The following is a 144179-nucleotide window of genomic DNA, read 5'->3' as shown; positions in this document are numbered from 1 at the left end:
ACACACTTACCACGCGACACACATACACACATCACACATACACACACTTACCACACGTACACACATATACACAAAAGCACATGACACACATACACACAAACCCCACACTACACACACACACACACACACACACTCTCTCAACACACAAACACCACATGCACACACACACCACATACACACACACCACATACACACACACACTGACACACACTCCCTGCATGACAGAGAAAACAATAAGAGCTGTCTCCACTGGGACCAGGTGGTCATGTGGGATCAATACTGATCACTCTCTGCACCCTTCTAACCCCTGGTCTAACCTCATCACCCTTCTAACCCCTGGTCTAACCTCAGCACCCTTCTAACCCCTGGTCTGACCTCAGCACCCTTCTAACCCCTGGTCTAACCTCATCACCCTTCTAACCCCTGGTCTAACCTCATCACCCTTCTAACCCCTGGTCTGACCTCAGCACCCTTCTAACCCCTGGTCTAACCTCAGCACCCTTCTAACCCCTGGTCTGACCTCATCACCCTTCTAACCCCTGGTCTAACCTCATCACCCTTCTAACCCCTGGTCTAACCTCATCACCCTTCTAACCCCTGGTCTGACCTCATCACCCTTCTAACCCCTGGTCTAACCTCATCACCCTTCTAACCCCTGGTCTGACCTCAGCACCCTTCTAACCCCTGGTCTAACCTCATCACCCTTCTAACCCCTGGTCTAACCTCAGCACCCTTCTAACCCCTGGTCTAACCTCAGCACCCTTCTAACCCCTGGTCTAACCTCAGCACCCTTCTAACCCCTGGTCTAACCTCAGCACCCTTCTAACCCCTGGTCTGACCTCAGCACCCTTCTAACCCCTGGTCTAACCTCAGCACCCTTCTAACCCCTGGTCTAACCTCAGCACCCTTCTAACCCCTGGTCAAACCTCAGCACCCTTCTAGCCCCTGGTCTAACCTCAGCACCCTTCTAACCCCTGGTCTGACCTCAGCACCCTTCTAACCCCTGGTCTAACCTCAGCACCCTTCTAACCCCTGGTCTAACCTCAGCACCCTTCTAACCCCTGGTCTAACCTCAGCACCCTTCTAACCCCTGGTCTAACCTCAGCACCCTTCTAACCCCTGGTCTAACCTCAGCACCCTTCTAACCCCTGGTCTGACCTCAGCACCCTTCTAACCCCTGGTCTAACCTCAGCACCCTTCTAACCCCTGGTCTAACCTCAGCACCCTTCTAACCCCTGGTCTAACATCTGCACCCTTCTAACCCCTGGTCAAACCTCAGCACCCTTCTAGCCCCTGGTCTAACCTCAGCACCCTTCTAACCCCTGGTCTGACCTCATCACCCTTCTAACCCCTGGTCTAACCTCATCACCCTTCTAACCCCTGGTCTGACCTCAGCACCCTTCTAACCCCTGGTCTAACCTCAGCACCCTTCTAACCCCTGGTCTGACCTCATCACACTTCTAACCCCTGGTCTGACCTCATCACCCTTCTAACCCCTGGTCTGACCTCAGCACCCTTCTAACCCCTGGTCTAACTTCTGCACCCTTCTAACCCCTGGTCTAACCTCAGCACCCTTCTAACCCCTGGTCTGACCTCAGCACCCTTCTAACCCCTGGTCTAACTTCTGCACCCTTCTAACCCCTGGTCTGACCTCAGCACCCTTCTAACCCCTGGTCTAACCTCTGCACCCTTCTAACCCCTGGTCTGACCTCAGCACCCTTCTAACCCCTGGTCTAACCTCTGCACCCTTCTAACCCCTGGTCTGACCTCAGCACCCTTCTAACCCCTGGTCTAACCTCTGCACCCTTCTAACCTCTGCACCCTTCTAACCCCTGGTCTAACCTCAGCACCCTTCTAACCCCTGGTCTAACTTCTGCACCCTTCTAACCCCTGGTCTGACCTCAGCACCCTTCTAACCCCTGGTCTGACCTCAGCACCCTTCTAACCCCTGGTCTAACCTCAGCACCCTTCTAACCCCTGGTCTAACCTCAGCACCCTTCTAACCCCTGGTCTAACCTCAGCACCCTTCTAACCCCTGGTCTGACCTCAGCACCCTTCTAACCCCTGGTCTAACCTCTGCACCCTTCTAACCCCTGGTCTAACCTCAGCACCCTTCTAACCCCTGGTGTAACCTATGCACCCTTCTAACCCCTGGTCTAACCTCTGCACCCTTCTAACCCCTGGTCTAACCTCAGCACCCTTCTAACCCCTGGTCTAACCTCAGCACCCTTCTGACCCCTGGTCTAACCTCAGCACCCTTCTAACCCCTGGTCTAACCTATGCACCCTTCTAACCCCTGGTCTGACCTCAGCACCCTTCTAACCCCTGGTCTAACCTCAGCTGTATAGAGCAGAGCATGAAAACTGTCCCTAAGTCAGTTTCTAATATTATAAAATATTAAGGTCCAGCATGTGTGTGTGTGTGTGTGTGTGTGTGTGTGTGTGTACAGATGTAGGATCTTCATTTGAATACCCTGTTGCAGGAGAAGTTTCCTCCATTTAAAATGTCTAGTATATTCAAGGTTTAATAAGGCTTCTGAAGTTTGTAATTTCCACTTTGAAATGTCAGACTTGATTTTCCCTTGCGGAAATATACTGCTCAAAAAAATAAAGGGAACACTTAAACAACACATCCTAGATCTGAATGAAAGAAATAATCTTATTAAATACTTTTTTCTTTACAGAGTTGAATGTGCTGACAACAAAATCACACAAAAATAATCAATGGAAATCCAATTTATCAACCCATGGAGGTCTGGATTTGGAGTCACACTCAAAATGAAAGTGGAAAACCACACTACAGGCTGATCCAACTTTGATGTAATGTCCTTAAAACAAGTCAAAATAAGGCTCAGTAGTGTGTGTGGCCTCCACGTGCCTGTATGACCTCCCTACAACGCCTGGGCATGCTCCTGATGAGGTGGCGGATGGTCTCCTGAGGGATCTCCTCCCAGACCTGGACTAAAGCATCCGCCAACTCCTGGACAGTCTGTGGTGCAACGTGGCGTTGGTGGATGGAGCGAGCCATGATGTCCCAGATGTGCTCAATTGGATTCAGGTCTGGGGAACGGGCGGGCCAGTCCATAGCATCAATGCCTTCCTCTTGCAGGAACTGCTGACACACTCCAGCCACATAAGGTCTAGCATTGTCTTGCATTAGGAGGAATCTAGGGCCAACCGCACCAGCATATGGTCTCACAAGGGGTCTGAAGATCTCATCTCGGTACCTAATGGCAGTCAGGCTACCTCTGGCGAGCACATGGAGGGCTGTGCGGCCCCCCAAAGAAATGCCACCCCACACCATGACTGACCCACCGCCAAACCGGTCATGCTGGATGTTGCAGGCAGCAGAACATTCTCCACGGCGTCTCCAGACTCTGTCACGTCTGTCACGTGCTCAGTGTGAACCTGCTTTCATCTGTGAAGAGCACAGGGCGCCAGTGGCGAATTTGCCATCTTGGTGTTCTCTGGCAAATGCCAAACGTCCTGCACGGTGTTGGGCTGTAAGCACAACCCCCACCTGTGGACGTCGGGCCCTCATACCACCCTCATGGAGTCTGTTTCTGACCGTTTGAGCAGACACATGCACATTTGTGGCCTGCTGGAGGTCATTTTGCAGGGCTCTGGCAGTGCTCCTCCTGCTCCTCCTTGCACAAAGGCGGAGGTAGCGGTCCTGCTGCTGGGTTGTTGCCCTCCTACGACCTCCTCCACATCTCCTGATGTACTGGCCTGTCTCCTGGGAGTGCCTCCATGCTCTGGACACTACGCTGACAGACACAGCAAACCTTCTTGCCACAGCTCGCTTTGATGTGCCATTCTGGATGAGCTGCACTACCTGAGCCACATTTTGGGTTGTAGACTCCGTCTCATGCTACCACTAGAGTGGAAGCACCGCCAGCATTCAAAAGTGACCAAAACATCAGCCAGGAAGCATAGGAACTGAGAAGCGGTCTGTGCGCCCCACCTGCAGAACCACTCCTTTATTGGGGGTGTCTTGCTTATTGCCTATAATTTCCACCTGTTGTCTATTCGATTTGCACAACAGCATGTGAAATTTATTGTCAATCAGTGTTACTTCCTAAGTGGACAGTTTGATTTCACAGAAGTGTGATTGACTTGGAGTTACATTGTGTCGTTTAAGTGTTCCCTTTATTTTTTTGAGCAGTGTATATCAACCCCTACAGAAATTTCCATTAATTATAATCCACATAATAATTCACATTTCCTGTTGCTGCAGGATTATTTTCCTGCTGTAGCAAACTGTGTGTGTGTGTGTGTGTGTGTGTGTGTGTGTGTGTGTGTGTGTGTGTGTGTGTGTGTGTGTGTGTGTGTGTGTGTGTGTGTGTGTGTGTGTGTGTGTGTGTGTGTGTGTGTGTTTGAACATGTTTAACTATACTTGTTGGGACCAGAAGTTCCCAGAAGAATAGTAAACAAACAAACATTTGACCAACTAGGGACAGTTTATTCGTCCCCACAAGGTCAAATGCTATTTCTATGGGGTTTAGAGTTAAGGTTAGAGTTAGTGTTAGGGTTAGAATTATGTTTAGGGTTAGGAGCTAGGGTTCGTTTTAGGGTTATGGTTAGGAGCTAGGGTTAGGTTTTGCAGTTAAGGTTAGTGTTAGGTTTAGGGGTTAGGGAAAATAGAATTTTGAATGGGACTGAATTGTGTGTCCCCACAAGGTTAGTTATACAAGACTGTGTGTGTGTTTGTGTTTCCCCCCTGGAAACATCCTCCTCCCTTGGTGATTTATCTCTCTCTTCTCTCCTCCTACGTCCTCCTTTCTTTCTTTCTTTCTTTCTTTCTTTCTTTCTTTCTTTCTTTCTTTCTTTCTTTCTTTCTTTCTTTCTTTCTTTCTCTCCTTTAATCTCCACTGCCTCTTCTCTCTCTCTTAACAGCCTGTGTTTTATAACATTGTTCAGTGTGCAGGACCATCTCAATAGTCTAAAATGGCTTCCTCTCCTTGTCACCTCACCTTAAAGGCCCTGTGCAGTCGAAAGCGTGATTTCCCTGTGTTTTATATATATTTCCACACTATGAGGTTGGAAAAATACTGTGAAATTGTGAAAATTATGATAATGTCCTTTTAGTGAAAGAGCTGTTTAAAAATGTCTATTTTGGTGGGATGAAGTTTTGGCCTGCCTGGTGGTATCACCAGGCGGTGAATTAATTAATAGACCAATAAGAAAGAGGGTTCCTAACCTCTCTGCCAATAACAGCTAGTTTTCCCCTCCCCACTCAGACCACTCCCAGACATTCATAGCAACATCTTTGCTTGAGAAAATCGCTCTTTGCTAAGAAGCTATTTTTGTTTATTTTTGACTATTTTAATTGAAAACAATCACAGTAAGGTACTTAATTGTTACCCAGAAATGATTTGATGTTGAGATAAAAAAATTAAAAAAATGTCTGCATTGGGCCTTTAAATCCTAAATGATCTGAAATCACAGGATAAGTAAAAGCAACATGGTGGACACCTGTCCAATTCTTTCACATCAAAGCAGATGAAAGAGAGGAGAGAAGACAAGTAGAGGAAGCAACTTTAGACTATTGAGACACAGCCTGAATGTGCTAATTGGACAGAGTTGAAAGACACAGGGGAAAAGTGCAGTGAACCATAATGAGAACCATAAAAAGAGCAAAGGAAAATGGAAATATGTTGCCAACCACAAACACGATCAATCACACCTAGCCATCACATCAAACCACCGCCCCACCCTCCTCCTCCTCTTATCTTCTCTGTTCCATCGTTTCCATGGTAACTGGGAACAAAGGCCCACACAGGTGAGCGAGTGTCTCTTGTGGTGGTGACTGACAAGCACACCTGATTGGAATTTCAATGTTTTCCCAACCTGTCTGTCTCTCAGCCTGTCTGTCTCTGAGGCTCTGGAAGCTAGGGATGGTTAATTACAGTACAAATCAGTCATTTAGATGACTGACTGCCCATCCATCCACAGCGCCAAACACCACGCCCACTAGCGTTTCGTCTCCACATTGAGTCTGGATTTGCTTTCCTCCCTGACATCTTGCAGAATGCAAACACATTCTAAACGTTCTGATTGGTTCCAGAAACCAATGGGTTGGGCTAGAGCGAGCCATCACGAACCATGAAACACATCATTGGCTTTGATAATCTGATTGGTTAGAGACGATCCAATCGCTGATGAATTTGTTTTGTACAATGCCCCTCATTTTGAAGTGAGCACAAACAACTTCTAGGATTCAGGCTGAATGTATGTAGAGATCGACAGAGCAGCGAAATTCAATTCAGGGTAAGTCGTCGGGCAAGTCATTTAGCAGGTTGAATGTTGGTAAATCGTCGCCAATGGAAGTTAAATAAACGTCATGGAAACAGTTGATTTAAACTGTTATAAAAATCTTGGATGGACGTTTGGCTGGCATCTAATGGAATATTAAGAGTTAGCAATTTGTCCAATGTGGTATGTTTGATACTGATTCTGTGTGTGTGTGTGTGTGTGTGTGTGTGTGTGTGTGTGTGTGTGTGTGTGTGTGTGTGTGTGTGTGTGTGTGTGTGTGTGTTATGTGTCTCCTATAGGAGCTGTTTACAGCAGAGTGTAAGTTTAAGGAGTCGGTGTTTGAGAACTACTATGTGATCTACTCGTCGATGCTGTACAGACAGAATGAGTCTGGGAGGGCCTGGTTCTTGGGCCTGAACAAGGAAGGACAGCCCATGAAGGGCAACCGAGTGAAAAAGACCAAACCAGCCGCTCACTTCCTGCCCAAACCTATAGAAGGTAAGGGGGTTGTCACACACACATGGATGCACACACACACACTCACACGCTCTAACACTGATCTCTCCTCTTCTCTGTAGTTGCGATGTACAAGGAGCCGTCGTTGCACGACGTCAGGGAGACGTTGCCTAAAGTTGCCGGAGTCCCGCCCAGCAAAAGCACAACCAGCGAACCAGTGGCCATGAACGGGGGCAAACCAATCAACAAACCCGACCCGAAGGAGACTGCGACATAACCCTGCCCCCTCCTCTCCCCCCGCACGACAGAGACTTGAGACTCTGCCCACTGCACTCAAACTCTCACCTTGATTGGTCAATTATGGGCTAAGTCCCACCTCCTCTCTCTTTCTCTCGCTCATTCTCTCTCTCTCTTTCTCTTCTTGGCTGATTCGGTGCAGTGGTGTTCGAGATGAGGAAATGGACCACTCCACTTGGGGGATGGGGGAGGGGAGGGGAGGTGGAAGGGAGAAGAGGAGGGGAGAAGGAGGAGGAAGGCGTTGATGAGGAGAAGGAGGAAGGGGAGGAGGAGGAGGGGGATTGGCTGATTTTATCAGCTAGATAAACTACAAACTTGGACAGCGGAATGCCCTACCTACGCGATACGGAATGCCTTTTTCAAATCCTTACGATTATTTTTCTGTGACAATCTGTGAGAATGATGACGAAGCGTTTTTTTTCCCTCTTCCTTTTTGCCAGGTAGCCTTGCCTGCTGATAGCTACCCATAAGCCCCCTCTCTCACTCTGACGCACTATAGCAACAGAGTCCATCCATATTGACCACAGTCTGTTTGTTTGTCTGTTTACCAATTTGTTTGTTTGTTTATAATTCTATACCCAAAATGCACCAGCGACCGTCTGGATAGATTGTTGTACAGACACAAAACAGGATTGTCATCTTCTATTTTTCAAATGATTGTCTCTCTCTCTCTCATTCTTTCTTAGCATCTCCCTCTCGCTCTCTCTCTCTCTCATTCTTTCTTAGCTTCTCTCTATCTCTACATCTTTATTCTATTTCTTACTATCACTATTTTCTCTCGGTGTGTTTGTAGGTTCATTTAGGCAGCGAATGATGCAGGAGGTCAATCATTTGATTTTCTAAGACATGTATAGAAGGAGAGGACTGGGGCTGGGGATGAGATGTTAATGCGTTGGTAGTATTGAGGCGGTAGCAGATGCAATGCATGGTAGGTACTGTGCATGGTAGCAGAGTAGCTAGCATGTCCACAGAAGCTATGAGTTTCTACCCAGAGCCATGGTCAATTCAGGACATGGTCAATTCAGTGCCAAAAGTTGCACAAGGGTGACCGACATGTAGCATTTTCACAGGCAACGTATAGGTAACTGCACAAAATAATGGAAACACGTGAGTAAATGAGGGATGCCAAGTATATTGAAAGAATGTGCTTCCACACAGGTGTGGTTCCTGAGTTAATTAAGCAATTAACATCCCATCTTAGGGTAATTAATAAAAATGCTGGGCAGGCCATTATTTTGGCTACCATGGCTATGCCCCCATAGGATGACAAGGGTCCCCCATCCACAGGGCACAAGTGGTAACTGAATGTTTTGATGAGCATGAAAATGGTGTAAACCACAGGCAATGCCTGCACGGTCACCAGATCTCAACCCAATTGAACACTTATGGGAGATTCTGGAGCGGTGCCTGAGACAGCGTTTTCCACCACCATCAACATAAAGCAGGTTAGTGTTTTTTGTCATGAATCTTGTTCTGGAGGCAGTTCTGCAGAGTGGTCACTAGCTAGCTGGCACAGCCACAAATCATAAAATCTGATTATAAACCTAACTTTAACCACACTGTTAACCCTAATGCCTAACCTTAAATTAAGACCAAAAAGCCAATATTCACTTTGCAGCTGGCCTATCTAAGGGGAAATCGCTCAGTTCTGCCTCTAGGACAAGACTTATGACAATAAACGTCAACCTGCCAACAAAACACCGAATGATGGAATTTCTTGCAGAAGAATAGTGTTGCATCCCTCCAATAGAGTTCCAGACACTTCTAGAATCTATGCCAAGGTGCATTGAAGCTGTTCTGGCTTGTGGCACAACGCCCTATTAAGACACTATGTTGGTGTTTCCTTTATTTTGACAGTTCCCTGTACATGCACACATAGTGAAGTTGACAAAGTCAAAGAAAGTGCAAAAATGTTGAAAGAACAGTAGAGTCACTGCAGAGTCACTACAGAGTCACTACAGAGTCACTACAGAGTCACTACAGGGAACAGTCCTAAACGGACCAGTAAAAGAAGTGATCTTGGAGGTGTAGCTGTTAGCTGTTAGCATTGGTAAGAGGTACGCTGCGGTAGTCCTATATCCGTTGGCTTTCACACTGTGACTACAAACCTCCCATCCCATCTTGGAGTTGTAGCTTTCTCATGTAGAAGCCATTGATACTTTGACTTTACCCGTCGTTTGACTTCACCCAAACTCTTTTCCGTGTCAGTCGTCTAAATGAAATAAGGGAATGATGTTGGTTTGTTACGTTTTTGTGATGAAATGTTTACTGTGAGGATCAAGATCTGTCACTTCCTGTATAAGTAGCAGAGGTAGTTCGCTGAGTCTGTAACCGTGCCTGGGACCTGAAGACTCACGTTAGCTCCAAGAGCTTATAACAACAGTCAGCCACTGTAAAGCCTATGAGAAAAAAACGGGCCATGGATGCCGAATTTGCCCTTGGCAGGCTGCTCATGGGCCACCGTAAGCTTGCTAGCTGGGTGAGATCATAGAGAAAACACTCGAAAAGGTACGGTGTAAAAAAAAAAAAAGATTCCACTGGGCTGTTTGTGGGAAAGTGTTGAAGCAACATATGCTGTACTACTTGTCCAGTGTTTTGTCTGTACCAAGCTGAACAAAAGCTGCTGTTCTTGACAAAGAAATGTAGACCTACAATTTGATGGTGTTGTGTCTTTGAGTTAATGGTGTTCCTGTTCCTGTTGAAACCAGAGTCCTTTTATATGGAGAGTTTGGCCAACTGTAGAGCTGGGCACCACACTGCTGCCTCTCGAGGATTCAATGTTGCCCAGTGACACGAACATGGCTGCCATCGAGCTATGTGATGTCATAGTTCAAACTGCATTGGCCAAACTCTCTAAGGTCACTGATTGAATCCTGCCATCGGTGAGCTCTATGTGCTGCTGGATTCTGAATCTCTAACTGACTACTTCAAGAAAGACTAGATCAGTTTTTGTCAAATTGAATTGACTTTGACTGTGCAAATGTACAATCCTCTCTCTCTTTCTCTCTCTCCCTTTCTTTCTCTCTCTCTTTCTTTCCCAACATTCTCATTCTTCCCCTTACCCCTGCCCACCCCTCTCTCTATTTCCATCTCTCTATCTCTCCATCTGTCTCTCTCTCTCTGTCTATACGTCTCTCACCTGTTGCATGGTAAACAAGAAAGGCAGTGGAGATAAGCATGTAGTACTGTAGCCTATGTGTATCAAGTCAAAACAAAAAGAAGAAAAAAAAACAGATAATGTCGGTAAATGTACCGCTAACTTTACATACATATATATGCAAAAGAGTTTGTCTGCACTGTACAGTTTGTGTCTCCATTGTATACACAGATACAACATATTGAATAAAATATTTATATGAAGGAGACATGGTGATGTTATTGACATTACTCTGCATTGTCCCAATCTGGTACATTACAAAGAATGTAGAATGTTTGCTCATATCAAAAAGTGGCATAGGAGCCGGACAAAGGACGAATAGCTGAAGAAATAAGGTAATGTCTCCTCTCTATGAGTTGGTCCCTTAAAGGGATACTTTGGCAATCAAACCCTTTATCTACTTCCCCAGAGTCAGATGAACTCACTGATACCATTTTTATGTATCTGTGTGCAGTTTGAAGGAAGTTGCTAACTAGCATTAACGCAATTGCTAACTAGCGTTAGCGCAATGACTGGAAGTCTATATACTTCCAGTCATTGCGCTAACGCTAGTTACCATTAGCTCGCAAAACTACCTCTAACTTCCTTCATACTGGATGCAGAGACATAGAAATGGTACCCATGAGTTCATCTGACTGTGGGGAAGTAGATAAAGGGCAACTTTCCCAAAATCCCAAAGTGTCCCTTTAAGTCCATCTCATCATCAGCTTCCAACTGGCTCATTTAACTGCTCTCCTCTCCACTGCAACTCAAACAGCCCAGCGTTGACTCAAGGGTCTCTTCAGACTCAAGGCTTTTCGGTCATCTAAGAGGCATAACAGAAAAACACAGACGACATGCTGAAGACAAAGACACTGTGCCCTAGGCTGTGTCTGGCTCTTTTCAATGGAGAAAACGCTCCCGTTTAGCATCATTACTTCCGCAGTGTTCCCTTGATCGCACGCTCCAGCTCCCCTGTTCAGGCCCACGTTCCCGAGCCATTTATCCACGTTGGGTCTTTTGTTTGGGTGTCGGAGTCTCTCCGTGTGCCTCTATTGGCTGATTGGCTCCAGTGGAGAGCTGCCAGGCGTAACATTAACCAGCAGCCCGGTCTAAGGCCTCTAATTCTCTATGGAGAACTGAAAAGTTCTGACTGAACACGTGAAGGAAAATCCCCCATGTTTTAAACGGCACAAAGTCATCTCACATGTAGACACACACACATACACTACCGTTCAAAAGTTTGGGGTCACTTAGAAATGTCCTTGTTTTTGAAAGAACAGCACATTTTTTTTTGTCCATTAAAATAACATCAAATTGATCAGAAATACAGTGTAGACATTGTTAATGTTGTAAATGACTATTGTAGCTGGAAACGGCTGATTTTTAATGGAATATCTACTACATAGGCGTACGAGTTTCAAAAGAAATGTATTTGTTTCTGGCCATTTTGAGCCTGTAATCGAACCCACAAATGCTGATGCTCCAGATACTCAACTAGTCTACAGAAGGCCAGTTGCCTTGCTTCTTTAATCAGAACAACAGTTTTCAGCTGTGCTAACATAATTGCAAAAAGGTTTTCTATTAGAAACTTGGATTAGCTAACACAACGTGCCATTGGAACACAGGAATGATGGTTGCTGATAATGGGCCTTTGTACGCCTATGTAGATATTCCATTAAAAATCCAGCTACAATAGTCATTTACAACATTAAAAATGTCTACAATGTATTTCTGATCAATTTTATATTATTGTAATGGACAAAAAATGTGCTTTTCTTTCAAAAACAAGGACATTTCTAAGTGACCCCAAACTTTTGAACGGTAGTGTACATACACATGCAGATAGACAGACGGAGGCAGACAGGTAGGCCGGCAGACTCCCAGACATGCACACAGACACACAACACACACAAAAACACGCACGCACAAACACACAACTGACTTAAATGCAGAAAATACCTGTCCAATACTCATCAGTCCATGTTACACAGTGGTTGGCTGGCTACGGCTCACTGGGTAGGCTGATTGGAAATGACAAAGATGTGTCTGTGATTGGGATTGGTTGATTGGAGATTTGCTAATAGAAAGCTATGTTTCCTTCCTCAGTCGATTGATAGTATCTGTCCTCAATCTGTCCTTCCGTCAATGTGCAAACAGAGTCCAGTAAGAGTACCAAAACATGAATTCCAAAATGTTTGTATGAAGTCAAGCTTCAGGTGTGGCCAGAACAGCAAAAACATAATTCAGTTTGGCATGCCAACAGCTTTACCCAAGATGCACCAGTTCAGAAAACTGACACAAGAAGATACAGTAGATTAAGGCACACCATTGGCACAGAGATACAGTATACACACACACACACACACACACACACACACACACACACACACACACACACACACACACACACACACACACACACACACACACACACACACACAATTAGACACACACACACACAATTAGACATACACATAGACACACACATAGACACACACACAGACATCCCCTCTCCTTTTCTAAATGATAGATGAGACTGCCAACTAATTAGGCTGTGGTAATTAAGTTTTGCATAATGTAAATTAGTCTGAGCATTGAGGGGGAAGTCATGTTGAATCAGAGCGCATGCCAAAGCACTGACTTATGGGTATTATACAAAGTGACACAACCATGAGCCATTCTGGCCATATCTGGAGCCAACAGAAAAGAAACACATTTGTCATTATGTTTACACCCCACATGTACAGACATGTGGAATCATGTTGTTGTTTGTATTGTGAGTATAGCTTCCCTTCACACAATTACCTGTTCAGTGTTTATTTTGAGGTAAATGTTATAATGTGTGTGTTTGGGAGTGAGGGTAAAGTCCTTTTTCACATAAAAGGTTAGAAAAGAGGCTAAATAAAATATGTCGATAAAGCTACAGAGAGAAAAGGCAAGGTTACATTTCAGAATTCATTTGTGGAGACAAAAAAAACTATTGTACAGTAGGAATGAAATAGCGCTGGACAATCTGACACTCGTGTTTATTTCCTCCTAACTCCAGCACCCTGATTATGGTTCTAAAATGTCACCCGGTGTCGGAGGTCAAGGCAGCTGAGAAGTCACAATGTGCCCTCATGTCATCCGGAGACCTCACAACGAGGAGGGTGAACTTTTCAAATGTCGCCAGAGACTTTATGAGATTAGACAGATGGAGAGGACGCTATTTAAGAAACACACAATATGAGATTAGATAGCTACTGGAACACCGCTGCCTCAATTCCCATGGCAATCATTGAATGTGTTATCATATACCAATCTCACCTGTTGTATATTGTCACCATTCCATATTACACAAGTTTTTAGGAGATACCTTCATAGTGGTCAATAACGAACAATGATAATCCCCACGGAAACAGAGAAAGGAGACAGAGAAGACACAGAGAGAATGAGATAGAGAGATAGAGAGAGAGACCTAGAGACAGAGAGAATGAGATAGAGAGAGAGACCGAGAGACAGAGAGAGAAACAAAACAAAACAAAGGCAAAGTCTTCTCATGCTTTGTTGATTTCAAAAAAGATTTTGACTCAGTTTGGCATGAGGGCCTGCTTTACAAACTGATGGAAAGGGGTGTTGGGGGAAAAACATATAACATTATAAAATCCATGTACACAAACAACAAGTGTGCGGTTAAAATTGGCAAAGAACACATATTTCTTTCCACAGGTTCGGGGGGTGAGACAGGGATGCAGCTTAAGCCTCACCCTCTTCAACATATATATCAACAAATTGGTGAGGGTACTAGAACAGTCTGCAGCACCCGGTCTCACCCTACTAGAATCTGAAGTCAAATGTCTACTGTTTGCTGATGATCTTGTGATTCTGTCACCAACCAAGGAGGTTCTACAGCAGCACCTAGATCTTCTGCACAGATTCTGCCAGACCTGGGCCCTGACAGTAAATCTCAGTAAAACAAAAATAATGGTGTTCCAAAAAAGGTCCAGTTCCCATGACCACGAATACAAATTCCATGAAGACAACATTGCCATAGAGCACACAAAAAACTATACATACCTCGGCCTAAACATCAGCACCACAGGTAACTTCCACAAAGTTGCGAACGATCTGAGACAAGGTAAGAAGGGCCTTCTATGCCATCAAAAGGAACATAAAATTCGACATACCAATTAGGATCTGGCTAAAAATACTTGAATCAGTTATAGAACCCATTGCCCTTTATGGTTGTGAGGTCTGGGGTCCGCTCACCCACTAAGAATTCACAAAATGGGACAAACACCAAATTGAGACTCTGCATGCAGAATTCGGTAAAAAAAATATCCCCCGTGTACAATGTAAAACACCAAATAATGCATGCAGAGCAGAATTAGGCCGATACCCGCTAATGATCAAAATCCAGAAAAGAGCTGTTAAATTCTACAACCATCTATATAAGGAAGCGATTCCCAACCTTGCATAACAAAGCCATCACCTACAGAGAACTGAACCTGCAGAAGAGCCTCATAAGCAAGCTGGTCCAGCAACACAATTAGACCCAACCAAATCATGAGAAAACAAAAAGATAATTACTTGACACATTGGAAAGAATTTACAAAAAAAACAGAGCAAACTAGAATGCTATTTGGCCCTAAACACTGTGACTGACCCAAAATTAAGGAAATCTTTGACTATGTACAGACTCAGTGAGCATATTCTGGAATTCTGGAGCTGCTACCTTGACAACCACACGTCGATGCTGCCATTGCTAAAAGAATCACACAGACACAGACACACAAACACACACATTTACGCAGACACACGCACTTATACACACACACACACAAGAAAATCTGTTGGCATGCCTTCATTGTTTTGCAATGATTGAATGCATATATATTTGAAGCCTTATCTGAAATGAATAATATCCCACACCAATTATGTACGAGCAGTTATACTGTTTTCATTATTTTTATCTAAAGGTGAAAGAACTAGTTAATTTCCTGCTCTTTAATTAAGTTCCCTTCTTTTTTTCACACAAACAACCAGAGCAATGACCTATCAGCCCAATAAGCATATAGTCTGAAAGGAATTAAACACACACACACACACACACACACACACACACACACACACACACACACACACACACACACACACAGCAGCAGTCTGTCGAGTCGAGGTGGCATTGATCTGTCACTTGAGAGCCTGTTCCTCTCAGCTTCATTATCATCAAAGCCAAAACACGCCAGGCCTGCGACACACACACACACACACACACACAACCTGTGTCACAGACAGGGCTTTCATGCTAATATTCCCTACTCATGCCCATGTGGTGATCATACTGGTACAGGACCTGGTTTGAAGTCCTATTAATGTAGCTATGGTAACGAACAGCAGCACACACACAGTTTCACACCTATCAAATCACACACTGAGTGGTCTGCTTCTCAGAGAAGCCGTAACCACTGGCCCAGGGACAGTTTTAATGGTTAGTTTATAACAGACATGGTTATCTGACAGCTCTTCTGAAGCTCTTCTCTCTTACAGTAGAGTGTTTGATAGAAAAGCATGTGTGGGCTTCATTCAATGGAGAGGCCATCTAAAGAAAAGCATGTGTGGGTAAGATTACATTTTCACATGGATTAAATAGACTAATGGATTAAATAGGTGCTCTTATCCATCCACCCCCCATTCCCTCGTACTCCTTAACCTCCTCCCCTTCTCTCCATTCCCTCTTACTCCTTAACCTCCTCCCCTTCTCTCCATTCCCTATTACTCCTTAACCTCGTCCCCTTCTCTCCATTCCCTCTTACTCCTTAACCTCGTCCCCTTCTCTCCATTCCCTCTTACTCCTTAACCTCGTCCCCTTCTCTCCATTCCCTCTTACTCCTTAACCTCCTCCCCTTCTCTCCATTCCCTCTTACTCCTTAACCTCGTCCCCTTCTCTCCATTCCCTCTTACTCCTTAACCTCGTCCCCTTCTCTCCATTCCCTCTTACTCCTTAACCTCGTCCCCTTCTCTCCATTCCCTCTTACTCCTTAACCTCGTCCCCTTCTCTCCATTCCCTCATACTCCTTAACCTCGTCCCCTTCTCTCCATTCCCTCTTACTCCTTAACCTCGTCCCCTTCTCTCCATTCCCTCTTACTCCTTAACCTCCTCCCCTTCTCTCCATTCCCTCTTACTCCTTAACCTCGTCCCCTTCTCTCCATTCCCTCTTACTCCTTAACCTCGTCCCCTTCTCTCCATTCCCTCATACTCCTTAACCTCGTCCCCTTCTCTCCATTCCCTCTTACTCCTTAACCTCGTCCCCTTCTCTCCATTCCCTCTTACTCCTTAACCTCGTCCCCTTCTCTCCATTCCCTCTTACTCCTTAACCTCGTCCCCTTCTCTCCATTCCCTCTTACTCCTTAACCTCCTCCCCTTCTCTCCATTCCCTCTTACTCCTTAACCTCGTCCCCTTCTCTCCATTCCCTCTTACTCCTTAACCTCCTCCCCTTCTCTCCATTCCCTCTTACTCCTTAACCTCCTCCCCTTCTCTCCATTCCCTCTTACTCCTTAACCTCCTCCCCTTCTCTCCATTCCCTCTTACTCCTTAACCTCCTCCCCTTCTCTCCATTCCCTCTTACTCCTTAACCTCGTCCCCTTCTCTCCATTCCCTCTTACTCCTTAACCTCGTCCCCTTCTCTCCATTCCCTCTTACTCCTTAACCTCGTCCCCTTCTCTCCATTCCCTCTTACTCCTTAACCTCGTCCCCTTCTCTCCATTCCCTCATACTCCTTAACCTCCTCCCCTTCTCTCCATTCCCTCTTACTCCTTAACCTCGTCCCCTTCTCTCCATTCCCTCTTACTCCTTAACCTCGTCCCCTTCTCTCCATTCCCTCTTACTCCTTAACCTCGTCCCCTTCTCTCCATTCCCTCTTACTCCTTAACCTCGTCCCCTTCTCTCCATTCCCTCTTACTCCTTAACCTCGTCCCCTTCTCTCCATTCCCTCTTACTCCTTAACCTCGTCCCCTTCTCTCCATTCCCTCTTACTCCTTAACCTCGTCCCCTTCTCTCCATTCCCTCTTACTCCTTAACCTCGTCCCCTTCTCTCCATTCCCTCTTACTCCTTAACCTCCTCCCCTTCTCTCCATTCCCTCTTACTCCTTAACCTCGTCCCCTTCTCTCCATTCCCTCTCAGTCCTCAACCTCCTCCCCTCCTTTCTTACATCGTGAAAGCTATTCCCTGTGTATAGATGTAGGATCTTAATTTGAGCCAGTGTGCTACAGCAGGAAAGTAATTCTGCAGAAACAGGAAATGTGAATTATAATGATTTTTATGGATGCATTTGTAAGGGTTGATTCATTTTAAAGTGGAAATTACACACTTCAGAAATCTTTAAACTTTTAATTTTACATTTCCTTTATTGCAAGAAAGTTCTCCTGCAACAGGGTGATCAAATTAAGACATTATATCTGTAGTGCACTACATAGGGGAATATTTTGCCACTTGGAATGTGACCTCCATCAGTACAGGAGATAAGAGGTCAGAGCAGTCATATTCATCTAACTGACAGGAGAAGAGAACACTGTCAACACTCCTCTTTTCTCCCTCCTCTCATCTTCCCCTTCTTCTCTCCACCTCTCCTCCTACCCTCCTCCTCCACCACTTCTTCACACCACCTTTCCTGTTCTCCGTCCTCCTCTCCTCCTCCACTGGAGTAGTGGAAGGTGAAAGGTGGGGGCAGTGTGACTGACAGGTGAAGTACGAGCAGTCAATCAACAGAGACAGAGAGAAAGACAGGAGACGAGCAGAGAAGAAGATAAATGGAAGGGGAAAAAGGATCATTTTCATAAGTTGCTGTTGGTGACTTCTGTAGATTATATATATATATATATATATATATATATATATATATATATATATATATATATATATATATATAGTACCCATCAAAAGTTTGGACACACCTACTCATTCAAGGGTGTTTTCTTTATTTTTACTATTTTCTACATTGTAGAATAATAGTGAAGACATCACAACTATGAAATAATACATGGAATCATGTAGTAAGCAAAAAGTGTTAAACAAATCAAAATATATTTAATATTTGAGATTCTTCAAAGTAGCCACCCTTTGCCTTGATGACAGCTTTGCATTCTCTCAACGAGCTTCATGAGGTAGTCACCTGGAAGGCATTTCAATTAACAGCCAATCAGTTGTGTTGTGACCATGTAGGTGTGGTATACAGAAGATAGCCTGATTTGGTAAAAGACCAAGTCCATATTATGGCAAGAACAGCTCAAATAAGCAAAGAGAAATGACAGCCCATCATTACTTTAAGACATGAATGTCAGTCAATCCTGAAAATAACAAGAACTTTGAAAGTTTCTTCAAGTGCAGTCGCAAAAACCATCAAGCGCTATAATGATACTGGCTCTCATGAGGGCCGCCACAGGAAAGGAAGACCCAGAGTTACCTCGGCTGCAGAAGATAAATTCATTAGAGTTAACTGCACCTCAGATTGCATCCCAAATAAATGCTTCACAGAGTTCAAGTAACAGACACATCTCAACATCAACTGTTCAGAGGAGACTGCTTGAATCAGGCCTTCATGGTTGAATTGCTGCAAAGAAACCACTACTAAAGGACACCAATAATAAGAAGAGACTTGCTTGGCCCAAGAAATACTAGCAATGGACATTAGACCGGTGGAGATCTGTCCTTTGGTCTGATGAGTCCAAATTTGAGATTTTTGGTTCCAACCGCTGTGTCTTTGTGAGACAGAGTAGGTGAACAGAGGATCTCCGCATGTGTGGTTCCCAGTGTGAAGCATGGAGGAGGAGGTGTGATGGTGCTTTGCTGGAGACACTGTCTGTGATATATTTAGAATTCAAGGCACACTTAGCCAGCATGGTTACCACTCCATTCTGCAGCGATATGCTATCCCATCTGGTTTGTGCTTAGTGGAAATATCCTTTGTTTTTCAACAGGACAACGACCCAAAATGCCTCCAGGGCTATTTGACCAAGAAGGAGAGTGATGGAGTGCTGCATCAGATAACCTTGCCTCCACAATCACCCAACCTGGTTTGGGATGAGTTGGACCGCAGAGTGAAGGAAAAGCAGCCAACAAGTGCTCAGCATATGTGGGAACTCCCTCAAGAGTGTTGTAAAAGCATTCCAGGTGAAGCTGGTTGAGAGAATGCCAAGAGTGTGCAAAGCTGTCATCAAGGCAAAGGGTGGCTACTTTGAAGAATCTAAAATGTTAAATATATTTTGATTTGTTTAATGCTTTTTTGGTTACTACATGATTCCATATGTGTTATTTCATAGTTTTGATGTCTTCACTATTATTCTACAATGTAGAAAATAGTAAAAAATAAAGAAAACATCCTTGAATGAGTAGGTTTGTCCAAACTTTTGACTGGTACTGTATATGTTTTTTTTTGTGTGTGTTGAGTGTTGTCATACTGTACTGATGTTTAATGTATAACTTTATACTGAATGCTACTGTATTAGCAATGTCTACACTACATACAGTTCCATTTGGTACACAGATCCAGCTTTACTGTATTAGCAAGGGCTACACTACATACAGTGCCTTGCAAAATAATTCATCCCCCTTGGCGTTTTCCCTATTTTGTTGCATTACAACATGTAATTTAAATAGATTTTTATTTGGATTCAATGTAATGGACATACAAAATAGCCCAAATTGGTGAAGTGAAATGAAAAAAATTACTTGTTTAAAAAAAATCTAAAAAATAAAATACTGAAAAGTGGTGCAACCAATTACCTTCAGAAATCACATAATTAGTTAAATAAAGTCCACCTGTGTGCAATCTAAGTGTCACATGATGTGTCACATGGTCTCAGTATATATACACCTGTTCTGAAAGGCTCCAGAGTCTGCAACACCACTAAGCAAGGGGCACCACCAAGCAAGTAGCACCATGAAGACCAAGGAGCTCTCCAAACAGGTCAGGGACAAAGTTGTGGAGAAGTACAGATCAGGGTTGGGTTATAAAAAAAGATATGACATTTTGAACATCCCACGGAGCACCATTAAATCCATTATTAAAAAATTGAAAGAATATGGTACCACAACAAACCTGCCAAGAGAGGGCCAATCACCAAAACCCACGGACCAGGCAAGGAGGGCATTAATCAGAGAGGCAACAAAGAGACCAAAGATAACCCTGAAGGAGCTGCAAAGCTCCACAGCGGAGATTGGAGTATCTGTCTATAGGACCACTTTAAGCTGTACACTCCACAGAGCTGGGCTTTACGGAAGAGTGGCCAGAAAATAAGCTATTGCTTAAAGAAAACAATAAGAAAAAACGTTTGGTGTTCGCCAAAAGGCATGTGGGAGACTCCCCAAACATTTGGAAGATGGTACTCTGGTCAGATTGAGACTAAAATTGAGCTTTTTGACAATCAAGGAAAATGTCTGCCACAAACCCAACACCTCACATCACCCCGAGAACACCATCCCCATGATGCTGTCACCACCATGCTGTGGGGATGTTTTTCATCGTCAGGGACTGGGAAACTGGTCAGAATTGAAGGAATGATGGCTGGTGCTAAATACAGGGATATTCTTGAGGGAAACCTGTTTCAGTCTTCCAGAGATTTGAGACTGGGATGGAGGTTCACCTTCCAGCAGGACAATGACCCTAAGCATACTGTTAAAGCAACACTTGAGTGGTTTAAGGGGAAACATTTAAATGTCTTGGAATGGCCTAGTCAAAGCCCAGACCTCAATCCAGTTGAGAATATGTGGTATGACTTAAAGATTGCTGTACACCAGTGGAACCCATCCAACTTGAAGGAGCTGGAGAAGTTTTGCCTTGAAGAATGGGCAGAAATCCCAGTGGCTAGATGTGCCAAGCTTATAGAGACATACCCCAAGAGACTTGCAGCTGTAATTGCTGCAAAAGGTGGCTCTACAAAGTATTGACTTTGGGGGGTGAATAGTTATGCACGCTCAAGTTTTCAGTTTTTCAGTGTTATTTCTTGTTTGTTTCACAAGAAAAAATATTTTGCATCTTCAAAGTGGTAGGCCTGTTGTGTAAATCAAATGATACAATCCCCCAAAATCCATTTTAATTCCAGGTTGTAAGGCAATAAAATAGGAAAGATGCTAAGGGGGGTGAATACTTTCGGAACTGTAGTTCCATTTGGGACACAGTTCCAGCTCTACTGTATTGGCCAGGGCTGCACTACATATTTCCATTTGGGACACAGATCCAGGTCTTTCTCAAAAAATTGATTATTTATCTCAAAGGACTGCTTTGTTAAATGAAGGTTAAGAAACCAAAGCTCTCTACAGACAAACACACTACTGTATATAAATGTCTACCAGGTCCACTGGGAGTCCGAGGTTGATTTAATAAAGGCTCTAACAGTGGAGCTGGGAGACAGGGCTCTGATTAAGGACTGATGGATCTTTCCTAATGTATCACACACACAAACACACACACACGCACTCACCACACACTCTCTCACACACTCTCTCTCACTCCAGCACACACACACATGTCTGGTCTCTGAGGTGGGTGTCTATAATGACTGTGATGAATGAGACTGTTTGACTGACAGACAGGGGGCAGAAGAGGTGGTGGTGGGGGGGGTCTTGGGACAGCACAAGTTATACATACCTTGGACTGAATACTGATTAACCAATCACAACCCACACATTTCCACCCGTCTGTTGCCAGGGACATTTGTTGGTTGCCATGGCAACCATCAAAACATGGAAAACATCTTGATGGGGAGGAAGTGGGGTTGATGAAGAAAGATAGATAGGCTACCTGACAGTGATTACATTGAATGAGAGAGTACTGGGTGATGATGTGTTGGGAGTGAGTGTTAAGATGGGTTGTGGGAGTGACTGACCGGATGTTTTTGTTGAAGAGGATGTAAAATAACATATTTCTCTCTAAAGAATGAATAACACGTCCGTGTTTTGCACATTAGATATTACACAGAATCGATTATCATTCACTCGCTATAAATGCAGAGGAAATCAGTTTGTTTGAAGACGTGTATGCATGTACGCATTTGTGTGTGGGTGTGTAGCAGTGTGTGTGACAGTGAGTGTGGCAGTGTGTGTGATGGTGTGTGTGCTTGCACTTGTAATACCAGTTTTAATTGGATGTGAAATCAAGATGACCTAATGTCACCATCTCCAGCGTTAGGTAGGCGGCAGACACTACAGCAGCAGCTGTATCCCTGAGGCTGTTACTGTCTGCCAGACAGACACTACTCTGGAATCCCAATCACACCCAGGACCAGCACTATCAACACAGACAGTTTCTGAGGCCTTCTTCACCATTTCTGATGGATTGCTTAATTGACTGATTGATTTATTGATTGGTCGATTGATGGATTACAGTCCTCATTCATTGTCATGATTGTGGTCACCAGGTAAAGGTGGAACTGTCACCTGTCCTGGCTATAGAAGTGTGCCAGGGTGTGTGAGTGTATGTGCGTGAGTGCGTGTGTGTGTGTGTGTGGGTGGGTGAATGTGTGCGTGTCTGACAACATAACATGAGCTGTGAAGGGAACGGCACCTCCATACCTTCAGGCTCTGATCAGGCCCTACACCCAAACAAGGGCACTGCGTTCATCCACCTCTGGCCTGCTGGCCCCCCTACCTCTGTGGAAGCACAGTTCCCGCTCAGCCCAGTCAAAACTGTTCGCTGCTCTGGCACCCCAATGGTGGAACAAGCTCCCTCACGACGCCAGGACAGCGGAGTCAATCACCACCTTCCGGAGACACCTGAAACCCCACCTCTTTAAGGAATACCTAGGATAGGATAAAGTAATCCTTCTAACCCCCCCCCTTAAAAGATTTAGATGCACTATTGTAAAGTGGTTGTTCCACTGGATATCATAAGGTGAATGCACCAATTTGTAAGTCGCTCTGGATAAGAGCGTCTGCTAAATGACTTAAATGTAAATGTAAATGTAAATAACATCAATCCATCACCGTGGCAACGACGTAGGGAGCCTGTTTTGATTCCAGACCAGACGAGTTCTGAAAGTGAGAGTCGTTGCCATGGCAACCGCACGCCACACAGACCCCGTTGGCAAGGAGATGGACGGGCGTGGATACCGATTCCAGCAAGCCATTGGTCAGAGAGGGACGGAGGAAGGGGGGGGTTGAAGGGAAAGAGGAAGGGAGGGAGGGGAGAGGAGGAGGGAGAGGAAGTGAGGGGGACAAGGGGGCGTGGCTCTGAGAGAACAGAAAGATCAATGAAGGACACAAGAAGTATCGCCTTGAGTCAGACAGAGAGAGAGAGAGGGAGAGAGAGAAAGGGTGAGCGGAGGATGAAGGAGGAGGAGGAGAGGAAAATGAAGAGAAGGAGAAGGAGGAGAGTGTAAAGGTAAGGGTGAAATAGAAAGAGAGAAACAGACAGATAGAGGAGAAGGCAGAGAGGGCCCAGGGAGAGGCATACAACACTGTCGTTATCATGAGAGAAAGCCTGTCATTTTGGATTCAGGTAACGGATATGTCTTTACTCCCCTAAGACCCATAGCCAGATAAACTAGCCAGCTGTGTGTGTGTGTCTACACGTGGGTTGTTTCCACTGTAACTGGGTCAAGGGTGCTATGAAGGAGTCACAGCCGGAGGGAATCCCTGGAAATGTGTTTCTGACCAGATAGAGAGGAAGAAAGGGAGGGAGGTGGATGGAAAGATGAGTGATGGAAAAAGAAAGAGGAGAGGGAGAGACAGCTTGACTCACACAGAGAAAACAGGACGAGATACACACCTCTTTTCGAGAGAGAGAGAAAGAAAGAAAGAAAGAGAAAGAAAGAAAGAAAGAAAGAAAGAAAGAAAGAAAGAAAGAAAGAAAGAAAGAGATAAGTTAGAACAGTGAGAGCTGACTAGGGTATTTATGTCTCTAATAGAGTAGTGTTTCACACTGTAGGGTGGGCTATAGGTCTGGCCTGGTTAGCCTCAGATATTGACTGACTTATTGATATGTGATGCCAGCAGGTGACTAGGTGATACATCACTTGGCAGTGACAAATCAAATCAAATTTTATTTGTCACATACACATGGATAGCAGATGTTAATGCGAGTGTAGTGAAATGCTTGTGTTTCTGGTTCCAACAATGCTGTAATATCTAACAAGTGATCTAACAATTCCCCAACAACTACCTAATACACACAAATCTAAAAGGGGTGAATGAGAATATGTACATATAAATATATGGATGAGCGATGGCCGAGCGGCATAGACAAGGTGCAATAGATGGTATAAAATACAGTATATACATATGATATGAGTAATGTAAGATAGGTAAAGTGGCATTATTTAAAGTGACAAGTTATCCATTTGTTAAAGTGGCCAGTGATTGGGTCTCCATGTACGCAGCAGCCTCTCTGAGTTAGTGTACAAATGTTAGTGATGGCTGTTTAGCAGTCTGATGGCCTTGAGATAGAAGCTGTTTTTCAGTCTCTCGGTCCCCGCTTTGATGCGCCTGTACTGACCTCGCCTTCTGGATGATAGCGGGGTGAACAGGCAGTGGCTCGGGTGGTTGTTGTCCTTGATGATCTTTTTGGCCTTCCTGTGACATCAGGTGCTATAGGTGTCATGAAGGGCAGGTAGTTTGCCCCGGGTGATGAGTTGTGCAGACCGCACCACCCTCTGGAGAGCCCTGCGGTTGAGGGCGGAGCAGTTTCCGTACCAGGCTGTGATTACAGCCCAACAGGATGCTCTCAATTGTGGATCTGTAAAAGTTAGTCAGGGTTTTGGGTGACAAACCAAATTTCTTCAGCCTCCTGAACTTGAAGAGGCGCTGTTGCGCCTTCTTCACCACACTGTCTGTGTGGGTGGACCATTTCAGTTTGTTGTTGATGTGTACGCCGAGGAACTTAAAACTTTCCACTTTCTCCAGTGCTGTCCCTTTGATGTGGATAGGAGTGTGCTCCCTCTGCTGATTCCTGAAGTCCACGGTCATCTCCTTTGTTTTGTTGACGTTGAGTGAGAGGTTGTTTTCCTGACACCACACTCGGAGTGCCCTCACCTCCTCCCTGTAGGTTGTCTCGTTGTTGTTGGTAATCAAGCCCACTACTGTTGTGCATCTGCAAACTTGATGATTGAGTTGGAAGCGTGCATGGCCACGCAGTCATGGGTGAACAGGGAGTACAGGAGGGGGCTGAGCACGCACCCTTTTGGGGCCCCAGTGTTGAGGGTCAGTGAGGTAGAGACGTTGTTTCCTACCTTCACCACCTGGGGGCGGCGCGTCAGAAAGTCCAGGACCCAATTGCACAGGGCGGGGTTCAAGCCCAGGGCCTCCAGCTTGATGATGAGCTTGGAGGGTACTATGGTGTTAAATGCTGAGCTGTAATCAATGAACAGCATTCTTACATAGGTATTCCTCTTGTCCAAATGGGATAAGGCAGTGTGCAGTGTGATGGCGATTGCATCGTCTGTGGACCTGTTAGGGCGGTATGCAAACTGAAATGGGTCTATGGTGGCCAGTAAGGTGGAGGTGATATGATCCTTGACTAGTCTCTCAAAGCACTTCATGATAACAGAAGTGAGTGCTACGGGGCGGTAGTCATTAGTTCAGTTATCTTTGCCTTCTTGGGTACAGGAACAATGGTGGCCATCTTGAAGCATGTGGGGACAGCAGACTGGGATAGGGTGTAAACACACCAGCCAGCTGGTCTGCGCATGCTCTGAGGACGTGGCTAGGGATGGCGTCTGGGCCAGCAGCCTTGCGAGGGTTAACAGATTTAAATGTTTTACTCACGTTGGCCAAGGAAACTGAGAGGGGGGGCGCAGTTCTTGTTAGCGGGCCATGACAGTGTTAGCCTCAAAGTGGGCAAAGAAGGTGTTTAGTTTGTCTGGAAGCGTGACGTTGCTGTCGGTGACGTGGCTGGTGTTCTTTTTGTAGTCCGTGATTTCCTGTTGACCCTGCCACATACGTCTCGTGTCTGAACAATTGAATTGCGACTCCACTTTGTCCCTGTTCCGGCATTTCGCTTGTTTGATTGCCTTGCGGAGGGAATAACTACACTGTCTATATTTCCAGACCTCTTTCCATGGTTAAACGCAGTGGTTCGCGCTTTCAGTTTTGCATGAATGCCGCCATCCATCCACGGTTTCTGGTTAGGGTAGGTTTTAATAGTCACAGTGGGTACAACATCTCCAGTACACTTCCTTATAAATTCACTCAAATAGTCAGCATATAGGTCGATGTAATTCTCTGAGGCTGACCGGAACATATCCCAGTCCGGGTGTTCAAAACAATCTTGAAGCGTGGATTCCGATTGGTCAGAACAGCGTTGAATGGTTCTAGTCACTGGTACATCCTGTTTGAGTTTCAGCCTATAAGACGGTAGGAGCAAGATGGCGTCGTGGTCGGATTTGCCGAAGGGAGGGTGGGGGAGGGCTTTGTATGCATCGCGGAAGTTAGAGTAGCAGTGGTCGAGTGTATTATCCCCGCGCGTAGTGCAATCAATATGCTGATAGAATTTCAGTAGCCTTGTTCTCAAATTTGCTTTGTTAAAATCCCCAGCTACAATAAATGCAGCCTCAGGGTATATGGTTTCCAGTTTACATAGAGTCCAGTGAAGTTCCGTTAGGGCCATCTTGGTCTCTGCTTGAGGGGGAATGTACACAGCTGTGACGATAACTGACGAGAATTCTCTTGGAAGGTAATATGGCCAGCATTTGATTGTGAGGAATTCTAGGTCGGGTGAGCAGAAGGACTTGAGTTCCTGTATGTTGTTATGATTACACCATGAGCCATTAATCATGAAGCATACACCCCCGCCCTTCCTCTTTCCAGAGAGGTGTTTATCTCTGTCAGCACGATGCCTGGAGAAGCCCGGTGGCTGAACCGATTCCGACAACATATCCCGAGAGAGCCATGTTTCCGTGAAACAGAGAATGTTACTATCTCTGATGTCTCTCTGGAAGGCAACCCTTGCTCGAATTTCGTCTACCTTGTTGTCAAGAGACTGGACATTGGCGAGTAGTATAGGTGGGAGCGGTTGGCGATGTGCACGTCTACGGCGCCTGACCAGGAGGCCGCTCTATCTGACCCTTCTGCGGCGCCGTTGTCTTGGGTCGGCTTCTGGGATTAGATCCATTGTCCTGGGTGGTGGTCCAAACAGAGGATCCGCTTCGGGAAAGTCATATTCCTGGTTGTAATGTTGGTAAGTTGACGTCGTTCTTATATCCAATAGTTATTCCCTGCTGTATGTAATAAGACTTAAGATTTCCTGGGGTTAACAATGTAAGAAATAATACATAAAAAAAACTAAATACTGCATAGTTTCCTAAGGACTCAAAGGGAGGGAACCATCTCTGTCGGCGCCATCTTGCATAAAGCAGAGTCTACTTCTGTCTATTTCCTCCTCACCTCTCCACCGTGATAGTCCAAATGGCAATTTTACATAAAATGGATGCCGTATCCCACCCACTTACTTATGTATCCACTACCACCAATCCACATTTTATCCACTCGTATGACTTTGATGCACTCAGAATCACAGATGCAGCTCTCATTGACTTCTAGTTATAATTATTGACATTTCATCCTACATGGTCTTTATCAGAATGCCCAGAGGCCTAGGTCAGAATGCCCAGAGGCCCAGCTTCCCACATACAACGTTAATAAATCACATTGAGACTTCATGAAAACCGTTAAATACCTTAAGGCAGTTAACTGCTGGCCAAAGGGCAGTATAGTTCCACTAGTAGACTGACACCTTTATAAGACTGTTCTAACCGTAAGTCAGCGCCAAGCTCTGTAAATCTATGGTCTTTATGACAGGCCATAAACAGATCTGAATCAATGTTAATATTCAGCAGAGAGAGAGCGAAAGACTCATTCCGGCCTTAAGGAAAAATTAACTTTATTATGTTCAATGAAAACCTGTCACGTTTTGAAGACATTGTTGATGAGGAGGTGGAATAACAAATATTTTTCTATTGGCTGATAATGATTTTCCCTTATGTGTACTTTGAACTGTATAGGCGAAGTCCTAGGAATATTCTATTCAACATAGGCCCAGACTATTCTCTTATCATTGAAAACAGAGCTACTGCTGTAGTCCATTGTTTCCCAACTCCAGTCCTCCAGCACCCCAATAGTACACATTTATGTTGTGGCCCCGGACAAGAACACCTGATTCAACTTGCCAGCTAATCATCAAGCCCTCAATGAGTTTGTCAGGGAGTACAAACAAAAGGGTTATTTTGGGGGTACTGGAGGACTAGAGTAGGAAACACTGCTGTAGTCAATCCTAAACCTTCCCCTTAATGTAAAATCCCCCTCATCTTTTCAGCACTTTGAAAGCTTATGGATTAATCTACAGATGAGAGGGCGACTGCGACTCCCTTACAGAAAAACTATACAGAGAGAAATTATGATTTTACCAGTTAGGTTAAAGCCGCTGGAGTAGAGAGGAAGGCTCTCAATAACTCACACCACGTAGGTGATGAAGATGAGCTGGGTCAGTACTGCAATCCATCTGTTGTTGTGTACATCCGGCTATGATTAGGAGAAATATGCAGGAGCAGATTGACACCATCTAATTGGATACAATTTGGGGGTGGACTATACCCTTAACGTATCCCTCACAGACTAAAGAAGTGAAATGATGGTTTCTTTCCACCATATTTTTTTGACCCAATGCTACACTAGTTGCTCACAATATAAATAGTTTTACAATTTATGTCTGTAAATTTAAAGCACTCAAGAAATTGAATTCATCATTATTATTATTATTATTATTATTATCATTATTAATATTATACTATTAGGTCACATTGAGAAAGGAAGGAAGGGAAAGAGAGGGATGGCAGGAAAAAATGAAGGTTGACGAAGAGAGAGAGAGAAAAGAGATGAGGAAGAAGCTGAGGGATGGAAGGAGAGAGGGAAGAAAGGAAGGGGGATAGATAGGAACGATGCATTATTCAACGTTTTCAGCAGGGGAGTTTGGGCCTTGATTGTTGGGAAACAAACCCTTAGGGAACCCATGGATTTCGTATCTAAATGCAGAAAAGTCCTAAAATACTAATAACCACAGAACTCTCCGCAAACGACGGGAGTAAACCTATTCCTCCATACGCTGCATGAATCATTAATTCAGCTGTGAAGTTTATAATTGGTTTGAGAGAAGAGGAAGAGAAAAAAACAGCTTTTGATGCCTTTTGCTTTGAGCAAACTGTTTATATGTTTAAATTAAAAGAGGAATTAATTCAAATCAACAACAATCGGTTTACCTCAGATAATCTCAGAGAAACAGAACCTACACATTTCTAACAATCAAAATGAACAATGTGAATAAATAAGCTAATATTATTGTGAATTAGATTCAATAATTTTGAGTCTTGAGGCTATTCCCATTAAAACCGCATCAGTTCACCCAATCAAGAGCAGAGGCTACAGAATAATCCGCTGGATGCCTGTCATATCTGGTCTATTCTACTTGCCACAGCCCATGTTCATTTGGACATAATGTTCCACACTGTGCCACTAGACATAGTCACTGTTCACACTGTCACAGAGAGAGAGACAGAGAGAGAAAAAGAAAAATAGGAAAGTGCACTGCCAGAATGTCACAAAGAAAAGATGTACAGCTGAGAGTAGACTCAATCACAAAAGTGTTTTCAATCTGAATTTTTTAATGTATTTTTTTTTCACTCTCCAGGGATGGACTTGGTGACCTTCACAATAATCACTAAATGGACCTGTCTGTCCATTTGATTGTATTTTGTGTGTGTGTGTGTGTGTGTGTGTGTGTGTGTGTGTGTGCGTGCACGTGTTTAACTATTCTTGTGGGAACCAGAAGTGCCCACAAGAATAGTAAACATTTTGTTAGTCCCCACGAAGTCAAATGCTCTTTCTAGGGGGTTTAGGGTTAAAGTTAGAGTTTGTGTTAGATTTACGTTAAGGGTTAGGGTTAGGAACTAGGGTTAGTTTTAGGGTTAGGGTAAAGGTTAGGTTTTTGTGTTAAGGTTAGGGTTACTGAAAATAGGATTTTGAATGGGCCTGAGTTGTGTGTCCCCACAAGGTTAGTTATACAAGACTGTGTGTGTGTGTGTGTGTGTGAGTGCTCCTGACTCTGAAGAGAATGTAAGTGACTGGAATGTGTACAACAGGATGTCTAGACAAGATGACAGACAGCACACAGCGTTCATGTTCTGCCTCTATCTCTGAAGGCAAGACAGGTGAACTAGACAGAGCATCAACCAATACTACAGGAGACCAGGAAAGTCACATCGTCAAACTGAACCACCAACACACGTACAGTCACACACACACAGTCACACACACCGGGGTCCCCGTGGAAGGCACAGAGGGAAAATGTCACATCACATAGCATCTACTGATGTTGTACAGCATGGGTCCTGGAGATACTGTATCATCAGGAAATGGAACAAAATTTCACCATACAGGAAATGTCACCTGAACACAAACAGATTGTGGAGCTACAGGTTTTCTATCATACAGGGGAAATGTATGTATGTATGTATGTATATATGTATGTATGTATGTATGTATGTATGTGTGTGTGTGTGTGTGTGTGTGTAACCTAAATCCCAATCAACCATGAAGACAAAACACACACACACACACACACACACACACACACACACACACACACACACTCAGGAGCAATGCCTGGGCATGGCCCCCTTCCCTGACTCGAAATGTAAAGCTCAGACATGGAAGATTAGAGCAGACAAAACAGAATTAGCGACAACAATCTCAGCATGTCACAATACTTCCCAACACACACTCACATATGCAGTCCTTTGTTGAACATTCCAACAGGTTCTTATTGATGTCATTTAACCAAATAATATGACAATGATAAAAGCCAAAGTAATACATTTCTGTTGGGCTCACTGTTAGATTGTGGTCACTTGAAATCCTGAAATACATACAAAACCATTCCAGAGTGAAACCTTTAAATCAAAGATTACTTTTGACAACGTCTGTGTATAATGAAATGCCTTCCTTAAGATCCAATCCTAAAAGTTGACCGCCCTTATTAAACCGCACGGCCAAAACAGAGGAGAATGTCAATTCAAAAACGTAGCGACGCTTTCAAAAGACAAGTTAAGACATTGCATAACTGTTGAGTAATTATTTGGAAAGTGTTTCCTACTGGGAACAATGTGCTTATGTTCCTAACTCTCCAACAGGGAGTGATGGGTTCATGTCCTGCTGGTTTGTAGAAAACGTGGTATGTTTTGCCATTAGTCTGAAAGGCTTTTTGTGAGCGTTTTAATTGTCTCAGATGCATCAGAGTGGAAGGGCAGCCACAACACCCACAGGTTGCTTCATTTTAGACTGAAGGCTAATTCACTTTGCCGAGGAAATCGCTGTAAATTACAAACATAAACAAGAGAGTTATTCCATCTACAGTACCTGCCATATTCCTTATGCATGACAAAGCAGAAATACATTTTATTTTAAAATGATCAAAAGTTAAATAGAAAATGTACTTTCACAATGAAATAATGTTATTAAATTAACTCTTAAAATTAAGTAAAATCTTGTTTGGGATGCTGAGAAATGGCTTCCTCACCAAGGCTTCATGGCCACTGCAGTGATGGAAGTGAATACAGTATGTTTCCGCCATTTTGAACTAAGGGGTTGGAGGAAGTATGGACTCCATCATAAAAGCTCAAAGGCATTCATCCTCAGACAGATTCATATTCTCTCTCTCTCTCTCTCGCTCTCTCTCTCAGCATTTATAGCTTCCAGACCTTAGACAGTTCTCCCTGCATGCGTATGTGATGTGACCCAGCCTCTTCATGGGGTCTTGAGTACCTAGCCATCCACAGAAAAGCCTGTATAGTAACACCACAAGGAAAACCACACAGCAAAAGACCACCGTTTCTTCATCTCCTAGAGCAGGTAGTCAACAGTCATAGGAAGCCAAGAAGCATGCTGTCTGATCAGGGCAGGGTATTCTCCAGGCCTTGAGTGAGGCTGATATCTCTCAGGTTTCCACCCAACCATTTCATGCGGATGAATTACCTGCCGCATAAAAAAAAAAGTTGCGACAGGAAATGTCGGTATAATTTCATAAATGTCGACAGACATTTTGCTCGTTGGACATGATGGGATCTTTTTTTTTTTTGTCGATCAAATTAAATATGGGAGAAATGGCGGTAGAAATGCACAAATATTCATACAATATGTAGCAATATGTAGCAAACTTGTAAACTTGTAAACTTGGAGTCACACGAAGATATGGGCGAACCACCACGACATGGAAAAGCATCAGAAGTTTATAGCAGATGAAATAAGTTATGATGCTCTGTCGCAGCCGGCCGCGACCGGGAGGTCCATGGGGCGGCGCACAATTGGCCCAGCGTCGTCCGGGTTAGGGAGGGTTTGGCCGGCAGGGATATCCTTGTCTTATCGCGCACTAGCGACTCCTGGTGCGGGCCGGGCGCAATGCACGTTGACACGGTCGCCAGGTGGATGGTGTTTCCTCCAACACATTGGTGCGGCTGGCTTCCGGGTTGGATTGGCATTGTGTCAAGAAGCAGTGCGGCTTGTTTGGGTTGTGTTTCGGAGGAAGTACAGCTCTCGACCTTCGCCTCTCCCGAGTCCGTACGGAGTTGCAGCGATGAGACTACTACAAGACTGTAACTACTACCAATTGGATACCACGAAATTGGGGAGAAAAAATGGGTGAAAAATACACAAAAATATATTTAAAAAAATAAAAAAAAGTTGTGATGAACTTCACACGGGGGTTAAGTGCACAGTGATCAGGCACATTTCCAATAGGCTAAACATCGAGGGTAGGCTATTATTTGAATGCTAGTGACATGATGATTGGTGCTTGGCTGCCAATTATCAAATAAAACAAAATGATTTTACTCTTATCCATATTTGTCATTTATCAGCAAAGTCCAGAGAGCATGCGCAAAACAGATTGTGGAAGTTTGCTATTTATCTCAACAGTTTTTGTGACAAAACCATTGGTAGAGTAAAAATGGTGATGGAAATCCAGTTAACTATTCGGAACATGGGAACGTAGCGCAAAAGGTATTTTTATGTGCACTATGTCATCCCGCACAGGCTTTTATCCGCAACAAGTCAGTCTGATGGAAACACATATTGTTTTTATGCAGATTTTTGAATATTCGCATGAAAATCTGTAGCCACTTGGATGGAAATCTAGCTACTATGACTATCGTAACAGGAGGGGATGTACATAGAATTAGGAATTGAATAGGATCTCTATGGGGCTGTGTATTACAGTGGGCTGTGAGCTCATTGTAAATGGACAGTCAGCATTCCTGTATGTCTCCTAGCCACTGCCCTCTAACCATGGCCTCCATCTGAACCTGTGGTAAGCTCCACTCAGAAACAGAACTCTTCAAAACCAGGCCTGGAGAGATACAGGGTGTGCAGGCTTTTGCACAAGCCCAGCATTAGCGTACTAGATTGCTCCAATTAAGGGCTTGAGAAGCCCCAGACTCATTTCAGCTGAAGGTAAGCTCCCTGTACATCCTCCAGAATAAGCACATTACTGTCAGCGGTCTAATTAACATAATTGACACGCGAGGAAATGCAAATGTACAATTAAGTCTGTTTTGCCCTTAATGAGATGGTCATTAACATACAGTGCCTTCAGAAAGTATTCATACCCCTTGACTTATCCACATTTTGTTACACATTGTGTTACAGCCTGAATTCAAAATGGATTAAATAATTTTTTTCTCTCACTCATCTATACACAATACCCCATAATGACAAAGTGAAAACATGTTTTCAGAAATCTTTGCTAATTTATTGAAAATTAAATACAGAAAAATCGAATTTACATAAGTATTCACACCCCTGAGTCAATACATGTTAGAATCACATTTTGGCAGCGATTACAGCTGTGAGACTTTCTGGGTAAGTCTCTAAGAGCTTTGCACACCAGGATTGTACAATATTTGCACATTATTATTTTTTTAATTCTTCAAGCTCTGTCAAGTTGGTTGGTTGTCAAGTTCATTTCTTTGCCACATTTTTTGCAGTTTTACTTTAGTGCCTTATTGCAAACAGGATGCATTTTGGAATATTTGTATTCTGTACAAGCTTACTTCTTTTCACTCTGTCAATTAGGTTAGTATTATGGAGTAACTACAATGTTGTTGATCCATCTTCAGTTTTCTCCTATCACAGACATTAAACTCAGTAACTGTTTTAAAGTCACCATTGTCCTGTGAAATCCCTGAGCTGTTTCCATCCTCTCCGGCAACTGAGTTAGGAAGGACACCTGTATCTTTGAAGTGACTAATTAACAATTTCACCATGCTCAAAGGGATATCAATGTCAGCTTTTTTTTCTTCTTTTTTTTTACCAAGAGGTGCCCTTCTTTGCGAGGCATTGGAAAACCTCCCTGGTTTTTGTGGTTGAATCTGTGTTAGAAATTCACTGTTCAACTGAGCGACCTTACTGACAACTAAGTGTAGGGTATGTGTAGGGTATAGAGATGAGGTAGTCAAAAATCATGTTAAACACTATTATAGCACAGAGTGAGTCCATGCAACTTATTATGTGACTTGTTAAGCCCATTTTTACTCCTGAACTTATTTAGGCTAGCCAAAATAAAGGGGTTGAATACTTATTGACTCAAGACATTTCAGCTTTCCATTTAAAAAATAAATACATGTAAACATGAAAAACATAATTCCACTTTGACATTATGGGGTATTGTGTGTAGGCCAGTTTTATTCAGGCTGTAACACAACAAAATGTGGAAAAAGTAAAGGGGTGTGAATACTTTCTGAAGGCACTGTAGATGATCTAATGAGGCAGAGGGGGGAGAGAGAGAGAGAGTGAAAAAGAGAGAGAGATGAGGGGTTGCAGACGATATTTGAGCTAGGACATGAAGCTATAATGAATTATAACCAAATCATTAACTCTCAAATTTGACACAACGCATAAAATCCAAATGCAAGGAGAGTGGGTATCTATTTGAATCAGTGTTGTTGTGTGTGTTGTGGTTGTTCTGTCTTCGTTGCTGAAGATTTGCACTCTACAGAAAGGGTTGGTATATAGAGGGTTGGTATATAGAGGGTTGGTATATAGAGGGTTTGTATATAGAGGGTTTGTATATAGAGGGTTGGTATATAGAGGGTTGGTATATAGAGGGTTTGTATATAGAGGGTTGGTATATAGAGGGTTGGTATATAGAGGGTTGGTAGATGACTATTGGATGGTTGTTACACTAAAGATACAGAAAAAAGTGCCAGTGTCTGCAGTCTCAAGAGGTGCACTGTTCTTCACAGCTGTGTTATCAAAGGAAAGGAGAGGGAATAATAGAGAGAGAAAGAGCTCTGTCACTCCGCCTTTTCTATTACCTGCCTGACATCCCTCTTTCCTCAACCTGTCAATCACAGTTCACATCCCATTGACCTCTGCTGAGAGCCTACTGTAGCCACACACATAGACCGCACGCACGAACACACATGCCAACACCACACACACACACGCACGCACACGTACACAAACGCACACGCTAGAGCAGAGGCGCCAAACATGTAGCCCTGGGGCTTTTTACCTCCTGCCATCTGATAATGTGTTCCCAATACAAACCTCTTAGTTTGGAAAAAACATTGAGGCTGGAGAATAAAAATTCCCATCAATGCAGTTAATGAATTCAAACGTGATGCTACTTAGTCAATGAGGCAGCTAATATTCTCTGAACATATACGGGGCATTCGAAAAGTATTCAGATCCCTTGACTTTTTCCACATTTTGTTACGTTACAGCCTTATTCTAAAATTAATTTAATTGTTTTTTTCCCCTCATCAATCTACAAACAATACCCCATAATGACAAAGCAAAAATAGGTTGTGAGACATTTTGCAATTTAAAAAAAAAAAGATCACATTTACAGAAGTATTCAGACCCTTTACTCAATACTTTGTTGAAGCACCTTTGGCTGCGATTACAGCCTCAAGTCTCTTGGGTATGAAACTACAAGCTTGGAACACCTGTATTTGGGGAGTTTCTCCCGTTCTTCTCTGCAGATCCTCTCAATCTCTGTCAGGTTGGATGGAGAGTGTTGCTGCACAGCTATTTTCAGGTCTCTCCAGAGATGTTGATCAGGTTTAAGTCCTGTCTCTGGCTGGGCCACTCAAAGACATTCAGAGACTAGTCCCAAAGCCACTCCTGCGTTGTCCTGTTGGAAGGTGAACCTAAGCCCCAGTCTGAGGTCCTGAGTGCTCTGGAGCAGGTTTTCATCAAGGATCTCTCCGTACTTTGCTCTGTTAAGCTTTCCCTCGATCCTGACTAGTCTCCCAGTCTCTGCCGCTGAAAAACATCCCCACAGCATGATGCTGCCACCACCATGCTTCACCGTAGGGATGGTGCCAGGTTTCATCTAGACGTGACGCTAGGCATTCAGGCCAAGGAGTTCAATCTTGGTTTCATCAGACCAGATAATCTTGTTTCTCATGGTCTGAGAGTCTTTAGGTGCCTTTTGGCAAACTCCAAGCGGGGTGTTATTTACCTTTTACTGAGGAGTGGCTTCCGTCTGGACACTCTACCATCAAGGCCTGATTGGTGGAGTGCTGCAGAGATGGTTTTCCTTCTGGAATTTTCTCCCATCTCCACAGAGGAAGTCTAGAGCTCTGTCAGAGTGACCATCAGGTTCTTGGTCACCTCCCTGACCAAGGCCATTCTCCCCCAATTGCTCAGTTTGGCCGGGCGGACAGCTCTAGGAAGAGTCTTGGTGGTTCCAAACGTTTTAAATTGAAGAATGATGGAGGCCACCGTGTTTTGGGGGACCTTCAATGCTGCAGAAATGTTTTGGTACTCTTCCCCAGATCTGTGCCTCTACAAAATCCTGTCTCGGAGCTCTACAGATAATTCCTTCGACATCATGGCTTGGTTTTTGCTGTAGGACCTTAAACAGACAGGTGTGTCTTTTCTAATAATGTCAAATCATTTGAATTTACTACAGGCAGACTCCAATCAAGTTGTAGAACCTCTCAAGGATGATCAATTGAAACAGAATGCACCTGAGCTCAATTTTGAGTCTCATAGCAAAGGGTCTGAATACTTATGTAAATAAGGTATTTTTGTATTTGCAAAAAATAAATAGTAAATAGATAGAAACATAAATAGATAGGTTGAGAGAGAGAAGGGGGAGTAAGAGAGAGAGAGTGAGTGAGTGAGTAAGTGTGTGAGAGAGAGAGAGAGAGAGAGAGTAAGTGTGAGAGAGAGAGAAAGAGAGAGAGTGAGATAGATAGATGATAGAGAGAGAGAGAGTGAGATAGATAGATGATAGAGAGAGAGAGAGAGAGAGAGAGAGAGAGTGAGTAAGTGAGAGAGAGAGTAAGTGAGAGAGAGAGAGAGAGAGTGAGATAGATAGATAGATGATAGAGAGAGAGAGAGAGAGAGTGAGATAGATGATAGAGAGAGAGAGAGAGAGAGAGAGAGAGAGAGAGAGAGATGGGGGTGAGTCTCTTTCTTAATAGGTTTCCTTCAAACACACCTGCTGCCAGAAATGCCATTTAATGTCAGCCGTCCGTATCGGACACACACACTGGCCCCTGTCCCATGAGCCTCCAGGGTAAGTTCAAGGTTGTCTTTCCAGGCTGATGCCATGGTCTGTGACATGGTCTGTGACCAGAGTGGGTGGCTGAAGAGGCTGCCAGTAGAAGATGCACCCAGGCACTGGTCTGGACAACTCAATATTAGGAAGGTGTTCTTAAAGCTGCAATATGTAACTTTTTGTGTTATAGATCTGTCATTGAAAGCAAGTCTAAGAAGCGGTGTATCTGTTCTATGTGCACTATTTCTATGCTTCCCATTCTTAAGTTTTGTGTTTGTGTCTTTTACTTTTGTTTTTATACACCAGCTTCAAATAGCCGAAAATACTATATTCATGGTTATGGGAAAGATATTCCACAGAGGTTTCGGTGTTCCAATGATTATCTACACTATTCTTGCTTGTTTTGTCACACAAACTGAAATTAGGCTAACTTTTCAAATTTTAGCAACTAGGAAATGCCGGAGCGATTTCTGCATAGTGCATCTTTAATATTTTGTATACTTAGTGTACATCATAATAATGTTTAAAGACATGGTATTAGATTGTGTCCATTTTGATTTCAACAGGGGTTTTTGGTTAAAAACAATAATGGCCAAAGGCAAGCCAAACTCTGTCGATAACTCTGTAGAGTCGCCCAGACCTACTGGACTGGTAGCACCACTGCACACAGGGAAATAACTATTCATCTCAATTAGCCCATTGGACATTGCTCAGCTACGACTGGGTGGCTACTGGGCTGAGTACACCATCAGGCCAGAGATGGAAAGGTAACACACACACAAACTTCTTGGCGTGAGCACACTGTTGCATGTGTAATATGATGGACGTGGCTGAATCAAGAGTGCACATGCCTGTTAATATCATGTCATATAATCTGCAATTCTAATCCAATCTAGGATACTCACTGATATTAAAACTATTCATTTCATTGGCAAAGGGACTTGGGTGTGTGAGTGCTGCTTCATTTCTTCATTCATGTTCTACTCCTTTCTATCCATCCTGTCCATTGTCACAGCTGTGTCTGTCTCACCGATGCAGTCCCGCAATCATTGGTGTGCTTGCTCCTTAATTGGCAATTTCACCAAGTGCCACACACCCAGTTGGGGGCCAACTATAACTAAACCCAGCGATTGCTCTCGGAGAATAAACAGGTTTCCCCCCTCACACACCCGTCTGACAGCAGCGTGTCGAATGAATGAACCGGGAGGGCGTGCAGGCAGACAGAGAGAAAACGCTCTCTACATCTCTTCCCATTTACTCTGAATACCCACCGTGGCCTCTCTGCGTAGCTCAGGTGGAATAACTCAGCCGATATTTGCTCTGATGAAAAATGGTTTGCTCCTCTGATTCAAATGTCCGTTGTCATTAAAGCAAATTGCCACTGAAGCGTCAGTCTGTTGTGTTATTCTCTGTGATGTCTCTTCTCATTTCAGAGACACAATACCCATTATGATATTACAGTATATAGTTGGCTCAGTAACCCCAGTGACTGGACCACTGATCTGACATGACAACCTATTCCGAGGTTGTTCCGGTATATCTGAGAATCAATAGATCAACGATGCTGTAAATTAGCCTAACCTAGAAGCATTATACTACAACGCACCTGACTGTGGGTGATTCGGTGGTCAGCATGTCACTGTTTTGTGTTTGTTCCCTAAAGAAACCATTGGAGGAATGAAATGGGATAGTCACATCAAAACCGCTGAGCCTCAGATGAATGTCTTCTTCAGGAAATATGCATCAACTTACACTGCAAGGCATGTATTGCCACATAATTAGACAATGTTGACAATAACCACCACAAACAAATTGGGATGCCTTATGCAGATATGAGAGATGTAAGATAAGAAAAACATTATTGTCCCTCAGGGGACACAGCTGTAAACACCCTATATGGCCATGTTTTGATGTCATACTTGATTCTTATTTAATATGTGCAAATATTCATCTCTAATAAAATCCTCAATGGTGTCATAACCTTTTCTCAGTCTGCTGCATCCAATGATAGTGTCTAATGTGAATTAATGACTGCCAACATTAGCAGTGATGCATTATCAATCAACGCAGACCTTAGAATGCAGACAGGAACAGGTTTCAAAACAAGTCTTCAAACTCACTGAGGCTTATTAGATTAGAAAGAAAGTCAGTCACTTTGTTTATAGAATCATTTTTTAAGCTACATCAGAATTTTGTCAAGTGAAAAAAAAAAAATCAAGACCTGGTCCCATGTCCACAAAGCAATTCAGAGTAGCAGTGCTGATCTAGGATCTGTCCATATATTTTAATTATGATCTAAAAGGCCAAACTGATCCTAGATCAGCACTCCTACCCTGAGACGCTTTGTAGCTATGGGCCCAGAACATTAAACTGGCTATACTTATTGGTAGAGTCGATCATAGATATAGAACAATTAGAATTACTGGCAACTGATATGTCTATAAGGTCTCTCCTAAGTGAAGTATAAGAGACATCTATCAATAGAAAACATCGGATTCAATAACTGGATCCAGGCCAGATGAGCAGATGGCAGAGGGGTTCCCTGGCCTAGATGACCGTACAGGTTTGGTTCTGCAGGACCACACGGATCCATCACATCTGTGATGCGCTCGCCAGCCCTGATGTTCGTCCTCATTACTGCTGGATTCCAGAAATAAGAGGTCTAGTGATCACCATGCCAACAGCTTTATTACATCACTCTTCACATGGAGACAAAAAAAATATATAGTACATTAGGGATGAACAAAAAACATTCCAAGAGAAGCCTTTGGAAACAGATGAGCTGGGATGAAAGGAAACAAGGCCCCAGTTGGCTTCCTCTGTTCTAGTGGGAAGGGGTCTAGACTGGGTTACCAGTGTGTATTAATGCTGCCCCCTATAGGAAACATTATGACATTGCAACAACCCCAACTACACCAGACCACAGGCATCACGCAAACACTCTTTCTGCTGGTATTATTATAAAAAGGAATGACAGAAAATGTTTTTTTTTTGTAAGACGGCAACTTTATTTCACATTATCCAAGATGGGAGACAAAAGGGTAAAAAAGTAACATACATGTCTGCTAAATATGATCTATCAGAAGATAAAAAGGCCCAAAAGAAAGCATGTATGTGGGGGACAGTCAAATCTGAAGGATGGCCCTATTGAAAGTCACGGTAGTCTCTGGAGAGATGGTAAGAGTCAGTGTGATCAGAAAGGCTTTATGTATGTTTAGAGGTGGGTTTGGGTTTTGTGATATTCTTATGTTCAGAAGGGCCTCCCCATGCCCATGCGTGGGTTAAGTGGGGGGGCTCTGTTGGGTGGTGTGATGGCTATGTCCAGGTAGTCTCCTATCTGGAAGCGCTGTGACTGTAGCGTCATGGAGTCATTTTCCCCCTTCCTGCCTGACATAGTGTTGCCGATGTCTTTCACTCTGTAACCATAGAGACCGTGGGTGAGACAACAGTATTCATAATGACATCATCCAATCAAATAACTGAGGCCATGTTTAAATACTTTTAAAAAGGCTAACACTAACACAGCCGATTTACCATATCCACTTACCGCCAAGCTCTTGATTTAAGGTAGAGTCAGCAATGCACAAAGCAAACAGCAATGTCAGGCGACATCCACAACAACTACAGAGCATTCGGAAAGCATTCAGACGCATTGACATTCTCCACATTTTGTTATGTTACAGCCTTATTCTAAAATGTATTAAATTATTTTTTTCCCTCAATCTACACAAAATACCCCATAATGACAAAGCGAAAACAGGTTTTTAAATTTGTGCTAATTTATAAAAAATACCTTATTTACATAAGTACTCAGACGATTTGCTTTGAGCCTTGAAATTGAGCTCAGGTGCATCATGTTCCTATTGATCATCCTTGAGATGTTTCTACAACTTGATTGGAGTCCACCTGTGGTAAAATCAATTGATTGGACATGATTTGGAAAGGCACACACCTGTCTATATAAAAAGGTCCCACAGTTGACAGTGCATGTCAGAGCAAAAACTAAACCAGGTCGAAAGGAATCGTCCGTAGAGCTCCGAGACAGGATTGTGTCGAGGCACAGATCTGGGGAAGGGTACCAAACATTTCTGCAGCATTGAAGATAGCCAAGAACACAGTGGCCTCCATCATTCTTAAATGAAAGAAGTTTGGAACCACCAAGACTCTTCCTACAGCTGGCATCCCGGCCAAACTGAGCAATTGGGGGAGAAGTGCCTTGGTTAGGGAGGTGACCAAGAACCTGACGGTCACTGACAAAGCTCCAGAGTTCCTCTGTGGAGATGGGAGAACCTTCCAGAAAAACAACCATCTCTGCAGCACTCCACCAATCAGGCCTTTATGGTAGAGTGGCCAGACGGAAGCCACCACTCAGTAAAAAGCACATGACAGTCCGCTTGGAGTTTGCCAAAAGGCACCTAAAGGACTATCAGACCATGAGAAACAAGATTCTCTGGTCTGATTAAACCAAGATTAAATTCTTTGGCCTGAATACCAAGCCTCATATCTGGAGGAAAGCTGGCACCATCCCTACGGTAAAGCATGGTGGCATCATGCTGTGGGGCTGTTTTTCAGCAGCAGGGACTGGGAGACTTGTCAGGATTAAGGGAAAGTTGAACGGAGCAAAGTATAGAGAGATCATTGATGAAAACCTGCGCCTCAGGACCTCAGACTGGGGCGAAGGGTCACCTTCCAAAAGGACAACGACCCTAAGCACACAGCCAAGACAATGCAGGAGTGACTTCTGGACAAGTCTCAATGTCGTTGTGTGGCCCAGCCAGATTCCGGACTTGAACCTGAACGAACATCTCTGGAGAGACCTGAAAATGGCTGTGCAGTGATGCTCCCATCCAACCCGACAGAGCTTGAGAGGATCTGCAGAGAAGAATGGGAGAAACTCCCCAAATACAGGTGTGCCAAGCTTGTAGCGTCATACCCAAGAAGACTTGATGCTGTAATCGCTGCCAAAGGTGCTTCAACAAAGTACTGAGTAAAGGGTCTGAATACTTCTGTAAAGTATGTATACATTTTTGTTTTATCATTATGGGATGTGTAGAATGAGGGGGGAAACAATTGAATCCATTTTAGAATAAGTCTAATGCAGCAGCGTGAAGTGCACCTACGCAGATATTTGCCAGTGCAACGTCTTGCATTGCACTCATCTGAAAAACCTGCGGTTCATCCTGCTGCTCGTGGCAACATGTCGCTGAGTCTCTCTTTAATTAAGTCAGGTGTGTTACGGGGTTTCCATTAGCCAGCTAATGCCAGCTTTTAGCCAGAAAAAAAATGAAGCCAATAAATAAAAATGTTGCCAGCAAAAATTAAAATCCAGTTGCAAAATATTGCTTTTTAATCATTGATGGAAATACCAGTGGATGGAAATACATTTGACTGCCATGCTTATCGGTCTATAGGTTCATTTGAATCATTTAGTGGAATTCAAATTGTCCGAGACAGTATTTTTGTTATTCATCGTATATCTTATTTATCCAATACAACCATCACATGCATACACAGCCTATTTTAAGTGTGATTTCTCCTGCAGCTCCTCAATTGGTAACTGCTGGAGTAAAACATGTGATTTTAGCAGCCCATTCAATGCACAACAATTTCTAAATGCAATCGTGTGGTCAAAACAGTTTGGTACACGATTAAAAAAAGAGCTACTATTTTTATTTTTCAACTGGTAATTGAAGCTTGCCTCCCATTCAAGTCCAGGTCAACAGGTTATCAGCACATCACCCACCACTTTACAGTGTGAGCTGGAGACACTATGCATTTGTTTTTTTTTAAATACTTAATTGTTTGAAACCTGAATATTTTATTTAATATTATGAGACATGTCTTACCTTGCTTCAAAGTAGCCTATAGGCAAAATCCGACCATGGAAACATGGAGGCAATTATTTTATATAGACTTCAAAAGGCAGCGCATGAGTATCATGTTTGGGGAAACTTACAATTTATCCCACCATTTCTACCATTCTGCCCGCTAGTTATATTTTCAGATACTCATTCTCGCGGACCAGTTTCATTTCATAATGTTTTTGTTTCTCAAAATCATTGAAGTGGTTAATCTAAAAATCTCAATTAAAATGTTATTGAATTTAAAAGTCTACTAACACGAGATCACCAGCCTCTGCCATATGGACACATTTTCAAATCTTCCCGGTCAATGTCCGGCGCCACATTTTCCTAACAGAAACCCTGGTGTGTTAGTACTGGGCTGGAACAAAACCGTGCACACCCTGTGTCCAAGATTATAGCGTGACTTGAATCTACAACAGCCCAGTTGCCCGTAGACCCAATGAAATGACATTGCCACGAGCAGCACCACAGATATTGAGATGAGCAAGATGCAAGACTTCGCTCTCACACAGTATCTGCAGATGTGAATGGGTTCGCTTCACGCTGTTATAGCATGATAGCCACGGGACCAAAACAGTAGAGAAGTTGAGACTTGCGCTTCAACGCTCTTAGTAGTTGCTGAAATTGACCCACTACGCTGTCTACTTTGTGCCTCTACGTCATATCACTGACTCTACCTTTAAGCTAGGGCCGTAGAGTAGTCTACTAACCTGTAGCCATTTCTTTTGGGCTCAGGATAAACGATGGCGAAACCAAAGTGTGTTCCTTTCTTCCGAGCTTCAGGGTACACCTCCTTCACTAGGCTGGTCAGCTCCTTTAGCGAGGCATCCATCCTTCAGGAGAAAGACATATCACCACAATAATCAAAACTATGTAGCCATGGTTCCCTGTAATACACACAACACTATCATCAGTGCTCGACTTGGGCAGAGTGCCAGTGCCACATTTTTTACTCCTTGAGTTCATGCACTTCTTATAGAATATTAGCTCAAAAGTATTGTGGCACGCCTAAATACAAACAGTACCGGCACCCAAAATGAGTACTGGTGTTGTGCCGAGAATTCCCCCCCTTCGCGTTCTTCATTGCTGCGACTTGTTTACTTGTTTGCTAGTTGAGATTTCTGCTCTTCACTCCATTGTCAGCTTAGCCTACATTTCACTGATCTTAGTAGCAGAAAGCAGTGCCCACCCCTGGGCTCCGTTCCGCCCCCAGCAAGATGCCGCCCTGGGCGACTGCCCATGTCGCCTGTACCTAAATCCGCTACTGATTTTGTATTAGTCTAAATAAATCTTTGCCAAAATTCGTCATCTCTCTCATGTCTTATTCAACTAGTATTTTTGGAAGTGTAAGGATAATAATTCAGCCATAGTTGTTCTGAAATGCTTATTGCTTGCCAACATTTCACTCCCACCTTTGTTTAATATAACACTAATTATTCATTTCGGTTGCCTATCCTGACGTGAAGTTTATTCTATAGAAAGTATTTGACTATTTGAAATGTTTACCTTGTCAGCTCGGGGATTCGATCTAGCTACCTTTCGGTTACTGGCGCAACGTTCTAACCACTAGGCTACCTGCAACCCCTGCACCTAGGGTCACATGACCCTAGGTGTAGCCAACCATTTAGATATTCTTACCATGTGTAGATTTGCAGCTCACTTGAAGGGACTTGTCCTCGTGCGAATTCGTCCCCTCTGTGATGCCTGCCACCGTTGGTCGTAAATACCCGCAGCAGAAGAGGACAAGTCTATAGACACACAAACAGTTAGCTAACTGGTTAGACAGGCACGTGGCTAGTCTCCTAGAAAATGTGGTATCAGGAAAAAAGATGAAATGCCCGTATAGCCGCTTACAGAACTACAAACAATTAGTTTCGTTTGAACTGGGAGTCACTTGCACAGTTCAAGCAATGCAGCTGCGTTTGCTAGCACAGCAGGCTCGTTAATGCTAGCTACGTTAGCGAATTGCTTTCTCACAAACCAAGCGAAGATAAAGTGCTTATAGCTACCTTTTCTCGGTCGATAGGCTTTTCAGGGATTTTTCGAATCTCTTCTTGTGTGATTCTTGACTCAAGAGCCATTTTAGGGAGTAAATAAGTTAATTAATTGACGTTGTTGGTCACAGCAGAAGATTTGCAAACACCGTGCCAAATAGTTGTTTCCGTTTCCGCTTTCCCAGCATGATGACGTAGAAAAGGTGCGCAAAAACTTTATGAAACTTTAACGATTGCCGTATAAAAAACATATAGGAATAGATTGCAGTTAGCTTGATTTTACAAAAAAATAATTTATAAACATCTAATCTCTCGAGTCCGATAACAGATAATTAAAGATAGTTCTCAATTAATTATTGTATTTCTGGTTTCGTCCCAACAGGTGGCGGTAGACAATGATAGCCATTCTTATGTTCATTGCTATTCGGAATCCTTGGAAGGTCCACACTCTAAATCCTAACCCTTTAATTTTGTATTTTTATTGAACCTTTATTTAACTAGGCAAGTCAGTTAAGAACAAATTATTATTTACAATGACGGCCTACCCTGGCCAAACCCTATCGCCGGACAACACTGGGCCAAATGTGCGCCGCCCTATGGAACTCCCAATCACGGCCAGTTGTGATACAGCCTGTAATCAAACCAGAGTCTCTAGTGACGCCTCTAGCACTGAGATGCAGTGCCTGAGACGGCTGCGGCACTCGGGAACCTTAACCCCTACCCTTACCTTTACCCTAACCATAACCGTAATAGCCTTGGTTTCATGCATGTTAACATTAGAAGCCTCCTCCCTAAGTTTGTTTTATTCACTGCTTTAGCACACTCTGCCAACCCAGATGTCCTAGCCGTGTCTGAATCCTGGCTTAGGAAGACCACCAAAAACTCTGAAATCTCCATCCTAACTACAACATTTTCAGACAAGATAGAACGGCCAAAGGGGGCGGTGTTAGCCTGCAAAGTTCTGTCCTACTATCAAGGTCTGTACCCAAACAATTTGAACTTCACTTTTAAAAATCCACCCCTCTAAAAACAAGTCTCTCACCGTTGCCGCCTGCTATAGACCACCCTCTGCCCCCAGCTGTGCTCTGGACACCATATGTGAACTGATTGCCCCCCATCTATCTTCAGAGCTTGTGCTGCTAGGTGACCTAAACTGGGACATGCTTAACACCCCAGCCATCCTACAATCTAAACTCGATGCCCTCAATCTCACACAAATTATCAATGAACCTACCAGGTACCACCCCAAAGCCGTAAACACGGGCACCCTCATAGATATCATCCTAGCCAACTTGCCCTCTAAATACACCACTGTTGTTTTCAACCAAGATCTCAGCGATCACTGCCTCATTGCCTGCATCCGTAATGGGTCAGCGGTCAAACGACCTCCACTCATCACTGTCAAACGCTCCCTGGAACACTTCAGCGAGCAGGCCTTTCTAATCAATCTTGCCCGGGTATCCTGGAAGGATATTGACCTCATCCCGTCAGTAGAGGATGCCTGGTATTTTTTTTAAATGCCTTCCTCACCATCTTAAATAAGCATGCCCCAATCAAGAAATGTAGAACCAGGAACAGATATAGCCCTTGGTTCTCTCCAGACCTGACTGCCCTTAACCAACACAAAAACATCCTGTGGCGTTCTGCATTAGCATCGAACAGCCCCCATGATATGCAGCTTTTCAGGGAAGTTAGAAACCAATATACACAGGCAGTTAGAAAAGCCAAGGCTAGCTTTTTCAAGCAGAAATTTGCTTCCTACAACACAAACTCAAAAAAGTTCTGGGACACTAAAGTCCATGGAGAATAAGAACACCTCCTCACAGCTGCCCACTGCACTGAGGATAGGAAACTCTGTCATCACCGATAAATCCACTATAGTTGAGAATTTCAATAAGCAATTTTCTACGGCTGGCCATACTTTCCACTGGGCTACCCCTACCCCGGTCAATAGCACTGCACCCCCCACAGCTACTCACCCAAGCCTTCCCCATTTCTCCTTCTCCCAAATCCAGTCAGCTGATGTTCTGAAAGAGCTGCAAATCTGGACCCCTACAAATCAGCCGGGCTAGACAATATGGACCCTTTCTTTATAAAATTATCTGCCGAAATTGTTGCAACCCCTATTACTAGCCTGTTCAACCTTTCTTTCGTGTCTGAGATTCCCAAAGATTGGAAAGCAGCTGCAGTCATCCCCCTCTTCAAAGGGGGGGACACTCTTGACCCAAACTGTTCCTAAACGATATCTTAACCGCCATCATTAAGAAACAATACTGTGCAGCCGTATTCATTGACCTGGTCAAGGCTTTTGACTCTGTCAATCACCACATCCTCACCGGCAGACTCAATAGTCTTGGTTTCTCAAATGATTGCCTCGCCTGGTTCACCAACTACTTCTCTGATAGAGTTCAGTGTGTCAAATTGGAGGGCCTGTTGTCCGGACCTATGGCAGTCTCTATGGGGGTGCCACAGTGTTCAATTCTCGGGCCGACTCTCTTCTCTGTATACATCAATGATGTCGCTCTTGCGGCTGGTGAGTCTCTGATTCACCTCTACGCAGACGACACCATTCTGTATACTTCTGGCCCTTCTTTGGACACTGTGTTAGCAACCCTCCAGACGAGCTTCAATGCCATACAACTCTCCTTCCGTGGCCTCCAACTGCTCTTAAATACAAGTAAAACTAAATGCATGCTCTTCAACTCATCGCTGCCCGCACCTGCCCGCCCGTCCAGCATCACTACTCTGGACGGTTCTGACTTAGAATATGTGGACAACTACGAATATCTAGGTGTCTGGTTAGACTGTAAACTCTCCTTCCAGACTCACATCAAACATCTCCAATCCAAAGTTAAATCTAGAATTGGCTTCCTATTTCGCAACAAAGCGTCCTTCACTCATGCTGCCAAACATACCCTCGTAAAACTGACCATCCTACCGATCCTCGACTTCAGCGACGTAATTTACAAAATAGCCTCCAATACCCTACTCAATAAATTGGATGCAGTCTATCACAGTGCCATCCATTTTGTCACCAAAGCCCCATATACTACCCACCACTGTGACCTGTACGCTCTCGTTGGCTGGCCCTCGCTTCATACTCATCGCCAAACCCACTGGCTCCAGGTCATCTAAAAGACCCTGCTAGGTAAAGTTCCCCCTTATCTCAGCTCGCTGGTCACCATAGCAGCACCCACCTGTAGCACGTGCTCCAGCAGGCATATCTCACTGGTCACCCCCAAAGCCAATTCCTCCTTCGGCCGCCTCCCCTTCCAGTTCTCTGCTGCCAATGACTGGAACGAACTACAAAAATCTCTAAAACTGGAAACACTTATCTCCCTCACTAGCTTTAAGCACCAGCTGTCAGAGCAGCTCACAGATTACTGCACCTGTACATAGCCTGTACATAGCCTATCTATAATTTACCCAAACAACTACCCCTTCCCCTACTGTTTGTACTTTGCACTTTCTTCCACTGCAAATCTACCATTCCAGTGTTTTAATTGCTATATTGTATTTACTTCACCACCATGGCCTTTTTTGCCTTTACCTCCCTTATCTCATTATTGACTGTATGTTTGTTTTACTCCATGTGTAACTCTGTGTTGTTGTATGTGTCAAACTGCTTTGCTTTATCTTGGCCAGGTCGCAATTGTAAATGAGAACTTGTTCTCAACTTGCCTACCTGGTTAAATAAAGGTAAAGAAAAAAAAAACATATCCTGTACCTAACCTTAACCCTTAACCATTTTAAATGTCATCTTCAATGTACCCCATTCTTATGGAACAGTGGTGCATCTCAATAGTCTAAATCTCCATAAGGTTAAATTACTGTAAGTGGATGTCTACTGAGAATATTCTTTCACTTCCCAGTTCATGTCAAATCAAATCAAATCAAATTTTATTGGTCACATACACATGGTTAGCAGATGTTAATGCGAGTGTAGTGAAATGCTTGTGCTTCTAGTTCCGACAACGCAGTAATATCTAACAAGTAATCTAACAAATTCACAACTACCTTATACACACAAATGTAAAGGGATGAATAAGAATATGTGCATATTAATATATGGATGAGCAATGGACGTACGGCATTGGCAAGATGCAGTAGATGGTATAGAATACAGTATATACATATGAAATGAGTAATGTAGGATATGTTGACATTATTAAAGTGGCGTTATTTAATGTGACTAGTGATACCTTTGTTAAGTCCATTTATTTAAGTGGCCAGAGATGTGAGTCTATGTTGGCAGCAGCCTCTATGTTAGTGATGGATGTTTAACAGTCGGATGGCCTTGAGATAGAAGCTGTTTTTTAGTCTCTCGGTCCCAGGTTTGATGCACCTGTACTGACCTCGCCTTCTGGATGATAGCGGGGTGAACCGGCAGTGGCTTGGGTGGATTATCTTTTTGGCCTTCCTGTGGCATCGGGTGCTGTAGGTGTCCTGGAGGGCAGGTAGTTTGCCCCCGGTGATGCGTGTGCAGACCGCACTACCCTCTGGAGAGCCTTGCGGTTGAGGGCGGTGCAGTTGCCATACCAGGTGTCGATACAGCCCGACAGGATGCTCTCGATTGTGGATCTGTAAAAGTTTGAGTGTTTAGGTGACAATCCAAATATCTTCAGCCTCCTGAGGTTGAAAAGGCGCTGTTGCGCCTTCTTCACCACGCTGTCTGTGTGGGTGGACCATTTCAATTCGTCCGTGATGTGTATGCCGAGGAACTTAAAACTTGCCACCCGCTCCACTACTGTCCCGTCGATGTGGATGGGGGGGTGCTCCCTCTGCTGTTTCCTGAAGTCCACGATCATCTCCTTTGTTTTGTTGACATTGAGTGAGAGATTATTTTCCTGACACCACACTCCGAGGGCCCTCCGAGGGCCGTCTCATCGTTGTTGGTAATCAGGCCTACCACTGTAGTGTCGTCTGCAAACTTGATGATTGAGTTGGAAGCGTACATGGCCACGCAGTCATGGGTGAACAGGGAGTACAGGAGAAGACTGAGAACGCACCCTTGTGGGGCCCCAGTGTAGAGGGTCAGCGGGGTAGAGCTGTTGTTTCCTACCTTCCCCACCTGGGGGCGGCCCATCAGAAAATCCAGGACCCAGTTGCACAGGGCAGGGTCAAGACCCAGGGTCTCGAGCTTAGTGACGAGTTTGGAGGGTACTATGGTGTTAAATGCTGAGCTGTAGTAAATGAACAGCATTTTTACATAGGTATTCCTCTTGTCCAGATGGGATATGGCAGTGTGATGGTGATTGCATCGTCTGTGGACCTATTGGGGCGGTAAGCAAATTGGAGTGGGTCTAGGGTATCAGGTAGGGTGGAGGTGATATGATCCTTGACTAGTCTCTCAAAGCACTTCATGATGACAGAAGTGAGTGCTACGGGCGATAGTCATTTAGTTCAGCTACCTTTGCTTTCTTGGGAACAGGAACAATGGTGGCCATCTTGAAGCATGTGGGGACAACAGACTGGGATAGGGATTGATTGAATATGTCCGTAAACACACCAGCCTGCTGGTCTGCGCATGCTCTGCGGACGCGGCTAGGGATGCCGTCTGGGCCAGCAGCTTTGCGAGGGTTAACACGTTTAAATGTTTTATTCACAGTGGGTACGACATCTCCGATGCACTTGCTAATAAACTCGCTCACCGAGTCAGCGTATACATCAATGTTATTGTCTGAGGCTATCCGGAACATATCCCAGTCCACATGATCGAAGCAATCTTGAAGCGTGGAATCCGATTGGTCAGACCAGCGTTGTATAGACCTGAACACAGGTGTTTCCTGTTTTAGTTTCTGTCTATAGGGTGGGAGCAACATAATGGAGTCGTGGTCAGATTTGCCGAAGGCAGGGCTGGGGAGGGCTTTGTATGCATCGCGGAAGTTAGAGTAGCAATGATCCAGAATGCTACCAGCTCGTTTCGCGCATTCGAAATGCTGATAGAATTTAGGAAGTCTTGTTCTCAGGTTAGCTTTGTTAAAATCCCCAGCTACAATAAATGCAGCCTCAGGATGTATGGTTTACATAGAGTCCAGTGAAGTTCTTTCAGGGCCGACGAGGCATCTGCTTGGGGGGGATATACACTGCTGTGATTATAATCGAAGAGAATTCTCTTGGAAGATAATGCGGTCGGCATTTGATTGTAAGGAATTCTTGGTCAGGTGAACAAAATGGCTTGAGTTCCTGTATGTTGTTGTGATTACACCATGAGTCGTTAATCATAAGGCATACACCTCCGCCCTTCTTCTTACCAGAGAGATGTTTGTTTCTGTCGGCTCGATGCATGAAGAAACTGGGTGGTTGTACCGACTCTGACAACATATCCCGAGTGAGCCATGTTTCTGTGAAAAAGAGAATGTTACAGTCTTTGTCTCTCTGGAAGGCAACTTGTGCCCTAATTTTGTCCACCTTGTTATCTAGAGATTGGACATTGGCGAGTAATATGCTCGGAAGCGGTGGATGGTGTGCTTGCCTTTTGAGTCTGACCAGTAGGCCGCTCTGTCTGCCTCTCCTGCAGCGACCGCGTTTTGGGTCGGCCTCTGGGATAAGATCCCATGTCCAGGGTGGCGGTCCGAACGAAGTATCCGCTTCGGGAAAGACGTATTCCTGGTCGTAATGTTGGTAAGTTGACATCGCTTTTTATATCCAAAAGTTCTTCCCGGCTGTACGTAATAACACTTGAGATTTTCTGGGTTAACAATGTAAGAAATAATACATAAAATAATACATAAAAAAACTAATAACTGCATAGTTTTCAAAGGACCTGAAGTGAGGCGACCATCTCTGTCGGGGAAAGAAGCCACTATTGAAACCTCACATTTGTCATCATCATTTGTGTTAAGAAATAATCATTTTCCAGCAATTGAGGTGTAGCTCAAATCTGACATAATGCATTAATTGATTTGTCTGCTGGAGTGTGGACAGTGCATGTCAATATACAGTAGTCTACAAAGCATACCAGACACAGTGGGCAATGTAGTGCGCATGTAGACTATCTATCAATACAGATCGTGTGTGAATTTCTATGCACGGGTGTGTGTATTTGTAGTTGTGCGTGTGTCTACGTATGCCTCTGCTTATCTCCACATACTGTACTGACTCAGTGAGTGTGTAAATGTACTGGATATACATGATGGGTTTGCAGTTGAGTCTGCTTTGCAAGACCCATTGTCTGAGCCTCTGGCCTGGACATCTGTGTGCGTGCGCTCATGCAAGTGTGTGCATGTGCATGCTTGTGTGTGCGGCATGCCAGCAGGAGTGGGACCGTCTAGTCGTAGATCACCTCTGACCCATGTTCTCAGATCAGCCCAAACCTCCCTCATCAGGAGTTACACAATACAGCTGTATATCAAACGTGTTTTGCCTTGAAATGAATTGAGTCAACCCAACTCCATCAAGTGACTTCTGGCCTTTTATGAGATTACCCTTTGATACTGTTTATCAGTATTCAAATTGCTGTGTATTGAAGAAACCAGAGTCAAGCATGTTCCACCCTCATCTATCACAACTAACTTGGCTGGGATCAATGGTAATTGTCCACCTACACGGCCAAAACCTACTGTTTAGTCACATGCAGCTAGAGCCTCTCTCTCCCACTGTCTATCCTTCCCGCTGAGAGAGCCCTCACACTGGCCTCCTCTGTTCTGCTGCTGGCTGGATGACCAGGGTCTACTCTCACTAACAATCACATCCATTTTACCCCAACCAGGCCCATCCCCTCGCAGCCCCGCACCAGAATTCTCATGGATCCACTTGAAAGAATCTATCCGCCACTCTCTCTCTCTCTCTCTCTCTCTCTCTTTCTCTCCACATCTCTCTCTCTCTTTCTCTCCACCCCTATCTCTCTCTCTGTCTCTCTCTCTCTCTCTCTCCACCCCTCTGTCTCTGTCTCTCCACCCCTCCATCTCTGTCTGTTTCTCTCACCCCCCTCCATCTCTGTCTGTTTCTCTGTCTCCCATAACAGTGTGTTTTAGAGCCCTCCCGCGACACTGATATCAATTCATTATTTTCGCAATAACCGGATTACGATCAATGACTCCCCCTCCATCTCCTCTCTAAAAAGGGATCGTTTCCTCTCTCCATTTTCTCTCATTCCCCCCGAATCCCTCCATCCTGTGTTTAGTTCTAATGTACAGTATAAACTCCTCTCTTCAGATGGACACAATGGGGCCTTGTAACCCTGCTGGTGTTGATTCTGCCTCAGGGAGAACAGAGACATTACTGTAACTACTGTACCTGAATCTGGTAACAAGGTGACTGACTGATGGGGAAAGAGGGGATGGAGAGCGGAGGTGGACACTTTGAAAGTGTATACTGTAGGCTGATTTTGAAGGTAATTTGGTTATTTTAGTGTGTGCTGCCCGGGTGCTGGACGTGTGTGTGTGCATGCATGTGTGTGTGTGCGAGTCACTGTTCATTTGGTCTTTCTCTGGGCTATGAGTGGCTGACTGCTGCCTCCTCCTTCTGAATGGAGCAACAGTACATAGGGTATTATGGCTAAAATGCCTCATCTCTCTGCTCACCTGAAGACATGTACTGTAATGGACACATTACTGTCGTCACTGGCCGCCATCGTCAGCTTAGTGGGGGCAGAGATGGGAGTGATATGACAGAGAGTAGACATTTGGTTATAATGAACGTACCTCACTACCTCAACATCTTTGGTATTTGGTCATTTATTAGGATCCCCATTAGCTGTTGCGGAAGCAGCAGCTACTCTTCCTGGGGTCCACCCAAAAAATGAAACATGACATAATACACAACATTAATAGACAAGAAAAGCTCAAGGACAGAACTACATCAATTTAACAATGGCACACATCGCCTGCATATCAATACATACACACAAACTATCTAGGTCAAGTAGGGGAGAGGCATTGTGCCATGAGGTGTTGCTTTATCTGTTTTTTTCATTTGAGCAATATGAGTTCATGCAATAATGGCTCTATATAATACTGTACGCTTTCTAGAATTTGTTCTGGATTTGGGCACTGTGAAAAGACCCCTGGTGCCATGTCTGGCGGGGTAAGTGTGTGTGTCAGAGCGGTGTGTAAGTTGACTATGCAAACAATTTGGAATTTTCAACACATGAAGATATTATAAAAAGAAGAAGTGATTTAGTCAGTCTCTCCTCAACTCATAGCCAAGAGACACTGGCATATATAGTATTTACAGTTGAAGTCTGAAGTTTTCCTACACTTAGGTTGGAGTCATTAAAACTCATTTTTCAACCACTCCACAAATTTCTTGTTAACAAACTATAGGTTTGGCCAGTCGGTTAGGACATCTACTTTGTGCATGACACAAATCATTTTTCCAACAATTGTTTACAGACAGATAATTTCACTTATAATTCACTGTATCACAATTCCAGTGGGTCAGAAGTTTACGAATACTAAGTTGACTGTGCCTTTAAACAGCTTGGACAATTCCAGAAAATTATGTCAGGGCTTTAGAAGCTTCTGATAGGCTAATTGACATCATTTGAGTCAATTGGAGGTGTACCTGTGGATGTATGTCAAGGCCTACCTTCAAACTCATTGCCTCTTTGCTTGACATCATGGGAAAATCAAAAGAAATCAGCCAAGACCTCAGATAAAAAATGGTGGACCTCCACAAGTCTGGTTCATCCTTGGGAGCAATTTTCAAAGGCCTGAAGGTACCATGTTCATCTGTACAAACAATAGTACGCAAGTATAAACACCATGGGACCACACAGCCATCATACCGCTCAGGAAGGAGACACATTCTGTCTCCTAGAGATGAACACACTTTGGTGCAAAGAGTGCAAATCATCCCAGAACAACAGCAAAGGACCTTGTGAGGATGCTGGAGGAAACAGGTACAAAAGTATCTATATCCACAGTAAAACGAGTCCTATATCGAAATAAGCTGAAAGGCCGCTCCGCAAGGAAGAAGCCACTGCTCCAAAACCACCATTAAAAAAAGCTAGACTATGGTTTGCAACTGCACATGGGGACAAAGATTGTACTTTTTGGAGAAATGTCCTCTAGTCTGATGAAACAAAAATAGAACTGTTTGGCCATAATGACCATCGTTATGTTTGGAGGAAAAAGGGGGAGGCTTGCAAGCCAAAGAACACCATCCCAACCGTGAAGCACGGGGGTGGCAGCATCATGTGGGGTGCTTTGCTGCAGGAGGGACTGGTGCTCTTCACAAAATAGATGGCATCATGAGGGAGAAAAATTATGTGGATATATTGAAGCAACATCTCAAGACATCAGTCAGGAAGTTAAAGCTTGGTTGAAAATGGGTCTTCCAAATGGACAATGACCCCATGCATACTTCCAAAGTTGTGGCAAAATAGCTTATGGACAACAAAGTCAAGGTATTGGAGTGGCCATCACAAATCCCTGACCTCAACCCTATAGAAAATTTGTGAGCAGAACTGAAAAAGTGTGTGCGAGCAAGGAGGCCTACAAACCTGACTCAGTTACACCAGCTCTGTCAGGAGGAATGGGCCAAAATTCACCCAACTTATTGAGGGAAGGCTACCTGACATATTTGACCCAAGTTAAACAATTTAAAGGCAATGCTACCAAATACTAATTGAGTGTATGTAAACTTCTGACCCAATGGGAATGTGATGAAAGAAATAAAAGCTGAAATAAATCATTCTCTCTACTATTATTCTGACATTTCACATTCTTAAAATAAAGTGGTGATCTTAACTGACCTAAAACAGGGATTTTTTACTAGGATTAAATGTCAACAATTGTGAAAAACTGAGTTTAAATGTATTTGACTAAGGTGTATGTAAACTTCCGACTTCAACTGTATATTAGCCCTCTGATTACAATGAAGAGCAAGACATGCCGCTCTGTTCTGGGCCAGCTGCAGCTTAACTAGGTCTTTCTTTGCAGCACTCGACCACAAGACCAGACAATAGTAAAGATAAGATAAAATTAGAGCCTGCAGAACTTGCTTTTTGCAGTGCGATGTCATAAAAGCAGAGCATCTTTTTATTACAGACAGGCCTCTCTCCATCTTTACAACCATTGAATCTATATGTTTTGACCATGACAGTTTACAATCTAAGGTAATGCCAAGTAACTTGTTCAACAGCCACACCATTCATTACCAGATTCAGCTGAGGTCTATGTTCAGGACGTTTATTACTGGCTACCCATTCCAAAACAGACTAACTCTTTGTTAAGGTTTCAGTGACTTCATTAGCTGTGGTTGATGATGTGTATATGGTTGAATCATCAGAATACATGGACACACACATGCTTTGTTTAATGACAGTGGCAAGTTATTGGTAAACATAGAAAAGAGTAGAGGGCCTAGAGAGCTGCCCTGCGGTACACCCCACTTTGCATGTTTGAAATTAGAGAAGCTTCCATTAAAAATAAAACCCTCTGAGTTCTATTAGATAGATAGCTCTGAATCCACAATATGGCAGATGTTGAAAAGCCATTCTCAACAACAGGTTAGGGTCAATAATGTCTAAGGTTGCTCTGAAATATAACAGTATAGCTCCCACAATCTTCTTATTATCAATTTCTTTCAACCAGTCAACAGGCATTTGTGTCAGTGCAGTACATGTTGAGTGCCCTTCTCTATAAGCATGCTGAAAGTCTGTTGTTAATTTGTTTTACGGAGAAATAGGATTGTATTTGGTCAAAGACAAAACACATTTTTCCAACAGTTTGCAAAGAGCTGGCAGTAAGCTGATATGTCTGCTGTTACATTTGACATTTTAGTCATTTAGCAGACGCTCTTATCCAGAGCGACTTACAGTAGTGAATGCATACATTTCATACATTTAATTTAATGCATTTTTTTGTACTGGCCCCCCGTGGGAATCAAACCCACAACCCTGGCATTGCACACACCATGCTCTACCAACTGAGCCACAAGGAAGACCAGTAAAGGCCGCTTTACCACTCTTGGGTAGCAGAATGACTTTGGCTTCCCTCCAGGACAAAGACTTTGCTCTAGTCTCAGATTAAAGATATGACAGATAGGAGTGGCTATAGAGTCAGCTACAATCCTCAGTAGCTTTCCATATAAGTTGTCAATGCCATGAAGTTTGTCATTATTGACAAAATTAAAACTTTTAAAACTTTTCTTTCATTATTCATTTTTTTATGCTTGAATACGATGGCTCACTGTTCGTTGTTGGCATTTCCTGCCTCAGTTTGCCCACTTTGCCAATGAAGTAATCATTCAAATAGTTGGCAACATCAAATGGTTTTGTGATGAATAAGCCATCTGATTCGATGAAAGATGGAGATGAATTTGTCTTTCTGCCCATCATTTCATTTAAAGTACCCAAAGGTTTTTTTTTCTCCATTATTCTTTATATCATTGATCTTGGCTTCATAATACAATTTATTCTTTTTTTTTAGTTTAGTCGCATAATTTCTCAATTTGGGGTAAGTCAGCCAGTCAGATGTGCAGCCAGACTTATTAGCCACTCCTTTTGCCCCATCTCTTTCAACCATACCGTTTTTCAATTCCTCATCAATCCATGGAGCCTTAACATTTCTAACACTCAGTTTCTTAACAGGTGCATGTTTAACAATAATTGGAAGAGGCAATTTCATAAATTCATCAAGTGCAGCATCTGGATGCTCCTCATTAATCGCATTACACCATTAAATATTTTCTACATCATCCACATAAAAGTCACAGCAAAATATTTTGTATGATCTCTTATACACTATTTTAGGCCTAGCTGTTGGAACTTTGGCACTCCTGGATATAGCCACTATATTGTGATCACTGTATCCAATGGGTATGGATACAGCTTTTGATAAAGTTCTACAGTATTAGTAAAAATGTGATCAATACATGTGGATGATCTTGTTCCTGTAGTGTTTGTAAATACCCTGGTAAATTGATTAATAACCTGAACCAGATTACAGGCACTGGTTACAGTGAAAAGCTTCCTCTTGAGTGGACAGCTTGATGAAAACCAGTCAATTATTCAGGTCCCCAAGAAAGTAGACCTCTCTGTTTACATCACATACACTATCAAGCATTTCACACATTATTTTGATACCCACTGTTAGCACTTAGTGGCCTACAGCAACACTGCAAAAGAAGAGGCTTTAGATGTGCCAAGAGAACCTGCAACCACAACGCTTCAATAACACTTGCATAAGACATTCTATAAGCGTTACAGGGATATGGCTCTGAATATATATACAGCAACACCTCCCCCATAAGCATTCCTGTCTCTTCTGTAGATGTTATGTCCTTGTATTGCTACTGCTGTGTCATCAAATTAATTACGTAAGTGAGTCTCAGAAATGGCTAATATAGGAATGTTATCTGATGTTAGCAAGTTATTGATTTCATAAACCTTATTTCTAAGGCTACATGTATTAATATGGGCTATTTTGAGCCCTTTCCTGGGTAGCATATTAGAGACATAATATGGAAAAGAGCAAACAAAGCAAGAGACAAATATATACATTCAGCAGTCCATTAATCAGTTGGTGTGTGTGTGTGCTGCAGGGTTGAAGCTATGATTCAGGCTTGGCTCTCTCATCCCTTCCAGGCTTTTGGGAGGGAGGGTGGACAATGACCCTGTCATAAGCAGATGTAAGCAATGTCCCCACGCGCTCTGGCAGCTTTTATGGCTGGGATAAGTTCTTTCCTCTTCTGGCGCACAGCTTCCGGATAGTTCTAGTTGAGGAAGATATACATTCCTCTGAAGTTCTTGGCTCTCCTGAACAGCTACCTTGTCCTTGAATCTCAGGATCTTGACCACTATCGGCCTGGGCCTGTCACCTGGGCTGGTGGTGGGTTTTCCAGATCTGTGAGCGTGCTCTGCCTCAATCTTCCTGTGGTCCATCTTCAGTTTCTCCGAGATCACTTTGTCCTCAGACTCCGTCCAGGTCTCATGTGGAGATTCTGCAGTTCCGTCCACAGCCATGTTGTTCTGCCTTGAATGTCCCTCAAGATAATCAGATTTTTTCCGTCATTGTTGTCATGGATTCACATACAGAACTAATGTCCTCTCTCAATGACATACAGAATGCAGTCATATTTCCGTTCTCATGTTTAAAGTCATCGAGCTGACCCTGGGAGAACTGCCAACTGTTCTTCAGGTCCTGGATCTCTCCGGTCAGGTCCTCCATTCTTTTATTAGTTGACTCCACCAGTATTTGGACAAAATACTTGAAGCTATTTTCTTATTGTTGTGACAACTGCTTGTAGAACTCTTTTTGTTTGTTAAAAGATCCTTCCCCTGTGATAGAGAGACACCACTGTCCTCAAAGGTACTCCCGCCCGCTTTGGTCTTTGTCATGGTAGCAACACAGGTTACGCTGTAACTCCTCGCAGTTCCAGACAGGGCAGGTTGCAGGGAAGATTGAAAACAACAAACAGCAGAGATCTAGACAGCCACAAGCCGCGGTCCCAGCTACAATGGCTAACAGCGTCACGTGCTGCGTTCAAGCCCTCAAGAAAACCCAGCTATTTTGATAGGCTAGCTGCTACGCCAAGCAGCTCCTCAGACCCTGGGTTGGCAGGATCACTGGACAGAGGGCAGCGGTCCAAGCAACTGATGCCAACCGCGTCGCAGAATCTAAACTCAAAAAGGAACTAGCTACTAAGAAACTTTTAAATAGACTTTCAAAACTTTCCAAAACAACAAACCGAGCTCTCCCTCATTCTGCGTTCAACAGGAAGTGAATATACAAATGCTAGACAGTGGAATTGGTGGAGGGTGTTATGATCTTCCAATAGGGTAAACCAGATTTGGAGCCATCATATAAATGGGATAAATGAAGCAGAAAATCTGCTGAGGTGACGAGTCCTACACTCCAACATGTGTGTCTATGTACCTGCAAATGGTGAGAGGTTGATCTTTAATGAGATCTGACTAGGACCCGTGCCAAGTGTAGAGAAGTGTTGAAAAAATGAATATGCACATTAATCTTCCTGTTACACAAAAACATGCTATAGAAATATAGATAGCGATCACCACAGGGTGAAAGCTCAGATTGGATCTAATTGATCTGACGAAGTTAACAAATCAGACAGTTATGCATCCCTTGTTACATGTGCATGGAATGTGCTGCTTCACATGCACATGTACAGAGACACACACACACACACTCAGTCTCAATAGGATACACACTCACGGTCTCAATACAATACACACTCACGGTCTCAATACAATACACACTCACGGTCTCAATACGATACACACTCACGGTCTCAATACGATACACACTCAGTCTCAATACGATACACACTCCGGTCTCAATACGATACACACTCACGGTCTCAATACGATACACACTCACGGTCTCAATACGATACACACTCACGGTCTCAATACGATACACACTCACGGTCTCAATACGATACACACTCACGGTCTCAATACGATACACACTCACGGTCTCACTACGATACACACTCACTCAGTCTCAATACGGTACACACTCACTCAGTCTCAATACGATACACACTCACTCAGTCTCAATACGATACACACTCACTCAGTCTCAATACGGTGCACACTCACTCAGTCTCAATACGATGCACACTCACTCAGTCTCAATACGATGCACACTCACTCAGTCTCAATACGATGCACACTCACGGTCTCAATACGGTACACACAGTCTAAATACGATACAAATTTCTCAGATGAGCAAATCCCGTCTGGCTGAGGAGGACATTACCAGTTATCATCACTCTGGTTGTGTCTCTTGTCATGCAGCACCAGACCCCAGTGTCAACTCACCTCGTTGGTAAACAGAACTGTTGTTGTCGCCAAAAAGAGCCACACAAAGCCATGCCTGTACTCACTACCCACCCCACCTCCGCCCTATCGAGCCCTGTACCCCCTCCTTCCTCTGCCCTCAGTAGGGTTTGTGACCCACCCTTCAGCCCCTCTTCTCTGTCCACACCCAATCTACCAATGGGCATCCGCCCCCAATCCCCAAGAAATAGGTGTGTGTGTGTGTGTGTGTGTGTGTGTGTGTGTGTGTGTGTGTGTGTCCTCACTGTGCCCTGCTGTTATCCTGGTGGGGCAGGATGGGGGTGATTAGGGAAACCCAATCTGGTGGGAGCAGTTTGGTAGTGAGGGATGAATGGAGGGAAGAAGAGAGTAGGGAACAGAGATGAATAGAAAGGAAAGTGTTTCACCTCATCCACTGAGCCACTCAGACAGAAGGGGAGTGTTTGGGATGGAATACTGTATACTGCTACAATGCAGTTCAACCAAGGTGCATGAACAAACTGGATCTTGCAAGCACCTGGATGGGGATGTGATGGGATTGTGTTGGGGTAGGGTTCAATGTGTTTTGTGGAGTGTTTAAGTCTAGATTTAGCTAAAAATTCATGTGTATAAAACATTCCCTTTGGTCAACATTTTGACCACATTTGAGTGTAAAGACATCAAGACCTGGTTTGTGCATCCACACACCAAAAGAAGTATAATCACTCAATGTGGGATTCGCTGTTTGGTTAGAACCACAAGAAAACAAAACCTCTTTTGATAAACTGACTGAATGAACTCCTCCTCAGTCAGTATACACACACACACACACACACATAAATATATTTGAGTGAAGAAGAGAAAGATGCAGATCAGCACAACATCTATGGCTTGTGTGTTTCTTATACATAGGAACATCAGCTCAAGACTCACTCAAACTGCACTTGTTGTCGCTCCAGATTTCAGCTCCGCCCCGAAACTGATGTCACGCAGGTGAATCCACCAGTTCAGGTGAGTCTCTGAGAGCGCTCAGAGCACATCAGTTCTAGTCAGCGGTAAATCAGTGGACTGCGTCTCACCCTAGACGGTCTCTCCCTGGAGCTCTGTTGGATCTGACTATGGCAGAGTGAACCAAGCAGAAGAAGTGGGGGTACATGGAGCCTCCCTGACACTCAGGAGAGAAAAGGAGACGAAGGCAGGTTGATGTGTTGTTCTGTTCTCTGTCAGCTGACTTCTTTTTCTCTATTTGTTTCATTAGATGGAACATTTTAAAAACTTTGGAGATGTGTTATTTAAAATGTATTTTTGTTATCACATGATGGAAGTATTGTGGGCTTGCACAAGGTCTTGAATTTACCTATCATAATAATAATAGATGTATTTTATATAGCACTTTTTATTACACATTGAATCTCAAAGTCACTTTAAAAACAACTTATGAAGTGAATATAAAAAATAACACTAACTTATTGACATTTTATTATTATAACATGTAAACCCCATTGATGTGAATATTGGGTGTCTTCGAGAGGTGAATGTAACGTGCAGTTATAGTGCAGTTATAAAAACTTAGTACGGCTATATAGCGCAGCTGTACACTCTTAGGGGGAACCTAAAAGGGTTCTTCAACTGTCCCCATAGGAGAAACCTTTGTAGAACCCTTTTTGGTACTAGGTAGAACCCTTTTGGTTCCAGGTAGAACCCTTTTCGCTTCCATGAAGAACCCTTTCCAGGGTCGTGTTGTATGACGGCTTCCACCCTTTCCAGGGTTCTACATGGAACCCAAAAGGATTTGACCTGGAACCAAAAAGGGTTCTACCTGGAACCAAAAAGGGTTCTCCTATGGGGAAAGGCAAAGAACCCCTTTTTTCTAAGAGTGTAGTACATTAGAAATGTTGGCTGGATCAATAGTTCATGACAGCATTGGCACTGGTCTAGCCAAGCAACTGTATTCAGTTCTCTCTCTCTGTCTCTCTCTCCTCCTCCTCTCATCTCTATCTTCCTCCTCTCATCTCATTCTCCTCCCTCTCTATTTATTTTTTTTAACCTCAACTTTCACCCCCCTTCTCCTCTCCCTAGAGTAGAGTGGATTGTTCCTGGGCAGCAGAGGAACAATGAGCCTGGGGACCCTGTACCTAATGTTTTCTTATCTCCTCCTTCCTCTCTCTTCCCTCCAACTCTCCCTACTTCGATCCAGCCCTCACCCCCTCTCTCCTCTGGTCTCTCTCCAGGGTAGAGGTGTGTGTTCTGGGCCAGAGGAGCAGGAGAGATGACCTGGGGGACCCTGTACGCCCAGCTGGCTGGTGTGAACCGCCACTCCACCAGCCTGGGGAAGGTGTGGCTGTCTGTCCTCTTCATCTTCCGGGTCACCGTGCTGGTCCTGGCGGCCGAAAGCGTCTGGGGGGACGAACAGAGCGACTTTGTCTGCAACACCCTGCAGCCGGGCTGCGAGAACGTCTGCTACGACCACTTCTTCCCCGTGTCCCACATCAGGCTCTGGTGTCTGCAGCTTGTCTTCGTCTCCACACCCGCTCTCCTCGTCGCCATGTACGTGGCCTACCGTCATCACGGCGACAAACGCCAGATCCTGCAGCAGGGTTCAGTCGGGGGGCGTTGCCGCAGCGACAAGGCCCAGGTGGCCCAGGAGGCTGAGCTAGAGAGCCTGAGGAGGCGGAGGCTGCCAATCGCCGGGCCGCTGTGGTGGACGTACGCCTGTAGTCTGGTCTTCCGCCTGCTGTTCGAGGGAGGCTTCATGTACGTACTGTGTTAGCTCACTGAGCAAAGCCTAACAAATCTTTATTTCAGGCAGACAAGTTACTTGAGTGTAGCTCAATGAACCACCTCCATTACATACAAACGCTTAAGAATAAGATGTAGATGCACTTCCTCAAGATTCATGATATCACCATGTACAAATGTAGGATCTTAATTTGATCACCCTGTTGCAGAAGAATGTTCCCGCAATGCAGGAAATGTCAATCTTGTAGTGTATTTGAGGTTTAAAAGTCTTCTGAAGTTTGTAATTTCCACTTTGAAATGTCAGACATGATTTTCCCTTTACGAAAAATATATCAACGCTTACAAAAATGTCCATAATTATAATCCACATAATAATTCACATTTCCTGTTGCTGTAGGATTATTTACCCACTGTAGCAAACTGGCTCAAATAAAGATGCTACATCTGTAGTTCTAAGCCTTTATCTTCACCTTCGTTCTCCAGGTATGCTCTATACGTGTTGTACGACGGCTTCCAGATGCCCAGGCTGGTCCAGTGTGACCAGTGGCCCTGTCCCAATGTGGTGGACTGCTTTGTCTCCCGCCCCACAGAAAAAACTGTCTTCACCGTTTTCATGGCCGCCTCCTCCTGCGTCTGTATGGCACTCAACATGGCCGAACTGGCCTACCTGGTCGCCAAGGCTATCGCTCGGTGCCCGTCATCGCGGCGCAGAGGGGGGAAACAGAAAGAGAAGGGTTCAAACTGTTCCTCAACCTCTTCCAAAGACAAGACTCTGCAGCAGAACAAGAAGAATGAGAAGTTGTTGTCGTCCTCTTCGTCAGGGTCCACCTGCAGCAAGGCGGTGTGAGGACGGGGGAGCTATAGACATAGCGTACATATGCACACACAGACGTGCAAAACATAAGTAGCCTACACACACAAACACACCGAATCATAAATATGTGTAAACACTGTGTAGTCCACTCCAGACATGCACAGAAGATCTCCTTTCCCGCTTCAGTCACTGGAGTCACTACGCCATCTAGTGGACAATATTCACACATGGCCACTGACCCTTCACAGACAGACAGACAGACAGACAGACAGACAGACAGACAGACAGACAGACAGACAGACAGACAGACAGACAGACAGACAGACAGACAGACAGACAGACAGACAGACAGACAGACAGACAGACAGACAGACAGACAGACAGACAGACAGACAGACAGACAGACAGACAGACAGACAGACAGACAGGAATTGTGATGTTGGTAATGAAGAGATAATATTGTAAATACACTGACAATGGCATTCGCAGAATCACAGTAGAGTACTATGAGTAAAGGCTTATGCAATGACCTACAGAGGATGTGTGTGTTTTAAAAAGTTGTGAAATAAAAATATTAGATATTTGATATACTGTCTGATCATTGAGACACATTTTAGCAAAGCTGCAATTCACAATTTGGGTGATGGTGGGTGGTCAGATGTTTGTAAATCATGTGGTCGTGTTAGTGGGCCTGAGGAAGCACATCCCAGCACTTAATCATGTGATGTGATATATATATATATTATTTTCAGATAGCACAAATGTAAAATAGATTACTACAAAAAATATACAAAGTGCACAAAGAAGATGTTCAGATCGTACAGATAATATGGGAGAGGAACATCCAGTCCTGTACTATAACTCATCTATATGCATTTAGGCCAACTCTCCAACATAGTGAAGGCCATCATTTTCCCCCCGCGCGCGGAGACGCCATCCACAATTTTGGAGTCCTGGTGTGGAATTTCGGAAGAGCAGGGTGGCAGGGTGGGATGGGAGGTGACGGGGGGTTGACGGGTGGGCGACGCCGCCCCCACCCTCCCCCACGCGTGCACTCATGGATGGTCACACAATGTGACAGTAGCGATGGCTGGGCACGGGACGCAGCCGCTGCGCTTTGCGGGACCCCATCTCCAGGTTCCACACGCGCCCTTAGACTAGCATCGCTTTGCTCACCCTCGCGCTGTCTCTCTCTCTCTCTCTTCTTCGCTCTCTTTCTCTCGCGCACGCCTGGCCTCGAACCCCGCGGGAGAAAAGAAGAGAACGCAGATCGCGACGCTTCCGGGAAAAAGTTTTTGGCCGGCCGCTGTCAAAGGAGATTGGTAAGCTGTCAGAGCTGGGGAGTGAGAGGGAAGGGGAGGGATCTTTCTACCTGGGAAGGTCTGTAGGATTTTCCAACCCTATCAAAATTTGGATAACTTCAGTGACCACCGGATACGGCTTCAAGTGGCCAAGGCTTGGGGAGTCTATCCATCCACCTTGTCCTTATGCTTATTTGGGAACGCCAAGTAGCCACTTTTACGCTCACCAATTCCAATGCGAGTGATGTTGACTTGACTTAGCCTGCAATCAATTACTGTATCAATAGGTATTCTGTTAGGATATCTACTGCCCAAGGTGTATATATTTAAATAACTTAGGTCAGTGTGGTCAAAGAGTTAAATGGTGCGGCCGCTGGAACACAATGCCGCTGATCCCCGTCAATAGCCAGTGCCAAGGAGCACAATGCGCGTCTGGCAGCTTCTCTATTGTCACAGGTGACAGACGGTATTTAATCAAAACCTCAAAAGGATCAACACATATACTGTGCAGCTCGACACATACTGTCATTATAGAGGGGTATTGCACCACTTTGATACCAGCGCGTTATTGAGTAGGCTAGGCCAGGCATAACGACCATGGAATCATCTATTGAAATTAATATTGAACTGTAGAAGGCCAGTGAGTTGAGTTGAGCTAATATGGGCTACATTCAGCAACAATGCACCACCAATCGATAGATTGGGATACTGTGGTAATCATAGTAATCATAGATTTTACAGTAACAGCCTGCCTGTGTTTTAACATGAGGGAAATAGGTCCTTGTTTTCAAAGTTTGTAAAACCACTTCATGTCCAAACAGGAGTTTGTAACAGGTAGAGTAATGCAGCTGGGATCTGTTTTGTTGTTGTTGTATCTATGCATTGGTGATATAGAGCCCTCTGTAAATGCATATCAGTCGATCCCAGGCAAATATTTCCTCTCATCAGCAGTTCTGTGTTCTGATGATCCGAGCATTCCTCCCAGGCTGCTATGTACTCATTCAGACTGCCACAGATGGCCAGCCATTGTAACCCGCTTGCCCAGCAATACACAGACAGGCCTATGGATGGATTGTATACATTCCTCAATTAAATCTGCCTTTCAAAACAAAACACATGTGTCTATCAATGCTGTGGCATTCATAGGGTTCATGGTTCCATGTAGTCTGTCCAATTAGAAACACCAAAGTCACCTATTTCAGAGAAATATACATTTTGGGGGAAGATGATGTAGGTTTTTGACTTTGAAGACATGATACATTTTTATTGGTGGCCAGTAGGCTTGTAGAAGCCAGCCTAAAAAGATTTGAGTTTTCCACTCATCTCCGAAGTGTCTATATCGTAAGTTGCATGGACAATAGGCATACAAAAGAATGGTTCATTTGGGTATTTGGGTAATGTAAGCATATTTAAATGACATTATAATTGTAATTCATAACTGATATGATTTGTTTTCTGCTTCCAGGTATTGTATTTATTTTGAACCACTAGTCGATGGATTTATCACTGACAATACAACAACATTTTAGTAAGTCCACCGTCTGTCACTGCTTTGGGTGCTTTTTTTGTGTCATCGGATATCTGGTTCTTTTTTCGTCTGCTTTGCAATGTGTTCAAAAGTTGCCGTGGGCACTGGATTCATTTCAAATTGATAGAACTGTAAAATGTCAGCATTGGGAAAAATGTTCCTTTGAATTGCTGCTAATGATTCTAGTAGGCCTGTAAGAAGCACAATGGTGGTGCTCAGGATATTTTATTGGCACGTTTAACCTCAGTCTCCAGTACTGTGATTAGAGAATGTATTAGAGAAGTATGTGGCCGGTCGACAGTGAAAGTGATCAAGGCAGTTTGTTAGTCCCGAATGACTGACTCGACGGCGTCCATCCTGTGTCTGAGGGAGACGAGTGTTGTTCGGTGCTCTCCACAGCTGTTCTGGGCTGTGCTGAGTGGGATGCCACATTACAGAACCTTCAGATAGAAATATATTACAACAGATATGTATCCTTTATGTAGAAAAAGGAATCATGCAGCCCCGCTGCCTCCTTCAGTGCCAAACGCATTGGCTTTACCTGAGAGATTGTGTGACTTCACAGAGTGATGTCGGGAGCAGAAAGTGCATAGGATGGATACAATGTGTGTGCATAATATGACAGTAATCTTTTGTGATATTATGGCTTCGAACCAGAGGTCAACTCCACCAATGTTTGTTTTGGTTTCTGAACCTGTACATTTTCATTCAAAGTTTTTATTGCCCTCTTCTCTCATGTCCCCTTCTCTCATTTCCCCACCTCCCTTTCCTGTTTTCTTACCCTCTCAGTTGTTACTCACCCATGCCTGTGCTCCCCCTCTCCCTGGCCTATGCTCTCTCGTTCTGTGTGTGTTCCCTCCCCACCTCTCTCTTCCCTCTCATCCCCAGTCGGTGCCTACACAGCCCTATTCCCTCTCTGTTGCTCCCACCTATCTCCAGCTTTCCAGCTTTCCCCCACCTCTCTATCTGCACCTCTCTCCTGCTTCACCCAACCTTTCTCCTGCCTCTCCTCCAGCCTCTCCCCTCCTCTCTCCCCCAGCCTCTCCCCACCTCACTCCCCCAGCCATTCCCCCCCCAGCCTCTCCCCACCCAGGCCTCACCCAGTTGCTACTCATCCCAGGCTGTGCTCTCTCTCCCCAGGCTAGAAATCGTGTGAAGCATGGGTGACTGGAGCTTTCTGGGGCGGCTGCTGGAGAACGCTCAAGAACACTCCACTGTGATTGGCAAGGTGACTGATTGATCGATTGATACATTTCTACAGTTATTTGATTGATTGACCCTTTTATTCCTGTGGTATATAGCCCCTTATGCCCTCTTATGTGGCGTTATGTCCCTTGTGTCCAGGTGTGGCTGACAGTCCTCTTCATCTTCCGCATCCTGGTCCTGGGGGCGGCTGCGGAGGAAGTGTGGGGTGACGAGCAGTCGGACTTCACCTGCAACACGCAGCAGCCCGGTTGCGAGAACGTGTGCTACGACGAAGCCTTCCCCATCTCGCACATCCGCTTCTGGGTGCTGCAGATTATCTTCGTGTCCACGCCCACCTTGATCTACTTGGGACACGTGCTGCACATTGTCCGCATGGAGGAGAAACGCCGGGAGAAGGAGGAGGAGCAGCGGAAGGCCAGCCGGCACCAGGAGGAGAGAGACCCTCTGTACAGGAACGGAGGAGGTGGAGGGAAAAAGGAGAAGCCCCCAATCAGAGACGAGCACGGTAAAATCCGCATCCGGGGGGCTCTCTTGCGCACGTACGTGTTCAACATCATCTTCAAGACGCTGTTCGAAGTGGGCTTCATCCTGGGTCAGTACTTCCTGTATGGCTTCCAGCTCAGCCCCCTGTATAAGTGTGGTCGCTGGCCCTGCCCCAACACGGTTGACTGCTTCATCTCACGCCCCACAGAGAAGACCATCTTCATCATCTTCATGCTGGTGGTAGCCTGCGTCTCCCTGCTGCTCAACCTGCTGGAGATATACCACCTGGGATGGAAGAAGGTGAAGCAGGGGGTCAGCAACGAGTTTGCGCCCGACCGAATGGCGCTCCCCCTGGCCAGAGACGAGGCGGTGGAGTCCAATATGATCCAGGAGGGGATTGCCCACCCGGCCCTCAACTGCCTGCCCACGTACGGTGGCGTGAACGTGGTGTACCTGCCCAACGAGCAGGCAAACGCCACAGCCGCTTTATCCGAGCAGCAGGCAGCGGCGGAGGAACTCAAGATGGACCCTTTCCATGAAGACTTCCTGCTGGAGGCTCCTCCCACATCCTTCTACGGCAGCGAGGGCAGTGGCCAGCAGCAGTCCGTGGAGCAGAACTGGGCCAACATGGCCATGGAGCTGCAGACTCTGGACGCTGCCAAGTCCTCCTCCTACCCTCCTCCTCCCTCCTCCCCTTCTCCACCACCCTCCTCCTCCTCCCCCACCTCCTCTGACCAGGAGCAGTCACCCCCTCCACCGGACACTGCCCCTCCTATCCCCGACTCCCGCTCCTCCACCCTCCCCCTGGGGGAATCGAGAAGGAGTGAGGAGCACCAGCAGCAGGAAGAAGAGGAAGCGGAGGCGGCGCTGCCACTGACGCACGTTGATGATGTCACGGTGACCCGGGTGGAGATGCACGAGCCGCCCGTTTTCATAGCGCCGGATGCCCGCAGGCTGAGCAGGGCCAGCAAGACCAGCAGTGTCCGAGCCCGGCCCGACGACCTTGCCGTGTAACACATACACACACACACCCTCTCACACACCTTCACACAATCACATACAAACACATGCAGACCCCTATCCACCACCGCACCCCAATGCCTCTGGGTTCTATACATGATATATCTATGAGGCTCAGGTGTCAAATGTTGTGTGAAATACAGAGGCGATGTGGGAGGGGGGGCTCTGGAGTTGAGATGCTCCTGACATTACTCTCTACCAAAGTTGCGTTATCTGGAGATGCATTCGGTGAGGTGAGGCATAGCTTAGTGCTTCAGAGTTCTGAGGTGCCAACACGTGTGTGGAGAGGGAACACACACATTCACTGTTTGCAGCTCAGATGCCATGAAAGGATTAGAGATATTGGACTAACTAGTTTGGGACATTAGCGACATTTCGGATGAATATAATTCTGCTGTTTTCTTTATTCTTTGATGGTAGACATCAGAAGAGGGTTTGCGCTTTCGTTTATTTTTTTCTCTCCCCCCTTTCTTTTTTATTTTCTTGTGATGGACCCTTTAAGATGAAGCCGATGTGTCCTATTGTCTCTTCCTAGTGTCTGTCTGTCTGTCTGCCTCGTAGCTAGCCGTCTGGCTGTTCCATGCTCACCCTTCTTATTAAGCTGAATGAAGAGAGGGACACTCTGACAGTATGGTGGAGTGGAGAGAGACGGGGATAGGGTACCTGGGTGGCACTTTATTCAAAATGACTTGGTATTTACTTACAAATGACATGTTAATTACACAATAATACCCTGTAAATTACTTGTAAAACAAGCACGACTAGGCACATTTTGGTACCAGGTAGTTAACAATGAAGTACCCTCTGATAATATGTAATGTACCAGTAAATACCAGGTTAATACTAATAGTGTGTAGCCATACTAGTGTGAAGCTTCAACCTATGTTACCACCGCGATCCCAACCTGAGGCTTGGTCTTTAGGCTTCACAGGCTTTGTGTGTGTGTGTGTGTGTGTGTGTGTTTCTGTCTGTGTGTGTGTGTGTGTGTTTCTGTATGTGTGTGTGTGTGTGTGTGTGTGTGTGTGTGTGTGTGTGTGTGTGTGTGTGTGTGTGTGTGTGTGTGTGTGTGTGTGTGTGTGTGTGTGTGTGTGTGTGTGTGCGCGCAATAGATATATTATAGAGTCTTTTTTCAATGTCTACAACAACATTTAGGCAGTTACATCAGGGTAAATAATATATATATGTAAATATATTACATAGTACATATAGGGTTTATTATACATATAGAATTATGACTTATAAAGAACCCATACTGACGCTTGTGTTTGCAGTGTGTTAAAGAAGTGTGTGTCCTCATCGTAAAGAAATTCAGCAGATTTAAGACTGTAGGCCCCCACTGGTAGTCAGTATGGGAAGTTTCAGTATAGTGCTTAGAGAGAGTAGGCAATAGAATTGCTAGAAGATAGATAGATAAGGAGTATTATTTAAGGCAATGACATTTCATTCTTTGTTACTGAATCATAATAGCAAAATCAATAGGAATGTGCATTTGCGTATCATTTTCTTAAACTCCTGCCAGTTTTTTAAATCAGAAAATGGCTCTTAACATGCAGTTGTATTTCTTTTAAGCTTCCTGTTTTTTTCTCTCTCCAAATTAATTCATTTTATTGTCATCTAACATTCAGGAAAAAAATCATACCTATCGAACAATGTTTGGACAAATCTCTTTTGCGTTTTGTACCTCTTTATGTTTTGAACAACGGTCTATTCTGTTACTGTGAAACTACAACTCACTACAACGGACTCACTCAAGCACTTGACCTTTGACCTTGTTATGATGAAATCATATGTTATCATTCCACCACCACAAGAAGCAGGGGGCACTTCAATTTTGGCACTTAAAGTAAGAACAGAAGTTGTGATTCTTACAGTACATTTCAACAGTGTAGATAGGCTGTTTGTTCACATTTCTCTCTCTATCTTCCCCTCCCTTCCCCTCACACTCGTCCTTCCTTCCTTCCTTCCTTTCTTTTCTCTCTTTCTTTTTTTTCTCTCTCTCTACACACACACACACACACACACACACACACACACACACACACACACACACACACACACACACACACACACACACACACACACACACACACACACACACACACACACACACACACACACACACACAAACTCTACATTGGGGTATATCTTGGGATAGAGGGTTTAGACTGAGACTGTGAATGGGCTGTTGCTGTGCTCTGCTGTATGATGTGTTAAAATGCTTAGAGAATCAGGTCTGCTGTTTTTTTGCGTTGCCACACACACAGAATCCAAGTGCCTCACAAATCGTTTACATACCAAGCACATACAGTATGTAAAAAAAAGCCACCAGGTGATGGGATCGAGCTGTGACATTGTAATCCCAAAAAAAAAACGAAGAGCAGGTCAGCTGTCCACCAAAGAGAGAAAATCTAAAATGGCCACCAATAGAACTCTGTTAAGAGTTGTTGAAAACAGGTTACGGTTCTGTTAACTCACAATTTCTGTTTATAACCATGTCATTTGGGTTGTTTAAAGTTGACACTTTAGCATGTAGATAATGATCTGGACAGTTAAGACAGAATGATGTTCTAAGATAAAATAACAAAGGACATCTCAAAAAGAGGATGTCTCGATAATTTAGAAAGTATTTCTATTTATGAGAGAATTACTATATTACCAAATACAAAAAAAAAAAAGGATTTAGAAAAGAATATTGCTTCTTTGTTGACTTTTTGGTCAAAAGAATACTGGAGAGGTGTTTGGCTAGGTTAAAGTTATACTCCATTGTTGTGTCATTGGAAAACTGACATTTTGTTGGACTTTTGGAATCTCTGGTGTGGAGAGAGATTTCATTGGCCAGTGAGGCAGGGAAGGAGATTTAGACATGCTCAGACCAGATACCCCATTGTGAAATCACTGTCTATGAAGAGAAGTGCCTTGCGTCTGAACTTTTGTAAGAACATGTTGATGTAAATGTTAATTTACCTCAAATGTTTACAAAACTGTTACTGAATAAACTTTTTGTACCATATCTAACTTGTCGCCTGGGGGTTTTGTTTGGTGAAATAGAATAAGTACTTTGGCTTCCCACAATGCAGAAAGAGATAGTAGTTATGCTTTTTGAGGACATAGGGGTATGAAGGGAGGGGGAGATGAAGTGAGAGGAAAGGAAGGGGTGGAGGAGAGAGGAGAAGGGAGTGAGAGGTTGGGAAGACACACAGGCACACGGTTTTCACACTGTGAGGAGGAACGTCCATCAAAATGTAATTTAGTTTCCTTTATAACATGCAACTACAGCTAGCCTATCTGACAGGCTGTAACCAACACCAATGGGGAACAGTTGGGTGTGATAGTGAAAGTCAAGATATCTCTGTCACTTTCAGTACTTAGCCCTTACTGGTTCAGTATTCACCGAGATAAAAATACACTTTGGGGAGGGGCATGAGGGAAGTGTAGGGGTGAAATGGATCACAATCTTGGAGAATTGGGGAGTCTGGAGTGAATTTGGTGGATTTAAGAAAAGATAGTGGGCGAAGTCTTGGACTAGGAGAGGAGGATCTAAGTCCTTGGAAGAGTACAGACAGCATATTCCATCCTTAGCTCTCCTTCTCTTCCTTCCCATCTCCCTCTTTTGCTCTACATACAGCTTTCTTACTCTTCCTCTCTCTCTCTCTCCCCCAAACCCCACCCTGTAGTGTGCTCTCTCCCGCTACATACCTTCCCTCCCCCCACATCTCCCCACCTCTCCCACTCCCCCGCCTCTCTCACTCTCTCACTCTGTCCCCCAAACCCCACCCTGTCCTGTGCTCTCTCCCTCTAATTTCCTCCCCTCCCCCACGTCTCCCCACCTCTCCCACTCCACCGCCTCTCTCTCTCTCTCCCTCAAACCCCACCCTGTACTGTGCTCTCTCCCTCTACTTACCTCCCCTCCCCCACATCTCCCACTCCCCCGCCTCTCTCAATTCAATTCAATTCAATTCAAGGGGCTTTATTGGCATGGGAAACATATGTTAACATTGCCAAAGCAAGTGAAGTAGATAATATACAAAAGTGAAATAAATAATAAAAATGAACAGTAAACATTACACTCACAGAAGTTCCAAAAGAATTAAGACATTACAAATGTCATTGTATGTATATATACAGTGTTGTAACAATGTGCAAATGGTTAAAGTACAAAGGGAAAATAAATAAGCATAAATATGGGTTGTATTTACAATGGTGTTTGCTCTTCACTGGTTGAATTTTTCTTGTGGTAACAGGTCACACATCTTGCTGCTGTGATTGCACACTGTGGTATTTCACCCAGTAGATATGGGAGTTTATCAAAATCGGGTTTGTTTTCGAATTCTTTGTGGATCTGTGTAATCTGAGGGAAATATGTTTCTAATATGGTCATACATTGGGCAGGAGGTTAGGAAGTGCAGCTCAGTTTCCACCTAATTTTGTGGGCAGTGTGCACATAGCCTGTCTTCTCTTAAGAGCCAGGGCTGCCTACGGCGGCCTTTCTCAATAGCAAGGCTATGCTCACTGAGTCTGCACATAGTCAAAGCTTTCCTTAAGTTTGGGTCAGTCACGGTGGTCAGGTATTCTGCCACTGTGTGCACTCTGTTTAGGGCCAAATAGCATTCTCAGTTTGCTCTGTTTTTTTTGTTAATTCTTTCCAATGTGTCAAGTAATTATCTTTTTGTTTTCTCATGATTTAGTTGGGTCTAATTGTGTTGCTGTCCTGGGGCTCTGTGGGGTGTTTGTGTTTGTGAACAGAGCCCCAGGACCAGCTTGCTTAGGGGACTCTTCTCCAGGTTCATCTCTCTGTAGGTTATAGGTGTAGGAATCGCTTCCTTTCAGGTGGTCTCTCTCTCTCTCCCCCCTGTTGTTTTTGTCATGGCCACACTAGTTCATATCATGTGATTGGCAGAGGATTGCCTAGTTAATCGCTGGCTATAATTCCCCCCTCGCCACTGGCCTCCCCTGCAGACCTAGCCCACTGACCCTGCTGAGAGCAGCACTTCCTTTATGCCCCTGAAAGCACAGGGGATTGAGCCCTAACAACAAAACTAATCACCCTCCTCCCCTCTCTTTCTCTCGCCAGGCCACTAGCCTGGCAGTGTGTGTGAGTGTGTTCATGTGACACACACACACATCAGTCAGGTGAAGGTTAGCTGCCAAACTTTTCTCTGTGACCCTTTCCAGGGATCTGGGAAGACTGTCATTGCTATGCAAACATTAGCACACAGACAATAAATTGTGTGTATCAGGCATCTGCCTGACAACTTTGGTAAAGAGACACCAGATGCTGGGAAACTAGCCCATCACAGAGCTAGATACCTAGAAATAATTTTGCCACTGAGCTTGTCCAGGTAGAAATGGACCTTTGGCATAGATCTAGGACCAGCTTACCATCACCTTAATAACCATTAAGGGGGAACACAAAACTGACTTAAGATCAATGTCTAGGGGCATCTTAGTGCATCCTACTCTGAGGGAGTCCCCTCCACAGATCACTATGGAGATGAGGGAGGGCCATTCTAATAATGACTGGGCGCCCTTCCTACCTACTGTATGAGTGACTGAATGGCTTGCGATGTCAAACTATGGTGTTCCTGAGTCAGACAATAGGAGACAAGAACAACTGGGCCCCACCTTACTTGACAGAAGGGGTACATTCATCTGCAATGAGGATAGAATACCAGCTGTTATAAACAGTAATGACAGCTTATGTCAGCTTATAACCAGTTTATGTGGGCTCTGGTCAACTATGTGGAGAATTGTGTTTTTATTTTACAATCAGCTACCTGTCGCTTTTACACGTTATACAATACATAGGGAATAGGGTGTATTTTACTGTCAGGCATCTGTGTCTGTCTGGTTTCCAGTGGCCCTGGCGTCTTTTGTCATCACAATGGGAAAAAATGTGGCTACAGGGCCATTTAGTTGTGTGGAGGTCCGTGAATGCCATCGTTGTCACATGACCAGTCTCAGCCATCGTTGTCACATGACCAGTCTCAGACATCTACCACAAAGAGACCAACCATCCCTTTTATCACCCCATGAACCCCTTCCCTTCACTTTACCCCCATAGGATATGTGTGTGTGTGTGTGTGTGTGTGTGTGTGTGTGTGTGTGTGTGTGTGTGTGTGTGTGTGTGTGTGTGTGTGTGTGTGTGTGTGTGTGTGTGTGTGTGTGTGTGTGTGTGTGTGTGTGTGTGTTTGCATAAACTTTGGACCATAGACAGAGTGACTGAGTATGAGCTCTGCCCCAGGCCTAAATGGCATTAATGATTATATAAGCAATAAGCATAGTGAGCCTACCAGTACCACTGCCAAGTGGAGTAAAAACTCCTACTGGCATAGTGGTCCCGCCTTGGGAAGGGAAGCAACATGCTGCTGTTACGAATATCAATCATTTAGATAGTAAAGTGTCAGCGGCAGCACAATGAATCTTCCCATGACATTGACCTTGAACATGTCTGAACATCTCAAACAAAGTGGACACCAACATCGGCATGCCACTGTGCCATGCAAAAACTTCCCGACATCCCAGATCTTGTGAAAGTCTTCGTGCACCACCTAGCGGCCAAGGGGAAAACACAGCCACGTTGAATACCTCACGTCAACGGTGCGCGCGCAGTCATCGCCATTTTGAATTACGGCCGCACTTCGCTGGCTGATGACTGTAAGGAGGCACGATTTCTTCGTTTCTGAATATTTCTGCGCATTCAAAGCTATACTTATTGGATACATATTGTGAGGTATTTACTTCGCTCCAAGTATGGCTCACCGAAATCTAAAACAGGTCAACATTCAAAACAACGCACCGTCGCGGAAACCTCAGCAGCAGCAGCAGTACCACCACCAGCAGCAGCACACAAAGCGCAACATGGACTCTCCAGGCATGGAGCGAAGGCCGAATGTTGCGGATGGGAAAACCCCACCACCAAAGCCGCCGACTGCTGCCAGCCCTGCGGCAGAGGGGGAGGGTGAAGCCGGAGAGTCGCAGGAGATGACTCTGGATATAAAGAGTTTCAGGAGACCCGGGGAGAAAACCTTCACGCAGCGATGTAGGTTGTTCATCGGTAACCTCCCGACAGACCTCACGGAGGATGAGTTCAAAAAGCTGTTTTCCAAGTATGGCGAGGCTAACGAGGTGTTTATCAACCGAGACCGAGGATTCGGCTTCATTCGGCTGGTAAGACTGCGTTTTAGAGTAACGTTAATCAGTAATATCTAACTCCGTGGTGAAGGAAGCTCCTTTTGAATGTTGGACTTTAGGCCGCGTTAGTATCGATAGCCATCTGTTTCCCCTAGTTAACTACTATTTATTACTCAGGCGGATGGGTCTGCCTGACCAGTTGTTAAGCCTACTCCCCCACCTGAAACCATTCATTACTTGATACATTGCGTCCCTTTGAAACATACTTGACTAGATTTTATGGTAACACTAGGTGGCAATTCTCATGAATCAATCAAGACTGCATAAAAAACGTTCGAAAGTTTGCGATCAATAGAGCCTAACCTTTGACCTGGTATTCTAGGAAACCAGGACGTTGGCGGAGATTGCCAAGGCAGAGTTGGACGGCACAGTGCTGGGGAACCGACCTATCCGGATCCGCTTCGCCACGCACGGCTCTGCCCTCACGGTGCGGAACCTTTCGCCCGTGGTCTCCAACGAGCTCCTTGAGGAGGCCTTCTCGGAGTTCGGCCCCGTGGAAAGGGCTATCGTTGTGGTGGACGACCGTGGAAGGCCCACGGGGAAGGGCTTCGTGGAGTTTGCCAACAAACCTTCTGCTCGTAAAGCCCTGGATCGCTGTGCTGACGGGGCGCTGCTGCTCACCACGTAAGACAACCAACGACTGCATTTACTTAGTTACCTGGTTTACGAAATAACCCAAACACGCCAAATCAATTCCAAGTAGTGTGAGTGATAACTCCCATCTCACCGTGTTGTCTCCAGGTCTCCTCGGCCTGCCATAGTGGAACCCACCGAGCAGCTGGATGAAGAGGATGGACTCCCAGAGAAGTTGCTGGTGAAATCTGTACACTACCACAAGTACGTTATACACATGATCTCCTATTGGGAGTTTTACTCTCTGTACCAGTCTTGACAACAGGAGTTCTTTATCATAACCACGGGGGACCATTATGAAAGAAAAAAAAATGTATGCATTCACTACTGTAAGTCGCTCTGGATAAGAGCGTCTGCTAAATGACTAAAATGTAAATGTTGATTTATTCACTTGCCCATCGGTGTGTGTGTGTGCGCACCGTTCAACTTTCCTCATAGACTCCCTGCAGGTCTTAGTCCAGCCACTAACCCCTCTCCTCCCTGTCTCGCCAGGGAGAGGGAGCACCCCCCGCGATTTGCCCAGCCGGGGACATTTGAGTTTGAGTACTCGTCCCGCTGGAAGGCCCTGGACGAGATGGAAAAGCAGCAGAGAGACCAGGTTGAGCGCAACATCCGAGAGGCCAAGGAGAAGCTGGAGCAAGAGATGGAGGCCGCCAAGCACGAGCATCAGCTCATGATGATGAGACAAGGTACACACACTGAGAGGAACCTCTCTCACACTGAGGAAGACACTCACTTCTCAAGGACAAAGTTAACCTCTATGGGCTAGGTGGGATGCTTGCGTCCCACCTACTCAACAGCCAGTGTAATCCCGTGGCGCGATATTCAAATACCTTAGAAATGCTATTACTTCAATTTCTCAAACATATGACTATTTTACACCATTTTAAAGACAAGACTCTCGTTAATCTAACCACACTGTCCGATTTCAAAAAAGCTTTACAACGAAAGCAAAACATTAGATTATGTCAGCAGAGTACCCAGCCAGAAATAATCAGACACCCATTTTTCAAGCAAGCATATATGTCACATAAACCCAAATCACAGCTAAATGCAGCACTAACCTTTGATGATCTTCATCAGATGACAATCCTAGGACATTATGTTATACAATACATGCATGTTTTGTTCAATCAAGTTCATATTTATATCAAAAACCAGCTTTTTACATTAGCATGTGACTAGCATGTGACTAGCATTCCCACCGAACACTTCCGGTGAATTTACTAAATTACTCAAGATAAATGTTCACAAAAAACATAACAATTATTTTAAGAATTATAGATACAGAACTCCTTTATGCACTCGCTATGTCCGATTTTAAAATAGCTTTTCGGTGAAAGCACATTTTGCAATATTCTGAGTAGATCGCCCGGCCATCACAGGCTAGCTATTTTGACACCCACCAAGTGTGGTACTCACCAAACTCCGATTTACTATTAGAAAAGTTTGATTACCTTTGCTGTTCTTCGTCAGAATGCACTCCCAGGACTTCTACTTCAATAACAAATGTTGGTTTGGTTCCAAATAATCCATAGTTATATCCAAATAGCGGCGTTTTGTTCGTGCTTTCAAGACACTATCCGAAGGGTAAAGAAGGGTGACGCGTTTCGTGACAAAAAATTTCAAAATATTCCATTACCGTACTTCGAAGCATGTCAAACGCTGTTTAAAATCAATTTTTATGCGAGTTTTCTCGTAAAAAAGCGATAATATTCCGACCGGGAGTCGTTGTTTTCGTTCAAAGAGAGAGAAAGTAAACATGGTGTCGGCTCGTGCACGCGCCTCCAGTCTCATTGTCCTCAGATCGACCACTATCCAAATGCGCTAATGTTTTTCAGCCAGGGCCTGCAAAGCCACCATTCATCGTTCTGGCGCCTTCTGAGAGCCTATGGGAGCGTTAGAAAATGTCACGTTATGCCAGAGATCCCCTGTTTTGGTTAGAGATGATCAAGAAGGCCAAGAAATAGTCAGAGCGCTTCCTGTTTGGAATCTTCTCAGGTTTTGGCCTGCCAAATGAGTTCTGTTATACTCACAGACACCATTCAAACAGTTTTAGAAACTTTAGGGTGTTTTCTATCCAAATCAAACAATTATATGCATATTCCAGTTACTGGGCAGGAGTAGTAACCAGATTAAATCGGGTACGTTTTTTATCCGGCCGTGCAAATACTGCCCCCTATCCCCAACAGGTTAACATGTTACCTTTTGTGTTGTGCGCATATTCAACATTAGCAGACATAGCCATAGGCCTACTTCAAGTGTTGTCAGAAACTGTCACGTGTGAATACAAAAAAAAACATTAATACCAAGCCAACCCCTTTCTCTCAGACCTGATGTAATACCAAGCCGACCCCTTTCTCTCAGACCTGATGTAATACCAAGCCAACCCCTTTCTCTCAGACCTGATGTAATACCAAGCCGACCCCTTTCTCTCAGACCTGATGTAATACCAAGCCGACCCCTTTCTCTCAGACCTGATGTAATACCAAGCCGACCCCTTTCTCTCAGACCTGATGTAATACCAAGCCAACCCCTTTCTCTCAGACCTGATGTAATACCAAGCCGACCCCTTTCTCTCAGACCTGATGTAATACCAAGCCAACCCCTCCTCTCAGACCTGATGTAATACCAAGTCAACCCCTCCTCTCAGACCTGATGTAATACCAAGCCAACCCATATTTCTCTCTCATCTTCTCTTTCTCAGACCTGATGAGGCGTCAAGAGGAGCTGAGACGTCTGGAGGAGCTTCGCAACCAGGAGCTGCAGAAACGCAAGAATATAGAGATGAGGTACGTGTGTGTACCTCCCACTCTATTTTCTACTCGTCACGAGGAGAGTCAGAGTGTGTGTGTTAAACGTTCTCTCCTGTTTGTAGACATGAGGAGAGGCGTAGGCAGGAGGAGGAGATGATGCAGCGCCATCGAGAGCAGGAAGAGATGAGACGCCAACCGGACGGCTTCAAGCCAAACTATGCGGACAACGTGAGTTCACCGGACAGACACGCAAACATGCACACACAAAGGTCAGACCGGTTCAAGACTAACTTCATGAAGAGTGTGAATTCACTTGGAGAACACACACACAGCCAACATAGACCTTCACATCAGTACAGTCAGTATCACTCATTTCTAGGTTTTTGAATACACAAACTATCACCTTTTTTTTTTAATACATTTTCTTCGATTCAGAGAAGCAGTGTTCACACACTTTCATTCACATGATTCTGCTGAGGGTCTGCGTTTTATATGGGGATGTTGAGAACATTCTCAGATATGATAGGGATTTTTCAGGTCCATCGATCATGTTGGGTGCTGAGAAAAGATGCCTAACAGTCCTTCTGCTCTACGTCACACTGATGATGATCAAGCATACTAGGGATGGGCACGGTTAATTAAATACCCGGATATCCGACCAAATGTTAGTATTCAATTACTTGAGTGTCATTTTTAAAGATATTTATTTATTTAGTCCCATTTTAATGATGAAAAAGCTTTGTCTGTATTACGTCATCCTTGTGACATTTTTATCTACAAAGAAATACCAGGACATTTGGAATTCTTAATTTAATTAAACAACAAACCTTTGAATGTAGTTTCTATAGCGGTGCGTTGTGCTACTGCTGGGTATTTAGCCCTCCAGGCTGCCCCAACTCGGTGTGCCATTTTCCCCACTTCAAATAGCAATTACAGGCACTCCCTTGACAGTTTCCACAATACCTGACACAGATCAATGCAAAACACTCACCAGAAAACCTTTTTTTGTAGCAGAATCAGTTCTATCACGGCGAAAATCAGACTTCTCTTTCGCTGTTGCTGTTAGCCAAACTACCGGAAACGCAGCATCTCCGCTGTTTACCTCTGCCATGTGCATTTTTCCACTATCCGGATATCTGGAAAATATAAGTGATGATATTATTTGAATAGTAAAATAATTTTGACTACCCATTCCTTAAGCATCCCAGAATGCTGCCTTTTTCTTTTCAAATAGTGTCCCATATCACTATAGGAGCATGTCTTTTCTAGGTAACTACAGATTAACATAGTGTACCGTAGTCCTGTGTGTGAAAGTCCAATTTAAAATGTATTTTGGGTTGGTCTAGTTTAGGGTAGCCTACTATTTCTTTTGTAAGTAGCATGTCGCAATACCAACAGGGCTCTAGGTTTGGTTTTGGTATCTTCCAAAGACTTTAGCTTGAAAGACACAAACCTGATCTGAAATTGACCTCAAGCCACTATTCATTCTCCTTCTGACGGGACTGATAGGTGTAAGCAGTGCAGCGATTGCTCAACCTAACCCTCCAATGGGCTTAGGGTAGCAGCTGACGGCCACCATCTTGTTTACACCCATCTGGTTTCTTCAGATCTGCTAAAACCAAATGAGAAAGGCCGAGATGTTTTCATATTGGTTCATCATTGTTTTACTGTGGTTTTCAGGGTGTATCTTTCTCACCAAACTGATGTCCAGCAGTAGCAGCCCTTCTAAGCAGTGTATCCACAATACTAGCCTCACAGCTAGCGACATAAAGCACCATGTAGCTGTCCCACCTTATACGTTTATCATCAATTCAAATGTCTGTTGTATTTACCTGGGTTTTCAACACCTATTTTACTAAAGTAGTATGGGAGAGGGACACCTGCTAGAACAAAATACTGCTCTATCTCTGCTGAGTTGTCTGAAGTAATTTAGATCCTGTAACCGACAGCTTGGCTTTCTTTTGGGAACGTTAAGAGGGGAGAGGCTAATGATTGACAGACCCTTTCACCACAATGCTCATTTGTCATGCTTGACTGTGTTCCAGATGAGAGTAACTTCACTTCCAGAAAGAGTCCTCAGAATAGTTCTAAGGTTTTCCATGAAGGCGATAGGGTAACTTGAATGTCAATCTGTTCAAATTTTAATGGCATGTCTAGAAATGGCCACTGTGCAAAGGCTGTGTCCTTTGGTATCTTTATCTAATCACTTGACAAAAACACACAGGCAAAGAGTTGAGGAATCTGTCATCAGCTTTTTTTAGGTGGATTTTAATGTCTTTCATTTCACGCCTAAGTCTTGGTCCCAATTTTCAGTACTTCAATAGTCTCCCGTCAACTTTTTCATCATTGCAACTCTGTGATCATGGGTTGGGAAACATACTGACATTCTCAGGAAACATGTGTTTATCTACCTAGCCCTTAGTGCACTTGTATTACTGCATGCCTGTGGATGTGATGTGTCTTATGATGTTGCTGCATAATAACTTTTCTTCTCTGTTTCTATTGTGTGTTGAGAGGCCGTAGAGAAAGAGGACCGGCTGGAAATATCGTACAAAGCACCCTCTGCTGTTACAGCCAACCTTACACTACTCTTAGCATGAACTCTTGTTCCTATGCAACAGTTACAACTCCTACAGCTTAACCCAAAACAACCCGCACAAGGATGAACATAGATCTACTGTCGTTACCCTTTACCATTAGTCTTGGGGGGATGTTAGACTGGCGGCAGTCTTTAGAACATGCTCGCAGGCCTCACACATTTACGAACAACACGTATACCTAACAAACTTTTTGTCTCCCTCCATTTACATTTTAGTAATTTAGCAGACGCTCTCATCCAGAGCGACTTAGTTAGTGCATTCATCGTAAGAAAGCTAGGTGAGACAACCACATATCAGTCATAGTCAGTACATTTTTCCTCAATTAAAGTAGTGATCAGCAAAGTCAGTGCTAGTAGGAAAAGACGAGTGCAAGTTTAAAAAAGAATCCCCTAACTTACTGCGCTATCGACCGAGGAATGAAAACCAAAAGGGGTGGTTGAATAGAAGTCCATAAGACAAGGCTGAACTACAACTTAGAAGTCAGAAGTGTCTGGCAATAATATAACTTTTAAAGATCTATCAATTGGGCACCACTTTGTATTCAATGAGTCATCCAGAGTGCCAAAGTTGTGCTCGTGTAAAACACACAGGATTACACTATATGTAGGCCTACTATTATTAGTGGCACTAGCAAAAGTCCTCACTTTAAATATTGTAAAAAAAACGGACTTATAGTTCTTATTATTTAGCACGCTACTCCTATAACACTGTTTCAGATAGAAATACCATTCAAACTTTAAAATGTGTAGACTGGTCTGGATTAAGTTGCTTGCATACAGTTTTTTTCATAGCATATATGCCCATATATATATATATTTTTTAATTACCCCCTTTTCTCACCAATTTCGATCTTGTCTCATCGCTGCATCTCCCCAACGGTCTCTGGAGGTGAAGGTTGAGTCATGCGTCCTCTGAAACATTACCTGCCAAACCGCGCTTCTTAACACCTGCCAGCTTTACCCGGAAGCCAGGCTCACCAATGTGTTGGAGGAAACACCGTTCACCTGACGACCAAGGTCAGCCTGCAGGCTGAAGCTCCCCCTGTCAAACACCCCCCTAACCCGGACGATGCTGGGCCAATTGTGCGCCGCCCTATGGGATACCCGATCATGGCCGGTTATGTGATACAGCCCGGGATCGAACCCGGGTCTGTAGTGACACCTCTAGCACTACGATGTAGTGCCTTAGACCGCTGCGCCACTCGGGAGGCCCTGCATATATATACTTTTTAAATTATTTAACTTTTTGTCCTTCTTAAACTTTGTATAACAATGTCTTTTTACACATAAGCTAATTTGACCACTTTCCCAACAATTTAGACAAAACTTAGAGGACATGAAATATTCAAATCAAATCAAATGTATTTATATAGCCCTTCTAAAATCAGCTGATATCTCAAAGTGCTGTACAGAAACCCAGCCTGAAACCCCAAACCGCAAGCAATGCAGGTGTAGAAGCATGGTGGCTAGGAAAAACTCCCTAGAAAGGCCAAAACCTAGGAAGAAACCTAGAGAGGAACCAGGCTATGAGGGGTGGCCAGTCCTCTTCTGGCTGTGCCGGGTGGAGATTATAACAGAACATGGCCAAGATGTTCAAATGTTCATAAAAACCAGCATGGTCAAATAATAATAATCACAGTAGTTGTCGAGGGTGCAACAAGTCAGCACCTCAAGAGTAAATGTCAGTTGGCTTTTCATAGCCGATCATTGAGAGTATCTCTACCGCTCCTGCTGTCTCTAGAGAGTTGAAAACAGCAGGTCTGGGACAGGTAGCATGTCCGGCGAACAGGTCAGGGTTCCATAGCCGCAGGCAGAACAGTTGAAACTGGAGCAGCAGCACGGCCAGGTGGACTGGGGACAGCAAGGAGTCATCATGCTAGGTAGTCCAGAGGCATGGTCCTAGGGCTCAGGTCCTTCGAGAGAGAGAGAAAGAAAGGGAGAATTAGAGAGAGCATACTTAAATTCACACAGGACACCGGATAAGACAGGAGAAATACTCCAGATATAACAGACTGAACCTAGCCCCCCGACACAAACTACTGCAGCATAAATACTGGAGGCTGAGACAGGAGGGGTCAGGAGACACTGTGGCCCCATCCGATGATACCCCAGACAGGGCCAAACTGGCAGGATATAACCCCACCCACTTTGCCAAAGCACAGCCCCCACACCACTAGAGGGATAGCTTCAACCACCAACTTACCATCCTGAGACAAGGCCGAGTATAGCCCACAAAGATCTCCGCCACGGCACAACCAAAGGTGGGGCGCCAACCCAGACAGGAAGACCACGTCAGTGACTCAACCCACTCAAGTGACGCACCCCTCCTAAGGACGGCATGGAACAGCACCAGTAAGCCAGTGACTCAGCCCCTGTAATAGGGTTAGAGGCAAAGAATCCCAGTGGAGAGAGGGGAACCGGCCAGGCAGAGACAGCAGGGGCGGTTCGTTGCTCCAGAGCCTTTCCGTTCACCTTCACACTCCTGGGCCAGACTACACTCAATCATATGACCTACTGAAGAGATGAGTCTTCAGTAAAGACTTCAAGGTTGAGACAGAGTCTGCGTCTCTCACATGGGTAGGCAGACATTCCATAAAAATTGAGCTCTATAGGAGAAAACCCTGCCTCCAGCTGTTTGCTTAGAAATTCTAGGGACAATTAGGAGGCCTGCGTCTTGTGACCGTAGTGTAGGTATGTACGGCAGGACCAAATCGGAAAGATGGGTAGGACCAAGCCCATGTAATGCTTTGTAGGTTAGCAGTAAAACCTTGAAATCAGCCCTTGCCTTAACAGGAAGCCAGTGTATTGGTCTTCTCTGCTATTCAAATCTGAAATCGGGAACGGAATTATCTTCTAACAATCAAACTATACAGCTGTTTCAGGAACCGCATCAACTACTATCTCTTAACTTTTACAAACTTTTGACTACTTTCAGAAAAACTTCGTGTTTGAAATCTTTAGTCTGCTTTTCAAATCTGAAATCAGAACAGTATCAAATTATAACACTTACTCTAGCTACCCCATGGTCTACCTATCTAAAACAGTCACTACTGCAACGTAGACTACTGCTACTAGTACTTCTGGGCTACTTACTACTACCTAGTCTCCCACTGAAGCCTTCTATTCACTATTTATAAATCAGTCACACCCTCTACTACACCAGACACAAATTTTCAACACTAACAAACTTCTACCACTAGGTGTAACATATTCATCACCCCTAATTATAACCTAAAATATTTCTAATTCCTTATGAGTAAAAGTGTTGTAGTCTGAGTGTATTTACTGTATTTGTGATGAAATATGTGATCGAACTCCCCCACACGCCAAAGTAATAAGGTTTTTATAGTTGTCTATCATAGTATGGGCTTTGGTAGTATGGGCTTATCAGACCAGATATTTTAACATTTAACTTTGGCTATAATTTTTCACTTCACTTAAGTAAAATGTTTTACATTTCTTCAACTACTACAAAAATACTTTCAAAGACCTAAAGCAAGTCCCATAATTTGTTAATTGATAATTACCTTCTGGTTACTTTTTAAGATAAAAAATGTAATAAAAATCTTTAGTTGTAGTGCATACTGTACTTTAGAGAGTATTTATCCATAAATATTTGTGCGGAAATTGTTCCAGGCAAAATACCGATCAGATATTCTGATCCATCCTCAAGATTTAATTCAACAAATACTGTACATTTTGTTTCTCGTTTAACAGTTTTTCTTTTAAAGTTTCTTGCATTTAATTAACTCAACATTATAGATGACAAACTTTTGTAATACTGTCACGTGTCATGTTAATTAACATGACATTTTAATGTCCCATACTGCACTTACCTCTGTACTCAACAGAGACGAGAGTGTGTGTGAGAATTTGTTGCCGTGTGTGTTTGTCTGTGATGAGAATTTGTTTCTCTGTGTGTGTGTGTGTGTGTGTGTGTGTGTGTGTGTGTGTGTGTGTGTGTGTGTGTGTGTGTGTGTGTGTGTGTGTGTGTGTGTGTACTTAAACTACTTCATGTGCTTGTCTTGAGGGAGTGTTGTGTGCAAGCATGTGTGATGGAAGTGTTCGATCTTCAATGTGGAACATTTGCATTAAATTCCAGGTAAGTATATTCAGGTGGAGCTGTAACTATATAACTAGAACACAATTTGTCCCACAAAAGATGAGTGAATGCAACTGGTGAAGGATTTTCAGTGTCCATCCCTCATTAACTATTTAAATGTAACGATTTGAAATATAGTATATTAATATGGAATATATAATATATGTACTATTTACCCATGTTTACTTTGTTTTAGCTGGCCAGTTTAAAATTCACAGGAAACTCCGAATTTACAACATATATCTTAAGACATTTTGGATTAGGAAGTGTATTCTGTGGTTCTGCAATGTTTAGAATGTTGCTGTTAGGAATGCAATGTGTAGAGCTGACACTGTTCCCTATTACATGTTACAGAGCATGTCTGTTCTAAACAATGCTTTTCTATCTGTAACTCTTCTGACTTGGACAATATAACGTAGCACACAGGACTATACTGTATGTGTATCATATTTGTTTGATGGTGTGAGTGAGCGACTTGGGAGGATGTTGTGTGTACTTGCATATTATTTGTGTCTGTGTGAGTGTGTGGGGGGGGTTGAGTTGAGTGATAATGTTGTGTTCTTACAGGTGTGTGAGAGAGAGAGCGAGTGGAGGCATGTTTATTGCATGTCCTTTATGATACGATATTTTATGTGAGTGTGTGAGAGGGGAGGTCAGTGTTGATAATGTGTGTGCTTTGTACAGCTTCATTTGTGGGTTTTGTGTAGAGTACATATATATTTGTGTACTAATGTTTAGGTTGTCTGAACATCAATGTGTGGAGGGGATTTGGGGATTTATCTACTTTCTTCTCAATCTTTTCTCTTGCATATTTATCAGTAACCCTTATTTCTCTATTAGGCTGAAATTACCACAACAAGGTCACTTCAGTGTTTGATCAACTTTGGACTAAATCCATGTTATATTTTGGCTTGTCCCATACTAAGTTATATACTCATCACATACAGCCCAATATGGACCCTTTTAAATGGACCTTGAGAATCCATACTGGACACAAATAACTTGTTAAGCAAACCTAGGAACTCAATGTTCATTCCGTATGTACTCCTCTCTCACTAAATTCTTACATATCCAATACAGTATCATTCCACACAGCTTTTGTAACTCCTCCTTCAGGACTTTTTCTATCAGCGTTGGGAGAACATTATTAACCTTATTCCCTGCCTGTTGCTTATATATCTGTGTGAGGAATCATCCTACACATGTCCTAATGGTCCTAGTAGTTATTGTCCACAAGGTTTACGGGTGCACCACTCTTCTTCACTTCTTCCAGAGAGAACAGGAAATGAGAATGGGTGAACTGGGCCCTCGTGGAGCCATTAATATGGGAGGTAGGGTCATAATGATGACTCAGCACTGACTGGTCCATAAACTACCCCCTCCCCCTTTCGGTGTCTACAGATCTAAAGGAACTGGGAAGGTGTTGGCCATATGGCTAGGTTTGTGAAATTCTGGTAACTTTCTCAATTCCCAGGGACTGGGATTCCTGGAAAACCTGGGAATTTAAGAAAGTTACTGGAGTTTTGCCACCCTAGCCATAAGGCAGAAGTTCCCCCTAAGCCCATTGGAAGGCTAGGTGGAGCCACCGCCATATTGTGTGCACCTGGCTAGTTCCTTCAGGTCGGCAGACATTAAAGGGCTAGGAGCAGGGCTAGGGATATATTGTGAGGCTCTGAACGGGATGGGCTGTGTGAGGCTCATGGTGGCTCCTTCACCACTTCATGAATGTAACCCGGGGCTGCACATCACCTACATACTGTGTACTGAAGTACTAATACTACTGGAGGAAATATGCTCATGTGGCGTAGTCCGAGAACATGCTAATTATGTTTTTGTGTCACTGATTAGATATGTGAGTGAGAGTGACTAGGGTGTAAGTGTGTTTTGGGGGATTGTGAGACTGAAATAATCGTGGAAGGGTTAAAGTTATCCATCACTGCAAAGGATTTCCGTCATGGAATTCTTTTGAGATTTGTTTTATTTATTTTTTATGACTATATGGTGTAACTCAGTTTTAATTTTCAGTCATGGGATTTCTTTACTTTTTACCCCTGATTTGTGTGTGGAGAAACTTGAGTACATGAATTCGTAGAAAGTCATGTCTACCTTTTTTAGTGTGAATTTTCCATGACTTCACTGCTATGAGCTTTTGGTTATCAGGTCATTTGTTATTTAGTCAACTGGTTGAAGGAAACCATTGTTTTCTTTAGTCCTTAATGTTTTATGTAACTTCACTTTTGCTCTTTCTACAGACCTACTTATTTATCGTGCCACACATGTGGAAGGTTACCTGATTCGAACAATAGATGAGGCCCAAACCGAACCTACATTTCTAGCATGAGGGTCTTTAGCAAACATTTTGTATCAGCAGTAGCCACCAATCCCAACACTTGGTAAACGTTCTTATCTACAAGCTTAGAATAAACCTATCCCTTTGTTAGTATTTACATTTTATGTGTGTGTATGTTTACTACTTACAAACATAATGGCGTGCGTTGTTCAATGAGATGGTGGATTACTCCTTTTTTTTGGGGGGGGGGAGCAGAAAAGTATCATTTCTGTGTACATATACCATCTAGGAAAAGTTGATCATCTGTTCATTTCTAGCAGTGTGTGTGGGTGGGTGGAGTCAATTCATAACTAATACAGCTCTGTCTCATTTAGGACCTAGAAAGCATAACGAACTCTTTACTTGTGTTTCCATTAGTAGTTGATGCAACATTTTCTGTCTTTTTTCATTTTTTAAATTGTCTTTTTTATTAAATGACTTGTCATCCTACTGACGCTTTTACAGTGTTCTCAAAGACCTGTATCGTATGGCTGTGAATGGGGTTTGGGATTTGGGTCCGGGGTTGAGTATCTGGCAATGGTGATGTGCAGTCACGGTTTTTAACCTAGAAGCAGAACTGGGTGATGGCGTTCTTTTGCCTGAAATCGGAAATTCATCCAGACTATCTGAGGGCCTCTCACAGCTTGTCCCACATTGCTATTTTACTGTAATGGAAGTGTTACTCTGTTGATTGAATGGTATGATACACTGCTCCTGTTCCCAATGACATGTAACTAGTCTGTTGTAGGCATCTATCTGCTAACGTTGGATTTTGGTTGTTCCGCTTATATATTAATACAACTTGGCCAATTTTAAGGCATAGCCTAATGATTACAGGTGCTGTAGACTGTTAACCTGCCATATGAAATCATCAACAAATGATGTACGTTTTTAAAACAGTATTTTTTTTATATACTAAACAAAAAATAAATGTAACATGCAACAATTTCTAATATTTAACTGAGTTACAGTTCATAGAAGGAAATCAGTCAATTAAAAAATGAATTAGGCCCCCAGCTCATGTAACATGGGACCAACATTTTACATGTTGCGTTTATATTTCTGTTCAGTGTATATATTGATATGGATATCTCACCGCAGACAAACAAAATGTAATATGTTTTCAATTGTGTACCACCGGGCTCAATATTTAGACTTATTTTTCCCTATCAAACTAGAAAACGAAACATTTGACACCTACATAATTGGCACTGCTTGTGTGACCAACAACCAACGTTAGCTAGCTCTGTCAGCCCTGAGAGATTTTTACACCACTCTACAACAACAAACAGTACACACGGGGTGTGATGGGTGGGGTTTACTTCCAGTGTGACCAAACGGTGCTACGTTGTTTTGCGTGTAGATGGGTTTAACCCCGCCTCTGTTGCCGGGGCCAGTGTAAACCAGGGACCCCCTCAAATGATGGGCATAGGCATGAGCGGAAGGGCCGGAGTCATGGGCCCCGAAGGAACTCCAAACATGGGCACACCAAACATGATGCCAGACAATGGAGCCATGGTAATGTATGCGCTAAAATGGGCACTTACTCTCAACTTCTTTTCAATTTCTCAATAACGCGCTCTTCTTAACCTGCTCAACCCTTGGTACTGAATAGAAACTGCAGTGTATTGTTTTCAGGTTTTAACCAGTGGTGAGAGGAGATGCCAGAGGCTATTTAGATGCTGCTTATGGACATTACATTCCAAGGTGTTTTGCCAGTGACTTTGATTTTAATAGTTTATGGTACAGATATCTCGTCCAGCTGGTCTTTTCTGGCATCTTTTCCCTTACCATTGCGATATCTTTAATCATGATATCATAGTATCTCGTGGTGTGATTTAGCAAATTGAGGTTAATAATATTTACTCCCCTGACTTCACTGTTCACATCATGAGGTTAGTGTGGGTTAGGAAAGGGATTCTCATAGCTTAAATCAGCTCTGCACCCATAACTAATGGACTGATTCCTCTCTCCCTCTTCTGACTCTGCCCGGAACTCCTCTGCTTGCCTACTTTGACGTTCGGAACGCCTTCTCATTGCCTCGCCAAAACGAACATTGTTATTGAATATCCCTCCCATCTGATTCTTCTGCATCTGGACTGCTCATAATATCTCCACCAACCCTATCCCTTTATACTGTAGTTGCGCAACGATAGGTTCCCCCAGGGGGCTCCTAATCAGATTGGTTCGTCCCCCATGAGTGGCCGTCCAGGTGTCGAGTCCCCTCAGCAGCAACAGGTAGTGGGGGCAGGGCTTATGGGGGCAGGGCCTGGGCCTGCAGTGGGGGGGCCACCAAGCATCGGGAGGGGAATCCCTGTTGTGGGAAACTATGAAGGGCCTAACAACAAACGTCGCAGATACTGATTGTGTTATTATGTTTCTTTTTTCAACGGTGTACCCCAAGGCTCAATATTTGGATCTCTTGCTTTTCCTTTCTCATTATGTAAAATAACTGATTTATTATCTCGTCAAATGTTTTTTTTTATTTTTAATTTGGGCTGATTATTTCCCTCAGCTTTTTCATGTGTCCCAAATGTTGATTGAGGGGGGAAAAAATACTTTTTTTTTTTATATCAAAAGCCAGGCCCAATGTTGATGCAAAAAAAAAAAAATCTTCAATGTTGGCCGCCAAAGGCCAATATCAGCTGCGATGTATCTTGAAGTCAGGTCTGTAGGTAAGGTTTAGGCCAATAGTAACTGTGATGTATCTTGATGTAGGCAGGTCTGTAGGTGGCTTATAAACTTCTGTATGATGTCATTTCTTGCTTTTTGCTATCGGTATCCTATCCTCCTGTTTTTGTTTTCAGTAGTTCCTAGTAACAATAAGTGAAGACCTGCATTGCCTCTGCAATGGTTAGCTTGCTTTGATTTCCTCCCATCCATGGAATGTATTTCAGGTACAGTGCATCCTGTAGTAGTTGTTTGGCTAACTGCAATAAAACTGTGAAATGCCATTTTGTGAATACTAAGTTGATTGAAGTAAAAAAAAAAAAAAAACTATTTTGTAGCCTCTCTCTCTTGCCTTTTTAGATATTTTGGGATTTTGTCACCTTCATCCTTGTTTCAAGTATTGTGAACTCAAATGAATCTCTTAATTTTTCAGAGCAGAGAGCCAAAATGTCTGTGTAAAACATGCACAGCAGTGTGTTGTCACCCAGAGTCACATTTGTTTATTTGCAAGCTGTAGCACACAATATTTTAAAGGACCATAGAGTTTAGTCTGCTTCATGTTTTCTTTTTTGCCAAGGAAAATCTGATATCGTAGTATCGCGATACTGGTATCGGGACATCACTATTGGGTGTAATTGATCCTCAACCAGGCAAAATACCTATATTGGATATTCTGATCAATACACCAGAGTTTAATTTGAACCAATAGGCTACTCTACATTTTGTTAGTCCTTTCTCATTCTTTTTCCGTATATTTAAAATGTCTTGCATTTTAATTAACTCAACATTACAGACAAACTTTTGTAATATTGTCATGTGTTGTGTTAATTAAAATGACATTTGAATATCCCATACTCGTGCATTTACCTCTGTACTCGAGCGAGAGAATTTGTGTTGCCGTGTGTGTAGTAACATAGTAAAATCATGTGCTTGTCTTGAGTGAGTGTTGTGTGCAAGCATGTGTCATGAAAGTGTTTGTGATCTTCAGTGTGTAACATTTGCATTATATTCCAGGTAAGTATTTTCAGGTGGAGCTGTAACTACACTACATGACAGTATGTGGATACCTCATCGAACATCTCATTCCAAAACCATGGGCATTAATATGGAGTTGGTCCCCCCTTTACTGCTTTAACAGCTTCTTGGAAGGCTTTCCACTAGATGTTGGAACATTGCTGCGGGGACTTGCATCCATTCAGCCACGAGCATTAGTGAGGCCGGGCACTGATATTGGTCGACTAGGCCTGGCTCGCAGTCGGCGTTCCAATTCATCCCAAAGGTGTTCGATGGGGTTGATGTCAGGGCTCTTTGCAGGCCAGTCATGTTCTTCACACCGATCTCGACAAACCATTTATGTATGGACCTCGCTTCATGCACGGGCATTGTCATGCTGAAACAGGAAAGGGCCTTCCCCAAATGTATTTATTTTTATTGAATTTCCAAAACATACAATATACTTGCAGTGAAGCCGCTCAACAACTACACCACACCAGTCATCCAACAGACTCCCATTCAGAGCGACACACAGAAGCATCCAGGGTCAACGCCCTGCTCAAGGGCATGTCAACAGATCTCCCATAAGGCCAAAAACGGATCCAAACCTGCCTAGCCCGTACCATGAAAAACAGTCTGACCATTGTTCCTCGTCCACCAAACTTTACAGTTGGCACTATGCATTGGGGCAGGTAGTGTTCTCCTGGCATTCGACAAACCCAGATGTGTCCGTCGGACTGCCAGATGGTGAAGTGTGATTCATCACTCAAGAGAACGCGTTTCCACTGCTCCAGAGTCCAATGGTGGTGAGCTTTACACCACTCCAGCCAATGCTTGGCATTGCGCATGGTGATCTTAGGCTTTTGTGTGGCTGCTTGTCCATGGAAACCCATTTCATGAAGCTCCCGACGAAGTTTGGAACTCGCTAGTGAGTGTTGCAACCGATGACAGGCAATTTCTACATGCTTCAGCACTCTGCGGTCCTGTTCTGGGAGCTTGTGTGGCCTACCACTTTGTTGCTCCTAGACATTTCCACTTCACAATAACAGCACTTACAGTTGACCGGGGCAGCTCTGGCAGGGCAGAAATTTGACAAACAAACTTGTTGGAAAGGTGCATCCTATGACGGTGCCACGTTGAAAGTCACTGAGCTCTTCAGTAAGGCCATTCTACCACCAATGTTTGTCTATGGAGATTGCGTGGGTGTGTGCTCAATTTTATATGCCTGTCAGCAATGGGTGTGGCTGAAATGGACAATTCCACTCATTTGAAGTGGTGTGTAAATATGTATGTGTGTCTAACTTGAACACAGAAAACCCACTACAGATGAGTGAATGCAACCGGTGAAGGAATTAGTTTAGTGTCCGTCCCTCATTAAGTATTTCAATGTAACTCATGATTTTGAATATAGTATGTATGTTTAATATGTGTTAGCTGGCCAGTTTTTTAAATTCAGAAAACTCATATCTTGCAACATCTTAAGACATTCAATTTAGATTTTTGGACTAGGTGTATTCTGTGGTGCTGCAATGTTTAGAATGTTGCTGATAGAAATGTAATGTGTAGAGCTGACACTGTTCCCTATTACACGTTACAGAATGTCTGTTCTAAACAATGCTTTTCTATCTGTACCTCTTCTGACTTTGACAATATAACGTAGCATACAGGACTATACTGTGTGTATTTGTATGATTGAGCGAGTGGTGAGGATGTGTTGAGTGATAATAACGTGCACTTGCACGTTTGCGAGGGAGTGGGGGTAGATTTAATGGCATGTCCTTCAACAAGATGATTTGTGATTGTAGTAGTCTTATGTCAGGATGACTGCAGGAATGACCACCAGAACTGTTGCCAGAGAAATGAATGTTCATTTCTCTACCATAAGCCGACTCCATTTTAGAGAATTTGGCAGTACGTCCAACCGGCCTCACAACCGCAGACCATGTGTGACCACGCCAGCCCAGGACCTCCACATCCAGTTTCTTCACCTGCAGGATCGTCTGAGATCAGCCACCCGGATAGCTGATAAAAGTGTGGGTTTGCACAACCGAAGAATTTCTGCACAAGCTCATCTGCATGCTCGTCTTCCTCACCAGGGTCTTGACCTGACTGCAGTTCGGCCTTGTATCAAATCAAAGTTTATTTGTCACCTGCGCTGAATACAACAGGTGTAGGTAGACCTTACAGTGAAATGCTTACTTACAGGCTCTAACCAATAGTGCAAAAAATATATTAGGTGAACAATAGGTAGGTAAAGAAATAAAACAACAGTAAAAAGACAGTCTATATACAGTAGCGAGGCTACATACAGACTCCGGTTAGTCAGGCTGATTGAGGTAGTATGTACATATGGTTAAAGTGACTATGCATATATGATGAACAGAGAGTAGCAGTAGTGTAAAAGAAGGGGTGGTGGGTGGGACACAGTGCAGATGGCCCGGTTGGCCAATGTGTGGGAGCACTGGTTGGTCGGCCCAATTGAGGTAGTATGTACATGAATGTATAGTTAAAGTGACTATGCATATATGATAAACAGAGTAGCAGCAGTGTAAAAAGAGGGGATGGGGGGGTCACACAGGTAGCCATTTGATTACCTGTTCAGGAGTCTTATGGCTTGGAGGTAAAAACTGTTGCGAAGCCTTTTTGTCCTAGACTTGGCACTCCGGTACCACTTGCCATGCGGTAGTAGAGAGAGCAGTCTATGCCTGGGGTGGCTGGGGTCTGACAATTCTTAGGGCCTTCCTCTGACACCGCCTGGTGTAGAGGTCCTGGATGGCAGGCAGCTTAGCCCCAGTGATGTACTGGGCCGTATGCACTACCCTCTGTAGTGCCTTGCGGTCAGAGGCCGAGCAATTGCCGTACCAGGCAGTGATGCAACCAGTCAGGATGCTCTCCATGTTGCAGCTGTAGAACCAATTGAGGATCTCAGGACCCATGCCGAATCTTTTTAGTTTCCTGAGGGGGAATAGGCTTTGTCGTGCCCTCTTCACGACTGTCTTGGTGTGTTTGGACCATTCTAGTTTGATGTTGATGTGGACACCAAGGAACGTGAAGCTCTCAACCTGCTCCACTACAGCCCTGTCGATGAGAATGGGGGCGTGCTCGGTCCTCCTTTTCCTGTAGTCCACAATCATATCCTTAGTCTTGATTACGTTAAGGGATAGGTTGTTATTCTGGCATCACCCGACCAGGTCTCTGACTTCCTCCACCTTCGATGGCCACTGGCACGCTGGAGAAGTGTGTTCTTCACGGATGAATCCCGGTTTCAACTGTACTGGACAGATGGCAGACAGCATGACGTCGTGTGGGTGAGGGGTTTGCTGATGCCAACGTTGTGAACAGAGTAACCTATGGTGCCTGTGGGGTTATGGTATGGGCAGGCATAAGCTACGGACAACGAAGACAATTGCATTTTATCTATAGCAATTTGAATCCACAGAGATACCGTGACGATATCCTGAGGCCCATTGTCGTGCCATTCATCCGCCGCAATCACCTCATGTTTCAGCATGATGACGCACGGCCCCATGTCGCTATGATCTGTAAACAATTCCTTGAAGCTGAAAATGTCCCAGTTCTTCAATGACCTGCATATCTACCAGACGTGTCACACATTGAGCATGTTTGGGATGCTCTGGAAGTCAAGATCAATGTGTACGACAGCAGGTTCCATTTCCCACCAATAACCAGCAACTTTGCACAGCCATTGAAGAGGAGTGGGACAACATTCCACAGCCACAATCAATGGCCTGATCAACTCTATGCAAAGGAGATGTCACGCTGCATGAGGCAACTGGTGGTCACACCAGATACTGACTGGTTTTCTGAACCACGCCCCTACCCATTTTATTTTTTTAAGGTGTATGTGACCAACAGATGCATATCTGTATTCCCAGTCATGTGAAATCCATAGATAAGGGCCTAATGAATTTATTTCGATTGATTTCCTTATATGAACTGTAACTCAAGTCTTTGGAATTGTTGCATATGTTGTGTTTTATATTGTTCAGTGTAATTTGGCCCCCAAAAATGTCTCAACAGAATGAAACAAAACTGGTTTAAACCTTCACAAAAGTTTTGAACAGGCTTATATTGCAGCAATTACCAACTAATTTCTGCAGGCCTACACAGTAAAAAACAGTTAATTTAGCCAACAAAAATATCTCAACAATGAAACAAAAAACACTTTCTCCAATAATAATATACAATACTAAAACAAATTATAATCAATCTGAAAATAATATTTTCACTATATTATACTTTGTCGCTAATGGAGATCCTAATAAATTAAATCAAAATCCTCTTTTACGTCAACGAAACTCCATCTTCGCAATCAATAGTAGGCTAGGGCTGTTGCGGTGACCATATTACCTCCACACCGGCGGTCATGAAGGCAGTCAAATTCCACATGACCGTTTAGTCAAAATAATGAGACTTCTTCAAGCTCTGATAGTGTTGCTGGTCATTAGTACCAAACGTGCTAACTGCCTGGTACTCAGCACTCTATTGTCCCTCAAATTACTCTGACAATGCAAATGTATTCAAATCTAATAAAACACTCAAATGAGCTCATGTTGCTCAACATTTCTATTGGCTATGCAATTGCGGGAGAAAACAGAGCGATGGCCGCTAATAAAAAGAGGAAGATCCCATCAGTTTTCTATAGGCTAGGCCTACTATATTTATTTCTCAACTTTCCTAATATTAAGCACATTGCTTATATTTACAACAGGACTATAGCCCACCTGGCTGGCATGAAATATACCACAGGGAAAAGCGTCCTCCATTCGCTATTTAAGTGCATAGATAGGTATTTTTTTCATGCTGCCCCTGTTTCGAGACACGTGCATGATAATGGTCCATTCTAAAGTAAAACAAATTTCACACATTATTTAGTATAAGTAAAGACCAGATTAAATCAAGAATAGTGTGATGGGTGACAATATTAGCCTATCACTTGTGAATACTTGTGAATTATGCCCAGCATATTTTATAGCCCTTGGGCCTATATGTTAAGGTTTGTATCACAACTAAAGTGGCCAAATAACTTCTTAAAATGAAGCACATTAATCCGCTTTACAATGGGTAGAGCCTAACTGGCATACATAAGCAGCGCATGAGTTTCAAGTTTGGGGAAGATCATTTTCAACATAAAATTGCACCTTTTATAATAAAAGCATTACATGCATAATTGCATTTGCGGTCACATTTGATAATGGTGTTTTCCGCTAATGGAACATTCACGCGTATGGCCTACTACCATATGCACAGAGCTGCGTGTATAATGTAAAGAAATAGCCTAATAGGTAGTAAACATTTAAAGCTAAAGTTTTGATCTGTTGCGTCAGCCACATTGCATAAAAAACGTTTTTTTTGATGGTACTGGTTTTATTCGTTTGGGATCTCGTGTCCCACAACTGTCCCAGACTGTTTGGAATATTTATTTATTGCACTGAATAGAATAGGTAAAGTTTTGTATTATGGGGGATACTAGATTGACATAGGCTATTGTTTTTGCTGTTCATTTGGCCTACTCATCTTGTTGGCTGACGAAAAGTAAATGTGGACAGTCCTTCCCATATCTTCAATATGCACCTCGTAATTAGATCTGGACGTGCGCAGTTGCATCCCTGATGTGTCTGTCTTCACTTGTAGCCTGTAAGAAAGACCCGATCATGTGACCAAGAGCCATGTGAGTGAGAGCCGCTTCGGATTGCGCAGCACACTCAGGGAGAAGGGCACAAAGCAGCACTCCGGGCCGCAAAAGGCATGGATTTTTTGGGGGGGTTCATTAGGCCACAAAGGGGATGCCGCTGTGAAATTTGAGTCAGTATCAAGTGCTTGTCAAATTGTGAATGAGAGACTATTGGAGTGTGTACAGCCTGTGCAAAAAAAAAAGCAGAGCTCATGCCTTTTCAAGTGACTTTTTTCAAATCATCATTCGTCTAATCATGCAGCCTTAAAATGTGTTAAAAAGCAAAACATAGCCCAACATTTGTAAACAGGTAAAATTAATAACTATAAATTGAGCATAAAGGAGTACCTATTTATTTGTTAACGCACTCAAATTATTGAGGAAATATATTTTGTTCAACTTTGTTCAATTGTATTCTTAATACTATGAAATAATGCCACAGAATTCTAAGCACATCTTGTCTGCTAAAGGAACTAGTGTAGCCCACAACCATTTGGCATAGCCACATCAAGACCTAACATAAGGACAACTCAGAGTATACTATTCTTCTGAAATAGACTACATTTTCTTCATATCATGCTTCTTTAGACCTGTCTAAAATAAATAATGGATTTATTGTGAAGGTGTAGGCTATGTTACATGGATTTATTAGATTTTTTTTAATTGTAGGCTATACGTTGAAAACAGGAGATGCTAAATGTGTTCATGTTAATTAACGGGCAATTACCTTATTTGCTTGACAATCACCGGCTGACAAAATTTCGTGACTGCCCTAGCCTAGGCCAAGTCTCCTTTCACTCGCTCTCTCTGTATGTGGTGAGCAGCCGGACCCAGTTTCAGCTATACATTTTATTGAGTTGCAATTGGCTGACACATAACAAGCTTGCGTAGTTGTCATCACCTCACACACACATTAAAGAGGACGGTTCCGGTCGGTAAATCAATTTCAATTGCACGTACCTGAGACTGTGACAATTTTATATCAGATCTGAGTCAAAAGTCTGACATTTAGAACCCGCTCGGGTCCCTGGTCAGATCTCAATATTTCAAGCCTGTTGAACCTGTGAAGACTATATGGAGGTGTTGTCTGTTGACATGCCACTAGTATTGATGAAATAACAGCATTTCTGTAGCCTGTTGGTTTCCTAGCAGCAGGACTGACAAACACTGCTTTAGGGCCATCTGTTCCGTTTAACACACAAGTCCTTACAACATACACCTGTCATTAGTATCCTGAATGAATCTTGTTTCATTGTCCTCTGTGACATGACATACTACTAATTAGAGGTCGACCGATTATGATTTTTCAACGCCGATACCGATTATTGGAGGACCAACAAAAAAGCAAATACCGATTTAATCGGTCGAATTGTATTTCTTTATTTGTAATAATGACAATTACAACAATACTGAATGAACACTTATTTTAACTTAATATAATACATCAATAAAATCAATTTAGCCTCAAATAAATAATGAAACATGTTCAATTTGGTTTAAATAATGCAAAAACAAAGTGTTGGAGAAGAAAGTAAAAGTGCAATATGTGCCATGTAAAAAAGCTAACGTTTAAGTTCCTTGCTCAGAACGTGAGAACATATGAAAGCTGGTGGTTCCTTTTAACATGAGTCTTCAATATTCCCAGGTAAGAAGTTTTAGGTTGTAGTTATTATAGGACTATTTCTCTCTATACGATTTGTATTTCATATACCTTTGACTATTGGATGTTCTTATAGGCACTTTAGTATTGCCAGTGTAACAGTATTGCTTCCGTCCCTCTCCTCGCTACTACCTTGGCTCGAACCAGGAACACATCGACAACGGCCACCCTCGAAGCAGCGTTACCCATGTAGAGCAAGGGGAAAAACTACTCCAAGTCTCAGAGCGAGTGATGTTTGAAACTCTATTAGCGCGCACCCGGCTAACTAGCTAGCCATTTCACATTGGTTACATCAGCCTAATCTTGGGAGTTGACAGGCTTGAAGTCATAAACAGCGCAATGCATTGCGAAGGGCTGCTGGCAAACGCACGAAAGAGCTGTTTGAATGAACGCTTACGAGTCTGCTGCTGCCTACCATCGCTCAGTCAGACTGCTCTATCAAATCATAGACTCAATTATAACATAATAACACACAGAAATACGAGCCTTAGGTCATTAATATGGTCGAATCCATCACTATCATGTCAGTGAAATACGGAACCGTTCCGTATTTTATCTAACGGGAGGCATCCCTAAGTCTAAATATTCCTGTTACATTGCACAACCTTCAATGTTATGTCATAATTACGTAAAATTCTGGCAAATTAGTTCGCAACGAGCCAGGCGGCCCAAACTGTTGCATATACCCTGACTCTGCGTGCAATGAATGCAAAATGACACAATTTCACCTGGTTAATATTGCCTGCTAACCTGGATTTCTTTTAGCTAAATATGCAGGTTTAAAAAATATATACTTCTGTGTATTGATTTTAAGAAAGGCATTGATGTTTATGGTTAGGTACAGTCGTGCAACGATTGTGCTTTTTTCACAAATGCGCTTTTGTTAAATCATCCCCCGTTTGGCGAAGTCGACTGTCTTTGTTAGGAAGAAATAGTCTGCACAGTTCGCAACGAGCCAGGCGGCCCAAACTGCTGCATATACCCTGACTCTGTTTGCAAGAGAAGTGACACATTTTCCCTAGTTAAAAGAAATTCATGTTAGCAGGCAATATTAACTAAATATGCAGGTTTAAAAATATATACTTGTGTATTGATTTTAAGAAAGGCATGGATGTTTATGGTTGGAGCAACGTGTACCTAAGCGATTATATGCAACGCAGTACAGGCTAGATAAACTAGTAATATCATCAACCATGTGTAGTTAACTAGTGATTATGATTGATTGATTGTTTTTTATAAGATAAGTTTAATGCTAGCTAGCAACTTACCTTGGCTTCTTACTGCATTCGCGTAACAGGCAGGCTCCTCGTGGAGTGCAATGTAATGTGTGGTTAGAGCGTTGGACTAGTTAACCGTAAGGTTGCAAGATTGAATCCCCGAGCTGACAAGGTAAAAATCTGTCGTTCTGTCCCTGAACAAGGCAGTTGTTTCCTAGGCCATCATTGAAAATAAGAATGTTTTCTTAACTGACTTTCCTTGTTAAATATAGCTACAAAAAAAAAAAAAACGATTTCCGATTGTTATGAAACCTTGAAATCGGCCCTAATTAATCGGTCGACCTCTACTACTAATCCACTTGGTTGAATCCACTGTGTATTAGTATAATGAAGGATGAATTAATAAGTGAGTCAATGAATGAAGGACGCTTGTCCTTCAAGTGGATATTACCTGGCGACCATCTCGCACAGGTCAAGGCCGCAGCACTATTGGTCATTCTAAAGGGTGGGTCTGATTTGTCCTGTTTCACTAAAGCATGTACCACATGGAGTTTCGTATTGCATCTGTCTGACACACACACAATTGTTTTCTCAATCGTTATTTGTGTTTCATCTACAAAACGTGCACCCAGAGGGGGTCCCAGGATCGAGTTTGGGAAACCCTGATCTACTTAGTAAATTAACCTCATCTACCAGTACTCATCATAAGCCAATTGACATATCAATATAACGAGTAGTAATGATGGATTGCTGGCCTGTTTTACAGATAGAGGTCTGGTGTCAACAACCCCATGGGTGCACAACTATGCTCCTTGAAGGCAGCTGGTTTTCATCCTAGTGTAATATCAGGGGATGTATCCAGTGAGGTGAACCATTGACCATTTCAGATCAACATCGAAGTTAATGAGAAGAGCTGACATGATTTGCTCATCTAATGACAGACAACCATATGTTACATTTTAGTCATTTAGCAGACGCTCTTATCCAGAGAAACTTACAGGAGGAATTAGGGTTAAGTGCCTTGCTCAAGGGCACATTGACAGATTTTTAACCTAGTCTCTGGGATTCAAACCAGCAGCCTTTTGGTTACTGGTCCGAACGCTCTCACTGGGCTACCTGCTGCCCTGTTCTAATCTATACAATGTATTTCTATCTGTAGAGGTAGTATTCCTGGGTTGGGATAGGTCGACTGGTGTGGATGCAGTTTTAATCATGTCATTGTCTCCCTCTGTTCCCCAGGTACACTCACTCTACATGCTGCAGATATGAGACCAGAAAACTGGTTAAAAACAACAACATAAATATTGCTCTTCAGTGTTACCTCATTCCAACTGTTTTTATTAGGATTCCCTACAGGTAAGTGTTGATTTTTCCTCCTATTTATTATTCAACGCAGTGTTATGTCTCTTATTACAGTAAATAAAAAATACAGCTTTCAAAAACAAAGTGTTTGGTGCCTCATTCCTTTATTGATTGATTTCAGAGGTAATGACAAATGAGTGACTTTAGTGTATGATTCTCACGCTAGTATTGTTATGCTTAGAAATTCAGTGTATTTCAAGTTGTTATATGAATTAAACAATTTTTTGTGTGAAAAAATACTCAGTACTGTTAGATTTGATTAGAAAGCAATAAAAAAAAAACAGGCCAAATCAATGTTGGTGTCATGGTCTTGGGACCCTCATTGAAACTTAAAACAGCTCCTACTGCTCAAAGATCACAATACTGCAAAAATACCATAACTTGTGAAATCGTTGAATTCATTTTTCCGACGCCTGTTCTGTGTCACAGATGCAGCGTTATAGCAAAATAGCTGGAAATTCAGTGCAGAGGAAGGTCTGTTTTAAGTTGTTCGATATCCACTTGTAGGCTACTTTTTGATGTCTTACAGTGCATTTGGAAAGTATTCAGGCCACTTGACTTTTTCCACATTTTGTTATGTTAAAGCTTTATTCTAAAATGTATTACATTGTTTTCTTTCCCTCAATCTACACAGAATATCCTATAATGACAAAGCAAAAACAGGTTTTTAGAAGTTTTTGCAAATGTTAAAATATATATATTTATCACATTTTATACGATTCAGACCCGTTACTCAGTACTTTGTTGAATGACCTTTTGGCAGTGATTACAGTGTCGAGTCTTCTTGGGTATGACGCTACAAGCTTGGCACACCTGTATTTGGGGAGTTTCTCCCATTCTTCTCTGCAGATCCTCTCAAGCTCTGTCAGGTTGGATGGGGAGCGTCGCTGCCCAGCTATTTTCAGGTCTCTCCAGAGATGTTCGATCGGGTTCAAGTCCGGGCTCTGGCTGGGCCACTCAAGGACATTCTGAGACTTGTCCCGAAGCCACTCCTGCGTTGTCTTGGCTGTGTACTTAGGGTCATTGTCCTGTTGGAAGGTGAACCTTCGCCCCAGTCTGAGGTCCTGAGTGCTCTGGAGCAGGTTTTCATCAAGGATCTCTCTGTACTTTGCTCCGTTCATCTTTCCCTCGATCCTGACTAGTGTCCCAGTCCCTGCTGCTGAAAAACATCCTCACAGCATGATGCTGCCACCACCATGCTTCACCGTAGGGATGTTGCCAGGCCAAACAGTTCAACCTTGGTTTCATCAGACCAGAGAATCTTGTTTCCTCATGGTCTGAGAGTCCTTTAGGTGCCTTTTGGCCAACTCCAAGCGGGCTGCCATGTGCCTTTTACTAAGGAGTGGCTTCCGTCTGGCCACTACCATAAAGGCCTGATTGGTGGAGTGCTGCAGAGATGGTTGTCCTTCTGGAAGGTTCTCCCATCTCCACAGACGAACTCTGTCAGAGTGACCATCGGGTTCTTGGTCACCTCCCTGACCAAGGCCCTTTTCCCCTGATTGCTCAGTTTGGCCGGGCGGCCAGCTCTAGGAAGATTCTTGGTGGTTCCAAACTGATTCCATTTTTTAAGAATAGAGGCCACTGTGTTCTTTAGAACTGTCAATGCTGCAGAAATGTTTTGGTACCCTTCCCCAGATCTGTGCCTCGACACAATCCTGTCTCGGAGCTCTAAGAGACAATTCCTTCGACCTCATGGCTTGGTGTTTGCTCTGACATCCACTGTCAATTGTGGGACCTTATGTAGACAGGTGTGTGCCTTTCCAAATCATGTACAAACAATTGAATTTACCACAGGTGGACTCCAATCAAGTTGTAGAAACATCTCAAGGATGATCAATGAAAGCCGGATGCACATGAGCTCAATTTCGAGTTTCATAGCAATCGGTCTGAACACTTACAGTACCAGTCAACAGTTTGGACACTCCTACTCATTCCAGGTTTTAAAAAAAACTATTTTCTACATTGTAGAATAATAGTGAAGACATCAAAACTATGAAATAACACGTAGTAAAAAAAAAAGTTATGTATTTTATAATTTGAGATTCTTCAAAGTAGCCACCCGTTGCCTTGACAGCTTTGCACACACTTGGCATTCTCTCATCCAGCTTCATGAGGTAGTTAACTGGAATGCATTTCAATTAACAGGTGTGCCTTGTTCATTTGTGGAATTTCTTTCCTTATTAACCATTTGAGCCAACCAAGTTGTGACAAGGTAGGGGTGGTATACAGAAGATAGCCCTATTTGGTAAAATACCAAGTCCATATTATGGCAAGAACAGCTCTGTTTCTTCAAGTGCAGTCGCAAAAACCATCAAGTGTTATGATGAAACTGGCTCTCATGAGGACCGCCACAGGAAAGGAAGATCCAGAGTTACCTCTGCTACAGAGGATAAGTTCATTAGAGTTAACTGCACCTCAGATTGCATCCCAAATAAATGCTTCAGAGTTCAAGTAACCGACACATCTCAACATCAACTATTCAGAGGAGATTGCATGAATCAGGCCTTCATGGTTGAATTGCTGCAACAAAACCACTACTAAAGTACACCAATAAGAAGAAGAAGAGACTTGCTTGGGCCAAGAAACATGAGCAATGGACATTAGACTGTTAAGAAATCTGTCCTTTGGTCTGATGAGTGCAAATTTCAGATTTTTGGTTGCAACCGCTGTCTTTGAGACGCAGAGTAGGTGAACGGATGATCTCTGCATGTGTGGTTCCCACCGTGAAGCATGGAGGTGTGATGGTGCTTTGCTGGTGGCACTGTCTGTGATGTATTTAGAATTCAATGCACACTTAAGCATTCTGCTGCGATACACCATCCCATCTGGTTTGTGCTTCTTGGGACTATCATTTGTTTTTCAACAGGACAATGACCCAACACACCTCCAGGCTGTGTAAGGGCTATTTGACCAAGAAGGAGAGTGATGAAGTGCTGCATCAGATGACCTGGCCTCCCCAATCACCTGACATCAACCCAATTCAGATGGTTTGGGAAGAGTTAGACCGCAGAGTGAAGCAAAAGCAGCCAACAAGTGCTCAGCATATGTGGGACCTCCTTCAAAACTGTTGGAAAAGCATTCTAGGTGAAGCTGGTAGAGAGAATGCCAAGAGTGTGCAAAGCTGTCATCAAGGCAAATGGTGGCTACTTTGAAGAATAATTTGATTTGTTTAACACATTTTTTGGTTACTACATGATTCCATATGTGTTATTTCATAGTTTTGATGTCTTCTATTATTCTACAAATTTAGAAAATAGTAAAAATAATTTATTTTTATTTCACCTTTATTTAACCAGGTAGGCAAGTTGAGAACAAGTTCTCATTTACAATTGCGACCTGGCCAAGATAAAGCAGTTCGACACATACAACAACAACAGAGTTACACATGGAGTAAAACAAACTTACAGTCAATAATACAGTACAAAAATAAGTCTATATACAATGTGAGCAAATGAGGTGAGATAAGGGAGGTAAAGGTAAAAAAAAGGCCATGGTGGCAAAGTAAATACAATATAGCAAGTAAAACACTGGAATGGTAGATTTGTAGTGGAAGAAATTGCAAAGTAGAAATAGAAATAATGGGGTGCAAAGGAGCTAAATAAATACAGTAGGGGAAGGGGTAGTTTGGGCTAAATTATAGATGGGCTATGTACAGGTGCAGTGATCTGTGAGCTGCTCTGACAGCTGGTGCTTAAAGCTAGTGAGGGAGATAAGTGTTTCGAGTTGAGATTTTTGTAGTTCGTTCCAGTCATTGGCAGCAGAGAACTGGAAGGAGAAACGGCCGAAGGAGGACTTGGCTTTGGGGTTGACCAGAGAGATATACCTGCTGGAGCGCGTGCTACAGGTGGGTGCTGCTACAGTGACCAGTGAGCTGAGATAAGGGGGGACTTTACCGGGTCTTGTAGATGACCTGGAGCCAGTGGGTTTGGCGACGAGTATGAAGCGAGGGCCAGCCAACAAGAGCGTACAGGTCGCAGTGATGGGTAGTATATGGGGCTTTGGTGACAAAACGGATGGCACTGTGATAGACTGCATCCAGTTTATTGAGTAGGGTATTGGAGGCTATTTTGTAAATGACATTGCCGAAGTCGAGGATCGGTAGGATGGTCAGTTTTACGAGGGTATGTTTGGCAGCATGAGTGAAGGATGCTTTGTTGCGAAATAGGAAGCCAATTCTAGATTTAACTTTGGATTGGAGATGTTTGATGTGAGTCTGGAAGGAGAGCTTACAGTCTAACCAGACACCTAGGTATTTGTAGTTGTCCACATATTCTAAGTCAGAATCATCCAGAGTAGTGATGCTGGACGGGCGGGTAGGTGTGGGCAGCGATCAGTTGAAGAGCATGCATTTAGTTTTACTTGTATTTAAGAGCAGTTGGAGGCCACGGAAGGAGAGTTGTATGGCATTGAAGCTCGTCTGGGGAGTTGTTAACACAGTGTCCAAAGAAGGGCCAGAAGTATACAGAATGGTGTCGTCTGCGTAGAGGTGGATCAGAGACTCACCAGCAGCAAGAGCGACATCATTGATGTATACAGAGAAAAGAGTTGGCCCAAGAATTGAACCCTGTGGCACCCCCATAGAGAGTACAAGAGGCCCGGACAACAGGCCATCCGTTTTGACACATTGAACTCTATCAGAGAAGTAGTTGGTGAACCAGGCGAGGCAGTCATTTGAGAAACCAAGGCTGTTGAGTCTGCCGATGAGCATGTGGTGATTGACAGAGTCGAAAGCCTTGGCCAGGTCAATGAATACGGCAGCACAGTATTGTTTCTTATCGATGGCGGTTACGATATTGTTTAGGACCTTGAGCGTGGCTGAGGTGCACCCATGACCAGCTCTGAAACCAGATTGCATAGCGGAGAAGGTGCGGTGGGATTCGAAATGGTCGGTAATCTGTTTGTTGACTTGGCTTTCAAAGACCTTAGAAAGGCAGGGTAGGATAGATATAGGTCTGTAACAGTTTGGGTCAAGAGTGTCCCCTCCATTGAAGAGGGGGATGACAGCAGCTGCTTTCCAAACTTTTGGAATCTCAGACGACACGAAAGAGAGGTTGAACAGGCTAGTAATAGGTGTTGCAACAATTTCGGCAGATCATTTTAGAAAGAAAGGGTCCAGATTGTCTAGCCCGGCTGATTTGTAGGGGTCCAGATTTTGCAGCTCTTTCAGGACATCAGCTGACTGGATTTGGGAGAGGGAGAAATGGGGAAGGCTTGGGTGAGTAGCTGTGGGGGGTGCATTGCTGCTGACCACGGTAGGGGTAGCCAGGTGGAAAGCATGGCCAGCCGTAGAAAAATGCTTATTGAAATTCTCAATTATAGTGGATTTATCGGAGGTGACAGAGTTTCCTATCCTCAGTGCAGTGGGCAGCTGGGAGGAGGTGTTCTTATTCTCCATGGACTTTAGTGTCCCAGAACTTTGAGTTTGTGTTGCAGGAAGCAAATTTCTGCTTGAAAAAGCTAGACTTGGTTTTTCGAACTGCCTGTGTATATTGGTTTCTAACTTCCCTGAAAAGTTGCATATCACGGGGGCTGTTCGACGCTAATGCAGAACGCCACAGGATGTTTTTGTGTTGGTTAAGGGCAGTCAGGTCTGGGGAGAACCAAGGGCTATATCTGTTCCTGGTTCTAAATTTCTTGAATGGGGCATGCTTATTTAAGATGGTGAGGAAGGCATTTAAAAAAAAAACAGGCATCCTCTACTGACGGATGAGGTCAATATCCTTCCAGGATACCCAGGCCAGGTCGATTAGAAAGGCCTGCTCGCTGAAGTGTTTTAGGGAGCGTTTGACAGTCATGAGTGGAGGTTGTTTGACCGCTGACCCATTACGGATGCAGGCAATGAGGCAGTGATCGCTGAGATCTTGGTTAAAAACAGCAGAGGTGTATTTAGAGGGCAAGTTGGTTAGGAATGAGTAGGTGTCCAAACTTGACTGGTACCATATGTAAATAAGGTATCTTTTTTATTTTTAATATATTTGTAAAAAGTCTAAAAACCTGTTGTCGCTTTGTCATTATAGGTTATTGTGTGTAGATTGATGATAATCTTATCCATTTTGGAATAAGGCTGTAACATGTCAAAATGTGCAAAAGGGGAAGGGGTCTGAATACTTTCCAAATACACTGTATATGTCGAGCCACTAGGTGACCCTGCAACGGTATAGTAGCCTACATAATTGGACAAATATACTCTGTAAAACATAGCCTAGCCTACCTCATTGCCAATTTGGTTTTTGAAGTGTGTGGCACTTTCCCTATGGACTGGAGAACACTGAAGGTGACAGTCCAGGAGAGACCGACGGATCAGAGCCTAGTTTCCCAGTTACGGTGTAACTTAAAGGGGCAATCAGCAGTTACTACATACATTTTGTACTTATAAATGAATATGTTAATTCTTGAAAAATGTAACTTAAATGCATCTAGAGCTTAGTTCAACTGTCGTTCTCCACCAGAACCCAACATTTACTCAAGTTTGTAGACATTCTTTTTTTTTTAAACACACTATAGCCTCAAAACATGGTTAAAAACATTTTTTATATCATGGATGGTCAGTCCTTGCATCCATAGCTCTATGAATTTGAGAGTGTTATAATTTATCCAGCCCTATCCCTGAGCGTTACACCAAACCAGGGGTGGGCAGGGCCTGCTTTGTTATTGTTGCTATTGCTGATTGCCGCTTTAAGTATTACGATGGTCGTCAAAAATGCGTCGTTATTTACGATCCAGTGTTTACCAAACAAGCAGGTAGAGTGAGCCTGTAAGAGTGACAGATAAGAGCGTCGTTGGGGGAATTTTCGGTTTTTCACATTATTCCGTTGGGGAATATGTCCATTTCCCTGCTGCTGAAATTGATGCCGCTTGCGTCATAAGCAAAGACGACTAGTAACCCACATTTCATGTGAAACATAGGCTAGGCCTAAACATTTAGCATACTTTTTTGAATGAAAATAAATAACACTAATCTACAAGTAATTTTGATTGATTTCATGATTTGAATCCCGGTTGTCTTATTTCCTCCACAGCGCTCTCGCACACTGCACCACAATGTTTTGACTTTGTTATGTCCTGATCAGTTGTAGTTTGTTTTACTGTTTTCCTGTTTTGTATATGTTTCCATGTCTAGATGTTTTAGGTACTACAGATGGAAATGCGCTATTAGCTAAATCTCGTGCGACATGTTTTCTCAGTGCTCTGAGACAGCCTATGTTTTTATTGTGCATTGTCCCTGCCAAACAACCGTAATACAATAAATATCAGTCTGTTTACTTTTAGGCCACACATCTACAGTAACTAACACCTCTACTGCACACATTTTGGTTTTTCCTTTTTTATGTTCTGAGGACGTGTCCATCCCCATGGAGCTAGAGAGAACTCCCCACTACGTAAAAACACAATGCTGTTGGAAGCTGCACTTAACCACTCCGCGCAAAATTGCAGTGGGTTGGTTGGCTGAATGAGGGAACACAAGGTCGAGCAGTCTGAGTATCTCCTCTCCTGTATTTCTACTCCATCACTGTGTGTCTGCAACGGGCTCAGGTTGTTGAGAATATGCGCATTACACCAACCGCCTGCGCAGCCGCGGGTTACATTGGAGAGCAACAATCTGCTGAATGGCAGCCAAAATATATGCTGTATTATTGTTATTCTGCTGACGCCTGACAATGGCTTGGTGTTTATAGTGTTCCAGGTGTTTCCAATTTGTACCAGATTAGTTTTATCCCAAGCTGAATCTTATCTTGACAAAATGTTACAAATACATATTTCAAATATTACATTAGATATTTGTACATTACCCAAATGAAACATTTGTCATCGTATTATCATCCCCATTCACACAAAACTCGTATAAATAGGTTTGGAATTATATATTGTGAGTTAAGGTAGAAAATAAGCCCAACGGTGCACTGTGGCTGCTCTATAAGTGGTCTGGATCACTAAAGAAGGCTCTAAAGATGCATCGTAAAATGGTTCTAACTCTATACAAAGGCTCTGGGAAAACGATGCCCCGGGCTCGGTTTGCCAAAAGCATCTTAAAGCTAAATTCATCAAGATGATTTTGGGAACTGGGCCCCGGTCTTTACCCACGGTTGCGCATCAGAGTTTGAAAATACGTGTCATACGCTATATGTCCGTGGACAAAGCTCTTTAAAGATAAATATACCTTATTATTTATGTAGCTTATAGACTCATCACAAATGGCCATGATCCTGACATAGGCAAGACGAAACTAACTCTTCTCCATAGGTCATGACGCGCGAATTTCAACGGACCGCGGCCCATGTGGTCATGTTGTCTAAACTCGTAGGCACTGAAGCGTGTGGTGATCAGTGGCATGTTATAGAGCCTATACACAATTATGTAGGCTACAGGTTAGTCGTTAAGGTTGTAAAAGTTTTGGAAGTTCAAGTGACTGTCTCACTGACCTAGGCCAAATTGGACTCAGGACTGGTCACATGACCCGCTACGTTGAGTGTCAATCATCAAATCATTAGAACGATAAACCTTTTTTTACAAATAAATATTGTTTGTTTATTCGATTACATATGCAGATTAAACACATTGAGATGCATTTATATGTTCTGTGTTGTCTGGAAGTCACGACATTTAATTGGCCAAAACATACGGTGCACGGATCGAACCAGAACCTATATGTAAAAACATTTGAATAATCAAATCATTATTCAGTTTCTCGTTATTTAATATTTAGACAATAAAACAAAACCGTTTGTTTGATTCAGATTCAAATCAAATAAAGGAAGAACGACCCTTTACTATTTTTTTATCCTTTCATCTAAAAGGAAATATTTATTGGCCAAAAAGTACACCGACCCTGTGTCCAACTTTCATCACTTAAACGCTCCAGTCAGATTTTAAGCTATAGTTATGCACGTGCGCAAAAGGGATTTATTTACAATCATAGCAATCAAACGAGTTAAAACGACATGCATTGATGGAAAATGATCTGGCGAGTTTAATAACGGCGAATTACGCTCTCTCATTCCTTTATTACATCGCGTTAGCTCGCACGAATTATTATTTTGATGAAATCGAATTTGGCTTCTTACGTCGATTTTCCTTAATTCTCTCGATAATGTTATTGAGAAATGATAAATGTGTCAACTCCTCTCTTGCTGCGCAAAATATTTTTGTGGCTGGTTTTCAGGCCTTGTCCGTGTGTTTCGAGTGTTCACTGGTCTGGAAATGTTTTCTCAACCTGGCAACACTAGAAAGGAGCACACTGCACAAAGGTTGTAGAGTAGACGCTAACCTAGGCTAATCAGACAGAGGTTTCAACCAACATTTATTTAATAAAACAGCTAGACTTTCAGAACCATCGCCAATATGTCCAAACTACAGTTGTTGAATGTGTTTGTCACCAAGCGTTTATCCGCGGCTGCTGTGGAGATATTCGGGGTCGTGGAGAAGACCATAGCAGAGTATCAGGAAGAAATCTGCCGTTCAGCGGAGGAGAACGAGCGTTTACGGAGGCTGTTGGGCGTGGTTTTCCAACCAGAGATGAAGTTACATGGAGCAGGTTTGTAGCGAGCTACAGTTGTTGTCACGAAGATATTTGATTTGTAGATTAACGTTACAAGACTAGAGAATTAATGTGGTAGTTTGTAATATGCGCACTCTGAACGCAACATTGCTTTCTTGAATTCAGGGTAGAACGACTGCCCCCTCCCATTGAAGCCACGAAGTTCGAGTCCGTTTCCCTGCGCTTGACATACAGTAGCGCAGTCTCAGCCAGGATAGCATGAAGTAAAGACTGCACCGTTACCCACCTGCATCTCCATCCCGAATCTGCCAATTGCCCCCCAGCAACATTAGCCTACATTTAGGCTATTGTTTATATGTGTATGTCACACTATGTTGAGGTAAAAATCGGAGTATAATGCTGTATAGATGTCAACCCTAATACATGTTCATGACATCGTCATCAATCAACTGCATTACAGTTAAAAACGACTTACTACCACCACCACCTATTTCTATATGCTAACTATGCTACCAGTTTATACGAATGGGAGTTAGCATTTAGCAGTCACTTTATTATATTACAGACACATTAATGCAAAAATGTGCATAATTAGTTGGGTTTTTTTGGGGGGGGGGTAAATACAGGCAAATATATTGACAAGTCAATTTGTCCTAGAGAGATTTCAGGGTCAGGGTTAGCCTTCACGAAACCCAGCCCTTATTTTTAATGTTTCTAAAATCCCCTATGGGGAAAAATGAATGGTGTAAAAACGATTGGAACCATTTCCTTCTTTGACCGCTAGGTTTTATGGGTATTATGACTCATACTTTGTTACTCCACATTGCTGACCGCAATACATACAGTGCATTCGGAAAGTAGTCAGACCCCTTGACTTTTTCCACATTTTGTTATGTTACAGCCTTATTCTAAAATTGATTCAATAGTTTTTCTCTTCTCATCAATCTACACACAATTCCCCATAATGACAAACAAAAACAGGTTGATCACGTCACTGATATAACATTTACATAAGTAATAAGACCCTTTATTCAGTACTTTGTTGAAGCACCTTTGGTAGCGATTACAGCCTTGAGTCTTCTTGGGTATTTAAAAAAAAAAAAATTCACCTTTATTTAACCAGGTAGGCCAGTTGATAACAAGTTCTCATTTACAACTGCGACCTGGCCAAGATAAAGCAAAGCAGTGCGACAAAAACAACACAGAGTTACACATGGGATAAACAAACGTACAGTCAATAACACAATAGAAAAATCTATATCCAGTGTGTGCAAATGTAGAAGATTAGGGAGGTAAGGCAATAAATAGGCCATCGAGGCAAAATAATTACAATTTAGCATTAGTATGTATGCACTACAAGCTTGACACACCTGCATTTGGGGAGTTTCTCTGATTTCTTCTATGCAGATCCTCGCATCCTTTGTCAAGTTGGATGGGGAGCGTCGCTGCACAGCTGTCTTCAGGTCTCTCCAGAGATGTTCGATCGGGTTCAAGTCCGGGCTCTGACTGGGCCACTCAAGAACATTCAGAGACTTGTCCCAAAGCCACGCCTGCGTTGTCTTGGCTGTGTGCTTAGGGTCGTTGTCCTGTTGGAAGGTGAACCTTTGCCCCAGTCTGAGGTCCTGAGCGCTCTGGAGCTTGTTTTCCTCAAGGATCTCTCTGTACTTTGCTCCATTCATCTTTGCCTTGATCCTGACTAGTCTCTCAGTCCCTGCCGCTGAAAAACATCCTCACAGCATGATGCTGCCACCACCATACTTCACCGTAGGGATGGTGCCTGGTTTCCTCTAGACGTGACGCTTGGCATTCAGGCCAAAGAGTTCAATCTTGGTTTCATCAGACCAGAGAATCTTGTTTCTCATGGTCTGAGAGTCTTTAGGTGCCTTTTGGAAAACTCCAAGCGGGCTGTCGTGCCTTTTTACTGAGTAGTGGATTCCGTCTGGCCATTCTACCATAAAGGCCTGATTGGTGGAGTGCTGCAGAGATGGTTGTCCTTCTGGAAGGTTCTACCATCTCCACAGAGGAACTCTGGAACTCTGTCAGAGTGACCATCAGGTTCTTGGTCACCTCCCTGACCAAGGCCATTCTCCCACGATTGCTCAGTTTGGTCGGGCGGCCAGCTCTAGGAAAAGTCTTGGTGGTTCCAAACTTCTTCCATTTAAGAATGATGTAGGCCATTGTGTTCTTGGGGACCTTCAATGCTGCAGAAATGTTTTGGTACCCTTCCCCAGATCTGTGCTTCGACACAATGCTGTCTCGGAGCTCTACAGACAATTCCTGTGACCTCATGGCTTGGTGTTTGCTCTGACATGCACTGTCAACTGTGGGACCTTATGTAGACATGAGTGTGCCTTTCCAAATCATGTCAAATCAATTGAATATACCACAGGTGGACTCTAATCAAGTTGTAGAAACATCTCAAGTATAATCAATAAAAACAGGATGCACCTGAGCTCAATTTCGAGTCTCATAGCAAAAAATCTGAATACTTGTATTTTTAATACTTTTGCTAAAATTTCAAAAAACCTGTTTTCACTTTGTCATTAAGGGGTATTGTGTGTAGATTGACGAGGAAAACAATGTAATCCATTTTAGAATAAGGCTGTAACGTAACAAAATGGGATAAAAGTGAAGGGGTCTAAATACTTTCCGACTGCACTGCTCAAAAAGTTACAACTCCGATATAGTCGTTTCGACACTCATTGACCTTACAACAATTCCTCACTTTGTGGGTTTATTTTCACGGACAGATTTAGGGCAGAGTAAAACCTCTCGCTTCCTCTCTGGCCCAGTTTTGCAGTACGTTGCGCCGGATGTCATACATTTCAATAGGGACCGTCCGCATCGCAGCAGCATCTTGCGTTCGAAGGCTCCTTGCGAAACGATTGCTGCATATTTTGAATTTTTACAAACTCTGCGCCTTCTTCATTCAGTCCGGCCAGAGTCCATTGTAGAACAGGAAGTTACCAAACCACAGAAGAGGAAAATATTTGGTTTTCGGCAATTGGTTCATGGGATAGCTAGCAAATTGTAAACAATTAGCCATTCCTATAAGGGAGTACTATTTCAAATAGTAATGTTAAATAATACACATTGGCTCTTAAGCCTCCCGTTTTAGTTTGTGATCGTAGGCTGACGTTTGTTTTTATCTTCAACCTAGCCTAGGTTTTAGCAAGCTAGCTGCTCTCTAAGATACCTTAACTTGCTAAGAAGTTATAGAAACAAGTTGAGGAAAAATTATCAAAACATGTTTTGTCACCTGAAATAATGTTTCTCCTGTTTTGAATGAAAATGTCATATTTTGCAATCTCCCAAAATGAATGCGATCTCTGACGAAAACGGGCTCTCCTCCATTTTGCGGTACAGTCACTACACTTGTCCGTCCAGTAGCGGGGCAAGACTCAGTGAAAAGGACGTATGGCCAATGGAATAACGTCAGTTAGATGGAATCTAACTGTTTCCCTTGGCTTCAAATGCGTTATACCGTGTGCAAGTCACTCATTCCTACGTCTTACCTCCGTGTTCGTGTCCCTGGTCTTTTGAATTGGATTGACGATTAAATTGTAGCGACCCGCACAGACAGCTGTGTGTTATGTGTTAGGCTATTAGTGGGTTGTGTTGTACTTACCAGTGTTTGCGGGGTCCGACATGCCAATCAACCTGCTATCTGCCAATCACGGGAATGCCTGGCATGTTCTGATGCCGGGCATCCTGGCGGTTGGCGGAGTGGCGTGGAGCATTGGAAGATAAGACCAGGTTTAGCCATTGTTCTCTCTCTTACGTCTGGGCTTCACAAGAGAAGGTCACGGTTGGTTTGTGGGGTATCTTTCATTTATTTGACGTGGGCTACGGCCAAACAGTAGCCTGTGCAAAGTTGGGTTAATAAACCGTCAATTTGTAAACTCAAGCCTCAGTCTGGACAATTGTTCCTTCATGATCTAGTCAGGTCATTACAATATCATCAAATTGATGAAAACGTTACCATCTTAAGATGTATAAAAAAAACGATGTTTGTGGTTGAATGTACTTCTGCCAGATGCCTTTCATAAAGTTTTTGCGCTGAAGACCATTCAAAAATAGTCTACTTTCCACGTCACTTGCATAGCTTATCGAGTCTTCACAAAGGAAAGAACGGTGTCATGTGAAACGATGGCTTTGTCCATTTATATACAGTCATTGGTTGAAACACATGCTGTAGTGTAGACTAACAAAATTGTCTTGTTTTTGCAAAATTGAAATCAGGTCAACCTATCCATTACAAAACAGGCATTTCAAACAGAATGGCAGGTATTTCACTAAGATTATAGGTCAAAATATTGATTTAATATTTTGTTCCCTCCAGACTTTCAACTAGTCACTCCTGCTGTTCCCCCTGAAAATCAGAACTGTGAGCAGGAGTGGAGCCCCAGTCTAGGGCAGGAGGACCCAGAACCCACACAGATTAAAGAGGAACAACAGGAGCTCAGACTCAGTCAGGAGGACTCACCTCAGCCCTCACATCTTTACCTAAACCAAACTGTGGATGATGGAGAGAGGAGCGCTCTACCTATCATCATAACTGAAGAGATCAAAACAGAAGCTGATGGAGAGGGCTACAGAGTACCAGAACCAACCAGTGATCAGCCCCTCTCAGTTCATCCAGACTGCTCTGCTGCAGTGGAGAAACTATATCAGTGTAGACATTGTGGCAAAAGCTTTACACTTAAGGGAAACTTAACCTTGCATTTAAAGATACACACAGGATAGAAACCTTATCTGTGCAAACAGTGTGGAAAAAGCTTCATCCAGAAGGGTGATTTGAACAGACATACAAGGGTACACACAGGAGAGAAACCTTATCTGTGCAAACAATGTGGCAAAATCTTCATCCAGAAGCGCGGTTGCTCTCACGAAGGGATCAAACTCATCCAGCCTATAGGACTTGACCATCCATACAAGGATACACACAGGAGAGAATCCCTATGAGTGTAAACAATGTGGCAAAATGTTTAACCAGAAGGGACACTTGACCGTTCATTCAAGGATACATACAGGGGAGAGACCATATCAGTGCAAAAACTGTGGCAAAGCCTTCAACCAGAAGATAGAGTTGACATTGCATATGAGAGCTCATACAGGAGAGAGACCATATATCTGTCCTGTATGCAGGAAAAGTTACATGGCATTAAGCTATTTAAGACTTCATCAGCGTGTTCACACTGGGCAGAAACCTTACCAGTGCAAAGAATGTTACAAATGCTTTGGTTATAAACATCGTCTAACATCACATATGAACACTCATACTAAAGGGCATAAATTATATTACTGCACTGAGTGCAATAATAGCCTGAAATGAAAACAACAAATTCATATTTTGTCATTGTGAATTTCTTAATACGTCCAACTTCTGAATAATTATGTTCTGTTTTCTGGCAATTAACAACAGAACAAACTGAGTAATGTGTGTTGAGGGGAAATCACCAGTCAGTATCAGATTGGTAAACTGAATCTAGTGCTCAGTTTCAGGGACCTACCCTCCAGGACACTGCGGGCTTCAGGAAGTCCTCACCGCTGTATCTAGCATAGAGCACACACTTGGACTTCTAAACAACAGGAGTTCCTATTCAATTGTTTAACAATGACATACAGGATATCTTCTATCTGTACTGATGGCTGCATGTTAGAATATTGAAGTAGCCTATTACATTTTTGTTGACAATCTATATAATGCAGCAAATCATTTGTTTAAATAAAGTAGTTTTTTCAATGGATGTCATAGTGAAACCCTATTTTTCTCTGTTGAACATGATTTCTGTGATGGTTCATACTAGGCAGGTTTAATACATGCTCTATCAGCTCTATTTCCTGCTTCTTACCCCAACCCTATCCTGAACCATTATGCAGATGGGAAACTGTCTGAGCCCATATTCATAAAGGCTCAGATGAGTGCTGATCTAGGGTCAGATCACCACTGTAATTTAAAATGCTAAACTAATCCTAGATCAGCACTCCTACTCTAAGACACTTTGTGAATATAACCCCTGACCCTGTGTTACTGTTTAGGGGCAACATTTACCTCCTCCCTGTTGGTATCTCCTGGGACATGATGATTTAAAGGTGCACCAAAGACAGTACAGTATGAAGATGGGTAGAAACTGCTTCTCCAAATAGAAATCCCTGATCACACTTGTAGGCGATGTTATGGTGACGTTGGCTAGCTATGCTCATGTGCAGAAACACGTCATCGGGTCGTCTCGTGACGAATTACACGTGCTGGCCGTCAAATAAAGGCACTCCTTCCATATAAAGTTTTTTTTTACGAAAATGAAAACGTGTCAGTTTGTCACAAGGACACTTTAGGTGACAGACAGTGACACATTCAATACTGTCTTGTACACTCTTGCCTGCATATAGCTTATCTAAGGTGTAATCATTAGTCCAACAGTTGCAAACGAGAGTTTCTATTGGAAAAATTCAGGTATGTTTATCCCTGTTTCATTCTGTCTGCATCCGTTTAAGAAACGTCATTCAACAGAATCGTCAGAATGAATACACCCCTGATCACGCTGAAACACAGTTCACTTTCATAGCAGCCACATTATATACCTTCTCGCATCTATGCGCTCTCCTTCTCTCACCTTTTCCCTTCGCTTGTGGATTTCAATGCACAACACATCAGCTGTATGTGACCAGGTGAAAAAACCTTTCCAAGCCAAACCATATCATAACCTGCTACACACAGCCTACATCGTTGTCACCATATTAGCTAAAGTAATGTCATAGTCAACGTAGCTAATATAAATAACAGGTTAGTAAACTCGCTACAATCATGCAGTAATGTTACAGTGTACAGTCAGTAAGCTGTTTAGCACTTACACCGGCGGGGCCCAGTGGTAATAAATTAGTAAAACTAAAAGCTTACCTTGACTTGGAAGAGTTCCAGTGTTGTGTTGGATAGTCATAGCCAGCTAGCTAACATAACATCCCTCTGTTTGAGTAGGCTAAACTAGCTTGCTGCATTTGCTAGCTAAGCAAGTGAAACAAAGGAAATGACAGTCTCCCTCTTGCTTCTCCTTAATTTTGGAAGAAATGAAATGGTTCAAAACTGTTCAACTATTGTCTTTCTCTCTCTTTGACTGAACTACTCACCACATATTATGCACTGCAGTGCTAGCTAGCTGTAGCTTATACTTTCAGTGCTAGATTAATTATCTGACCCTTTGATTGGGTGGACAACATGCCAGTTCATGCTGCAAGAGCTCTGATAGGTTGGTGGACGTCCACCGGAAGTTGTCATAATTACTGTGTAAGTCTATGGAAGGGGGTGAGAACCATGAGCCTCCTCGGTTTTGTATTGAAGTCAATGTACCCAGAGGAGGACGGGAGCTAGCTGTCCTCCGGCTACACCATGGTGATACCGTACAGAGTGCTGTTGAGGCTACTGTAGACCTTCAATGCAAAAGTGTATTTTAATACATTATTTGGTGACAAAACTATACTAAATATATTCATATCTAAAAATTATAACTTTTTAATGTTTTACCATTTTAATTTTTATAAAATTCACTGAGGATGATGGTCTTCCCCTTCCTCCTCTGAGGAGCCTCCACTGGTCCATTGTTGTCCAAAGGTTGCTACCAGCCGCTAAACTAGGTGTCCCGTCCTTCCAGGTTGTTGGCCTGAGGTAGGACTACATAGGTTTAAATAGTGGAATAGGGTGGTGGAGTTGTAATGAGTGTAGGGTTAGATGGTACCGTATTTTACTTTTTTCATGTAAAGTATGAAGGATTTATACCCCAGTCTAGTTGGTGGCGGTAATGCAACATTTATTGGATGCCAACCGCCGTTAAACCTCATCGACGAAGAAGAAGAAGACGAAGAACGCTAAGCAGATTCAGAGATAGAGGTTTCAACCAACATTTCTTTGATAAAGCGAAACGCTACTTTCATAACCATTGCTAATATGTCAAAACTACAGATGTTGAATGTGTTTGTCACCGAGCGTTTATCCGCGGCTGCTGTGGAGATATTCGGGGTCGTGGAGAAGACCATAGCAGAGTATCAGGAAGAAATCTGCCGTTCAGCGGAGGAGAACGAGCGTTTACGGAGGCTGTTGGATTTGGTTAGCAAACCAGAGATAAAGTTACACAGAGCAGGTTCGTACAGCATTCTGTTGTTGTAACGAGATTTGACTAATAGACAAGATTCATGTTTATTTTCGATTATTTTTAACCGTTATTTTATCAGGGAGTCATTCGTGGGCAGGGTTGCCAGGTCTAGCTAACATTTCTAGACAATGATTACTCAAAACCTGCCCATAAGGCCTGAAAACTAGCCCCAATTTTGGGGGGGCACAGTAAGAGAGGATCTGCCACGTTTATCCAATAAACCCTTTTTCCATAACGTTATTGGGCGAATTAAGAAGGAATATCCACGTCACGACGTAAGAATCAAAATTCGTTTTCCATGAAAATAATAATTATTGCGCGCTAACGTGATGTAATTGAGGAATTTTAACATGTGGAAAGATAAATCGCCCTTATTAAACTCGCCATTTCATTTTCCATCAACGGATGTCGATTTAACTCGTTTGACTGCTATGATTGTAAATCAATCCCATTTGCGCATGTGTATAACTATAGATAAATCCGACAGAAGAGTTTGAGTGATGAAAGTTGGACAGAGGATCACAATCTTTGCGCAAGACACACTTGGACGAACTTCAGGATATTTTCTGGCAGTTGTGTCCTTACGTGCCAGCAGGGTTGGGTAGGTTACTTTCTAAATGTAATCCATTACAGTTACCTTTCCGAAATGTAATCAGTAACGTAACTTTTGGATTACCCAAACTCAGTAATGTAATATGATTACATTCCCTCACGTTCCCCTTAAGAGGCATTATAAGAAGACAAAAATGTATATTTACTTTATTTAACCTTTATTTAACTGTTGAGCCACATCTATTGCAGAATAAAACAATGTTAAAGTTTACATAGCTGGCCATATATGGATGTTACATTTTACTTTATAGGGTTGGTTATGTCAGCTTCTTCTAACAATTCACTTTCTACTACATATAATAATACGATTAAATTATATCTTTACATTAAAAACCAAAGTCTTTCAGAATTCCAGTCATTCCAATAAATGCTATACACCTTGATCTTCAAGAATAGGACTTGGAAATATGGAAGGATAGATTAGCCAAATTGTTTTACCTGAGCATGACCCCAAAATAAAGGACTTATCAGCCAGCCCTACTCTGTTGTTTATGATTGTGTTGTCATGGAGGACTGATTGGGCTCATTGATTCGAGTGGGAAAATAAATGCAGCGCTCTTGAAATGGCATGCTTTGAGCACTAATGAAAAATGCTATTTACATGTCAAAAATGAATGCCATATGCTGCATTTGCTATATGCCTATTGTTTACCTTTTTGTTGGTGACACGTTGATATCTTGATAATATGCAGCTATTTAAAGGGCAAATCCACAGATTAAACAATCACAAAACGGGTCACCCCGCCTCTGTTTTGGTAAAAAGCTGAGGGATGGGCCTGGAGAAATGTAACCACTCTCAGATTAATAGACAGAGCTATGGATGAAAGGACTGACCATCCATCATATAAAAAAATATTGTTTTAACCATGTTAAGAGGCTTTACAGTGTTTGTTTACATTTACAAGGTTTTAGAAACATTGGCGTAAAACAAGCTAATATTTTGGGTTGTCATGGAGTGTGACAGTTGAACTAAGCTCATGAGGCATTTATAAGTTATATTCTTCAAGAATCAATGGATATATATATATATATATATACACACACACACAGGACCAGTCAAAAAGTTTGGTCACACCTACTCATTCAAGGGTTTTTATTTTGACTATTTTCTACGTTGTAGAATAATAGTGAAGACATTAAAACTATGAAATAACACATATGGCATCATGTAGTAACCAAAAAAGTGTTAAACAAATGAAAATATATATTTTTATTTTAGATTCTTCAAAGTAGCCGCCCTTTGCCTTGACAGCTTTGCATACGCTTAGAATTCTCTCAACCAGCTTCACCTGGAATGCTTTTCCAACAGTCTTGAAGGAGTTCCCACATATGCTGAGCACTTGTTGGCTGCCTCCAAACTTTTGACTGGTACTGTATATATAATTTATAAGTCCATAAATGGATGTAGCAACTACAGATTGCCACTTTTAAGTCTATCAAAAGTGTGCAAGTTTGAGCATGTGTCCAGTATGGATTTTTTATTTTTTTAATCAGCATAAATTAGACTGAGCAATAAAAGCCCCACTTTTATTCCATAGGCTTGGATCCACACTATGCAGCTGTTGCGAAAGCACATTTTTCATTGGCTGTCCACTGGTTTCAAAAGCAATGATTGATAGGCATCTTAAACTTATTGAATTCAACCATTATTGGGTTCAAATACACATTTAGATTTGTGAACAGCCATCCACAACACGTAAGGCGTAGATAGCTAAAATGAGAGAGCAGCAGTGTGATTCACATCAATGCGCTATGTAGATATCAATAATACGTGATATCTGTATCGCTGTAGACTACACCACCGCTGTCATCCTTACCTCCAAGCCTTTATTCAAGTTGGATCATCTTCGGATGCCGACAGCAGTCGCACCATTGGAAGACATAGCTTGGACTGTAACCTACAAAAGCCTCTTCCTCCTCTTTTCCCGCGATCCATCAAACACATTTGGTGTCATCATAGTGGTCTCTGACTTGTTCAGACTCGCTTAGGTTGAACAAACTTAAATTTGTGCCTTTTTTCAATGCTGATTTGAATGCCATTGAGAACAGAAGTGTAAAATATTTTTTTCCCGCAAACATCCTTTCTGGATTTAACAGTAATCCTCAAAGTAATCACCTAGTTTTTCAAAAGTATCTGTATCCGATTACAATATTTTTGCTGGTAACGTAACGGATTACAGTTACCGTTTTGTTGTAATCCCTTACATGTAATCCGTTACTCCCCAAACCATTATAAAAGGGCTATGCGATATTGGATTGTCATTTCAATAGGCATAGGCTACTGACTAACATCTGGGTTTATGATTGTAATTCAACTTTGGCATGGTTTGGTTAGCTAGATGCAGGTAGCCTATAGGCAAGATGTAAAATGAACGATTTAGCAGCTTGCTTAGTTCAAATTGACAGACTAATTTATTTAACATATAGTAAGGCGATTTTAAGGTAAGAAGTTCCCTGCTGGAATAGGTTACTAAGGATGGGGTCGTAATTTCAATCACTGAATAAAATATGAATATGGATATGAACTAATATGCTTGTCAACAACAGCCAGTGTTTATTATGTTTGACCTGTAGCCTATTCTGACTGAGTCTAATGCATTCTAACAACAGCTGATCCGCAATTGCGATAGAGCTGTGAGATTACAATTGATAACTTCCAATTGAATTAACTAAACATGGGCATTAATAATTAATAATAACACAAGGCTATAACAAAAATAACCTGAAGTTATAGGCTATTTATTAGATCCGTTTGCCAGCTCCAGATATGCTACACAAGTGGCACAAATTGATTTGCAATGACTGCAATGAAATCGTAATTTCAACTATTTTTGTATCAACTGGTAGGAGGCTACAGTAGCCTACAAAGCCATAGAAATTAGTAATCTACTTGATGGCCAACATATGCCAATGTGTCATTGTCCACATTTTAATGTCAGTTTTTTATTGTGGACTTTTCCCCATAGGGAGTTCCATAACTGTAATTTCAAATGTCCACTCGCGCAGCGCTCGAGACTCAAGAACTGCTGCTCTGTCACACCTCCTTCCGACCCACCACTCATTCGGGAGCAGCAACCGGTCACAGTAAAATATATATACATATACTTTTTTTTATAGAAATGCGATGGTGGCCGCAGTGCAGAGTAGGCCAAAAGTGGGCTAAAAACCTGCAGCCCACGAACAATTTACCCGCAACATCGTTTTCCAAGTAGCCCAATTGTGGGGGAAAACTACGGGCATGGCAACCCTGGTCATGTGACACGTTGTGATGCGTTAAAAGGAAGAGGCTATACGAACACGTCTGGTTCCCAAATTGATGACGTATGTCGCGCAGTTGAGAGTCGAGTGGAGACGAATGGATTCGGTTCAGTTAGTTCAGTCAGTCATCCTGGTGATACTAGTTTATGCTGGCTAGTTGTCAACATCTGGATGTCACCGTGATGGAGTCTACTGCTCAATGGGGAGAGTTTGCGCTGCAAGGCGGTAACAACAGAACAGGGCACAGTCTGTCCTTCACTCCTGATTGTCGAGCACTGCAGTAGGGAGAGGGAGGTAGTAGCTAGATAGCCAATTGCCAATATCGGGCCAGAGTGACAGCTAAAGCACATTTATTGTAGTGATTTTCTGCGAAAATGTACAACTGCGGCAACGTCTACATAAAAAATAAAAATCAACAATGGAATGAAGTTCCAGCTTCGGGAAACAAGTTTCAAATTCTCGACAGGTTACATGGGTACAGTAAAGATGTGGCGTGACTGTAAACATCTTTGATATTAAGCATCTCAATCACGTCGCGTGATTTCGCGTAGGTTGTTTGGTGACCCGTTACAAAATAGAACTAGCTAGCTGAGGAGGGCTGATTAGGACGACTGACTGAACCGAATCCGTTCATCCCCACACACGTCATCAATTCTGGGCACCAGGCTTGTCCGTATAGCCTCTCCCATGCTAAAGACCTCCGTCTCTTCCTCGATCGTCACTAAATTCCACAGCCTCAAACTCATAAATCCCTCCTATTTGTAAAATGTCTCTTCATAAAATATGATTTTAAACTTAACCACACTGCTAACTTTATGCCTAATCTTAAATAAAGGTTAAAAAAACAAACATTTGAAAGCACATTTTAGCCAATTTTGACTTTGTGGCTGTGGAAACCCTTCCTCTCTGGCTATAAGCACCCTCGAACGAAGCTATGGTTCACCAACATTGCTTTGTATAAATCACGTGCTGGGGGAGCGGCTCTAAGGACAATCCTGACCCGTAAACTACTAACCAAAATCAAAAACTGACCCTTACCTTTACCCCAACCAAACCATTAACCTTAGCACTGAAATTAAACTAATTTGAACTAATTCTGAAATCAAATACATTTTTGCAGATCAGGAGTGCCCTTATAGTATTTTCTGTGCTGTTTAGTGTAGACTAGTCAACAAAATCGTCTTATTTTTGAGCACAGAGGGCTTCCAAACAAAATTTCGGATACTTTATTAAAGCTGGAATATGTAATATTTTGGCCAACTGACCAAATCCACATAGAAATGTAGTTATAGATCTGCCATTCTCATTGAAAGCAAGTCTAAGAAGCGGTAGATCTGTTCTATATGAGCTATGCACATTAATTCTCTGCTTCCCATTCTTAAGTTTAGTTTTTTACTTCGTTTTTTTACACCAGCTTCAAACAGCTGAAAATACAATATTTTTGGTTATGGAAAATATATTTCACAGTAGTTTAGATGGTACAATGATTCGCTACACTATGCTTGCTTGTTTTGTCACTTAAACTGAAATAAGGCAAACTATTTGAATTTTATCAACCAGGAAATGACTGAGCGACCTGTTTAAGATATATTTTTTCCCTCCAGACTTCCAGGTACTGACTCCTGCCGTTCACCCTGAGCAGCAGAACTGTAAGCAGGAGTGGAGCCCCAGTCTGGGGCAGGAGGACCCAGAACCCACACAAATTAAAGAGGAACAACAGGAGCTCAGACTCAGTCAGGAGGACTCACCTCAGCCCTCACATCTTTACCTAAACCAAACTGTGGATGATGGAGAGAGGGGTATTCTACCTATCATCATAACTGAAGAGATCAAAACAGAAGCTGATGGAGAGGGCTACATAGTGCCAGAACCAACCAGTGATCAGGCCCTCTCAGTTCATCCAGACTGCTCTGCTGCAGTGGAGAAACCATATCAGTGTCAACAATGTGACAAAAGCTTCACACGTAAGGGACACTTGACCATCCATTCAAAGATACACACAGGAGAGAAATCTTATCTGTGCAAACAATGTGACAAAAGCTTCATCCAGAAAGGCGACTTGGACAGACATACAAGGGTACACACAGGAGATAATCCATATCAGTGCAAACAATGTGGCAAAATGTTTAACCAGAAAGGAAGCTTGACCATCCATTCAAGGATACACACAGGGGAGAAACCTTATCAGTGCAAAGACTGTGACAAATCCTTCAACCAGAAGATGGAATTGATATTGCATATGAGAGTTCACACAGGGGAGAGACCATATAATTGTCCTGTATGCAAGAAAAGCTACATGGCATTAAGCTATTTAAGACTTCATCAGCGTGTTCACACCGGGGAGAAACCTTACCAGTGCAAAGAATGTGGCAAATGCTTTGGTTATAAAGGAAGCTTGAAGTCTCATATGAGCACTCACACAAAAGCTTCAGCCTGAAGTGAGAACAACAAATTATTACTCATGCGAATTTCTTGTTACATCCAACTTGTAAATAATTTATGTTCTATTTTCTGTCATTTGACAACAAAACAAATGTAGTTATGTGAGAGGAGTGATAAAACATCAGTCAGTATCAGATTTGTAAGCTCATTTTAGCTCTCACTTTTTTTGGATACCTACCGGCCAGGACAATGAGGGAATTTGACAATGCTGGCCCGGCTGAAAAGTGATTGCATCCTTTTTGAAACCAGGCTGCCTCACGGGCATTCCTCCCTCACTCCTCCCTCACCGCTTTTGCCAGGTCACATGACAGGCCATAGTCCGGTGCACTGCGGTTCAGCCTAATCAAACTCCTGCACTGCGGGCTTCAGGAAGTCGTCACAGCTGTGTCTAGCATAGAGCACACACTTGGACTTCTAAACAACAGGAGTTCATATTCAATTGTTTAACAATGACATACAGGATATCTTCTATCTGTACTGATGGATGCATGTTAGAATATTGAAGTAGCCTATTATGTCTTTGTTGACTATATAATGCAGCAAATATTTTGTATGTTTTATTTTAGAATTTTTCTGTGGGGGGGGGGCAGATCAGCTTTAATATTGCAGACAGATTGTGGCTTTCAATGTAATTGTCTGCATCCTTTCCAATCCCCCATATCTTTTTTGTGTGTGATAGATATATATATATATTTTTTTTTTTATATATATTTAATTGTATTATTTTCCTCTAACCCTACCATCCCTCCCCTAATTGGAGTACGCTAATGGGCAACAACACTTAGGCTTCTACTTCCATCTTATATATACACTATATACATTTTACGGACACAGTATATTTTACAATAGTTATTTTTTGTTTGTTTTTAGTCCCTTCCTTCAGCTACCCTCAACCCCTTCCATATATCTCTGAACACCATCCAATTTTGTTTTCTATTTGCCATATGTTTTCCAACTGTGCTGTTTCACATACGTTCTGAAACTATACACATTTTACGGACACTGTATATTTTATATTAGTTATGTTGTTATTTTTAGTCCCACCCTTCAACTCCACTCAACCGCTCCCATCTATCTCTGAACATTATCCAGTTTTGATTTCTATTTGCCAGACCAAAGGACAGATTTCCACCTGTCTAATGTCTTTTATTTGTGTTTCTTGGTCCAAGCAAGTCTCTTCTTCTTATTGGTGTCCTTTAGTAGTGGTTTCTTTGCAGCAATTCGGCCATGAAAACCTGATTCACGCAGTCTCTGAACAGTTGCTGTTGAGATGTGTCTGTTACATGAACTCTGAAGTATTTATTTGGGCTGCAATTTCTGAGGCTGGTAACTCTAATGAACTTATCCTCTGCAGCAGAGGTGACTCTGGGTCTTCCTTTCCTGTGACGATCCTCATGAGAGCCAGTTTCATCATAACACTTGATGGGTTTTGCGACTGCACTGGAAGAAACATTCAAAGTTCTTGAAATTTTCCGGATTGACTGACCTTCATGTCTTAAAGTAATGATGGACAGTCGTTTCTCTTTGCTTATTTGAGCTGTTCTTGCCATAATATGGACTTGGTATTTTACCAAATAGGGCTATCTTCTGTATACCATACCTACCTTGTCACAACACAACTGATTGGCTCAAACGCATTAAGAAGGAAAGAAATTCCACAAATTAACTAGGCACACCTGTTCATTGAAATGCCTTCCAGGTGACTCCCTCATGAAGCTGGTTGAGAGAATGCCAAGAGTGTGGAAGGATGTCATCAAGGCAAAGGATGGCTACTTTTAAGAATCTCAAATATATTTTAATTTGTTTAACACTTCTTTGGTTACTACATGATTCCATATGTGTTATTTCATAGTTTTGATGTCTTCACAATTATTCTACAATGTAGAAAATATTAAAAAGGTGTGTCCAAATTGTTGACTGGTACTGTAATATATATATGTATAACATTCTATTGGTTGCAAGAATTTTGTATAATAATTAAAAATGGAAAACACTTTTGAATCTGCCGTCATTTTGTGTATCAGTTCATGTGCCATGGAATCAGTACATGAAAAATCTCTTCCCAACTATTTTGCAATCTATATGGCACAGCTGTCAATTCTTTGGTCCTTAAATGAAACTGGTATACTTTTTTCCTTTATCACAATTTTCTTTAACCAATTATGGTCTTTAATGCAGGGCCGACAGACAATTTTCTTTCTTCCTCCCCCTTCCACTTGCCTCTTCTATTTTTGCACTAATGCTGCAATTAGTTGGTTGTAATTTTGGGTAGAGCAGACATTTCCATATATTTGTGTTAGCTGCATGTGTGACAACTCCACCAGTCCTATCTATGATATAATTTACAAAGACTTTTTAATCAATTAGTATATTTGAGTTGAACCGTTATTTATTGTAATATTTGTTCTGTCTTTTCTGGTGGATTAAACTGAAATTGCAACCAACTTTCTACAGCTTGTTTTAAAAATAGCGAAAATTTGGGAGATTTCATTTTTAAATAACCAAAAGTGAGAGGTTGAAATCTGAATAAAGGGAAAAAGGCCATTCTTGAACATGGGGTGAGACATTGTTACTAATCTGCTAGAGAACCAGTACAAATTTATGTATAACTTTGTATGACTGAAGCCTTTAGTGAGGTCTAATGCTTTAATATTTAATCATTTCTGCCCTCCGAGTTCATATTCATTATACAAATAGGCCCGTTTAATTTTGTCTGGTTTATCGTTCCAAATAAAATTGAATATTTTTTGCTCATATAATTTAAACAAGTCACCTGGTGTAGGCAAGGCCATAAGAAAATAAGTTAACTAGGACATGACTAAAGAGTTAATCACAGGATTCTTCCACAAATAGACAGGTATTGTCCTTTCCATGGTAGCAAGATCTTATCTATTTTTACTAACTTTCTATTAAAATGTATTGTAGTGAGAATTTCTTTTTTTCGGGGTATGAAAACAGAGTATGTTCTCCAACCCTTACCACTCAGCCCCTACCCAGATGGCCATGCGCCATCGCAATCTTCGCTCTCTCTATCCCACTACTCTCTCCTCTTCTATCCTATCATCTCTCCCTTCTGCTAAATCCTTCTCCCTCCTCCCTCCTGATTCTGCCTCTTCGACCCCACTCTCCTCCCTTTCCGCATCCTATGACTCACACTGTCCCCTTTCCTCCCTCCTCCCTCCTTTCCTCCCCCCTCCTCCAGCTCCGTGGCTGAGTGACTCATTGCAAGCTTACAGAACAGGACTGCAGCCAGCTTAGCAAAAATGTAGGAAAACTAAACTTCCGGAGGACCTATCATCCTTTCAGGTGGTTCTACAAAAAGAAGAAAACTCAGAAAGATATTAAATCCATGTTTTGTACCCTGAGAGGAGGTTCCTCGCCATTTTAGCTGCCACACATCTAACATTTCCCAGCATTTTTTCAGGAACTAGTCATTTCTATGCGAAGCGGCAACGGCCACATGTAGAAGTAGATGACAGCACGCAACAAAGTGCAACCAAAACAAAGATCTACACACATGGAAGAGGCATATCTCACTCGATACAAAACATGGATGTAGTATCTTTCTGAATTTTCGCTGCCAAGAACAGGTTAGTTGAAAAATCTCTGGCGGCGGCTTCTATGGAGCGTCATTGGAACGCCCTGTAATGGACATAAAAAAATAATCATCATTCATAACTATCATCAATATGTGCAAACTACAGTTGTTGAATACGTTAGTCACCGAGCGTTTCTCGACGGCTGCTGTGGAGATATTCGGGGCCGTGGAGAAGAACATAGCAGTGTCAGGAAGAATGAAGGTTACGTACGCAACCACGGTTATGTGAGCTATTGAATCATTCCAATATGGTATCCTTCAATAAGGTATCCCTCCGCGCAGCAGGACACATTCTGAGTAAGGATTTCAGATTTGTACCGGGTAGAGCTGAGGCTGCGGCTAAACCCCTTAAATAGCTGCCGCCGCACTACTTCCACCTCGTGTCCTTTCTCGAGGTGCCATAGATCACCGGCAAAGAGGATTGGAGTGATCCGGTAGCTCACATAACCGTGGTTACATACGTAACCTTCGTTATGTAGTACTATATTGGATCACTTCAATATGGTATCACAATACCAGATTAATCGGTGAACTATGTAAGGGCCAGACAGAGAACAATGTCCCATAGAACTGAGCTCAGGGCAGTCATAGTTGCTGTGTCCCTCTGTCCCCACTCAGGGAAGCGGAGGCAACACCCAACACAGCCGTCCCAACCTTATTGGCGGGGGTAACATTGACTCGATAGTACCCAGAAAAGGTGCTATACGATGCCCAACTGGCTGAGGCGAAAATGTAATTGAGGGGAAACTGCTCAGAGCAGGGCCCACCATGTTGCTACTCCTCTATTAGAATACGCTACTACAGCAGAGGTCAGAGGCCGGCTGTCCAGCCAATATACTGTAGTAATAGTATCCACAATCCAATGTGAGAGTCTTTAGGCTCTGTAGGCTCTGTCCCAGAACTATAATCACAATAGCAAATGAATAGCCAATCAGACTGTCATATTGCCTGTGTAATGTAAGTGTCCAAGGTCCTGGCCAGGCACAGCACACAGTTGGGGAAAAACACCCATCTCACCCGCAGCCACCGAGGGGCATATAGTGCATTTGGAAAGTATTCAGTCCCCTTCACTTTCTCCATATATTGACATGTTACAGATTTAGTCTAAAATTGATTAAATTAACATTTTCCTCCTCAATCTACACACAATACCTGATAATAACAATGCAAAAACAGGTTTTTAGACACTTTTGCAAATGTATAAAAAATAAAATAAATACCTTATTTACATAAGTATTCAGACCCTTTGCTATGAGACTCAAAATTGAGCTCAGGTGCATCCTGTTTCCATTGATCATCCTTGAGATGTTTCTACAACTTGATTGGAGTCCACCTGTGGTAAATTCAATTGATTGGACATGATATGGAAAGGCACACACCTGTATATATTTAAGGTCCCACAGTTGGCAGTGCATTTCAGAGGGAAAACCAAGCCGTGAGGTTGAAGGAATTGTCCGTAGAGCTCCGAGACAGGTTTAAGTCGAGGCACAGATCTGGGGAAGGGTGCCAAAAACTTTCTGCAGCCTTGAAGGTCCCCAAGAACACAGTGGCCTCCATCATTCTTAAATGGAAGAAGTTTGGAACCACCGAGACTCTTTCTAGAGCTAGCCGCCCAGCCAAACTGAGAAAACGGGGGAGAAGGGCCTTGGTCAGGGAGGTGACCAAGAAGCCAATGGTCACTCTGACAGAGCTCCAGAGTTCCTCTGTGGAGATGGCTAAATCTTCAGGAAGGACAACCATCTCTGCAGCACTCCACCAATCATGCCTTTATGTGGCCAGACCGAAGCCACTCCTCAGTAAAAGGCACATGACAGCCCTCTCAGAGTTTGCCAAAAGGCACCTAAAGGACTCTCAGACCATGAGAAACAAGATTCTCTGGTCTGATCAAACCAAGATTGAACTCTTTGGCCTGAATGCCAAGCATCACATCTGGAGGAAATCTGGCACCATCCCTACGGTGAAACATGGTGGTGGCAGCATCATACTGTGGGGATGTTTTTCAGTGGCAGGGACTGGGAGACGAGTCAGGATCGAAGGGACGAAGCAAAGTATAGAGAGATCCTTGATGAAAACCTGCTCCAGAATGCTCAGGACCTCAGACTGGGGTGAAGGTTCACCTTCCAACAGGACAACAACCCTGAGCACACAGCCAAGACAAAGCAGGAGTGGCTTCGGGACAAGTCTCTGAATGTCAGCCAGAGCCCGGACTTTAACCAGATCGAACATCTCTGGAGAGACCTGAAAATAGCTGTGCAGTGATGCTCCCCATTCAACCTGACAGATCTTGAGAAGATCTGCAGAGAAGAATGGGAGAAGCTTCATACCCAATATAATTCGAGGCTGTAATCGCTGCCAAAGGTGCTTCAGCAAAGTACTGAATAATGGGTCTGAATACTTATGTAAATGTGATATTTCAAAATGTTATACAAACCTGTTTTTGCTTTGTCATTATGGACTATTGTGTGTAGATAGAGGGGGAAAAAACATTCATCCATTTTAGAATATGGCTGTAATGTAACAAAAAGTGAAGGGGTCTGAATACTTTCCGAATGCACTGTACAAGCTTTGCTCAAAGCAGCCAACTAAAGTAACGTAGTTAACGGAAGTTCAATCACAAAGGCTGGTCTGAGTGCATTTCCTGTTTCATTCAGTAGTACAGCACAATTCACAGTTGCATTTCATCATGGGCACAGTGGGAATTTATATCTGTGATGTTTAAATTATGTCTTACCCCCAGAGTGAGAGAGTACATCACTTCCAGCAGATCTCCTTGCTGAGGGTGGCGTTGATCATGCACTGCTTCTCGTGGGGTGAGCCTGATGTTCCGCATGTCACGTCTCATGTCTTTAACATGGGGAAAAGGGGACACAAAGTCAAAATTGATGCATCTACAAATTCCCTGTTTTACACAATATTGTATCATATTTGATGAGCTACTGACCTGTCGGTCTACAGGCTTGTTCTGCTGTAGTCTCCACAACCGGATCACACTGGCGCGGGATGTCCATGCACTGGCTGGACTGACAGATGCACTCCTGTTGCACTGGAAAACAAAGAGACATGGTCAGCGGTAGGTCTTTTGCAATGCTGTATCACCATCTTTATCTGGACAGAAAACAAATTGTTTCTCATACTCAACACCCAATCCACGTGCCTTATTGTTTGTTCTTGTTTCCCAATCAACAGTCTGGATCTTCATCTTCTGCCATGGTGGATGAACTACCTTTTCTGGTAAATACAGAGCCTTTTCTCTTTCCCATCGGAAAATGGCAGCTACAGACCCAAGTGTTGTCACTGGGTTTCCGGTCCATCCATCTGAAAGACAGCAAAAGTTACTTTTACCAGCTAGCTAAATTGATTACTGAAATGATAACATCTACATTAAAATACCATAACCCACAGACTTGACTATAGTAACAGTAAAATAGACTGGGCTTTGGTCTATCTGCACATCTAAAATCCTAATATGTGGATGGGACATTTCTGCTGAGATGAAGGAAATATCTGGAATGCTCAACTAGATGATCAGGACAGCCTAGGTTACTATTTGCCAGAAGAGGTGAAGTATTGTAATGAGCTATACAACTACTTCTGATTCTAATTCTCAAGAGGAAAGTTAAAACCTTCAGCCATAAGGTCACGGAAGAGGACCAACAGTGATAGGGGGATTGTCTGAAAGGTACTGACATGCAGGGATATAACATAAGGATTTTGGGCACTGGCCAGCAGACCAAGATTTCTACATTCAGGTCCTAAATCTGTGGCATGTGATGTTTATAAAGAAACATTTTCAATTAAGAGGTCACAACATTCATTATGCTATTATATGCTCGTTTTTTACTTGTAAGGAGGGTAATGTGCATTGTACACGTAACTACTGTCGGCGGTTATCTATACTGAAAGAAATCTAAATGCAACATGTAAAGTGTTGGTCCCATGTTTCATGAGCTGAAATTAAAGATCCTTGAAATGTTATTTCCCTCAAATGTTGTGCACAAATTTGTTTACATCCCTGTTCGTGGGCATTTCTCCTTTGCCAAGATAATCCATCCACCTGACAGGTGTGGCATATAAAGAAGCTGATTAAACAGCATGATCATTACACAGGTGCACCTTGTGCTGGAGAAAATAAAAGGCCACTAAAATGTGCAGTTTGTCACACAACGCCACAGATGTCTCAAGTTGAGACGAGTTGCTGACTACAGGAATGTCCACCACAGGTGTTGCCAGAGAATTCAATGTTAATTTCTCTACCATAAGCCGACTCCAACGTCTATTTAGAGAAATTGGCAGTACATCCAACCAGCCTCACAGCCGCAGAACATGTGTAACCACGCCAGCCAAGGACATCCACATCCAGCTTCTTCACCTGTGGGATCATCTGAGACCCGCCACCTGGACAGCTGATGAACCCGAGGAGTATTTCTGTCTGTAATAAAGCCCTTTTCTGGGGAAGAACTCATTCTGATTTGCTGGGCCTGGTGATGCCAAGAATGCCAAGAGTGTGCAAAGCTGTCATCAAGGCAAAGTGTGGCTACTTTGAATAATCTCAAATATAAAATATATTTTGATTTGTTTAAAACGTTTTTGGTTACTACATGATTCCATATATGTTGTTTCATAGTTTTGATGTCTTCACTATTATTCTACAATGTAGAAAATAGTAAAAATAAAGAAAAACCCTTGAATGAGTAGGTGTGTCCAAACTTTTGACTGGTACTATATATATATAGTATTGGTTATAAAGGAAGCTTGAAGTCTCATATGAGCACTCACACAAAAGCTTCAGTCTGAAGTGAGAACAACAAATGATTACTCACTTGAATTTGTTGTTACATCCAACTTGTAAATAATAATAATATTTCCTGCCACTTGACAACAAAACAAATGTAGTTGTGTGTTAAAGTTTTTGTTTTTTCAATGTATGTTTTCAGGTTGGACTTTAGGATGCATAGCACTTTAGCACGTTGGACTCACCGATGTGTCACCTCGTTAGTCAGTATGTGTTACACCTGTGCTGGCCCTTGTGCTATTTAAGAGTGGCTTCAGTTGTCTTGAAATGTGTATGTCTGATCAACACCTTTTTAGTTGGCTCTCCCTATTTGATTTATAGAAAAATGTTCCTTTGTCTGATCTTCCCCAACTTTTTGGTTTGCTTCCTGTCTTTAAGTTTGGTGTGTGTTTTTCTTGTGTTGGCTTCTTCTTGGGCAGATTTAGTGGGTGCTCATGGTGGGTGTCATTTACGTTCTAGTTGTTGTGACTAGTCAACTTTCAGTGGATACCCCAACGAGTGTCTTTCAGAACCCCTCCTAAAACCCTGCCTGTTTTGTTTTGGTTGTTGTCAGTGACTTTGTTACTTCCTCCTCCTGTTTGAGCAACGTTATTTGGTTTTCTAGTTGAGGAAAGTAACAATGTGCGTGTGGAGTGTAAAGCATCATTCATTATCTGATTTGTAAGCTCATTTTGGTGCTCACTTTTTTTGGATGCCTATTTGCCATTACAATGAGGGAATTTGATTATGCTGGCCCGCGTGGGTGGAGTTTGCACCAGATGAAAAGTGATTGCAGCAGTTTGAGGCCATGCTGCCTCATGGGTGTGAGCCAATCACATGACAGGCCATAGCCCGGTGCACATCGGTTCAGCCTAATCAAACTCCCTCACCGCTGTATCTAGCACAGAACACACATTTGGATTTCTAAACAATAGGAGTTCTTATTCAATTGTTTAACAATGACATACAGGATATTTGGGCCACTATCTTCTATCTGTACTGACTTCAGAATACTGTACTGACTTCAGAATATTGTAGTAGCCTATTACATCTTTGACAATCTATTTAATGCAGCAAATAATTTGTTGTAATAAAGTACTTAAAAAAAAAAAGGATGTCATTCATATTAGAGGATGTATTAAACCTGCCTATTTCCTGCCTCCTACCCCAACACTATCCTGACCCATTAGGCAGATGGGAATGTATCTGGGCCCATTTTCATAAAGCATCTTGGATGAGTGCTAATCTAGGATCAGATCACTCCTGTCCATTCATTATAATTGAAAAAGCTAAACTTATCCTAGATCAGCACTCCTACTTTGAAACGCTTTGATAATACCACCCCTGACCCTGTGTTACTGTTTAGGGGCAACATTTACCTCCTCCCAGTTGGTGTCTCCTGGGACATGATGATTTAAAGGTGCACCAAAGACAGTACAGTATGAAGATGGGTAGAAACTGCTTCTCCAATAGAAATCCCAATTACACTTGTAGGTGATGTTATGGTGACATTGGCTAGCTAAGTGAATGAGCAGAAACGTCATTGGGTCTTATGGTCGCCCCGCCCCGCCCCGCATTGCGCATGTGCAGCCCGTTAAATCAAAGGCACTCTTTTGAAATAAAGTTGTTTTTGACAAATGAAAACCTGTCAGTTTGTTACTTTCACAAGGTTGGAGAAATAGCATTTTCAATTACTTATTACAATGACTCAAATCTAGTTTGTGCCTTTTAGATTTAGAGAAAATGAGAAACAGAAAATGCTCTACAGGAATGATGGAGTCCATCCAAATCATCAGGATGCGTTGAGACAATGACTTATAGATGACCCATGCCCAGCTCAGTTAATCCCTATCATAATACTGCAGCAAATGTACATTATCCCAGTGGCGCTGGCAGACACAATGTAAGTAACCTAATTTATGTCCCTCTAACTGCCCCGAATGCCTCTGTTGATCCTACAGTTATTGTATGCAGTAATCATGTGCCTATGAAGCAGAGTTCTACTGCTAGCGGTGTGCCCTAGTAGGAAGTCCACTCAGCTCAAACATAATGAGCCCACATTAACATATGTAACCTAAGATACACGGTTCATGAAATCGATAACTTGCTAGTAACAGGTGGAATTCATATCTCTAAAACTCACTTAAATAATGCATTTGATGATACAGTGGTAGAAATACATGGTTATAACATTTACAGAAAATACAAAATGGCAATGGTGGAAGTGTTGCTGTTTATATTCTGAACCACATTCCTGTAAAGATTAGAGAAGATCTCACGTTAAATACTGTTGCAGTAACATGGCTACAGGTTCATCTGCTTCACCTAAAGCCCATTCTGGTGGGAAGCTGCTATAGGCCACCAAGTGCTAATAGTATCTGGATAATATGTGTGAAATGCATGTGATATCAACAGAGGTATATTTTCTGGGTGATTTAAATATTGACTGGCTTTCATTAAGTTGCTCACTCAAGAAAAAGCTTCAAACTGTAACCAGTGCTTGCAGCCTGGTTCAGGTTATCAGTCAACCTACCAGGGTAGTTACAAACAGCACAGGAATGAAATCATCAACATATATTGATCACATCTTTACTAATGCTGTAGAAATTTGCTTTAAAGTAGTATTCAAATCCATCGGATGTAGTGATCACAATAAAGTAGCCATATCTAGGAAAACCAACATTTCAAAGGCTGTGCCTAGTAGTGTATAAGAGGTCATATAATGTGTAGTGATTCTTATGTTGATGATGTAAAGAATATTTGCTGGTCTGTGGTGTGTAATGAGGAGCAACCAGACGCTTCACTTGACACATTTATAAAATTGCTTATTCCAGTTACTGATAAGCATGCCCGCATTAAGACAATGACTGTAAAAACTTAAATGCCAGGAGTTTGAGTGAAGAATTTAAAAATTGTAGGGTTGAGAGCGATGAGGCAAAAGTAATGGCAAATAAGTCTGGCTGCACAACTGATTGGCAAACATACTGCAAATTGAGAAATCATATTACTAAACGGAATAAAAAGAAGAAACTATACTATGAAACACAGACAAAAGTATATAAAGAATGATAGTAAAAAGCTTTGGAGCACCTTAAATTACATTTTGGACAAAAAGGCAAACTCGTCTCCATCATTCATTAAAACAGATGGCTCATTCGTCACAAAACCCACTGATATTGCCAATTACTTTAATCAATAGCAAGATTAGCAAACTTAGGCATGACATGCCAGCAACAAACGCTGACACTACACATCCAATTATAACTGATAAAATTATGAAAGACAAGCATTGTCATTGAGTGTGGAAGAGGTGAAAACATTATTGTTGTCAATGACAAACCACCAGGGTCTGATAACTTGGATGGAAAATTACTGAGGATAATAGTGGATGATATTGCAACTCCTATTTGCCATATCTTCAATCTAAGCCTACTAGAAAGTGTGTGCCCTCAGGCCTGGAGGAAAGCAAAAGTAATTCAACTACCTAAGAATAGTAAAGCCCCCTTTACTAGCTCTAATAGCTGACCAATCAGCCTGTTACCAACCCTTAGTGGGAGTTGTTTTATTAGACTTCAGTGCGGCTTTTGACATTATCGATCAAAGTCTTCTTTTGGAAAAACGTATGTGTTATGGCTAGGGCTGTCGCTGTGACCGTATTACCGCCACACCGGCAGCACGAGTCATGAAGGCAGTCAAATTCCACGTGACCGTTTAGTCAGGGTAACTAGGCCTCTCCAAGCTCTGATGCTGCTGATGGTCATTAGTAGCCTACCAAACTTACTAACTGCCTGGTACTCAACACTCTATTGTCTCTCTAATCACTAACACCAATGCAAATGTTTTCGAAAATCTAATCAAACCCTTCATGAGAGCCCATGAGCTCATGTTGCGCAACATTTCAATAGGCTATGCAATTGCGTGAGAAAGCAGAGTGATGGCCTCTACTGAAAAAAGGAGGATCAGATTTCTGATAATGGTCCATTCTAAATCAAAATACATTTCACACATATTATTTAGTATATGTAAAGACAAGATTACATCAAGAATAGTCTGATGGTTGACAATATTAGCCTATCACTTGTGAATTATATATTATCACTTGTGAATGATGCCCAGCATAAGAAACAATGCCTTTTTTTGCATCTTTTTCGAATCATAGTCGCACACCTCATGTAGCTTAGCCCATAGGCCTATATGTTTTAATAAGGATTGTTTCACAACTAAAGTGGCCAAATAACATCTTAAAATTAAGCACATTAATCCGCTTTACAATGGGTTTAGAGCCTAACTGGCATACATAAGTAGCGCATGAGTTTCAAGTTTGGGGAAGATAATTTTCACCATAAAAATGCGCCTTTATAATAAAAGCATTACATGCATAATTACATTTGCGGTCAGTTTTCATAATGGTGTTTTCCGCTAATTGATCATTCGCGCTTATAGCCTACTACCATGTGCACATTGCTGTGCGTATAATGTGAAGAAATAGCCTAATAGTTTATCCTAATTTTAAGCTAAATGTTCTGATCTGTTGCGTCGTCCACATTGCGTAAAAAATGTTTTTTGATGCTAGTGGTTGTATTAATTTGGGATCCATCGCATCCCACAACTATCCCAGACTATGTTTGGAATATTTATTTCTGTGAGGGTCGTGTGGCCCAGACTTCTCAGAGAACACCGCCGCGTTACGATCGACGAGCTCCCTGAGCTCTTGCTTCTGGGCCGGGTCGAGGTCCTCATTGCTCGGGATCACCACTGGTACCGTTGGCGTCCTGGGTCCCAACCATAACACGGCCAAGGCTGTCCTCTCGTGCCATTTCTTCAACAGGTTCACCTGGTAAATCTGTTGGTGTTTCCGTCTTCCGGGCTGCCGTACGGGGTAATTGACAGGTCCCAGCTTCTCGATCATCTCGTAGGGCCCGTGCCATGTTGCCAGGAACTTACTTTTGGCTGTAGGGATCAAGACCAACACCCTGTCTCCCACCTGGAATTCTCAGGGCTGGGTTCCCCGATTGTAGACCTGGGCTTGGGCGCATTGGGCCTTCTCCATATGTTCCCTCACGACTGGCCATATGGCAGTCATCTGCTCCCTCAGGAAACTGGGTGGCATAGTCTACGATTACCAGGATGTACCGGTGTCCTCGTGCTGTTTTTACCAGGGATCTCACTATGTCCATGGCGATGCGTTCAAAGGGCACCCCGATGATCGGTAGGGGGACCAGTGGGTTTCGGAAGTGTGCCTTTGGGGCAGTCATTTGACACTCCGGGCAGCTGCAACAGTAGTCTTCCATGGCCCTCCTCATCCCGGACCAGTGGAACCGGGCGACGATCCATTCCCGGGTCTTCTCCATTCCCAGGTGCGCCCCCAACAGGTGGGTGTGGGCCAGCTGAAGAACAGTTCCCATGTCCTGTCTGGGCAGCAACAACACCTCTCGAAGTTCCCCCTGTTTGCGCATCACCTGATACAAAAGGTTATTCTTGATTTGGAAATGGGGGTATCGCCAGTCACTCACCCCCGGAAGTAGCTGTCCATCCACCGCTATCACTTGGGCTGCGGCGGCTTTCAAGTTAGGGTCCTCCCACTGGGCCGTCCAGAATTGTCTCCTCTGTTGGCCCCCAGGGGGTGTCTCAACTGGCCCCTCGAATTCGAGGAGGCGGAGGCTGGTCTCTTCCTCCCATGGGAGTCGGGTTTCCCGGCACCCCCTCTGACTCTGGACCCGTAGATGCAGGTTGGTCAACCGTTTGCTTCTGGGCCGCACAGGCGATGGGTCGTCCTCACTCTCGTCTTCGGACGGCTCGTACCTTCTTCCACAGCTCATGCCCCCACAGGGCTGCGAACAGTGGACAATCTCGTCCCACTAGGAGAGATACCGGTAACTCTGGTACTACACCCACCATCATCTGGCAGTTCCCTTGTGGCGTCACAATGTTGGCCCATACGGTTGGATACCGCTTTGTGTCCCCGTGAACACAGGAAATGGACATCTCCCTACCCCGTTCGGTCTCCTGGTTCAGCAGGCTCGTGGTTACGAGGGTAACCATACTTCCGGAGTCTAATAGTGCTTCCGTGTCGTGTCCGTCAACCTTCACCAGGACCATGAGTGCAGTTGATTCGTGGTGTGCCCAACAGGAGTTGACGTAGTTCACTGCATGACCCACCTAGCTTCCGGGGCTTGCTGATGGCATAGACTCCTCTCGAGCCGGGCAATTCCAGGCCATGTGCCCCCGGGCGCCACACTCAAAACACCTCCTTTGTTCTCCATCAACCTGGGGTCGTCGGTGGTGGGTTGGCCCTACCCCAGCCGTCTCTCCACGTGTTTGCGGTCCTTTGGCCCTGCCTATTGTTGGTTTGGGTTACCGAGCAGTGGGGCTGTCCTTTCCGACTCCTCGAATGGGTCGTCGACCCGGCCCGGTTCCCACTCAGCAGGGCCTGAGTGTTCTGATGTATCTCCACTGCTTCCAGGAGGCCCTCCAAGGTCTGGGGCGCGCATAGACTCGCTGCCCTCTTCATGTTGTGGGGTAGTGCCCGTAGGAAGCGATCCAGGACCACTTTGTCTAGGATGGAGAGGGTGGGTATGTCGGTTAGGAGCTATCCCCTGGTGACGCGTAGTAGGTCGCTCATCTGGGCTCGGGGGGGATGCGTTGGCTACGAACCTCCAGTTGTGGAATAGTGAGCCCGATGGGCCAGGTTGTACCCGTGGCGGCTGAGTATCTCCCGTTTGAGTCCGTTGTAGTTAGCCGCCTGTTCATCGTTCAGGTCCCAATACGCCTTTTGGGCATTCCCAGAGAGGAGTGGGGCCAGCAGACTGGCCCACTTCTGCCTTGGCCATCCTTCCCGTAGTGCTGTCCGTTCAAATGTACAGAGGTAGGTTTCGATGTTGTCATCTTCTGTTAGCTTGATTAAAAACTGGTTTGGATGTGATTCAGTAGACGCTCCTCATTGTAGCTTCCTGATTTCCTCAATGAGGTGGACGTTTTGTAGCCGCTGTTCCTCCAGCGTTCGTTCCTGAACCGCCTGTTAGGCTTGTTGGGCCCGAATGAACTGAGCTATCAACTCGTCCATGCTGATGCTGCGTAAACGTCAACCTTGATCTGACCAAGTTGTCAGGATGCCCGCATTCTCCACCACTTGTGGCAGACCAGGAGGTTGGGTCAAAAAGTTTACACAGATCAGACATGGACAGAGTAGGATTAGCTCAGTTTCAAAGGTGTTTATTAAAATAATAGTCCAAAAGAAAAGAATAGGTCTCCCCCAAGAGACCCTGTCCGGGATACCGTCTTCTGGGCTCCAGGTCTTTCTGTATCCTGTGGGGATCAAAACTGAACTCCCTCCTGTTACCTCTGGTACCATCCCCAACTATACGTGAGTCCTTTCCTCCCCCAGTCTCTCCTGTGTGCTGCCCTTCTGGCAGCTTTATGGGACTTGTACAGCTGGTGAGCAATCAGCCCTTGATTGCTCACCAATCCCCAATCAGCACCAATTATTCCTGGCCGGAGATCTCGTAGAGACCTGGCACATCCAGCAGCTGGAGCCATCGCCTCGTGATGTATAGTCCGTCTGTCACCAGGCTTTGACGAGTCTCCCCCTGGAGGCTGACCTGCTGTACGCCACAAGAGATACACAGGAACAGACACACGCATATGCACTCTACACACACGTTCACTGCAATATTGTTGTATCATGGTATTATACGTTTTGTATTGTAGATATGTAGTGGTGTAATAATGTTATATGATGTACTGTTTTGGATCCCTAAGAAACAGCTATGGAAGATTTTTTCACTTCTCAAACCCCAAACCCCGGCTTGGTCTGTTTCAGAAGGATCCTGGAAGTCTCAAGATGTTGTGCCTCTGGGTTTTACGCCTCGATCGCACCAACACTGGTTTGGCATGTTGGTACACCAGAACTACATTCATTTCCAATGGAACACTGCATTTGCCTTGCAGCATTGCGTTGCAGAGGCAGTTGCAGTGCGTTCTGCATGGTGCATAAGTTGGATTTATCGAACATATGCATCAAATTGTATGTGTAGATGGCTTGAAGGAAATGGTAGCAGAAGGACAAGCAAGTGTATTGTAGAGAGTCACTGTACCATCTCAACTTCTGAAATATATTTTCTATAACCAAAAACATTGTAATTTCAGCTATTTGAAGCTGGTGTACAAAACTGAAAGTAAAATATTTGCTTTCAATGAGAATGACAACTAACATTTCTAAGTGAATTTGGCCGTGTCGCCCAAAAAGTTACATACATACATACAAATGATATTTGTCACATCCAATTTGTAAGTCGCTCTGGATAAGAGCGTCT

The 144179-nt window shown here is 43.3% G+C and overlaps 7 protein-coding genes across 12 annotated transcripts in view; 6 read left to right on the top strand and 1 right to left on the bottom strand.

Annotated features, from left to right (window-relative positions):
- The window catches only part of LOC106575461 (fibroblast growth factor 14), an 89438-nt gene extending 79066 nt beyond the window's left edge, over nt 1–10372 (top strand). For both annotated transcript variants that reach the window (XM_045699074.1, XM_045699075.1), the window contains exons 4-5: nt 6554–6752; nt 6833–10372. In XM_045699074.1, the coding sequence (XP_045555030.1) occupies nt 6554–6752; nt 6833–6987 (354 nt within the window). In that variant the 3' untranslated portion in view covers nt 6988–10372. The remainder of the gene's footprint in view (nt 1–6553; nt 6753–6832) is intronic.
- A 30296-nt stretch (nt 10373–40668) lies between these two features.
- On the bottom strand, nt 40669–45708 carry sap18 (Histone deacetylase complex subunit SAP18). The gene is given in 4 exon segments (NM_001279001.1): nt 40669–41091; nt 44250–44372; nt 45178–45287; nt 45549–45708. Coding segments are annotated over 4 exon segments (471 nt in total). The 5' UTR covers nt 45621–45708; the 3' UTR covers nt 40669–40925.
- A 17763-nt stretch (nt 45709–63471) lies between these two features.
- LOC106575531 (gap junction beta-2 protein) lies at nt 63472–65043 on the top strand. The gene is made up of 2 exons (XM_014152084.2): nt 63472–63999; nt 64468–65043. The coding sequence occupies exons 1-2, from the start codon at nt 63515–63517 to the stop codon at nt 64829–64831; spliced, it is 849 nt and encodes a 282-aa protein (XP_014007559.2). The 5' UTR covers nt 63472–63514; the 3' UTR covers nt 64832–65043.
- Nucleotides 65044–65853: 810 nt separating this feature from the next.
- Nucleotides 65854–71364, top strand: LOC106575594 (gap junction alpha-3 protein). Of its 2 annotated transcripts, XM_045699072.1 has the most exons (4): nt 65854–66120; nt 67565–67627; nt 68768–68855; nt 68972–71364. In XM_045699072.1, the coding sequence occupies exons 3-4, from the start codon at nt 68787–68789 to the stop codon at nt 70328–70330; spliced, it is 1428 nt and encodes a 475-aa protein (XP_045555028.1). In that variant the 5' UTR covers nt 65854–66120; nt 67565–67627; nt 68768–68786; the 3' UTR covers nt 70331–71364. The 2 variants fall into 2 exon arrangements, with proteins under 2 accessions (XP_045555028.1, XP_045555029.1); XM_045699073.1 differs by lacking the exon at nt 67565–67627.
- Nucleotides 71365–76936: 5572 nt separating this feature from the next.
- On the top strand, nt 76937–103627 carry pspc1 (paraspeckle component 1). Of its 3 annotated transcripts, NM_001140532.1 has the most exons (9): nt 77000–77503; nt 77850–78151; nt 78269–78364; nt 78653–78849; nt 80868–80952; nt 81039–81144; nt 88891–88948; nt 91310–91464; nt 92089–92946. In NM_001140532.1, exons 1-9 carry the CDS (start codon nt 77087–77089, stop codon nt 92308–92310), a joined length of 1638 nt encoding a protein of 545 aa, NP_001134004.1. In that variant the 5' UTR covers nt 77000–77086; the 3' UTR covers nt 92311–92946. The 3 variants fall into 3 exon arrangements, 2 of the variants coding, with proteins under 2 accessions (XP_045554428.1, NP_001134004.1); XR_006759921.1 differs by lacking the exon at nt 88891–88948 and having other exon boundaries at nt 76937–77503; nt 92089–92377; XM_045698472.1 differs by lacking the exons at nt 88891–88948; nt 91310–91464; nt 92089–92946 and adding an exon at nt 103421–103627 and having other exon boundaries at nt 76937–77503.
- Nucleotides 103628–112438: 8811 nt separating this feature from the next.
- On the top strand, nt 112439–118789 carry LOC106575532 (zinc finger and BTB domain-containing protein 2-like). 2 transcript variants are annotated; one of them, XR_001321798.2, is made up of 2 exons: nt 112439–113075; nt 113205–113630. XR_001321798.2 is itself a non-coding variant. In XM_014152088.2 (2 exons), exons 1-2 carry the CDS (start codon nt 112883–112885, stop codon nt 117783–117785), a joined length of 597 nt encoding a protein of 198 aa, XP_014007563.2. In that variant the 5' UTR covers nt 112488–112882; the 3' UTR covers nt 117786–118789. The 2 variants fall into 2 exon arrangements, 1 of the variants encoding a protein (XP_014007563.2); XM_014152088.2 differs by lacking the exon at nt 113205–113630 and adding an exon at nt 117382–118789 and having other exon boundaries at nt 112488–113075.
- A 2063-nt stretch (nt 118790–120852) lies between these two features.
- LOC123723833 (zinc finger protein 239-like) lies at nt 120853–128180 on the top strand. The gene is made up of 2 exons (XM_045699070.1): nt 120853–121174; nt 126661–128180. Exons 1-2 carry the CDS (start codon nt 120982–120984, stop codon nt 127491–127493), a joined length of 1026 nt encoding a protein of 341 aa, XP_045555026.1. The 5' UTR covers nt 120853–120981; the 3' UTR covers nt 127494–128180.
- Nucleotides 128181–144179: the final 15999 nt, after the last annotated feature.

Source organism: Salmo salar, chromosome ssa17, assembly GCF_905237065.1.
Source record: "Salmo salar chromosome ssa17, Ssal_v3.1, whole genome shotgun sequence".
In the NCBI taxonomy this organism is placed as follows: Eukaryota; Metazoa; Chordata; class Actinopteri; order Salmoniformes; family Salmonidae; genus Salmo; species Salmo salar.
Note: the sequence above shows the minus strand (reverse complement) of the source record. Positions and strands in the feature narration are given on the sequence as shown.

Bases quoted from the DNA above. Each gene is read 5' to 3' on its own strand.
- LOC106575531 (XM_014152084.2), top strand. From the start codon at position 63,515: ATGACCTGGGGGACCCTGTACGCCCAGCTGGCTGGTGTGAACCGCCAC. The intron at 64,000-64,467 runs GTACGTACTGTG...TTCGTTCTCCAG, and splicing joins CTGTTCGAGGGAGGCTTCAT to GTATGCTCTATACGTGTTGT.
- LOC106575594 (XM_045699073.1), top strand. From the start codon at position 68,787: ATGGGTGACTGGAGCTTTCTGGGGCGGCTGCTGGAGAACGCTCAAGAA. The intron at 68,856-68,971 runs GTGACTGATTGA...CCTTGTGTCCAG, and splicing joins ACTCCACTGTGATTGGCAAG to GTGTGGCTGACAGTCCTCTT.
- pspc1 (NM_001140532.1), top strand. From the start codon at position 77,087: ATGGCTCACCGAAATCTAAAACAGGTCAACATTCAAAACAACGCACCG. The intron at 78,365-78,652 runs GTACGTTATACA...CTGTCTCGCCAG, and splicing joins AAATCTGTACACTACCACAA to GGAGAGGGAGCACCCCCCGC. The intron at 91,465-92,088 runs GTAATGTATGCG...TTTATACTGTAG, and splicing joins TGCCAGACAATGGAGCCATG to TTGCGCAACGATAGGTTCCC.
- LOC106575532 (XM_014152088.2), top strand. From the start codon at position 112,883: ATGTCCAAACTACAGTTGTTGAATGTGTTTGTCACCAAGCGTTTATCC. The intron at 113,076-117,381 runs GTTTGTAGCGAG...TGTTCCCTCCAG, and splicing joins GATGAAGTTACATGGAGCAG to ACTTTCAACTAGTCACTCCT.
- LOC123723833 (XM_045699070.1), top strand. From the start codon at position 120,982: ATGTCAAAACTACAGATGTTGAATGTGTTTGTCACCGAGCGTTTATCC. The intron at 121,175-126,660 runs GTTCGTACAGCA...TTTTCCCTCCAG, and splicing joins GATAAAGTTACACAGAGCAG to ACTTCCAGGTACTGACTCCT.